General features: G+C 36.5%; 1 non-coding gene and 1 pseudogene across 1 annotated transcript; one reads left to right on the forward strand and one right to left on the reverse strand.

The window, feature by feature from the left end:
- Positions 1–29,456: 29,456 nt before the first annotated feature.
- On the forward strand, positions 29,457–107,223 carry LOC136171079 (ataxin-3-like; annotated as a pseudogene).
- TRNAC-ACA (transfer RNA cysteine (anticodon ACA)) lies at positions 89,456–89,527 on the reverse strand. Its single transcript has one exon. It is a non-coding gene; the product is annotated as a tRNA-Cys (tRNA).
- Positions 107,224–144,179: the final 36,956 nt, after the last annotated feature.

The following is a 144,179-nucleotide window of genomic DNA, read 5'->3' on the forward strand; positions in this document are numbered from 1 at the left end:
TAGTTCAGTGGTAAAGAACCTGCCTGATAGTGCACAGGACATAAGAGATGAGAGGTCACTTACTGAGCTGGTAAAATCACCTGGAGAAGGAAATGGCAACCCGCTCCAGTATTCTTGCCTGCAGAATCCCATGAACAGAGGAGCCTGGGGGGCTACCATCCATGGGGTCACAAAAGAGTCAGACATGAGTTAGTGACTAAAAACACTAGGAACATTGCTGGCTTCATGAAAGGTATCTATTGATCAACAGTATGTTTTATAGAAAAAGCAAGGGAATTCCAAAAAATAATTACTTTTGTTTCAATGACTATGCTAAAGCCTTTGACTGTGTGGATCACAACAAACTGTGAAATATTTTTAATGAGATGGGAATACCAGACCACATCACCTGCCTCTTGAAAAACCTGTATGCAGGACAAGAAGCAACAATTAGAAACGGACATGAAACGACGGACTGGTTCCAAATTAGGAAAGGGGTATGTCAAGGCTGTGTATTGTCACCCTGTTTATTTTAATTTATATGCAAAGTATATCATGAAAAATGCTGGGCTGGATGAATCACAAACTGGAATCAAGATTGCTGGGTGAAATAACAACCACCTCAGACCTGCAGAAGATATTACTTTAATGGCAGAAAGTGAAGAGGAACTAAAGAGTCTGTCGATGAAGTGGAAGAGGAGAGTGAAAAAAGCTGGCTTAAAACTCAACATTTTAAAAACTAAGATCACAGCATCTGGTCCTATCCCTCCATGACAAATAGATGGAGACAACGTGGAAAGAATCAGATTTCATTTTCTTGGCTCCAAAATCAAGGCAGACAGTGATTGCAGTCATGAAATTAAAAGATGCTTATTCCTTGGAAGAATAGACAACAAACCTAGACAGCATATTAAAAAGCAGAGACATCACTTTGCCAACAAAGGTCCATATAGTCAAAGCTATGGTTTTTCCAGTAGACACATATGAATGTGAGAGTTGGATCATAAAGAAGGCTGAGTGCTAAAGAATTGTCGCTTTCCAACTGTGGTACTGGAGAATATTCTTTACAGTCCCTTGGACAACAAGGAGATCCAACTAGTCAATCCTAAAGGCAGTTAACCCTGAATATTCATTAGAAGGACTGATGCTAAAGCTGAACCTCCAATACTTTGGCCACCTGATGTGAAGGGACGGATCACTGGAAGAGAACCTGATGCTTGGAAAGATTGAGGGCAAGAGGAGAAGGGGGCAACAGAGGATAAGATGGTTTGATGGCATCACTGACTCAATGGACATGAGTTTGCGCAAACACAGGGAAATAGTGAAGGACAGAGAAGCCTGGTGTGCTGCAAAGAGTAGCATGGGATAGCAAAGAGTCAGACACGACTTAGAGACTGAACAACATGCTTTATTTTGCTGAAGTTTATTATGCCAACTTTTATAAGACAAATTTTATATTTATTATATATTCTTAGATAATTATATTATATAGCTATTATACATTTAATTATTTTATAAAATGAATTAAACATGAATTTTTATATGCTTGTTTTTGGTTGAAAAGCAAATAATCCTCAGCTTTCCAGAAAGACGTTTTTAATTCTCCACCTAAGTGCAGCTGTTCAAAGTTATCTTTTGATGTCAAGGAGAGAGAAAGAAACAGAAAGAGAGACAAAGACACAGAGAGAGACAGAGAGACAAACAGAATGAATGTCCTACTCTAAATGTATACCCCATCTAGGGCTTAACACAGGGAGGCCTTGAAGGGCTGTTTGGTTATGTGAATACAAATGTCTCATTCATTTGTGTTGATTGAATGTCCTACTTAGGATCTCTGGGGCAAAGTTGGATAAACATGATGACATCTCTAACTGTAGTTTCATCACCTATCCCAGCGAGAAAACTTCTAATATGTTATTTTTTGGAAGATGCCTCATAGAGTATTAAGAAAATTATAGCTCGTTTATGTTTTATTTTAATTATAAATGAGTTTCAAATTTTATCAAACTTTTTTGTATGTCTATTAAGATTATCATACATATTTCTTCTTTTTATTTGGTTAATGTTGAAATTAATGTTCTCTATATTGTTATATTAAATATGTCCATATTTTCTTCAGGAACATGCCTTGCTGTTTAAGAGAAAAACTGATCACATTTCACTGTGATGTACTTTTCCAGAATTGGAATCAACATTGTGCTGACCTCAAAAAATCAGTCAGGAATAGTCTCGAGTTTAAATCTGGACGAGGCTATCTTTATGGTTTTATTCTTTAAATGTTCTACTCCTTATGTGCTGTTCCTTAAATAAATGGAATTTACTAGAGAAGTCATCTGAGTCTATAGATGTTTCATGCAAAGTTTTAAGAATAGGATGTGATGTAATACTATCAAGATATTTTCATTTGTTTTTTCATCAGTTATTATAAACTTTTAGCCAATGAATTTAGGCATTTCTCTTAAATAAGTAAATTTGAAATTTATTGACAAAAAATGTTCATATTATCCTTCTAGTTTCTATTTTTTTATTATCAGAAACAGAAATGATTCTTGAAGTATTACTAACTAGGGGATGCTCTTTTTTCTTAATCTTTGTAAAGACTTACCAAATTTTATACAAAATGTTGAGAAAAGTTTTTATTGAATTCCTTGTTTCTATTTTATTAATTGCTTTTATCATTTTTGCATCATTTTTTTTCATTATTCTGATTAAAACTGTTTATATGGATGTTTAATTCATTGATTTCTAGCTTTTCTGGATGACAAGCTCAAATTTGTGGATAATATTGGTCAAAAATTCTATTTGCTTTATAAATTATTGAGATGTTTGAAATATTTTCTACTACGAATTTGAATTCCATTATTCATCTTTGAAATTCATGGACTTGATAGTACATGTAAGTTGAAACTAATTTATTAGGCATACTCAAACTAAAAATTGCTAGATTTTGCATTTAAATAGAAGTTCCTATCAAGTATCTCAATTAATTCCCAGAAATGCTTATTTCTTCTTCTCTTAACTATGTTTTTTTTTTAACTTTGTTACTAGTATGATTATTTCAATGTATATTTCTGTTTGCTTGATGTAACTTTTTCCTTTCTTTCATTTTCAGCCTTTCCATGTCTTTCTTTTAAACTGAGTTTCTTGAAACTAGCACAATTTTTTTCAGAATGATGCATGTTGCTTTTTATGTGATATTTTTAATACACTTAAATTTAATGTAACCAGTAACATCAGTCAGTTAATTCACTCAGTCATGTTCAAGTCTTTGCAACCCCATGGACTGCAGCACACCAGCCTTCCATGTCCATGACCAACATCCGGAGATGGCTCAAACTCATGTTCATCAAGTCGGTGATGCCATCCAACCATCTCATCCTCTGTTGTCCCCTTCGCTTCCTGCCTTCAACCTTTCCCAGCACCAGGGTCTTATCCAATGAGTCAGTTCTTCACATCAGGTGGCCAAAGTGTTGGAGTTTCAGCTTCAGCATCAGTCCTTCTGATTATTCAGGACTGATCTCCTTTAGGATGGACTGGTTGGATCTCCCTGCAGTCTAAGAGAGTTTCAAGAGTCTTCTCCAACCACAGTTCAAAAGCATCAATTCTTCGGCACTCAGCTTTCTTTTTAGCCCAACTCTCACATCCATCCATGACTACTGTAAAAGCCATAGCTTTGATTAGATGGACCTTTGTTGGTAAAATAATGTCTCTGCTTTTTAATATGCTGTCTAGGTTGGTCATAGCTTTTCTTCCAAGGAGCAAGTGTCTTTTAATTTCAATTCTAGTCTCTACTCTCTAAATATTAATATTTCAATAGTTATACTAAATATCACATTATTTCTAGTCTTCCATTTTTTAAGCTTTTTATATTATATTTCAATAGAGTTGATTAGCAATGTCGTGATAGTTTCAGGAGGATAACAAAGGACCTCAGCAATATATATACAAGTATCCAATTCTCCCTAAACACCACTCCCATCCATGCTGCCACATGTCATGGATCAAGTTCCCTGTTCTATAAAGTAGATCCTTGTTTGTTATCCATTTTAAATACAGAATTATTTACATGTCCATCCCAAACTCCCTAACTATCCCTTATCCTTATCCTTCCACCCTGGTAACCACACACTCATTCTCAATGCCTGTGAGTCTGTTTCTGTTTTGTAAATAAGGCCATTTTTATATTTCTTTTTGGATTCCGCATATAAGGTATGCTTTAAAATATTTCTCCTTCTCTGTCTGAAGTATACTTTTAACACATCTTTAAAGGCTGAATGTAGCCTGGCATCAGAATTCAGCATCCCTATATCTCTATGTCTCAAATTGCTATTTGATCCTTTTTTATAATCTTCATTTTTCTGCTGAAATATCTTATTTGATCTCACATGTTGTGGACTTTTTCCATAAGAGCCTTTAACATGTTGATCATAGTCATCTAAATTCTAATAGTTTCAATAATCCCCATCGCAGTCTGATCCTGATGATTACTGTGTATCTTCAGATGGTGCTATTTCTTCGCTGTTTGTACGCTTTGTAATGTTCCATTGAAAGCCAGAAGCACTGTATAGCACTCAGATAAATAATTATGCTTCAGGATAAGCACACACTTCCTTCTGCTGGGACTCTGCTGTGTGGGTTTGTGTTTACCTGCTTAGGAGTTGTGGGGTTTAAGTGTGCTATTGCTGTGGTTACCCTCAGTGCGACGGAGGCTTCCAGTCCCTCTAGCAGTGAATCCCCATGGACAGGACCACAGGGGTTCCCACACTGTCTAGTCTGGGTTTGGCCTTAGGTCCTCCCCAGAGAAAATCCATCTCTTGCAGCTCCCCCGATGTTTTCTACTTAAAGCTTCTCAGTGTGGTTGCAGGGCAGGGGAGGGTGCATTATGTGATGTTCTGAGGAAGCCTCAGAACTAGGAAGGGGCGCTGTCAACCAGAATTTCTTCTGCTTTTTTCTGGATTTAATATTGAACCTATACCTACTGCTGCCCCTAAACTGGGGTAGAGAATTTTTCTTTTCTCTCTTTCCCTCTCTTAATTACAGTGATTTTTCACTATGTGCTCAGCAGTGTTCTCAATAGTTTTTATTGCCTTTCCTCCTTCAGATTAAGGCTTTGGCTCCATATAAAGAAATATGGAGGGATGTTTCTGGGCAGAATTGTCCAAGAGACTGCTGTTACACTCTCCTAGTTCTGCATGGGAAACTTTCCAAGGACTCTCCACAGTATTCCTTGTGAGCACCAGGTGTGTGCAAACCCACAATGAGGAAAAGCTTGCAAGAGAGTCCAAATCCCTCCACATCTGTAGCCAACAGGGGCTGCACCCCCAGGCTGGCCCATAGCAATCCATAAGCAGTTGGTTAGAAATGTCTGGCTGAACCTTCCCCAGGCTGATATGGCCTTGATGATGTCTTCCCAGTAAGAAAATCCCTAGGTCCTGCTTCTCTCTCCAGCCCTCTATCTTTCTAGATTTCAGGTTAGCTGTTTGCTCTGTAACATCAGTTTTCAGATAATTCCAAGAAACCTTTATAATTTGCTGTTTGTCCAGCTTTTCACTTGCTCGGATGGAAGTAGCAAAGACTCTCTCCTTGACCAGACTCCAGGCAGGGCTTTCTGAGTCCTCGTCTCAACTAGCCCTCCCCGCTCAGCCCCTGAAGACTTGGACAAACACTGACATAGCTTCTAAGAGCTCAAGGCTGCCCTCCTTGATATGCCTGCTTGGAAAAACTCACGACTGACAGAGAATTTGCTGTTTGTCCCAGCCAGCACCTGAGATGGGACTGCTGTCACCTCCCCGCGCCTCCAGAAGGGCCAGGTGGAAACGCTTGTGGTCACAGGTCAGCCACCCCTTCCCGCTTTCTGCAACTTTCCACTTCCCTGATTCTTTGGAGCCCCCGGTCACCCCATTCCCGCTTCCTTTCCTTGCCTTAAAACGCCTGTCACCTGTCCACAGATCACAGTGGAGTTCAGTTCACTGAACCTTTCCTACCGCAGGAGTTACTGCCCATTAAGATCTGCCATGATTACTCTCCCTTGCCGCAGGCTTTGTTGATGTTTACAGAGCACCACTCTTTCCAGCCCTCTGTATTTCCGAGCTGAACCTGAAAGTGTGAATTATAACATGGGTTTATGTGCACTTAAATACAATGCCTTTCTTATTTATAAGTACCTCCTGTATTCCATACAAACATCCTTGACTATCCACTCAACAGCCTGAACAGAGAACCTTCAATGTCTTGAATGTGTCCAACTGCAGCCCTGAGACATAAGTGTCTTATTTCTGAGAGTATCTAACTGACCTGCCAAATAATGTATGAATATAAATGAGACAGAAGTTGTGAATTCCTTAATCTCAGTCTAAAGAATCAGTCTTTCTGGTAATTCCTTGTTGCAGAAGCTGAAAGTCGTCCCTAGACTTACCTAATAACTTTTCATTTTCTAACATACAGAAAAGTGAAGCTTTATACCTCTTGAACATAAAAGAAATGACTTTTATTTTATTCCCAAGATCTGTCAAATTTAGCTTTCCAATTCAATGCAGAAGAGTTATATCTCTGCATATTTACTGAGAGCCAAAACCTTAGACTTGTGTTTCTCACATTTGAGTGGCTCTCAGAAGTACAGTGGTTGATGAAGTAAAATGCCACTTTCAGTGACTTGTGCATCTAAAGCAAAATGCTTTCTGGGAAGTCAACTGAAATGCTTTCGTTACTGATGTGATCACTTTTATGTTGGAACTATAAAGTTAATAAAAGCACAGTGGAGGGTAGTCTACCATGCCCTTTGTTTTATTTTATCCAAGGGGAGCCTAACTTTTGCAGTTACAGTAAAGTATGGTGCTGTTTCCATTATAAATTCCAATTTACATGACTTTATAGCATAGTTCTGAGAGTTCAAGACGGACTCCAATTTCCAAAGCAGCATCAGCCCAGGAGCAAGATTGGAAATGGCTTGTCCCTGTTATAAAATTCAAAGGACGGGAAATATGAAATAGGAGTTTTCTTGACTGCATGCCTTTTTCCTCTGATAAAATACATCCCAATAACTGAAAATATATGCTAGCATATTGAATGCAGTATTGCAAGTCATTTCTGTTTATTGTGTGCTGCTGGGTCCTTGAATATGATGTCAAAATAATAGCTTGCATAATAATAAAACTTTGAATAGCCTCAAAAACAGTCAGTACCAAAAATCTTATTTTCTCCTAAATTCAATAACATGGTAGCTGAAGAAAAATTAGAATAGGTGGCATAATTATAAATAGTGCATTTTAATTTATTAAAATCTATGACTATGAACAAAAATAATACATTATTGGAGTAAAATACTAAGCTTGAAAACAGAATATTCAATTCCAGATACTAAATCATACATATCTAAATGTGTGCTGCTCTACTTAACCTTGAAATTGAACTGGATTGGAGAGGTTAAGAAAATAAGACTCTGATAATTTTGATAGTCAACATAACGGTCAAATATGCAAAAATAAAAAGTCTACCAAATCTATTCCTTATGCAAAATCCAAATTATTTTAAAATTAATGATAAACATACTTACAGATGAAAGTGAAACTAAAATTATGAGTGCAGGCTAATAATTGCTCTTTTAGGAATGGATTTGGTATATGAAATCACTTGAAATACTGTGCACTTCTCTACTGCTTATTAATTTCATTTGTGAGAAAGCAAAACTTACAGATTAGTTTGTCAATCTTGTGTCTTCCTTTCAAAAATATACACTAGGGACATCCCTGGTGGTTCAGTCCAGTCATTAAGGGTTCACCTTCCTGGAAATAGAACTGCCATATGACCCAGCAATCCCACTTCTGGGCATACACACCAAGGAAACCAGATCTGAAAGAGACACATGCACCCCAATGTTCTTTGCAGCACTGTTTATAATAGCCAGGACATGGAAGCAACCTAGATGCCCATCAGCAGATGAATGGATAAGGAAGTTGTGGTACATATACACCATGGAATATTACTCAGCCATTAAAAAGAATTCATTTGAATCAGTTCTAATGAGATGGATGAAACTGGAGCCCATTATACAGAGTGAAGTAAGTCAGAAGATAAACACCAATACAGTATACTAATGCATATATATGAAATTTAGAAAGATGGTAACGATCACCCTATATGCAAAACAGAAAAAGAGACACAGATGTACAGAACAGAATTTTGGACTCTGTGGGAGAAAGCAAGGGTGGGATGTTTTGAGAGAACAGCATCGAAACATGTATATTATCAAGGGTGAAACAGATCACCAGCCCAGGTTGGATGCATGAGACAAGTGCTCGGGGCTGGTGCACTGGGAAGACCCAGAGGGATTGGGTGGAGAGGGAGGTGGGAGGGGGGATCTGGCTGGGGAATACATGTAAATCCATGGCTGATTCATGTCAATGAGAACACCCTTAGTAGCTATTATTTACTAATTTATATAGAGACATAACCTTTCTTTTTCATCCTCTTTTTGTTATTTTCTCAGATACTCAGAGTAAGTTTTGAAAGAATCATGCTGATATTTTAGCCTTAATTGAAAATTTTAATTTTTAATCCCAGCTAAAATCAGTTGCTTCATTTGGAATTCAGAAGCATTTACTGTACATAGTTTAATTGTGTTTAACATTTGCAGAAAAAAAATGTAGAATTCAGAAACATAGAATTCTGAGTCCAGGTGGAGTTTTCCAAGAAAACAAATATACATAATTGATTTATTAGAAAATAATGAAAAAGAAGTAAAAATGAGCATCTTTCTTTAAGGACTCAGAGAGCAAATTTAGCAGCAGTCCTATACATTTATACTTGGGTTAGTCATCACATATGCAAATAAGTATACAAATAATCTCTAATTCTACATATGTTGATAGCTGTATCATCATTGCTAACGTGGCCAAGTAAAATTTAATTTTAAATCATATATGTTAATGTAATAGCTAACTAGGACTCTTTCAAATTAGGAAAAGACAATTTTACCAATTGTCTTGGTATTTACTTTGTATTTACTTGCCACTATTTCCTATTTCTAATATGCATTTAGTTTTTAAAGCATAAAGTCATGATATCACTGCCAGGAGAATAGTCTTCTGCAACATTTTTAAATGTTTTGTAAAACAAGAGCAAGAACATTGCTTTTCCTACAGCAAGACATTGAAAAGAACAAAATCCTAAAGGGTGTTTGTAAAGCACTGTAGCTGCTGTAATGAGTGTGACAAATTGTTCTCAGCACCACAGTGGATGAGAAAGCAGGCTCCCTGAGCTGCAGCAGGGCAGTCAGGAACCTCAGGCTTCTATTTCATGCTCTGAAAAGCACCATCTCTGCTTATTTCTAGAAAAGTGTTAGGGGCTTCTGCTCCTTGAGAGTGCTCATCCACCATCCTCCATGATGGCCTAGGGGATGAGACCACTTTCAGGTGAGAAGGGTTCATTTGTTTGATAGAAGATACTCTCAGTTCTCCTTCTATGAGCTGAGAAGACAAATTTGTATTGTCTTGGAGGCTCCCCCTTTCTCAGATTATGGTAACTTAGTGAGAGCTGGTCCAGCAAATCTGAGGTCAGATCAAAATTGCAGGCACAAGTCACTAGGCTTAGAGCCTCCTTTCCTGGCTCTGGACACTTTCCTGATTACACAGTCACTTAACTCCCCTGCCCTTCACCCTATAATTATGGACTGCATGAATGGGGTGGGTCTTTTTTGAGGGAATTCTGGCCAGAGGGCCTGCTGACCACCTATATCTGACCTGAAATGCCAGCTGTAAAGATGTCAATAGAAGGTGGACCCTGTATCACTTCTTTACCTGTTGATGCCTCTTTTTTTTAGATACTACATTTTTAAAATTTCTTTATTGAGAATTATATGAAAATATAAATTTCTCAGGCAGTATAGTTTTAGTTAAAGAACATTTTCTACAATAGCACAATCACATCCATTTGCCTCTGCTCTATTTGGAAAAAAAAAAAAAAAACAATTGTCTTAGTGATACTCTTATTAGAAATTATCCCAGTTACAACATATTAGCATTTTGTTTCCAAGATTAAATTATAGTATTTTAGGCAGCCATACATAATGACATATCCCTACACCAGAGTCACAAAGTTGAGTGGATGAAAATGTATTAATATTCAGATGAAGTGAATTGCCTATGTCACTGCTACATGAAAAGAGTCAGGAACAAAGCCATAACAAAGACCACAGCATCTGATATCACTGAGGAAAGCAGATTCAAAAATCCATAACAAAATTCTGGCAAGCAACATATTAAAAGGATCATACACTGTAATCATGTTGACTTTATCCCAGGGATCTAAGGATCCTTTAATATACTCAAATAAATCAATGTGAGAAGCCATACTAACAAATTCAGAGATAAAAATCATATGATCATCTCAATAGATGCAGAAACAGCTTTGAACAAAATTCAATACCCATTTATGACAAAAACTGTCCAGAAAGTAAGCACAGAAGAAACCTAACTCAACATAGTAAAGGTCTTACATGACAAACCCACAACAAACATTATTCTCAATGGTGAAAAATTGAGAGTATTTCTCTAAATTAAAAATAAGACAAAGGTACCCACTCTTGCCACTATTATTCAACATAATCTTGGAAGTCCTAGCCATGGCAACTAGAGAAGAAAAAGAAATTAAAGGAGTCCAGATTGGAAAAGAAGTAAAACTCTCACTGCTTATAGATGGCATGATACTATACAGATAACACCCTAAAGATACCACCAGAAAATTACTAGAACTAATCAACGAATATTAAAAAGTTGCAGGATATAAAATAAATGCACAGAAATCACTTGCATTCCTACACTCTATCAATGAAAAATCAAAAAGAGAAATTAAAGGAGCAGTCACATTCATCATTGCAACAAAATGATAAAATACCTAGGAGTAAACCTTTCTAAACAGACAAAAATCCTGTATGCAGAAAACTGTAAGAAGCTGATGAAAGAAATTAAAGGTGATACAAATAGATGGAGAAATATACCATGCTTTTGGATTGGAAGAATTGATATAGTGAAAATGAGTATTCTACCCAAAACAACCTACAGATTCAATGCAATGCCTATCAAACTACCAATAATATTTATCAAATAACTATAACAAAAATTTCACAGTGTGTATGGAAACACACACACACACACACAAAACCCTAAATAGCCAAAGCATCTTGAGAAAAAAAAACAACAACAACAACAGCTGGAGGAGTCTGTCTTCCTGACTTCAGACTATAGTCATCAAGACAGTATGATACTAGCACCAAAAAAAAAAAAAAAAAAATAGCCCAATGGGATAAGATAGAAAGCCCAGAGATAAACTCATGCACCTATTGGCACCTTATATTTCACAAAGGAAGCAGTCACAAAGGGGGCAAGAATATACCATGGAGGAAAGACAGCTTCTTCATTAAGTGGTACTGGGAAAACTGAACAGCTATGTGTAAAAGAATGAAGTTAGATGGCTGATATCCAAAAGCCTACAAGCAATAAAAGCTGGAGAGGGTGTGGAGAAAAGGGAACCCTCTTACACTGTTGGTGGGAATGCAAACGAGTACAGCTGCTATGGAGAACAGTGTGGAAATTTCTTTAAAAACTGGAATTGGAACTGCCATATGACCCAGCAATCCCACTTCTGGGCATACACACCAAGGAAACCAGATCTGAAAGAGACACGTGCACCCCAGTGTTCATCGCAGCACTGTTTATAATAGCCAGGACATGGAAGCAACCTAGATGCCCATCAGCAGATGAATGGATAAGGAAGCTATGGCATATATACACAATGGAATATTACTCAGCCATTAAAAAGAATTCATTTGAATCAGTTCTAATGAGATGGATGAAACTGGAACCCATTATACAAAGTGAAGTAAGCCAGAAAGATAAAGACCAATACAGTATACTAACACATATATATGGAATTTAGAAAGATGGTAATGATAACCCTATATGCAAAACAGAAAAAGAGACACAGATGTACAGAACAGAATTTTGGACTCTGTGGGAGAAGGCGAGGGTGGGATGTTTTGAGAGAACAGCATCAAAACATGTATATTATCAAGCGTGAAACAGATCACCAGCCCAGGCTGGATGCATGAGACAAGTGCTCCGGCCTGGTGCACTGGGAAGACCCAGAGGAATCGGGTGGAGAGGGAGGTGGGAGGGGGGATTGGGATGGGGAATACATGTAAACCCATGACTGATTAGTGTCAATGTATGATAAAAACCACTACAATATTGTAAAGTAATTAACCTCCAACTAATAAAAATAAATGGGAAAAAAAAAAAAAGTTAAAACATGTCCTAACACCATACCAAAAAATAAACTCAAAATGGATTAAAAACTTAAATGTAAGGCCAGAAAATATAAAGCTCTTAGAGGGAAACACGGGCAGTTCCCTCTTGGACATGGATCACAGCAAGATCCTCTTTGACCTCCTAATATAACAGAAATAAAAGCAAAAATAGACAAATGGAACCTAATTAAACTTAAAAACTTTTGCACAGCAAAGGAAATAATAAACAAGACTTAAATATAACCCTCAGAATGGCAGAAAATAATGGCAAATGAAACAACTGCTAAAGGATTAAGCTTCAAAATATATAAGCAGCTCATGTAGATCAATAGCAGGGGAATAAAATTAAAAAATAGCCCAATCAAAAAATAGGTAGAAGATCTAAACAGACATTTCTGCAAAGTAGACATGCAGAAGATATAAATAAACACATGAAAAGAAGTGCAACATCACTCATTATTAAAGAAATGCTAATCAAAACTACAATGAGTATCAACTCATAAAAACTCTATAAACAATAAATGCTGGAGAGGATTTGGAAAAAAGGGAACCCTTCTACATTATTGGTGGGAATGTAAACTGATACAGCCATTATGGAGAAGAGTACGGAATTTTCTTAAAAATCTAGAGTAAATCCCCCAAATGACCCAATAATCTCCGTAATGGGCATATGCGCTGAGAAAGCTACAATTCCTAAAGACACATGTACCCCAGTGCTCATTGCAGCACCGTTTACAATAGCCAGGACATAGAAGCAACCAATGTCCATGGTCAGACAAATGGATAAAGTGATGCGGCACATATACAAGATGGAATATTACTCAACCATAAAAAAGAATGAATTTGAGTCAGTTCTGATGAGGAGGATGAACCTAGAGCCTGTTATACAGATGAAGTAAGCCAGAAATAGATAAACAAATATTGTATTTTAACACATATATTTGGAATTTAGAAAAATGGTATTGATGAACCTATTTGCAGGGAACAAATGGAGACACAGATGTAGAGAAAGGACTTGTGGCACAGTGAGAGAAGATCATGGAATGAATGCAGAAAGTAGTATCAATGTGTATACACTATCATATGCAAAATAGATAGCTGGTGAAAAGTTGCTATACAACACAGGGAGCCCAGCCTGGTGCTTGTGATGACCTGGAGGGGTGGGTTGAGGGATGGGAAGGAGACTCAAGAAGGAGAGTGTGCATATAATTATGGCTGGTTTGCATTGTTTTATGGCAGAAACCAACACAACTTTGTAAAGCAATTTTCGTCTAATTAAAAAATAAATTAAAATTTTCAACCCTCCCCAAAAAGAATAGGCACATGTATAACTGAATCACTTTGCTGTACACCTCAAGCTAGCACAACATTGTTAATTAACTGTACTCCAACATAAATAAAAATTTTAACAATAAATCAGTTAATAAAAACCTGTCTTTTAAACCAGTTGCTATAGGGTCTGGCATAAAGTGAAGCCCTAATGAAGATTAGTTCCACTTGCCTCTTATCTTTGTTTTTCTCTATTGCTTAATATTTGTTAATAACTGTCAAGGGATTTCCAGAGTTAAATGTGTTTTAAATAATTTCTGTCCTTAATGCAATATTAGTTTTATTATTATTATTATTATTTGTTCTTATCTATTGACATGTATCTCTTAACTGGCATTAAAGGCACATAGTAAATCTGAGATCTGGGAAGATTTTTCACAATTTAAATCTTTTAATATATTGTTAAAGAAATGCTGGAGCCTCAGTTGGGACCTAGTGTCATTTTTCTCTCTGACCAAAGATATGCTATTGGAACACAATAGTAATTCACTTACATTAATCTTGGCAGATTTAGAAGCCAACCCTTGCCATGGCTTTTGGTTCCACTTTGCTGGGACTACATTATATCAGTGTTTAGGCTTCATTTTTAATCAACTTTACCAGATGATTCAAGAGCTCTTAAGACTTTATTTGCTAAATGTTAAAATGGACAGAGTCCTCAGCGAGTTTAATAATACATACCAGCTACAAAAGGAGCACTCTCCTGATTTGCACCCAACTTTCCAACTCACGTGGCCCAACAATCACGCTCAGAATTGTACCACGGATACTTTTGTGCATGGTGGTCCTTAAAAAGCATTGGTTTCAAAAGCTGAAGATGAATACAAAGGAAGTCGCTGTCATATCTGTGTAGTGGATTCCAGTGTCAGAAAATATTAGAGGTTGCCAGCTGTGCTGAAAACTGCTTGGAGAACTGAAAAACAGTAATTTATAAGCATGATGCCCCAATTTCCTAATTTATAGAAAGTGATCAACAACATATTCTGTGAAGGATAGATGCATGACTGACATGTGACTGAGGAGGTAGGGAACTTAGCACGTTTCACTGATGAGCATTCATTCCTGTTGGCTCTCCTCGAGTTGCTTTATGTACACTTCCTTTTTCAAAAGCTTAAAGCCTGGCAGTGAGGGAGCCATACTCACTTCCGAGAAGTGCTGAGTGTGATGCCTGTGATGATGCCATTAGAATGCCTGCACTGGGGACTATACTTCCTCCCCAGGATGCGATGGGCCTCTGCGTCCTGCAGGCTCTCACACTAGGTGTTTATGCTTTTGCCTTTTCTAGCTGATTCTGTGAAGGTGTGCATCTCTTTTATCAGACAGAATTACTATAAGCACATAAAAACAACTTTTTTTCTACTGGAGAAAGGAGGGTTTTTTTTTTTCCTTGTTTATTTCACATACCGATTATAGCATTCTGCATTTGCATAGTATTTGGGAAAGGTGTACTTAGGGTAAGGTTTCTGACAAAGGACAGCTTACTCTTCTGAAAAACTTTATACTGAATTTATCTATCTGTAAAATAGATATCATCTAACTATGTATTGTTGTTGTTGTTCAATCACCCTGTCATGTCTGACTCTTTGTGACCCCATGAACTGCAGCACGCCAGGCCTCGCTGTCCCTCATCATCTCTCAGAGTTTGCCCAAGTTCATGTCCATTGCATTGGTGATGCCGTCCAGCCATCTAATCCTCTGACACCCTCTTCTCCTTTTGCCCTCAATCATTTCCAGCATCAGGGACTTTTCAATGAGTCAGCTGTTCGCATCAGATGACCACAATACTGGAGCTTCAGCTTCAACATCATTCATTCCAATAATTATTCAGGGTTGGTTTCCCTTAAGATTGACTGGTTTGATCTCCCTGCTGTGCAATGGAGTTTCAGAAGTCTTCTCCAGCACCACAGTTCAAAGGCACCAATTCTTTGGCATTCTGCCTTCTTTATGGTCCAGCTCTCACACCCATATGTGACCCCTGGGAAGACCATAGCCTTGCTTATATAGACTTTGTCGGCAGAGTAACGTCTCTGCTTTCAACGCACTGCATAGTTGTCATAGCTTTCCCGCTAAGAAACAATCATCTTCCAGTTTCATGGCTGCAGTCACCATCCTCAGTGATTTTAGAGCCCAAAAAGAAGAAATCTGTCACTACTTACACCTTTCCCCTTTCTATTTGCCATGAAGTAGTGGGGTCGGATGCTATGATCTTAGGATTTTTTAATATTTACTTTTAAGCTGGATCTTTCAATCTCCTCCTTCATCTCATCAAGAGACTCTTTAGTTCCTTTTCACTTTCTGCCATTTGAGGGGCATCACCTGCATGTCTGAGGCTGATGATGTTTCTCCCACCTGTCTTGATTCCAGCTTGTACTCCATCCAGCCCTGCATTTCTCATGATGTGCTCAGGGTATAGATTAACCAAACAGGGTGATAGCAGACAGCCCAGTCTTACTCCTTCCTCATTCTTGAGCCAATCAGTTGTTGCATACAGGGTTCTAACTGTTGCTTCTTGACCTACATATGGGCTTCTCAGGGGACAGGTAAGATGGTCTGGTATTCCCATCTCTTTAAGAGCTTTTCACAGTTTGTTATGATCTGCATAGTGTGGATAGTGTGCTAGGTGAAACAGAGATAGATTGTTTTTTTTTCTAGAATTCCCTTGCTTTATCCATGATCCAGCAAATGTTGGCAATTTGACCTCTTGCTCCTCTTCCTTTTCTAAACCCAACTTGGACATCTGGGATTTCTTGGTTCACATAATGCTGAAACCTGACATGCGAGATTTTTAACTACCTTCAAGGGATTAGATCTAGTTAACAATGTGCCTAAAGAACTATGGACAGAGGTCCACAGTACTGTGCTGGAGGCAGTGAACAAAATCATCCCAAAGTAAAAGAAAAGCCAGAAGGCAAAATGGCTATTTGAGGAGCCTTTACAAATAACTAACAATTATCTATCCACATTAAGAGACAGTAAGGGTAAAAGAGAGGGCAAATGTTCAAAGCTAAGTAAAAGGTATTTATACTGTTAAAAGCTTAAACATTTCCAAAAATGCAATTTTATGTGCCTTTTAGTCATAAGTTTGATAATGAATTTCAGAATTTTCAGTACATTTTTAATGTTTTATCTTACATTTCATAATTTATTGAAAGTTAGAGTAATTCATTCTAAGTGTTTTCTGCATTTACCTTGTCTAGTGCCTTACATCTTTGAAAAGTACACTGTTTGTATTAAAGCTACACTTACCACAAAATCAGGGCTTTAACTTTTCTATTTCAACATATGTGAAATAATTAAGGAATATATGATTAAATATTTAAATAATTTCTGAAGATATAATTATTCCTGAAATGAACATGTTCTGTTTACATCAGCATGTCTAAGCAGTATTTTCCCCCTGTTTGTCTATCTTATGATACTTCAAAATTCTGGGTGGGTTTGCAAAAGCAGTTTATGAAGTGAGTGAGAGGCTGTCCCACTGTGCCCAGAATAGCCCTCCTCTGTGCAAGTTGTTCCAACATAACCAAGAACCATCTCCTTTCCTTCTTCAAAGTCTGGACAAATAATTATGTCCTTATGCATTTTATTGGTGTTTGTGTACGATGTGAATTATTGTGTATTACTAAAATGCTATACACAAACTTGAGGAAATCTGTCCAGAAAGTGACAAAATTTAGTGTGAGATACCTATTTTTGTGTATTTTATATAATTTAGGTGACTATTTTAAAAATGCATTTCAATATTTGGGTTGTCAATTTCAACTGTTCTCACTTTGATCCTGCCAACAAGAGATTCCTTCCAAACACATAAAGGAGTGACATATGTGTGAATGTACGTGTTTCCTACAAATGGGATTATTCAAAAGTTTAGATTAATCAAGCATGCCTGTTTTAAACCAAACAAGGCCCCATGTTCAGTATTATAAGTTTACCAAAATTAAATTAGATACAATTGTATAAGGAGTTATCATTTATTTGGGTGAGTAGAATAGAATAGATATTCATTCTTACTGATTTCTATGCGTTCCTATGTTTTTCTACTCATGGAAAAACATTTCTGCTATGGGTCAAATGTGTACCCAGGAAAATGTGATTAGAAGATGGCAAATTTGATGGTGAGCAAAGAGATAAATTGTGGTTTTACTTTTGCTCTCCGTTATTGTACTTTTCAACCACTTCTCATCTCTCATACTATTACATACAGCAGTAAAAGAATGTATCAATTCCCTTCAGCCAGCACCGTTAACAAAAGCAGTGAAGATGTAGCGTTTGGCCACCAAAGCCTATGCTCGCTGTTAAGCATCCCTTTATAGAAATCGTCTGTGTTACATGTAATGATACCCTGCATCACTTAGGTGAACTGAAATTATTCCTCCAGCCACAGCAGGAGGACTGGGCCATGAAAGTCTAGGATTTAGTGACTTAGGATTCAGTTTTGTTTTTTTTTTTTTTTTCCCCTTACAAGGTGGCAATTCCATAGGAAAATAGAATTTGCAGAAGTGTGAAGTTCAAAAAATTCTGTGTACATTTGGGCGAACTCTAAGAAATATCACCTGACAGAGGTGTAGAGAGCCTATTGGAAGGAGCAGAATCTGAACATGGAAAGGTAATTTGAAGATATATTTGTAAATCTTAAATTCCAGGTTACGGTGACTATAACATATTTTTGAGCATTAAAAATATTACTATATAATAATAGCTAAATGTAATAAGAAAGACTGAAGAGGTAAATGTTTCACTTTTTAAAAAAATTTCATTGGCAAATTAAAATTAAAACTATGTTTTCACATGTTATAAAGGTAGTGAAGAATAAGATACTAATAAATAATTATATAAATTATGCATTTGAAAAGGAATACTTTAGTGTAAATCTACCATATTGCAAAACTCAAAAGGATAACAATTCATGTTGCAATCTGTATAGGGAAATAATATTTTTATTGGAAGAAAAAAAGATGTATCTTGGGCTCTGAGGTCGATCTAAAGCAGGGATTCATTTGTGTCTCGGAAAGAAGTAAAATCCTGACCTCTCATTCTCATTTCTGCTTTTGTTCAATATGCTGCCTTTATTCTGGTTTCTCAAGAAAGAAGATTGCTTTACCCACATGGTGCAGAACATGGCAACCAACTTTCCCTTCATTTTATTTTTATGACTTCAATCATTGAATTTAGAACAAATTCACTCTCTTAGTTCATGTCCAAATCTCCCAAAGAAAAAGACGGGTATACAGAGTCATATGTTACTAGCCTGACATGAGTGTTCTGATAACAGTATGTGCATACAAAAGAACTGAGAGAGAGGAATAGCAATTTATTTTAAGAGAAGAATGCATACTGATAAATAATAGATATCCACTACAATCATGGGCATATAATGATTTGCAGGTGCTACTTGATTAATTTAACAAATTTGTATTGAGGGCCTATTATAAGTCATACACAATGACAGACAATAGAATACTATATGAGAGAAGCTTGAGTTCTTTCCCTCATAGAGGGCATAGTATACATTGTATTTTTAAAATAAATTCTTAGATCTAGATTTAACTTCAAGGGTGTGAGAAATTAAATGAGTTTACCTAGGTAAAGAATTTAAAGTCCCTGGTATATAGTATCAATAGCATGAAGTGAAATGAAGTGAAGTCACTAAGTCATGTCTGACTCTTTGCGACCCCATGGACTGTAGCCTACCAGGATACTCAGTCCATGGGATTTTCCAGGCAAGAATACTGGAGTGGGTTGCCATTTCCTTCTCCCATCAATAGCATATGTATGTATTAATAAAAAATGTTCAAACTTTTAATACCTTGAACCTAGAGAGGTACTTACAGATCTTATACAGATTTGGATGCTGCTACCAATGTCATCATGTCTAGTCAAGATCATTTTGCTTGCCAAGGAAGGAAATCTGAATCAAACTGTTTTTGTCAAAAAGGTAAAATTATAAACTCATTCAATCAGCTGACAGGATGTCAACTGTATTGAGAGGAGTCTTTGTTAACAATGAACATAAATGAACTTTAGAAAATTTAAGCAATTTGGTTGCTTACTAAGAAGATAAGAGTTTATTCATAATTGAGTGTAATCTGAAGAATGATGCCTCAAAAAGACAAAACTCGGAGGAGAGTGAGGAATCTGGAAAGTCACATCTAAAAGCCAGAGATTAGAGAAATGGGATGCGGTCATCTGTGACTCTCTTGGTCTAGGGTCACTCAGCCCTAGCTGCAAACTTGTGAAAGACGGTTCTTGACTCACCAATAATGGGTAGGTCTTCCCTCTTGGCCAGAAACCCTAGATGGAAAATCTTACCAAGAATATGTTGAGTCATAGAGGCAAAAGTAGGAAACTTTGTACTTTCTAGAACAAGGGGAAATGATTTTGGAGAGAAAAGCAAGAGGTATGTAGCACACTATGTCAGAATTCAGTGATGTTGGGGAATTCTGCAGGTTCTTTAGTTTGAACAAGAAATGCATGCTATAACATGTCCGTCAGTTTAAAGCAAATTCTGAGCAATGCATTTTCTTTAAAATTCCTAAAGCATAATTATTGGTGGTTAAATTTTCACTTTTCATTTCTAATGGATTTCTTTTGAGGAAAACAGCAATAACAAAACACTAAATTATAACCCAAATGCCGTCTCTCTGCCATCCCACCCTCTAAGCACACTGCACTATGGCTCTCTGACAATATAAGAGCTGAATTAATAATTTATATGGGGAATTAAAAGGAAAAATATTTTTAGCTCTGCAGTTTGTCCTAAATTTGTATCATTATTGATAAGACACAGCAATTATCACAACTCTGTATGTAAACAGGATTTGGATTCCTTTTTATCAGTTTTCTTATCACCAGGATACCATTTTCCAAACTAAAGTGATACAGTGAAAACAGTTTTTAAAAATGTGTATGCTTACTTGAAATTTTCAAATGTAATCCAAGTCTAAAGGTTGGTTAAGTATGCTTTCCCTTTCTTTCACCTGAAATACAATTCCCCTTCATAACTATCAGCAGACGTTACTTAGTATCCACAGTTATCAATTTTGGGGGGAGTAAAAAGATATTTGCAGTGTTTTGGGTTTCACTAGAATTCCCATTTTATATTTGCAATAAAATCTGCCAGGATAGATGAACCAACCAAGAATCATTAAGTATCTATGCGTTCAGGTAAAAAGCCAAGTTTGCACTTGGGTAAAGACCTGGCAGACTCCCCAGCCTAGTGAGTGATGAATGAGTCTTTATAATCTCTCTCACACCAGGAATTTGGAAAGGAGAGATTGACCCATAGCTATTCCTGCTCAAGTCACATGCACGGGTGGCCCTGGGATGTAATCTATGTATCTAAATTCTGATTTTCTTTTTTGTATGTTCAGTTAAATAATTCACACTCTGTGTTTCTTGTCATAACAGTAGAACAATATATTAATGCAAAACAGTACAGATTTCTCAGGCATGAGTTTAACTATTTTTTAAGATGCCATAAAATACATATTTATCCAGGCATTTAAAGCATCCTTGGGGCAAGAAGACCCAGAGCAAGATTAAATGCAGTGACCTGAATCCTGACTACTTCTCATCTGTCTGCCCACCTTTGCTCCATCAGAGTTTCATGCTCCATTTTCTCCCCCAGTTTTTGGATCCATAGGTCAGGTAAAAGAGGCCAAAACCACAAATGGTATTTCAAATGATGTAGAATAAACACAAGTGGAGTAGGAAATGACAACCCACTCCAGTATTCTTGCCTGGAAAATTCCATGGACAGAGGAACTTGCAGACTATAGTCCATGGGGGTTGTAAAGTTGGATATGACTGAGAACACATGCACGCTCATGCAGAAAAAACACAATAATTAACCTGTAAAATTTACTAAAAGTCTACTCTGTTAGTCTGTGACAAAAGGAGCCTTGACCTTCCTAGAGTTAATGGATTGACCAACCAGAAAGGCAAGCTAAAAACTGTGTAATGGTAAGATGTACTGCAACAATAAACCCTTTAGCCTGATGTTTGCACCACTCACCTGTAGGGTACACACAGGACTAATCTGGGGCAACATAGGCAGCTCTTAGCTCAGTTGGAGGTGATGAAGGATTAAGTCACAGAGGAGCCAAGTCTTAAAGATAGTCAGGAATTGAGTAGAAGAAATGGTTAATGATAAAGGTTCTAGACAGTGGGAAAGGCATATATGAATTTGTGAATGCAAAAAATAAAAATGAACAATCAGAAGAAAAAAAAGTTGGCCTAAACTGAATCTGTGTCAGAAGTCAAAGAAGCACATGAACAAAGAACATGGATGAATCAGTATGACCAGAAGCTTGGAAAGATAGAAAAAGAGGCCAGACTCAGTGCAAGCAAAGATGGAGGTAAGACTTGGGTACTGTAAGAATTGATTCAGGAAGTCGGTGTGGGGTCCTGAATTTTAGCAACAGCATCCTTTTCCCATGGGATAGTCCCGTCAGGCAGAGGCATGGCTAAAAAGACATACCCTGAGCATTATGTCTTTCAATAAGTGACTTATTTTTCCACCCCTCTGTATCCTAGCTCCTTGGAAAGAAACTCTTCAGTAATTGCATCAATGATATCAACTACACATATTCTTTATTTTATTTTGATAGGATAAAATATGCAAAGTGCAAAGGTATTGAAAAGAAGATGGCAAATGGTAACTTGCCTACTATTTACCAGGATCCTCCCTGGTTTCTCTTTCTGATCCACTCTCCTTTAACCACTCAGCTCTGTACCCCAAGTTGGACCCATCTTAGTGTCAACATAACCCCTTCCCCCTGACTTCTGGTTTAGTTCAGCCAAAGGGGACCACAAGTTTAAGGAAGAAAGAAGAGTGAGATATAGGTTTCTACTTTTATCTCTATCCATGATGCGCAACTTGGGCAGGGTTCTTTGACCAGAAGTCCCAGTTCCTATCAGAAGTTTCTTTAACACCTTCCTCTCCCTTCCTCCTCTACCCTTCCTCCTTTCTCTCATTTCTGTCCCATAATAACCACTCCCTCCCTTATCCTTCCAGGCTTGCAGTGGTGAGGATGCCTCCACTCTAATTAGTCCTGGATACTGGAATCTTTCTGGTTTCTCTACACATTGATTACCACATTATAAATAGCTTCTATATCATCCAAATCATCCAAATTGAGTGTGCCATCTGTTACACTGTCTGGACTCTGGCTGATCTGGTAATCAGCACCAGGAGTCTGAGGACATAGACCCTTAGAACACTCTGCAGTCGCATTGCTCCCATTTGGAGAAGTGCAGAGTGACTGCCCAGTTGGGTGGGAACAAAACTCAGATGATCATGGCTGCAGTAGAATCGTATCTGCAGGTGCATCTCATGGCCTTGGACACTCATGTACCTGAGGCAATGGGCCACTCTGGGATTCCAAGTGGTTTTAAAGATGAAGCCTCAGCTGAATTTTTGATGGTCCAAGTACTGAAGGAACAGAAAAAATTAATTGTTGGATATTCAGTTGATAATAATTCAACAGGAAACATAAGAAACCTTCCATGACAGGTCTGAGGAGGGCTCTGTCCCTTGCAATCCAAGGACAAGTACGACAGAACTCAAAACCTGGTGGGAAGAATCTTTTACACTAGAATAGGACTTCACTGATAGCTCAGTTGGTAACGAATCTGCCTGCAATACAGGAGACCCCGATTCAATTCCTCAGTCTGGAAGATCCACTGGAGAAGGGATAGGCTACCACTCCAGTATTCTTGAGCTTCCCTTGTGGCTCAGCTGGTAAAGAATCCGCCTGCAATGAGGGAGACCTGGGTTCGATCCCCCTGGGTTGGAAAGATCCCCTGGAGAAGAGAAAGGCTGCTCACTCCAGTATTCCGGCCTGGAGAATTTCATGGACCATATAGTCCATGGGTTCACAAAGAGTTAGACACGACTGAGTGACTTTCACACTAGAATAATGGGCACTTAATAAACCATGAGATCAGGAATGGGAACATTTAAATAGACACAGAAAAGTCAGAGTCCTAAGCCCCAGACTCTTAAGGGAGACAACATTCTTCTCAAATGATTTCCAATTATACCTCCTGAAGTGCTTGCTTATAGAAATCTCCTAAAGACAGACCTGCCATCTTCCATCACTGTGAGGCCACTGTGAGATTTAAGTTCCAGGATGAAGGAGAGAGATACAAGAGCCAATTGTGAGGAAGAACTCACCCTCACACTGAAAAATGTGCGTGCGTAGGCAGCACTCTGTAGAGTATGTACAACAGGTGAAGGTCACTGTAAGTCCAGATGGACTGGGTTAATTAAAATGAGCTTTCTCACCTAGGATTTAATGGGTTGACTCATGAACCTGATACTGGCACTGACTTTCTGCTATTAGTTTAATTGGAGCCTGATGCAATGCTTTCATAAGTTAAGTAAGGTTCAGAATTTGAGACATCTTTGTTACACTATCAGAGGGAGACAAAGTTTCAAGGGGGTGGTGTGGTTTGAAGGGACTGTGTGTAAACAAGTCACTCAGCCTCCAATCACACTCCCCAGGAGAGCTCAGGAGATGCTTTCTTCACTGAGCCAAAATAATTTGATGATGGGTGTGCAGTGTTCTTGACATTTTCCTGTCCTTTGAAGTTCTGAGAGGGAAAAGACTGGTGAAAATTTTGCAGCAGAACTAGGTCCTCAGTCTCTGTGGAAGTAACATGATCTGGCAGTGAGGGTGGTGTGACCTGAACAGATGTATGGGAATCCCAGTTCTCCCAAAAGAAATGAACTGCATGCTAATGGGCTGTTACAATATTTCTAGAAATGATAGGCATAAACAAGTCACTCAGTGTTGTCTGACTCCTTGCTACCCCATGGACTGTAGTCTGCCAAGCTCCTCTGTCCATGGAATTTCACAGGTAAGAATACTGGAGTGGATAGACATTCCCTTCTCCAGGGGCTCTGCCTGATCCAGGGAATGAACCCAGGTCTCCTAAGTGGCAGGCAGATTCTTTACCTATTGAGCCAAGATAATTGAAGATAAACTGTCCTTTTTATTAAAGGGGTCTGGAATGCAAAAGTAGGAAGTCAAGAGATACCTGGGAAAACAGGAAAATTTGGTCTTGGAGTACAAAACAAAGCAAGTCAAGGCTAACAGAGTATGTCAAGAGGACACACTAGTCATAGCAAACACCCTCTTCCAACAACACAAGAGCAGACTCTACACATGGTTAGCACCAAATTGCCAATACTGAAATTGGGTTGATTATATTCTTTGCAGCCAAAGATGGAGAAGCTCATTACAGTCTGCAAAAAGAAGGCCGGGAGCTGACTATGACTCAGATCATGACCTCCTTATTGCCAAATTCAGACTTATATTGAAGAAAGTAGGGAAAACCACTAGACTATTCAGTTATGACCTAACCAAATCTCTTATGATATTGCAGTGGAAGTAACTAATAGATTCAAGGAATTAGATCTGATAGACAGAGTGCCTTAAGAACTATGGATGGAGATTCATGACATTGTACAAGAGGCAGTGATCAAGAACTTCCCCAAGAAAAAGAAATATAAAAAGGAAAAATGGTTGTCTGAGGAGGCCTTACAAATAGCTGAGAAAAGAAGAGAAGCTAAAGGCAAAGGAGAAAAGGAAAGATATAACCATTTGAATGCAGAGTTCCAAAGAATAGAGAGAGATATAAGAAAGTCTTCCTCAGTGGTCAATGCAAAGAAATAGAGGAAAATAATAGAATGGGAAAGATGAGAGATTGCTTCAAGAAAATGAGAGATAACCAAGGAACATTTCATGCAATGATGAGCACAATAAAGGACAGAAATGGTATGGGCCTAACAGAAACAGAAGATATTAAGAAGAGGTAGCAAGAATTCACAGAAGAACTATACAAAGAAGATCTTCATGACTTAGATAACCACGATGGTGTGATCACTGACCTAGAGCCAGACATCCTGGAATGTGAAGTCAAGTGGGCCTTAGGAAGCATCACTACAAACTAAGCTACTGGAGGTGATGGGATTCCAGTTGAGCTATTTCCAATCCTGAAAGATGATGCTGTGAAAGTGCTGCACTCAACATGCCAGCAAATTTGGAAAACTCAGCAGTGGCCACAGGACTGGAAAGGTGTTTTCTTTCCAATCCCAAAGAAAGGCAATGCCAAAGAATGCTCAAACAACTGCAAAATTGCACACATCTCACACGCTAGCAAAGAAATGCTCAAAATTGTCCAAGTCAGACTTCAACAGTACATGAACTATGAACTTCCAGATGTTCAAGCTGGATTTAAGAAAGGTAGAAGAACCAGAGATCAAATTGCCAGCATCTGTTATATCACTGAAAAAGCAAGAGAGTTCCAGAAAAACATCAACTTTTTCTTTATTTACTATGGCAAAGCCTTTGACTGCATGGATCACAACAAACTGTGGAAAATTCTTCAAGAGATGGGAATACCAGACCACATGACCTGTCTCTTAAGAAATCTGTATGCAGGTGAAGAAGCAACAGTTAGAATTGGACATGGAACAATAAACTGGTTCCAAATAGGGAAAGGAGTACTTCAAGGCTGTATATTGTCACCCTGCTTATTTAAGTTATATGCAGAGTACGTCATGCAAAATGCCAGGCTTCATGAAGTACAAGATGAAATCAAGATTCCTGGGAGAAATATCAATAACCTCAGACATTCTGATGTCACTAACCTTATGACAGAAAGTGAAGAAGAACTAAAGAGCCTCATGATGAAAATGAAAGAGAAGAGTGAAAAAGTTGATCCATCACCAACACCTGGAGCTTACTCAAACTCATGTCCATCAAGTTGGTGATGCCATCCAACCATCTCATCCTCTGTTGTCAAAATCTCCTCCTGTCTTCAAACATTTCCAGCATTGGGATCTTTTCCAATGAATCAATTATTCACAGCAGGTTGCCAAAGTATTAGACTTTCAGCTTCAGCATCAGTCCTTCCAATGAATATTCAGGAATGATTTCCTTTAGGATGAACTGGTTGGGTCTCCTTGCAGTCCCAGGGACTCTCAAGAGTCTTCTCTAACACCACAGTTCAAAAGCATCCATTCTTTAGTGCTCAGTTTTCTTTGAAATCCAACTCTCACATCCATACATGACTACTGGAAAAACCATACTTTTGACTACATGGACATTTGTTGGTAAAGTAATATCTCTACTTTTTAATATGTTGTCTAAGTTGGTCATAGCTTTTCTTGCAAGGAGCATGTGTCTTTTAATTTCTTAGCTACAGTCACCATCTGCAGTTATTTTGAAACCCAGAAAGATAAAGTCTCTCACTGTTTCTATTGTTTCACCATCTATTTGCCATGAAGTGATGGGACCAGATGCCACGATCTTAGTTTTCTGAATGCTGAATTTTAGGCCAATTTTTTCATTCTTTTTCATTTTCATCAAGAGGCTCTTTAGTTCTTCATTTTCTGCCATGAGGGTGGTGTCATCTGCATATCTGAGGTTATTGTAATTTCTCCCAGGAATCTTGATCCAGCTTGTGCTTCATCCTGCCCAGCATTTCTCATGATATACTCTGCATATAAATTAAATAAGCACGGCAACAATATGCAGCCTTGAGGTTCTCCTTTCCCTATTTTGAACAAGTTTGTTGTTTCATGCTCAGTTCTAACTGTTGCTTCTTGACCTGCTTGTAAATTTCTCAGGAGGCAGGTCAGGTGGTCTGGTATTCCCATATCAAATAATTTTCCACAGTTTGTTGTGATCCACACAGTCAAATAATTAGGCATAATCAATAAAGCAGAAAGAGATGTTTTTCTGGAACTCTTTTGCTTTTTTGATGATCCAGTGGATGTTGGCAATTTGATCTCTGGTTCCTCTGCCTTTTCTACATCCAGCTTGAACATCTGGAAGTTCATGGTTCACATACAGTTGAAGTCTGACTTGGAGAATGTTGAGCATTTCTTTGCTAATGTGTGAGATGAGTGCAATTGTGTGGTACTTTGAACATTTTTTGCATTGCCTTTCTTTGGAATTGGAATGAATACTGACATTTTCCAGTCCTGTGGCCACTGCTGAGTTTTCCAGATTTGCTGACATTTTGAGTGCAGCACTTTCAGAGCATCATCTTTTAGAATTTGAAATAGTTCACTGGAACTCCATCACCTCCACTAGCTTTATTCATAGTGACACTTCCTAAGGCACACTTGACTTCACATTTCAGGATGTCTGACTCTAGGTCAGTGATCACACCATCGTGGTTATCTGGGTCATGAAGATTTTTTTGTATAGTTCTTTTGTGTATTCTTGCCACCTCTTCTTAATATCTTCTACTTCTGTTAGGTCCATACCATCTCTCCTTTTTGTGCTCATCTTTGCATGAAAGGTTCCCTTGGTATAACTGATTTTCTTAAAGAGATCTCTAGTCTTTCCCATTTTATTGTTTTCCTCTATTTCTTTGCGTTGATTACTAAGGAAGGTTTTCTCACCTTTCTTTGCTATTCTTTGGAACTCTGCATTCAAATGGTTATATCCTTCCTTTTCTCCTTTGCCTTTCACTTCTCTTCTTTTCTTGGCTATTTGTAAGGCTTTATCAACCATTTTGCCTTTTTGCATTTCTTTTTTTGGTGATAGGCTGGATCCCTGTCTCCTCTACAATGTCATGAACCTCCACCCATTGTTCTTCAGGCACTCTATCAGATCTAATCCCTTGAATCTATTTGTCACCTCCACTATATAATTATAAGGGATTTGATTTAGGTCATACCTGAATGGTCTAGTGGTTTTCCCTACTTTCTTCAATTTAAGTCTGAATTTGGCAATAAGGAGTTTATTATCTGAGCCACAGTCAGCTCCCAGCCTTCTTTTTGCTGACTGCATAGAACTTCTCCATCTTTGGCTCCAAAGAATATAATCATCTAATTTCAGTATTGACCATCTGGTTATGTCCATGCATAGAGTCTTCTCTTGTGTGTTGGAAGAGGGTATTTGCTATGACCAGGGCATTCTTTGGGCAAAAATCTATTAGCCTTTGACCTGCTTCAATTTGTACTCCAAGGCCAAATTTTCCTGTTTTTCCAGGTATCTCTTGACTTCCTACTTTTACATTCCAATCTCCTTTAATGAAGAGGACATCTTTTCGGGATGTTAGTTCTAGCAGATCTTGTAAGTCTTCATAGAACCTTTCAATTTCAGCTTCTTCAGCATTACTGGTTGGGCTACAGACTTGGATTATTGTGATATTGACTGGTTTGCCTTGGAAACGAACACAGATCATTCTGTTGCTTTTGAGATTGCATTCAATTACTGAATTTCACACTCTTTCATTAACTATGAGGGTTATTCCATTTCTTCTAAAGGATTCTTGCCCACAGTAGTAAATATAATGGTCATCTGAGTTAAATTCACCCATTCCAGGCCATCTTAGTTTGCTGATTCCTAGAATGTTGACATTCACTCTTGCCATCTCCTGTTTGACCACTTCCAATTGGCCTTGATTCATGGACCTAACATTCCAGATTCCTATGCGATATTGCTCTTTACCGCATCAGACCTTGCTTCTATCACCAGTCCCATCCCCATCTGGGTATGTTTTTGCTTTGGCTCCATCCCTTCATTCTTTCTGGAGTTATTTCTCCACTGATCTCCAGCAGCATATTGGGCACCTACCAACCTGGCGATTTCATCTTTCAGTATCCTATCTTTTTGCCTTTTAATGCTGTTTATGGGGTTCTCAAGGCATGAATACTGAACTGGTTTGACATTCCCTTCTGCAGTGGACCATATTTTGTCAGACTTCTCTGCCATGACCCATCTGTCTTGGGTGGAGACTGCGTTCCCTCCGTGTTGCTTGACCTGAGGCCAAACTATGGTGGAGGTAATGAAGATAATGGTGACCTTCTTCAAAAGGCGCCATGCATCCACTGCTGCACTCAGCGCCTCTGAGTCTGAAGCAAGCTACCGCCGACCCACGCCTCTGCCCGAGACTCCGGGACACTCATGGGCATGTCTGGCTCAGTTTCTTGTGGGGTCACTGCTCCTTTCTCCTGGGTCCTGTCTCACAAGGTTTCGTTTGTGCCCTTCCAGAGTCTGTTTCCCCAGTCCTGTGTAAGTGCTGGTGGTTCTATGGTGAGGTTAACGGCGACCTCCTCCGAGAGGTTTTAAGCCATACCCAGGTCTGCTACACCCAGAGCCCATGCAGCAGGTCACTGCTGACCCATACCTTCACAGGAGACACTCAGAAACAGTTCTGGCTCAGTTTCTGTGGGTTGGGTGCGCATTCTGTGCCCTTCCCAGGTCTGAGCAGCTCAAGGGACCAGGTGCTTGGTACTTAGTGTTGTAAATACCTCTGGTGAGTATTTAGACTGTTTCTTGTTTTGCATTATTACAGGTAAAGCTGTTATGAAATATTTTGCACATATCTTGGTGGAGATATATATATATATATATAAATATATATATATATATATGGATTTATTTGGATTTAAAAGTTACAGGGTATATATATGTTTAACTTTACTTGGATATTTTATAATAAAATTTTAATATATAAAATTTTAATAAATATATTTTATATATTTAAATATATAATTATTAATTATATATAATTATATTAAATTATATATAACTTTATATAATTGATTATATTAAATATAATTACATATAATTATATTAAATATAATATATATTAAATATATAATTTTTAATAAATATATAAAATTTTAATATATAATATATATTATTTTATAATAAAATTTTATTTTATTTGGATATACATATATATATGGATTTATTTGGATATAAAAGTTACAGGGTATATATATGTTTAATTTTCATAGGTAAAAAGTAATGATAGACTATATTTCAAAATGACTATATCAAATATTTCATCCCACTAAGTGCATAGGAATTATAATGGTTACATATCTTCACTAACATGAGTATCTGTAGCCATTTAATTTCAGTTATTCTGAGGAGTTTGTATCATTATCTCATTATAGTTTCACTCACCTATAAAGTGATGCAACCAGTAGTCAAAGTCAAGTCTGTTGGATTTCCCTTTATTCTCTACTCTAAAGCTTAATGGCCTAACTTCACTAATGCAGTAAAATTGGCTAGTTGAAGTTTCTAAATTTTAAAATATTATATTTCCTTTGAAACAGCCATGAGCAAATAGCAAATGTGCCATTAAGTAATTTTTTTTCCTCTAAATTTCTAATATATAGGCATAGTTTATGGAAACACTCAGTGAGTTATGTGTAAAAAAAAACATTGTGTTTTCAGGGCACAGATAATTAAATGAACAAAGAAAGGAAGGAGGGATGGGAGAAAAGACGAGGGGGAGGGGGGTTCTTCTTCTTACTGATGACACCACCTTTCAGCCTTTTATTTGTAACAATATTTTTTTTCTGAGAGAAATAACAACTCCATGCAAGAAAGTTATTTAAATTGTATTTGCCAATGCAATTAAGCTTTAAATAGATGAGGCTTAGAGGCAATGAAGTATACCTGTGTGTATCATTTCTGAAGATAATGTGCATCAGAATGTGAATATGATTCCACGTGTCTTTTGCATAGGCATCTTCCTGCTATTATCAAGTTGCAATCCCACAGTTTTCCAGTGGTTGTCACGTCATGGATCTGCCCCTGTGGGATGTACAGAGGTCTGAATGTGTGTGTGTGTGTGTGTGTGTGTGTGTGTGTGTGTGTATGTGTGTGTGTGTTCGTGTTTCCAGTATAGTGAAATTGCCCCAAAAATTGTGACAAATAATGTTTAAATATAGTTTCAAGATATCTTGTTTTCGTATCAAGACAAATAAAACTACAGAAGTCAAAACAAAATATGAACTAAATATCAAATAATCTCAATATCTTAGAAAATGTTCATTTAAGCATTTAACTAGCACACAGTATATCAATATAAAAATGAGAGTTTATATACTCATAATCCCTCTAGAAAAAATATACTTTATAAATTTGATATAAAGGACACTGTGTAATGCCAGCCAGAAAAGACTGAGAACAGGAGGAGAAGTGGACAACAGAATATGAGGTAACCACTGATGATAGCATCACTGACTCAATGGACTTGAGTTTGAGCAAACTCTGGGAGATAGTGAAGGACAGGGGGCCTGGTGTGCATCGTTCATGAGGTTGCAAAGAATCAGTCTTGACCTAGAGATTGAACAACAACAAAAGACTTTAATTACTTATGAAATAAATTACTGATAAAGTGTGGATAAATATACTCGGTAATAACATGCACTTTTTGTAATTAAAATTATATTAATATTTCATGTAAATTTGAGATATTTAGAAGCATTTAATCACTATCGGACACTATGTTGCTCTAAGTGTGGGCAGTCAAATGCGGTCATAATCTTATTTAACACTGCACTAACAAAGAGACTGCTGGTCATGCTCTCTTCCTTAATTGCCCTCGAGTCAGCCTGAAATCTATGCTCCAGTAAAAATGCATCAGAGTTAATTGCACATTTTATTATTTATTCACACAACCATCACTTTGGTTCATGAGGAGAGAAAGAAGGAAAAGAGCAAAAGACTAAATTGTTCTTAAGTTCCTAAAATCTCTACACTACAAATTGTTTAGTTGTGTGTCCATGAGATATAATATCTTTCAAAAAACACTAAAATAAATTTAGTAAATAAATAAAACACACAAATGACTATGTTGGAACAAAGCCATTCTCAAAGTGAAATAAAAATTAACATAATTTTCTCAAATTATCAAATCCATCAATGACCAAAGCATAGAGTTGTTACAAAACTTGAAGTAAATAAATTATTCTTTATATTAATCCTTAGCTAAATTGAAGATATATTTCTTTAGAATTTGAAACCGATGTGCCAATATTATTAGCTATGCATCTTTGAATCCTTCAGCAATGTATGCGCTGGTTCATGTGCACACACGCATGCACACACACACACATACATACATACTTGCTTCTATGACTGAGCCGAGAGGACCTTGGCATGTAGTTCATTTGTGGAGAACAGTGAATGCACTGAAGCTTTCAACTGTCTGGTTCAACAGAGCAGCATATTTACTTATAATGTGTCTCATTCACTGGGCTTCTGTGTAACATACAATTGCGGAAAAACAAAATTGGCAATCTTATCCTCCTCTTCACAGGCAGATAAGAAATAATAGGCTCATCATGAAGGATTTCGTTTGGATAGGTCAAGAAGTAAGTCATGAGATTTCAATAAATGCCAGATCTCATCATCATTATCATTATATTGTTGGGTGGTTATTATCATCATTATAATTAATAAGGAAATATACTTTCATACAAGACAGTCTGAAAAACACTTTCTGCCACATGTATCACCCAAGGAATGGCCCCCGGAGGACAGAGATGCACAGTTTTCTCTTCTCTCCCCTGCCATTTCCACAATCATAGTAGGAAACATATTTATGGTCTTTAGATTGAAGTGGAAAGAACATAGTTTAAGAATTGCAAACCCTGTGAAAAGTTTATTTTTGTAATATTTCTTCAGTTAAAATCATATGGTATTTTTTGGCTTAATTTGATTTATATGCCCTGAAGGACTCCTGTGCATGTGAGGGAGAATGGTCTGGTTTAGTGCTGAAGTATTGATAACCAGGCTTTTCTGGGTCCATGCCCAGAGCTGGAGTTGAGCTATGTCATGATGACAGGGAGGTGACGTTCCAGTGCAGAGTGGAAGGCAGGTGATAGCTATTGGAAAATCAGGTAGCTGGTTGTCATTATCATGCTGTCTGATATGCTCTAAGGTAACACACGATGCATTGACAGAAAAATGAGTAAAATACTGTTACACTGATTTAGGAATAAATGAGTGCCTGTCACATCATCCCAACACCTTAGAAACTCACACTATTGTCACTTCCCAATCACAGGTTACTGCTTATAGAAAACCACTGTCCTCAATTTTCTGATACTCCTAAACTTGCTTTTCTTTACAAACTATATGTGCATTTTTTTTCTTGCCTTCTATAGTAAATTGAGTTTCATTCCTTTCCTTTTTTCACACAAAATTATGACTGCAAGGATCAGTCCATATTTGATAACTGTAGTTTGTTCATTGTCATTTCTGCATAGTATTCTATTATATGAATTAGCAGTGTATTCATCAATTCTACTTTTTATGGATGCTTGTTCTTATTTGTTTTCTTTTCTTTAGCTATCGTGGCATTCCATATACAAATCTGAAGTACACAGAAATGGATGCTCTTAAGACATCTATTCAAGAGTGAAATTTCTGGGTCACAAAGTCTTTTATTCAACTTTCATAGGTATTGCCCAACTATATACCAAATGAGAGATGCCAATTAATATTCTTTTTTAGCGTATGGAAGTTTCTGTTGTTCCAATCTGATTAATTGCTATATCCTGACACTTAAAGTTTGGGCTACCAAATCATTTCTAATTATACCTCATTGTGGATTTAAATGGCAATTTTCTTGATTTGAAATTATTTCTAATAAAGGAAACTTTACATATTCTGAGATCTTAATGATTCTGGAATATATTATCTTCTAAAATAATTATAATATTGGTCTAAATAGTTAAGTTTGCAATCTACCTGAAGCTGAAGCTGAAATAGTAACATTCCTTTATCTCTTTCCTTCTTTCTCTTTCTTTTTGCACTGATAAGCCTCCCGCCTAACCAACACTTACTGAACTGACTCTTCTTCATCTACTGCTCTGTTGGGGCACATCTGTTATACACCAGGTCGGGGGGGTGGGTGCATATTATAGACTTTGTGTTGTCTCATTAGTCTTGCTGTCTCTCTGCATTTAAATAATGCTGTGTTATTTATATTATCTCTATGTTTAGTTGTAATAGCTGATTGAGCAAGGCTTTAGCTTTATTCTTTTCCATCAAGTGTGTCTAAGTTCCTCTTGATTTCCTTACCATATAATTTTTGGAAGACGCTTGTCAATTTTCATGAAATTCTCTTTTGAGGAATTTGATTGTAATTTAGGTAAATCTAGAATTCAATTTCTCAAATAATTTATGTCTGATACATTTAAGTTTACAATCTGTGAAACCAATCATATTTCTCATTATATAAAGGTCTTTAATTTTTTTCCAATGTAATTCTACAAAGTCTTACACAATTTTATAACATACAGTCCTAGGCAATTACAAATTTCATTTAATTTATCTCTGGCCTTTAAACTACAACCCTATATATTACTTTGTAATGGTCATTTCAGATATTAGAATATACATTTCTTTAAATTTACTTAGAGTTAATATTGTACTATTTCCCATTAAATGTAAAAATGTTGTAGTTGTATAGGTCCATTTGTTATGACCTTCATTTTTTATTCATTGGTAACCATATATACTAGTTGTATATATTCTGAAGAATTTAAGACGGAAAGTCTTTTACACTTCCCCACTGAAAAGGAAAAAGATATGGCACTGAAAGATGAACTCCCCAGGTCAATAGGTCCCCAATAAGCAAATGGAAAAGAGTGGAGAAATAGCTCCAGAAGGAATGAAAAGGCTCAATCAAAGCAGAAACAACACAAAGTTATGGATGTTTCTGGTAGTGAAAGTAAAGTCTGATGCTAAAAGGAACAATATTGCGTAGGAACCTGGAATGTTAGGTTCATGAATCAAAGTAAATAGGAACTGGTCAAATATGAGATGGCAAGAGTGAACATTGACAATTTACTAATTCATGAACCAAAATGGACCAAAATGGGCAAATTTAATTCAGATGACCATTATATCTACTACTGTGGGCAATAATCCCTTAGAAGAAATGGAGTAAAACCAAAAGTCAACAAGGGAGTATGAAACACAGGACTTGGGTGCAATCTCAAAAATGACACAATGATCTCAATTCATTTCCAAGGCAAAGCATTCAATATCAGAGTAATCTAAGTTTATGTCCCAACCACTAATGCCAAAGAAGCTAAAGTTGAATATTGCTATGAAGGTATACAAGACCTTCTAGAACTAACACCCAAAAAAGTTGTGCTTTTCATCATAGGGGCCTGGGATGCAAAAGTAGGAAGTCAAGTGATACCTGGAGTAACAAGCAAGTTTGGCCTTGGAGTACAATATTAAGCTGGGCAAATGCTAACAGAGTGTTGCCAAGAGAACGCACTCTTCCAACAACACAAGAAACAACTCTATGCATGGACATCACCAGATGGCCAATACCAAAATCAGTTTGATTATATTCTTTGCAGCAGAAGATGGAGAAGCTCCACACACTTGGCACCACAAGACCAGGAGCTGACTATGGCTCAGATCATGACCTACTCATTAAAAAATTCAGGCTTAAATTGAAGAAAGCAGGGGAAACCACTAGACCATTCAGGTATGACTTAAATCTAATCCTTTATAATTATACAGTGGAAGTGACAAATAGATTTAAGGGATTAGGTCTGATAGACAGAGTGCCTGAAGAACTGTGGATAGAGGTTCATAATATTGTACAGAACACAGTGATCAAAACCATAACAAGAAAAAGAAATGCAAAAAGGCAAATGGTTATCTGAGGGGCCTTACAAACAGCTGAGAAAAGAGAAGTGAAAAGCAAATGAAAAAACAAAAGCTATACCCATCTGAATGCAGAGTTCCAAAGAATAGCAAGGAGAGACAAGAAGGCCTTCCTAAGTGATCAGTGAAAATAAATAGAAGAAAACAGTAAAACAGGAAAGACTAGAGATCTGTTAAAAAAATTAGAGATACCAAGTGAACATTTCATGCAAAGATGGGCATGATAGAGGGCATAAATGGTGTGAACCTAACAAAAGCAGAAGATATTAAGAAGAGGTGGTAAGAATACACAGAAGAAGTATACAAAAAAGACCAAAATGACCTGGATAACTATGATGATATAATCCTATTGTAGATGATGTAATCCTATTATGATGATGATCACTCACCTAGAGCCACACATCCTGGAGTGTGAAGCTAAGTGGACCTTAGGAAGCATTGCTATGAACAAAGTTAGTGGAGGTGATGAAATTCCAGCTGAGCTCCTTGAAATCCTAAAATATTATGCTGTTAATGTGCTGCACTCAATATATCAGCAAATTTGCACAACTCAGCAGTGGCCACATGACTGGAAAAGTTAGCTTTCATTCCAATCCCAAAGAAGGAAAATGCCAAAGAATGTTCAAAATACTGCAAAATTGCACTCATTTCACATGCCATCAAGGTAATGCTCAAAATCCTCCAAGCTAGGCTTCAACATGAGTCAAGAACTTCCAATGTAAAAGCGGGATTTAGAAAAGGTAGAGGAACCAGATATCAAATTGCCAACATCCGTTGGATCATAGAAAAAGTAAGAGAATTCCAGAAAACATCTACTTCTGTTTCATTGACTACGCTAAAGCCTTTGACTGTGTGGACCACAGTGAACTGTGAAAAATTCTGCAAGAGATAGGAATAACAGACCACCTTAGCTGCCTCCTGAGAAACCTGTATGCAGGTCAAGAAGCAACATTTAGAACTGGGCATGGAACAAGGGACTGGTTCAAAATCAGGAAAGGAGTTCATCATGGCTGTATATTGTCAGCCTGCTTATTTAACTTATATGGAGAGTACATCATGAAAATGCCAGACTGGATGAAGCACAAGCTGGAATCAAGATTGTTGGGAGAAATATCAATAATCTAAAATATGCAGATGACACCACCCTTATGGCAGAAAGTGAAGGGGAACTAAAAAGCCTCTTGAAGAAAGTAAAACAAGAGAGTGAAAAGGCTGGCTTAAAACTCAACAGTCAAAAAATGAAGTTCATGGCATCCAGTTCCGTCGCTTCATGGCAAATGGATGGGGAAACAGTGTAAACAGTGACAGACTATTTTCTTGGGCTCCAAAATCACTGTGAATGGTGACTGCAGCCACAGTATTAAAAGATGTTTGCTTCTTGGAAGAAAAGCTATGAGAAACCTACACAGCATATTAAAAAGCAGAAACAAAGGTCCGTTTGGTCAAAGGTATAGTTTTTCCAGTAGTCTTGTATGGGTGTGAGAGTTGGACCATAAAGAAAGCTGAGCACCAAAGAATTGATACTTTTGAACTGTGCTTTGGAGAAGACTTGAGAGTCCTTTGGACTGCAAAGAGATCAAGCCAGTCAATCCTAAAGGAAATCAACCCTAAATATTCATTGGAAGGACTGATGCTGAAGCTCCAATACTTTGGCCACCTGATGCAAAGAGCTGACTCAGTGGAAAAGACCCTGAAGCTGGAAAAGGTTGAAGGCAGGAGGAGAAAGGGACAGCAGAGGATGAGATGGTTGGATGGCATCACCAATTCAATGGACATAAGTTTGAGCAAGATCCAGCAAATGGTGAAGGACAGGGAGGCTCTGAATGCTGTAGTGCATGGGGTCACAGAGAGTCAGACTATACTGAGCAACTGAAATGAATTGAACTGAACAAAACATATTTACCATTTATGATAGTCTCCCTTTCTTTCTGATGATATGAGTGATTATTGTTATCATTTCATTTCAACCTCAATCACCTTCAAAATCTCTTGTGGCTCAGGTCAATTGATAACTATGCAGTTGTCGGAAAATGTTTCCATTTAACTTTCATTGTTAAAGGATATTTTCACTGGCTACAGAATTCCAGATTGGCAATTCTGTTTGTCATCATTTTAAGATGGATTCACGTCTTCTGGTCTTCATTATTTAGGAGGGGAATTCATTGCTAATTTGTATTGTTGCTGTTGTTCAGTCACTCTGTCGTGTCTGACTCTTTTTGATCCTATGGACTGTAGCACACTAGGTTTCCCTATCCTTCACCATTTCCCAGAGTTTGCTCAAACTCATGTCCATTAAGTCTGTTGTCCCCTTCTCCTGCTGTCTTCTATCTTCTGAGCATCAGGGTCAAAATCCTTCAAGCTAGGCTTCTGCAGTATGTGAATTGAGAAATGCCAGATATTCAATCTGGAATTAGAAAAGGCAGCAGAACCAGAGATCAAATTGCCAACATCTGTTGGATCATAGATAAAGGTAGAGAATTTCAGAAAGGCATCTACTTCTTCCCCCATATATGTTTGTGCTGTTGTTTATCCACTGAATGATTTAAAGATTTTCTATTCGTGTTCAATTTTCAGTAGTTTTATTATGAAATACCTAGACATGTCTTACTTTGATTTAGCCCAGTTGGTATTCTCGAAATTCTGATAAAGATGGTACTTACAAGGCAGTGGTGAAAAATGGTCTCTTTAATAAATGGTGGCTCCATTGGAGATATATGCAGGTCAAAAAGGAATCTGTACTATCTCATCACACACAAAACAAATCCCCAGTATATTCTGGACTGAGAATGGTAAAACTTTGAGACTCTTAGAAGAAACATAAGGATAGCTTCATGACCTTGTGTTGAGCAAAAATTTTCTTAAATAAAACTTAGCTAGCACTAGTCAATATAAAGTTAGGCTAAATTTTAACAATGTTTGGAACCTCTATCAACTGACACTATTTAGACAGTAAAAAGGTAAGCCACAAAATAGGAAAAGTTGGCTACAACATATGTATCTGAAAAAGGATTCATACGTTATATACCTCAAGGATTAACAAAACTCAATAACAGAAAGATAGGCAAACAAACAACAACAACAAAAAAATGGACAAAACTCTTGAATAAACTCTTCAAAATGAGGTTGTTTAAACGACCAATAATTGTATTAAAACTTTATGACCAGGGATTCAACATCGTTAGTTGCCATGGAAATGCAAATAAAAACTATAATTAACCACCATAATAGGATTACAAGATGGCTAAAGTCAAAAAGGCTGACAATAGCAAGGACATGTAGTAACCAGAGCTCAACTTCTCTACTATGGGACAGAAAACTATTCAACCACATACAAAAACTACTTGGCAGAATCTTGTAAATTTAAAAAATACACTGTCTCGGCCTAGGTCTTATAGTTGCAGAATCATAACTAAGGATTAAGAGGCCACCCTTTTACAAGAAAGATGAAAGTTCATGGCACAGAGGAAGCAAGGAAACAACAGACACAAAGCAATGGTATGTCATATGTTATTTCACTGGCCATTGCTTCACAATTAGTGCAAGTTGCAGTGAAATGTTTGCATGGAGGAATAAGCTCCAAAATATACTAGGACATATAAAAATTTAAAAGAAAATTATCTGCCCTGTATTCTGCTGGTCTAGGTTGACCTAAAGGGGGGATAATTATTCTATTTCCTATTCAACTTTTTAAAATTTTAGCTCAGAAATGATTTCTGCATTTGAATATCAGTGGAACTTTGGACTATTTCAAGTTTGGAGCTAGTATATATAATGCTGCTTCAGTTGTTTCTGAACAATTTTGTGTATGTGAAAAAAAGTGAAAATGTTAGTCATTCAGTCATGTCCAACTCTTTGTGACCCCTTGGTCTTTGGCCTGCCTAGCTAGTCTGTCCATGGAATTCTCTAAGCAAGAATATTGGAATGGGACTTCCTGGTGGTCCAGTGGCTAGGACTCCAATCTCCCAATGCATGGGACCTGGGTTCGATCCCTGGTCAGGGAACTAGATCCCACAGGTTGCAACTAAGATCTGGTACAGTCAAATAAATAAATAAAAACAAATACTGGTATTGATAGTCATTCCCTTCTTTAGGGGCTGTTCCTGACCCAGGCATCGAACCTGGGTCTTCTGTATTTCAGGCCAATCTTCACCACCTGAGCCACCCACGTCCATGCATTTCTATTAGTTTCATAACTAGGGGTAAATTCTGGGTCATACAGTGTGAATGATTAGATGCATCTTTTAAGGGTCCCAGAAATGTTTCCATGTTTCTATATCTTGTAAAGCATTTCACTAGCACAATGTTGGACTTTTGGTCTGAAGGTAAAATTAATTTGTCATTTCCATAGCCATTGAAATATCTTTAACATTATCTTCTTATTTTAATGTCTTGAATTATATCAATAAAAGTAAAATACAAAAAAAAAAAAAAAAAAGTATCCCTTTACTAAAATGACATTGCTAAGTCACGTCTGATTTTTGTGACCCTATGGATGGTAGCCTGTCAGGCTCCTCTGGCCATGGAATTTTCCAGGCAAAAATACTGAAGTGGGTTGCTATTTGCTCTTCCAAGGGATCTTCTCAACCCAGGGATCAAAACTGCAACTCCTCTGCCTCCTGCTCCAGGCAGGCAGATTCTTTACCCCTGAGCCACCAGGGCATCCCTTACTAAAATGAATTTGTTTCTAATATGGTATTCTTTTCATATGTTACTGGACTTGTTTTGCTAACTTTAAAAGATTTTTGCATCTATGTTTATAAATGAGATCAACCTCTAATTTGTGTTTCTTATAATGTCTTTGTCTGGCTTGTGTTTCACCAGGAGTCCTGCTGGACTATATAAACTCCTTTCTTTTATTATAAATGTTTCTGTTTTTCTATTCTCTGGAAGAATTGGTAAAATGCTACTGTTTTTCTTTAAATACTTAGTAGACTTGATTATCATTGGAGAAATATAGGATGGAATTTAATTGGAAAAGATTTCTTATCAAGATTCGATATATTTAACATATATAAGCTATTTAGGTTTTCTCTTTCTTTTGTTTCAGTTTTGCTAAGTTGTTTTTTACAAAATTACATATTTTTTCTAAATTTTATTTGCATGAATATAGTAAGGACTGAGGATCCATTGCTTAAAGAAATCAGTAGGAGATTAAAAGGAAAAAATTGCAAAAGAAACTATAACTACAATAAATAGATAAGAGGTAAGGATAAAAGTGCAAAATATGATATCAAAAACACAAAATTGGAGATTAGCAGTAATAAAATGTAGACTTTAGAATTTAACTGAACCTAAATGATTCTACTTTAAAATAAGTAGAAATAGTTAGACATCAGCATATACAAACCCATGGTAACCAAGAATCCAAAATCTACAATAGACACAGTAAAATTAAAAAGAAATGAGCACATGCATAGTACTAAAGAAATTCATCAAACCACAAGGGAAGAAACAAAAAACAAGAATAAATAAACAAGGAAGAGGTTAAAAAAAGAAAAATTGAAAACAGGTAAGAAAATGGTAATAAGTACAAGCATATCAATAATAACTTTATATGTGAACAGACTAAATACTCTAATCAAAAGATGTTGGATGGCTGTTTGGATATTTAAAAAAGAAATAGAGACTTCAATATGCTGCCTACCAGAGATTCACTTCAGGGCTGAATATACACACAGAGTGAAAGTGAGGGGACAGGAAAAGAAATTTTATGAAAATGGAAATGATGAGAAAGTGGGAGCAGTGATACTCATATCAAACAAAACAGATTTTAAAACAAAACTAATAACAAAAGACAAATAAACGCACAATACAATGATAAAGATATAAATAAAAGAACAGGATATTATATTCATTAACATAAATGTACCCTCTACAGAATCATGTAAACACATGAAGCAAACAGTAACAATCATAAAGTGAGACACTGAAGGCAGCACAGTAATAGTAGGGGACTTTAACACCCCACTTAAGTTGGTACACAGAACATATAGACAGAAAATTAATAAGGCAACAGAGATATCAAGTGACAAAATAGACTTGTTGGGGTTAATAGATATCTACAGAACACTGCATCCAAAACTAGCAGAATGCACACTTTTTTCAAGTGTACATAGGATGTTTTCCAGTATAGATTACACACTAGGCCACACAAGTCTCAATAAATTTAAGAGGATAAAAATTACATTAAGTATTTTTTTCTGACCACAACCAGTATGAAACTAGAAATCAGCTACAAGACGTAAAATAGGAAAAGAATAAACCCGTGGAGACTAAATAAGTTGCTACTAAATAATGAATGGGTCAATGAAGAAATCAGAGAGGAACTCAGAAAACACCTCAACACAAATGAAAATGGAAATACAGCACTCTAAAATATATGAAACGTGGCAAAAGCAGTTCTAAGAGGGAAGCTTAGAGGGATATTGTCCCTCAATGTACCCCCCCAAAAAAACTCAAATAAACAATATAACCTACCACCTAAAAAAATTAGGTAAAGAAGAACAAATAAAGCCTAAGGCCACAAGAAGGAAGAAAATAATAAAATCAGAGTAAAAAAAATAAAAATAAAAATACAGAAAAGATCAATGTAATCAAGAGATGGTGTTTTTAAAAAGCTAAAATAAATAAATAAATAGGTAAAATTTTAGCCAGTCTCACCAAATAGAAAAAAGAGAGGACACAAATGAAAAGAATAACAAATGAAAGAGAAATAACAACCAATACCACAGAGATGCACAAAGTTATTAGAGAATACTATCAACAGCTACATGCTAGTAAATTGATCATCCTAGAAGAAATGAAAAAAAAATACAGAAATGAAACAAGAAAACTGACAAGACTGAATCAACAAGAAACAGACAATTTGAACAGAAAAATCATTAGTATGGCAGGAGGGTTCTTTACCACTAGTACCACCTGGGAAGCCTTCACTAGTAAAAAAAAAATTCACAAGATCATCTCAATAGCTGCAGAAATGCATTTGACAAAATTCAGCATTTGTTCATGTTAAAAGTTCTTATCAAAGTGGCTGTAGAGGAAATAGGTCTCAATATTATGAAGACAGTTATGAAAAGCCCAGAATAAATATCATATTTAATGGTGAAAACCTGAAAACCCTTCCTCTGGAATCAGGAACAAGACAAGAATGCCCACTTTCACCACTTCTTTCCAGCAAAGTATTGGAAATCCTAGCCACAGAAATTGGACAACAAAAATAAATAAAAAGCATCCAAATTGGAAAGGTAAAGGTGAGACTGTCAATATTTGCAGATTACATAATACTTTATAAATAGAAAACACTTAAGTCTCCACTCAAAACCAATTAGAACTAATCAATAAATTCAGCAAAGTTGCTGTATGCAAGATTAATGTACATAAATCTGTTGCCTCACTATATCCTAAAAATAAACTATCAGAAACAGACAGTAAAAATAATCCCATTCAAGTTCTCATCAAAATGAAAGAAGAAAAAAAAAAATAGCTAGGAATATATTTAACCAAAGTGTTGAAAGACCTGTATTTTGAATACTATAAAAAATTATGAAGGAAGTTGAAGATGATACTAATAAATAAAATGATATCCCATGCTTTTGGATTGGAAGAATTAATATTGTTATAACACCCATACACATACACAAAACAAGGTTTAGATTTAATGTATTCCCTATGAAAATATCCATGACATTTTTCACAGAACTAGAACAAATAATTATAAAGCCATATGGAACCACAGAAGATACCAAATTGCCAAAGTAATTTTTAGTAAAAAGAACAAAGCTACAACTTTTACTCTCTCAGACACAAAACCATAATACGAAGCTTTGATAATCAAGACAACATGGTACTGGGACTAAAACAGACACATAGATCAAAGTAACAGAATAGAGAGCCCAGAAATAAAACCACACATCCATGGTCAATTAATCTATGACAAAGGAAGCAAGAATACATAATGGAGAAAACACATTCTCTTCAATGAGTACTGCTGGAAAAACTGGACCACTACATGTAAGAATAAGATTAGAACATTTCCTCACATCATGCAAAAAAAGAGAAAAAACTCAGAATGGATTAAAGGCCTAAATGTAAGGTACCAAAATATAAAATTCCTAGAAAATAACACAGGCAGAATACTCTTCAACATAAACCAGAGCAATTTTATTTTTTGTATCTGTCACCTAAGTCAAAATAAATAAAAGCAAAAATAAAGAATAGAACCTAAATAAACTTAACAGCTTTTCACAGCAATGGAAATCATCTGCAAAACAAAAAGAAAGCCTACTGAATGGGAGAAAATATTTTCATATAATATAATTGACAAAGCATTAATATATAAAGCATTAATATGAATATTAATTAGAGAGCTTATACCACTCAATATAAAAAAAAGCCAATCAAAAAATGGACAGATTATCTAAATAGACATTTTGCTAAAGAAGATAGATAGCTGACACATAGAAAGATGCTCAACGTTACTAATTATTAAAGAAATGCAAATCAAAACAATAATGAGATATCACCTCATACCTAACAGAGTGGCAATTATCAAAGAATCAAATTCCAAATGTTGGTGAGAGTGTGGATAAAAGGGAATCCTTTGTATATTGTTGGTAAGAATGTAAATTGATGCAACCACTATAGAAAATATTATGGAGGTTCCTCAAAAAAACAAAACATAGAACAACCATATTATTCAGCAATTTCATTCATGGGTATATACTTGGAAAAAATTAAAACTACAATTTGAAAAAGTAAATACATAGGAACTCTATGTTACAATAGCAAAGCTGTGGAAAAAACCTGAGGGTTCATCAACAGATGAATGGATAAAGATGTGGTAGATATCTCATGAAATATTATGCAGCCATGAAAACAATAAAATGCTAGCCATTTGCATCAAGTCAAGGTGGATGGAGTAGAAAATACTAAACTCAGTAAAATAAGTCAGAGAGTATAAGACAAATACTGTATGATGTAACTGACATGTGGAATCCAAAAGTCATACAAACGGATATAGAAAAATAGAAACAAACACAATTAAGGAAACAAACTAGTTGTTGCCATAGGTGAGAGGAAAGGGAGGTGGGCCAAGTTAGGGTACGGGATTAACAGACACAAGCCACTATCAACAAAACAGGTAAGCAGCAGAGTGTACTGTTTAGCCCTTCCCTGGAGGCTCAGATGGTAAAGAATCTGCCTGCAATGCGGGAGACCCAGTTCCGATTTCCGGGTCAGGAAGATCCTCCGGACAAGGATATGGCAACCCACTCCATTATTCCTGCCTGGAGAATTCTATGGACAGAGGAGCCTGGAGGGCTATAGTCCATGGGATTGCAAAGAGTCAGACGTGACTAAGCAACTAACACACACATCTTAGAGTAACTTTGAATGGAGTATAAACTGTGAAAATACTGAAAAGCTATCTTGAACAGCTGAAATTAATACATACCTATTATAAATAAAAACTACACTTCAAAATAAAATTTAAAATATGAATTTTATTTGCATAGATTTGCTGATATTATTTGATTCCCTTTTAAATATCTGCAGTATATTTTGATATTCCTTTTTTTATTACCGGTATTGGTCATATCTGTCTTCATAAACACTCTTATTCATTCCTCCCAGAGATTTCTTAATTAATCACAATTTCCTGAATCAATTATTAAACAGGATGGGCAAAAATCATGCTTTTCCTGATTCATTCAGTTATTCCCTATTTATTGGTTGGCATTATTCTTTGGGGTTAAAAAAAACCACTATGGTTTCTGAAACAATAAAATGTTCTATACTCACACTGATGATATTATTTTTTTTTTCTGCCTGGAACAAATAGTTAAGCCTTGTGTCCAAGGAATATCAATTCCTTATAAATGGAAAGAGATTTACAATATAAACTCTAGGTGATCTCATCACTAATTGGCTATCAATGCTTCTGAGCAGTGAATTCATCCCAAAACTTCAAATTCAAATCTAATTTATTTTGATTTGAGAAATCCACTATTGAATTTCTTCTCAGATTTCCCCACCTATATGGATTTTTCCCTTTTCCTTTAGTTGGTTATAAAAACTAGCAATAATTTTACTCATTTAATGTATGTACAATACATATAAAAATAGTTTCAGGATGGTGATATTTATAAAATTTGAGACGAGTTTACTATGTAAATTTCAAATTTTTTTGCATATTTGTTTTGTTTTCCTTGTTTGAATTGCCCTGCATATTTTGTGGGTGTTGTTTAGCCATGCTGCTGCTGCTAAGGCACTTCAGTTGGGTCCAAGTTTTTGCGACCCCACAGATGGCAGCCCACCAGGCTCCCCCGAATTCTCCAGGTAAGAACACTGGAGTGGGTTGCCATTAGCCGTATCATCTCTAAAATAAATTTATCTAGTTCTAAAGACAGGGGTTTACAGTTGTTTTAAGTATAATTGCATAAAACATATAGTTTTACTAAAGGAGATTAGATATATTCATTAAGTTGAATCATCCAATCCAAGAACAAGACTTTTTAATTTGGCTCATACCTACTTTTGTGCTTCTGAGGGATATTTAATAATGTTTCTCATAGATATTTTGCATATTTCTCATTATGCTGCTTTCCTAGGTATTTTTAATTTTTGTTATCAAAATGAAAAGGTATTTTCTTTTCCTTATATCACCAAACAATGCATTGTTTGCATATATAAATGCTACTGAATTACATATACAAACTTACTGAGATATTGCAAAAGTTTGACTATACTATCTACTTTAATCTGCTTTGACAAATATAATCACCTGGTAATGATCTTCAAAACCAGATTTAGACTATTTCCTTCATGTTAGAAAATTGCCTCACATTATTATGCAGTCAATCTCCCTACTCCCAGCAGCAAACCTAGGCTGTCACTGCATATTAAGCTTTGTTTGTATATATAATATATGTAATATAATATATATAATTATTTGCTTATTCATTTATGTATTTATTTGACCGTGTTGGGTCTTAGTTGCAGCACATGGGATCTTTCGATTAAGTGCATGGATTCTCTAGGGTTTCCCTCATAGTTCAGTGGGTAAAGAATCTACCTGCAATGTAGGAGACAGGGGTTCGATCCCTACATCAGGAAGATCCCCTGGAGAAGAGCATGGCAACCCACTCCAGTATTCTTGCCTGGAGAATTCCGTGGACAGAGGAGCCTGGCAGGCTAGAGTCCATGGGGTTGCAAGATTCGCACGTGACTTAGCTCCTAAACCGCCACCACCATTTATTCCCTAGTTATGGTGTGAGGGCTCAGTAGTGTGGTGCACAAGCTTAGTGGTTGCAGCACATGTAGCCTTACTTGTTCCAGTGTGTGTGGAATCTTAGATCCCCAACCAGGGATCACAGCTGCAATCCCTGCATCACAAGCTGGACTCTTTACCAGTGCATCACAAGGGAAGTCCCAGGCTTGCTTTGTTCTTGAATTTCACAAAAATATATTCAAACAAACGGTGTCAGAGTGATATATACATATTAACCCCTCATATCTGTGAATGCTGCCTTACACTGCAAAAAGAAATTTGTCAATGACAAGAAACAGTCTGCAGAGGCATTATACACATTGTGACAAGCTACAATGTGGGGTGGAGTAGGGAGGAGAAAAAGCCATACACAAGATGATTTTGAATGAGCTCCCACTCTACATCCTGTCTGAACAAGGAGAATCAGTCATCATTTTGTGTGTTTCCTTTTTCTCACTGTAATGTCATTGAAATTCATTCATGCTGTCATCTGTTTTAATGTTGAGAAATATTCCACCATATGTCCATAACACAACATATTTATCCAATTTTCTTGATGTTGTTCTAAGCAAATGACTATTATCAATAAAGCTGCATTTTAGAATCATAAACTTTCATTTACAAAAAGTGACAAGCAGAATAGCTGAGTCATTAAGTAATTTTATGTTTAGCTATATAAACCATGGCCAACTTGTTGTTGTTTAACAGCAGTTATAAAATTTTATACTACACCAACAGTGTAAGGGAATTCCAGTTGCTTCATCCATTCTGGCCATGGGTCCCAGTCTTCTTTATTTTACTCAATCTGTGATGGTGTCTCATTCTTATCTTAATTTGCAAATCCCATTTTTGTATTCTATTAACATTTTAATTTATATCTCATTTTAGACAGTATTTGTTCATTAAAAATGCAATTCCCAAATATAACAATTAAATAAATAATTAAAATTCATATTAGGGATGTTTTTTTTATTATTAAATTGTAACAGTTCTTTATATCTTCTGAGTAGAAGACCTTTAACATAAATATATATCACAAATATGAGCTAGTAGCTTGCCCTGTCATTTCTACATGATATATTTTTAATTTTTATTTTGTATGGGTGCTTAGTCAATTAACAATGTTGTGATAGTCTCAGGTGAACAGCGATGGAACTTGGACATACATATATATATATATATATGCATATATACATGTGTGTATATATATATGTATATATATGCATATACATGTATTAATTCTGCCCCAAACTCCCCTCCCATTCAGCCTGCCACATAATATTGAACAGAGTTCCACGTATTACAGAGAAGGTCCTTGTTGGTTATCCATTTTAAATATAGTAGTGTGTGTACATTCTTATCCCAAACTCCCCAAAAATCCTATCCCCCATGCTTCCTTCTGGCAACCGTAAGCTGTTTCTTGAAGTTTGTGACTGGTCCTGTTTTTTAAGTTCTTTTGTATCATTTCAGTTCAGTTCAGTCACTTAGCCATGTCCGACTCTTTGTGACCCCATGAACCACAGCACACCAGGCCTTCCTGTCCACCACCAACTCCCGGAGTCCACCCAAATCCATGTCCATTGTGTCAGTGATGCCATCCAACCATCTCATCCTCCATCGTCCACTTCTCCTCCTGCCCCCAATCTTTCCCAGCATCAAGGTCTTTTCAAATGAATCAACTCTCCGCATCAGGTGGCCAAAGTACTGGAGTTTCAGCTTCAAAATCAGTCCTTCCAATGAACACCCAGGACTGATTTCCATTAGGATGGACTGGTTGGATCTCCTTGCAGTTCAAGGAACTCTCAAGAGTCTTCTCCAACATCACAGTTCAAAAGCATCAGTTCTTCGGCACTCAGCTTTCTTTATAGTCCAAATCTCATATCCATACATGAACAATGGAAAAACCATAGCCTTGACTAGATGGACATTTGTTGGCAAATTAATGTCTCTGCTTTTTAATATGCTGTCAGGGTTGGTCATTACTTTCCTTTCAAGGAGTGGGCGTCTTTTAATTTCATGGCTGCAAACACCATCTGCAGTGATTTTGGAGCCCAGAAAAATAAAGTCAGCCACTCTTTCCACTGCTTCCCCATCTATTTGCCGTGAAGTGATGGGACCAGATGCCATGATGTTAGTTTTCTGAATGTTGAGCTTTAAGCCAACTTTTTCACTCTCCTCTTTTCACTTTCATCAAGAGGCTCTTTAGTTCTTCCCTTTCTACCAGGAGGTTGGTGTCATCTGCATATCTGAGGTTATTGATATATTTCCCGGCAATCTTGATTCCAGCTTATGCTTCCTCCAGCCCAACATTTCTCATGACATACTCTGCATATAAGTTAAATAAGTAGAGTGACAATATACAGCCTTGAAGTACTCCCTTTTCCTATTTGGAACCAGTCTGTTGTTCCATGTCCAGTTCTAACTGTTGCTTCCTTACCTGCATACAGATTTCTCAAAAGGCAGGTCAGGTGGTCTGGTATTCCCATTTCTTGAAGAATTTTCCACAGTTTATTGTGATCCACACAGTCAAAGGCTTTGGCATAGTCAATAAAGCAGAAATAGATGTTTCTCTGGAACTCTCTTGCTTTTTTGATGATCCAGCCGATGTTGGCAATTTGATCTTTGTGTCATTTAGATTCTATATATAAGGGCTGTAACATGATATTTCTTCTTCTCTCACTGCTTCACTCCGTATAACATTCTCTAGGTCAACCCATGTTGCTGCAGATGGCACTACTTCATTCTTTTTGATGGCTCAGTAATATTCCATTGTATATATGTACCACATATTCCTTATCAATTCCTCTGTTGTTGAGTATTTAGGTTGTTGGATGTTTTGGCTATTATATATAGTGCTTCAATAAGCATTAGGGTGTATATATCTTTTTGGATCATGTTTTTTTCTGGATATATGCCCATGATTGGGATTTCAGGGTCATGTGATAACTCTCAGCATGCATGCTCAATTGCTTCAGTAGTGTCTGACACTGTGTGACCTTATGAACTATAGCACGCAAGGCTTCTCTGTCCATGGCATTCTCCAGGCAAGGACACTGGAGTGGGTTTCCATGCCCTCCTCCAGAGGATCTTCCCAACCCAGGGACTGAAGCAGCATTTTATGTGTCTCCTGCATTACAAACAGATTCTTTACCACTGAACTGCCAAGGAAGCCTACACATGGTAACTCTATTTGTAGTTTTTCAGGAAACTTCATACTGTTATCCAAACTAGCTGTACCAACTTACATTCCCACCAACTGTGGAGGAAGGTTTTCTCTATTCCACACCTTCTCTAGCATTTACTGTTTATGGACTTTTTCATGGTAGCCATTCTAGCTGGTGTGAGGTGATACCACATTTTAGATTTGATTTGCATTTCTCTAATAATTAGTGGTGTTGAACATCTTTTCATGTGCCTATTGGCCATCTGTATGCCTTCTTTAGAGAAATACTATTTAGATGTTCTGCCCATTTTTTTTTTTTTTTTTGAGTGGGTCGTTTGTTTTGATGGCATTAAGTATCTTGAGCTGTTTGTAAATTTTATAGGTCAATCCTTTACTGGTTACATCATTCACATTCTCTTCCAGTCTGTGGGTTTTCTTTTCATTTTGTTTATTGTTTCTTTTACTGTGCAAAGCTTTAGAGTTTAAGTAGATCTTTTGTTTAATTTTGTTTTAATTTTCATTATTCTGTGAGACAGATTAAAAAAGATACTGCTGCAATTTACATCAGAGAATATTCTGCCTATGTTTTCCTCTAGGAGTTTTACAGTGAACATGCCTCAACATAATGAAGCCCATGTATGACAAACCTCCAACTAGCATCATACTCAGTGGTGAAAAGCTAAAAGCATTCCCTCTATGATCAGGAATAAGACAAGGATATCCACTATCACTGCTTTTATTCAACATAGTTTTGGAAGTCCCAACTACAGCAATTAGAGAAGAAAAAGAAATAAAAGGAATCAAATTGGAAAAGAAGAGCTGTCATGTTTGCAGATGACATGATACTACACATAGAGGTTCCTAAAAATGGTACCAGAAAACTGCTAGAACTCATCAATAAATTTGGTAACACTGCAGGTTACAAGAAGAAGGCAATGGCAACCCACTCCAATCCTCTTGCCTGGAAAATCCCATGGACAGAGGAGCCTGGTAGGCTGCAGTCCATGAGGTCGCAAAGAGTCAGACATGACTAAAGCAAATTAGCAGCAGCAGCAGCAGGTTACAAAATTAATACACAGAAATCTGTTGCATTTCTATGTACTAAACAATGAAGATCACAAAGAGAAGTTCAAGAAACAATTCCATTTACCATCCCATCAAAAATAATAAAATATCTAGGAATAAACCTACCTAAAGGATGCAAAAGACCTGTATTCCAATAAAGGTAAGACTCTGATGAAAGAAATCAAAGAAAACAAACAAATGGAAAGATACATGTTCATGGATTTGAAGAATCAATATTGTCAAAATGACCAAGAAAATCTACAGATTGAGTGAAATCCCTATGAAATTACTAATGACATTTTTCACAGAACTAGAATAAAAATAAAAATTAAAAAAAACACACTCAAAATTTGCATAAAGAAACAAAAGACCCCAAATAACCAAAGCAAACTTGAGAAGGAAAATTGGAGCTGGAGGAATCAGATTCCCTGACTTCAGACTATACTGCAAAGCTATAGTCACCAAAACGTTATGACACTGGTACAGACATAGAAATATAGATTAATAGAACAGAATAAAAAATCCAAAAATAAGCCCATGCACCTATAGTAAATTAGTCTTTGGGAAAGGAGGCAAGACCACACAATTTTGGAAAACCAGTCTGTCCTACAAATAGTGCTTGGGAAACTGGACAACTACAGGTACAAAAAAAAAAAAAAAAAAATGAGATTATCCTTTAAGTCCATGTTGGAGAAGGAAGTGGCAACCCACTCCAGTATTCTTGCCTAGATAATCCTGTGGACAGAGGAGCCTTGTAGGCTGCTGTCCATAGGGTCACATACAGTCAGACACAACTGAAGCGACTTAGCATGCATAGCGTGCATTAACTCCATATGCCAAAGGTCGGGGGGTGAGGGGGTGAAGCTCAAAATGGATTAAAGTCTTAAATATGAAACTGGACATGATATTCCTTTTAAATTTATTTTTCCAATAATCAGAAGCTAGTGTTAGTAATACAGTTGGTGTTTCCTCTCTTTTTTTCTCTCTGAATGAATTCAGTGTTTGTTTTTTGTTGTTGTGGTTCTTTTCAATGTAGATAGTTTAATTTATTTTTCATTTCTAATTGCATTTTTGAAGCTATTTCATAAAATATTTAATAAGTGATGAGTAGATATCCTTACATTTTCCCTGATCTTATTGAGATGTGTTCAATGTGTAACATTCAAGTATGTTAATAGCCAGAGTTTTCTTCATAGATATTTGCATTATTTCTCAATTAGTAAATAACAAATAGCCATAAGTTTATCAACTTTGAAACTTGTCTTAAAATGACATAGGTCAGAAATTCAGAACAGGTCTCACTGATTAAAATCAAGGCATGGGCAAAGCTATGTTCCTTTCTAAAATTTCTAGGACAGGATCTTTTATTTTAAATTCACTTTCTTATCCTAGCTTCTTAAGGTCGAAATTTAGATCATTGAAATCGACATTTTTTTTTCTTTGAAAATATCACATCATTATGAGACTAAGTCATCTAATCTATGATTTATCTGTTGCTATTCATTTGTCTCTTTCTTTTCTTTTGGAAATGTTTTGATGTTTAAATGTGTAGGTGTTGTACATATCTTGTCATGTTTCCTGTTATTTTACTCTTTTTGCACAATAAAAGGTATTGCCTTTTGCTTTATTTCAGCAGATTAGGCTTTAATTTTGAACATACGAAGCCTTTTTTTATTGTTTTTTTTTAATTTGTGAGTGATGCTTAATACTGGTTTTCTAGTTTTTTCATTAGTCAAATATAAAATTTTAAACATTTGGTTCTAATTTCTATAGCACCCAGTTCAGTATTCTTACCTGGAGAATTGCATGGATAGAGGTACAGTCCATGGGATCACAAGGAATTGGACACTACTGAGTGACTAATATTTTATAGTACTGTTTGCTTATATTTAAATATAATAGTTACATTCTGTGAAATGTTAATTTATATTTGACATAGTTGCTTTTCTTTTATAAATATCTAAGTGGAAGAGTCTCTAGCATTTACACATTAAGTAGATTGCTAGCTAATGAGCTGGGTGTGTGTATATATATATATATATATATATATATATATATATATATATATATATGTATTTTGTCATGTTAAGGATTTACCAATAAATTTTCATTGTTTGCTGATTTGAATATGAATGAGTGTTTAAAGTTTTAACAGCATTTTTCACATCTGTGGTGATAACCCTGCCATTTTTTTCCTTAGATGAATTAATATGATGAATATAACAATGCTTTCCTAATAGCAGGATAATTTTACATTTCTGAAATAAATCCTTCATTTTGGTTTGTTAGCTGTTAACCATGCTGTTGAATTTTGTTTGCAAATATTTTACCTAGATATTTTATATTATCATATTGATATGAAAGCTTTATTTTTGCTATTGTTATCAGGTTGGAGTGTTAAAGGTATCCTCTCTACACAGCAAGAAATTGAATTTTTCTGTATTTCTTTTTCTCATGATTTGTGAATTATTAGAACCTATACCTTAGAAGGATTTACAGAATACTTACATAAAAACCCTGGGCATACTGATTATTTATGGAGGCTCTTGGATACATTTGGATAAATTCCTTCATTTTCAATTGTAACATACTATAATTTCCCCAGAAATTATAAATATTACCTGGGTTTCCAAATTGATTTGTAAAGAGTTATTCAAACTTAATCTCATAATTAATTTTTTTCTATTTAAATCATTATTTCCACTTAAGCCAACATTTGCATGTTTACGTTTTCTTGGTTTTCTTTATTGTATATGTAATAGTTTATTCATGTTGTTTAAATTAAAGACTCAACATAATGATTTATTTTGCAGTTCTCTGATTTTTCTGTTTTCTTTATTAGTTTTAGATGTTGCCTTATCTTTCCTTCTTTATTTTCTCTTTGGATTCCTATGCTTTTTAGATTGGGCATTTACTTATTTTTATTATTTTACCTGTATTCTTATAAATATGCAAGCCTATGATTTTTTGGAGGGAGCTGCTTTACTTTAGTACATAGATTCTGATTTGTAGTGCATTATAATTGCTGTTATAACAAAATGTGAAGATTTGAACTTTCATATATCTAGAATCAAATGTTGATTGTTAGAACTATAAAATTTTCAAATATATGTGACATTTTTTCTTGACTGTTGTTACGAATCTATGGTTGTATTGCATATGATTTCCCATACTATTTAGTGAGGTTTTTGCATGAAAATTAACTACCAAGACTCTTGTGTTCTGTTAAAATGTCAATAACTCTTCTTTAAAAAAAAAAAAAGCTGCATTTACTATTATTGTTAATTGAAAATTATGTATACATACATATGTGTAAGCTTTAAACAAATTTTATTATTTATGACTTTTATATTTTAATTGGGCTCCTCTGGTGGTACAAACAGTAAACAATCTGCCTGCAATGTGGTAGACCCAGGTTCAATCTCTGGGTCTGGGCTGGGAAGGTCCCCTGGAGAAGTAAACAACTACCCACTCCAGTATTCTTGCCTGAAGAATTCCGTAGACAGAGGAGCCTGGCAGGCTACTGTCCATGGGCTTGTTTCTTCTTTAGAAAATTGGTGCTGTTTTATCCAATGTATTCTGTGTATTTTATGATATTTATTGTGTTTTATTTCTCAATGTGATTTGTCTTTTAAAATTTTATTATTGATTCCTTTTTGTGCATATAAAACTGTACATTTTTGTGCAAATAGAAGATTTTCATATTCTTATAATGTACTGAACTCTATTTTTGCTCATTTTAGTTTCTATTGTTTGTTTATTTTTAATAGTAGTATCTGAAGTGCACCTATTCTTTATCATAAATTAATACTACCTTGATCTTTTTATCACTCTTTTCCTCCAATTTTAACTTGTTTTTATTTAATTAAATCATATAGAGTTGTATTTAAAAAGTCTTCTTCCATTCCAAATTTACTTATTTTTAAATGAGATTTGTAATTAAATTCAGTTGATGGTTACTGCCAGGCATATTCCCTCAGTAATTTCTTAGTGCATTAACCAAGTTTCTCTCAGATTCTTTACAAGATGCTTTTGCAAATACTTTCCTGATATTAGGAAAATGCATACTAAAACTACAATGGGACACCACTACTCATATATTGAATGAATTTTTTAATATTGAGCTTTGGCATAGACATGGAGCAATCTGTAGACATTGCAATGGAATTGCAAAATGGTGCAGCTGCTTTGAAAGAAACTTAGGTCATTTCTTAGAAAATGAAACACATTTATATAACCTAGCAATCCACTTTTAGCTATTTACACAAGAGAAATGAAAACCAATATTCAAAGGAAATAGCATGTCTTGAATACTCTTTGGCATTTTATATCCCAATAAAGTAAGAAATTCTTTCTCAATTTTAATCAATTTAAATCAGGCAGGGGAGAATTGACTTCTTTATATTTTTGAGTCTTCATTAAGAAAAGAGGTATTTTTAATATATTATATTGCTTTTTGCTGCAATAAAACACAGAGTTAACTTACACATTTTGACCTTTTATCCAATAAGCTTGACAGCTAGTGATATCTTCTAATGATTTATATAGAAGTGTTTTTAAGATAATTTTACATCTATGAACAAGTCTTCTGTAAAACATGGTTAATTAAACCAGGAATTTATTTGCCTAGAAGCTGGCTTGTTGATGCAACTTAGTGTTGAATGAAGATACCGGGTCGCTTCTCCTTCATTGTTAAAGATCACTTTTTTGTCTCATTAGCCATAAAAGTGTGTTCACATTTTTGCTCAGTTGTTAGTTTCTTAGCCCGTCTACTGGAAGCAGAAACCAATAAACATTACTGTTTTCATGAATTGTCAGAAGCTTCCAGAGGAAATACGGTCCCAAATACTGGATCCACTGTTGTCTCAATTTCTTTAGTATTTCAAGCATCATAGTCAGCCTTCAGTTAACTTAACATTACAAATTATGAGATAAAACAAATTATGAGACAAATATGAGACATTATGAAGATCATAATGTCTTTTATGTGATATTCCTGTCAAAATGCAATGGTAAGTCAAATTATGAGAAAACATGTGAAATGAAAAACACGAGTGCTTTTGCACAATGATTAGTTTGTAATTTTCAATACTGTCATGATGAGATAATCATTTCTATACATTCTAGGTGATCAATGGTAAACTTTTTCTAGAATGGCTGGGTGTAAAAGGTGAGGTCAAGTTTATAGCTTCCAAAATCACAGTCCTTCACACCATTAAGAATCATTTTAAATTCATAGGCAATGAGCTCTCTGTAAATATCTGGATCACAAAGAAAAATTCCTTCATTAAAAATAATTTGCTGAATGAATTTTCATATAAATATATTCACAAGCAGAAAAGGGAAAAGAAAATAGGCAATATTTTTGTTGTTGTTTACTTGTGTTCCAAGACATTTAGTCAGTGATCTGTTAAGAATAGGTGTCCATGAGAACTATCAGCTTTTCCACAAGTTCCTTAGCTCAGGATGAATTAGTCAGAGACCGAGATCCTAATACTTTTCAACAATAGTGATCCCCACACTTTTGTAAACGTCTGGAAATTAGCTAGGATTAACTATGTCAATGCAAAGAACAGGGAAGCCTGGCATGCTACAGTCCATGGGGTAGCAGAGTCGGACATGACCTAGCAACTGAACAACAACCAACAGTATGTCAATACAGAAACTCTTACTGTAGATGATATTCATTTTCCAGAAGCATAAGAATCAATCCAGAATGATTTTATACAAAATCAGCAGAAAAGAAAGTCGTTTGTCTACTAAGAAAATTAGGGAGATTTTCTTCTCCAGAACATTTAAATAAACTCAAATTTCCCAAAAGCACATTAAAATATGATCAAATTCAATCTTCTGGTAACAAAGATAATAAACGCATTGCAAGGCAGCTGACAATGATGGTGCTGAAGTATATAACAAAACTTATTAAATCGTAAGACAAATCTTGATCCCTAAGACTGTGAAAACATTTAATCTCATCAATTGTTTCTTGACAGAGTTCCTTAAAGGCTAATGGCTAGTTAGGTCAATAATGAGTTAATCATGACAGGTGATAAATCAATCAATAGCAATAGAGGATGTATCTTCTAAATACTATGCCACAAATAGTGCAAAGCTTTAGATCTTTAAAGTGAAGGACTACCAAGCCAAATATTTAAAAAATATGTGTTTAATAGCACAGTGTTAGAAATAACTTCTAACCACAGGAATAGTTAATTTGAAAGTGCTTCCTGAAAAACCTTATCATAAATGAAAAAAAAAAAAAACTACACACACACACACACACGCACAAATATATATGGGCTTCCCAGGTGTCACTAGTGGTAAAGGACCCACCTGCCAATGCAGGAAACATAAGAAACATGAGTTCAATCTCTCAGAAATTCCCCTGGAGGAGGAAATGGCAACCTACTCTACTATTCTTGCCTGGAGAATCCCATGGACAGAGGAGCCTGGTGGGCTACAGTCCATAGGGTCTCAAGAGTTGGACACAACGGAAGTGACTTAGCAGTCATGCATGCATATGTATATATACATATATACATATGTAAATATGCATGAGTATATATACATATGTGCCTGTGCTCTTTAAAAAAGATTTCTTTATAAGCAGAACAGTCTTAAAGTACATATGAAAGAAAAATATATTTGCCTTTTCTGACAAGCAATATTTTTTTAAAAGATAATTTATAAGAAATTAATTTTATTATAAAATAAAATTAGTATTTGTAGAAAATTCAGAGAGAAAGAAGCTATATTATAATAATTCAGCCATCTAGAGATAATTAATGAAAACATTGCATCTTATTAGAGAAAAAAATAAGCCTACCTTGCAGTATAAACTTGTGAGAGAGACTCTTTAGATGTGTTGCCTTTTCAAATTCCTGGCTTCTTTCTCTTATGACCCATTATTATCTGTTTCTTTGAAATGTTGAGTGAAGCTGCGTAGTTGTGTCTGACTCTTTGCAACACTATGGACTGTAGCCTACCAGGCTCCTCTGTACATGGGATTTTCCAGGCAAGAATACTGGGGTGGGTTGCCATTTCCTTCTCCAGGGGATCTTCCTGACCCAGGGATCGAACTCAGGTCTCCCATCTGAGCCAAAAGGGAAGTTAGTCTTTGTGAAATAAACTACTCTCTGAGATATTAGATGTCCACCAATCCACCCCCTGCCCATGTCCCAGAAAAGAAAAATATTTTAGAGGAGAACAGTGATCAAAGCTGAGACTCAGAAAAGGTTGAAATTAATAGTCTGTGTTTCTTTGGGAATCTCATATTTGCCTATATAATCTAAACTAATCTAGACTAAAAAAAAAAAAAAAAAGCATGATTTCCATAACAAACAAATATATCATCTTTTTGCTTTTATCATTACAGATGAGTGGCATATTCAAACTTATAAGTGTAGTTAGGAGCACAATATTTGCCTTGCTGGTAATAGTATATGAGATAAACCAAAGTAACTCTTCTACTGAGGAAACTGGAAAAATCTGATGAAAATATTGTAAAAGCCTCCTGAAAAGAAAAAAAAAAGTTTAAAAAGCAACTATGCAAGGATAAATAATTAATGATTGTAGAGATCATTATTTGGATGGGGAAGCATTATTAAGTGAGGAGAATCAATGACTCAAGAAGGTTGATTTCCTATTGAGAGCATCTTTACACTTGACTTGATATTTGGGAATATAGTGAAGAGCTGGAAAGCTCTGGGTAATTTTGATAGCCTCAAGGGGCTCAAAGAATGGGAATTGAAGTCCAGGACTATGTAAAGGGAATTATGTGAATGCTCTTCACTTTGAGTTGTGATCCTAAAGAATTATGCCATAGGATAAATGTAACCAGAAATAAATATATAGTCAATAAATATATTGTCTAAATATATTGATTAAATAAATATATAGTCAATTAAATTATAATTTAATTTAATTCTGAATTATTTTGATCCCCAAAATGTTTCATACAGTTTCTATAAACAATTTTGAAAAAACAAAGCCTGTACAGTCTACAAACACTATAACAAGAGACAAAGAAAGACATTGTATAATAATAAAAGTATAAATTCAAAAAGATATATCAATTGAAAATATGAATGCACTCAAAATAAGAGCACCTAAATACATAAAGCAAATATTAACAGAGATAAAAAGAGATATTGACAGTAACACAGTAATGTGGGATTTTAACATTCTATATTCTTCTAGGTTTTCCAATAAATTGGTTAATTTTCTGGAAACATACCATCTGCCAAAATTAAATCAAGAAAGAAACAGATCATTTTCTGTGGGCAAATCATTAGAAGTGGATTAAAATATAATGATAATAAGATCCTGCAAATCAAAGTCCAGGACTGGCTGGTTTTACTAGGGCAACATATTAAACATTTAGAGAGGAGGTAACACCTGTTTTTCTGATACTATTCCAAATATTTAGAGAAAAGTATTCTAAACTTGTTTTTTAAGATCAACATCACTCTGATACCAAAACCAGACAGAGATATTACACACAAAAAGTAAAGAAAATTAAAGGCAAATAGCACTGATGAACATAGATGTAAAAATCTTCTGCAAAATGTTAGTAACCCAAAGTCAACAATACAGTAAAAAAGATCATACACCATGATCAAATGGAATTTATCCCAGTAATACAAGAATGGTTCAATATCTGCAAATCAATCAGTGTTATCACATATATAAATTGAAAAATAAAAATCATGTAATTATTTTATTAGATGCAAAAGAGTTTTTGACAAAATTCAGTATTAGTTTATGATTAAAACTCTCAACAAAATGGATATAGAGGGAACACTCCTCAGCAAACTAAAGGCTATATATGATAAGCCCACAGATAACTTTATACAAACAATGAAAAGCTGAAAATATTTCCTGTAAGGTCAGGAGCAAGATAAGGATCCTGACTCTTGATATTTGTATTCAACTTAATATTGAAAGTAAGAGCCAGAATAATAAAATAAGAAAAGTAAGCAAAAATAGTTCAGATTGGAAAGGAAGAAGTAAAACTGGCACTGTTAACAGATGACATGACATATACATAGAAAAATCTCAAAGATACTAAAAAAAAAAAAAAAACTGTTATAGCTCATCAATGGATTTGGTAAAGGTGCAGAATACCAAATTAATATAAAAATTAAAACAGTCCCATTTTCAAGAATAGACTGCCTAGGAATAAATCTAAGGATATAAAAAAACCTTTACTCAGAAAACTATAAGATATTGCTGAAAAAATTGAAGAAGAAATAAGTAAATGGAAAGATACCTGTGTTCATGGGTTAAAAGAATTAATATTGTTAAAATAACCATACTACAAAAGGCAGTCTACAAATTCAAAGCAATTCCTTTTGATTTCCAATGGCATTTTTCACACAGCTAAAATATAAAGTTCTGAAATTGGTATGGAAACACAAAAGTCCCCAGATATTTGAAATAAGTATAAGAAAGAAAAACAAAGCTGGAAGTGCCATAACCCTAATTTCAATTATACTGCAAAGTTGCAGCAATCAAAAGAGCATGGAACTGCCACAAAAACAGACACACAGATCAATGGAACAGAATAAAGACCTCAAAAATGAACCCCCATTTATATGGGCAATTTATTCAGGAAAAAGGAGACAAGAATATTCAATAGGGAAAAACAATCTCTCCAATAAGTGGTGTTGAGAAAATGGACATCTACATGCAAAAATATTAAACTGAACTACTCTCTCATGCCATGCACAAAATTAAATTTAAAATAGAAAATTCAAACACAAGACATGAAGGCATACATTTCCTGTAATAAAATACAGGCAGTACAGCCTCTGACATTGCTCTTAGTGAATATTTTATTGAGTATTCTCCTCAGGCCAGGAAAACAAAAGCCAAAATAAGCAAAAGGGATTAATTTTAAATAAATCATTTTGCAAAATGAAGGAAACTTATCCACAAAATAAAAAGGCCAGTTACTTTGGGGAAAAGATATTTGGAAACATTATATCTGATAATGGGTTAATATATAAAATTGAAGAAATAGCTCATACAACTAAACATGAAAAAAATAACTAATTAAAATTTGGCAGAATATCTGAATAGACATTTTTGTAATGAAGACATACAGATGATCAAAAGAAATCTAAAAAGTGCTAAAAATCACTAATCATCAGAGAAATGCAAATCAAAACTATAATCTGATATCACCTTATACATGGCACAGTAGCCATTATAAAAAGGATAATGAAATATAAGTGTCTGTCAGGATGTGGAGAAAAGGGAACACTTGTGAAATTTTGGTGGGAATGTGAATTGGTGTAACCACTATAGAAAACTTCAAAAAGCCACTGTGGTGAACTTCAAAAAATTAAAAATAAAACTAGCCAGCAATTCCACTCCTTGGGATTTTCCCAAAGACAATTAAAGCACAAATTGGAAATGATATTGTTGTTCTTCAGTCACTTGGTCGTGTCTGACTCTTTTTGACCCTGTGGACTGTAAGCCCAGGCTCCTCTGTCTTCCACTATCTCCCAGAGATTGTTCAAATTCATGCCCATTGAGTTGGTGATGCTATATAACCATCTCATCTTCTGTGGCTCCCTTCTCCTTTTGTCTTCTATCTTTCCCAGCACCAGGTTCTTTTCCAATGAGTCAGCTCTTTGCATCAGATGACCAAAGTATTGGAACTTCAGCATCAGTCCTTCCAATGAATATTCAAGACTAACTTCCTTTAGGATTGACTGGTTTGATCTCCTTGCAGCCCAAGGGACACTCAAGAGTCTTCTAAAGCATCAGTTCTTTGGTACTCAGACTTCTTTATGGCCCAACTCTCACATCTGTAGAAGACTACTAGAAAAACCATAGCTTTGACTATACAGATATTTGCATCAAAGTATTGTCTTTGCTTTGTAATACATTGTCTAGTTTGGTCATAGCTTTTCTTCCAAGCAGCAAACATCTTTTAGTTTCATGGTTGCAGTCACCATTGCAGTGATTTTGGAACCCAGGAAAATGAAATCTGTCACTGCTTCCACTTTTTCCCCTTCTATTTGCCATAAAGCAATGGGACTGGATGCCATCCAAGATTTTTTTTTTTTTTTTCTTTTTTTTTTTTTTTTTTTAATATTATTTTATTAGTTGGAGGCCAATCACTTTACAACATTTCAGTGGGTTTTGTCATACATTGACATGAATCAGCCATATAGTTACATGTATTCCCCATCCCGATCCCCCCTCCCACCTCCCTCCCCACCCGACTCCTCAGGGTCCTCCCAGTGCACCAGGCCCGAGCACCTGACTCATGTATCCCACCTGGGCTGGTGGTCCGTTTCACCATAGATAATATACATGCTGTTCTTTCAAAACATCCCACCCTCACGTTCTCCCCCAGAGTTCAAAAGTCTGTTCTGTATTTCTGTGTCTCTTTTTCTGTTTTGCATATAGGGTTATCGCCACCATCTATCTAAATTCCGTATATATGTGTTAGTATACTGTAATGTTCTTTATCTTTCTGACTTACTTCACTCTGTATAATGGGCTCCAGTTTCATCCATCTCATTAGAACTGATTCAAATGAATTCTTTTTAACGGCTGAGTAATATTCCATGGTGTATATGTACCACAGCTTCCTTATCCATTCATCTGCTGATGGGCATCTAGGTTGCTTCCATGTCCTGGCTATTATAAACAGTGCTGCGATGAACATTGGGGTGCACGTGTCTCTTTCAGATCTGGATTCCTCAGTGTGTATGCCCAGAAGTGGTATTGCTGGGTCATATGGCAGTTCTATTTCCAGTTTTTTAAGAAATCTCCACACTGTTTTCCATAGTGGCTGTACTAGTTTGCATTCCCACCAACAGCTTATCTTTGACAAAGGAGGCAAGGATATACAATGGAAAAAAGACAATCTCTTTAACAAGTGGTGCTGGGAAAACTGGTTAACCACTTGTAAAAGAATGAAACTAGAACACTTCCTAACACCATACACAAAAATAAACTCAAAATGGATTAAAGATCTAAATGTAAGACCAGAAACTATAAAACTCCTAGAGGAGAACATAGGCAAAACACTCTCCGACATAAATCACAGCAAGATCTTCTATGACCCACCTCCCAGAATATTGGAAATAAAAGCAAAAATAAACAAATGGGACCTAATGAAAATTAAAAGCTTTTGCACAACAAAGGAAACTATAAGTAAGGTGAAAAGACAGCCCTCAGATTGGGAGAAAATAATAACAAATGAGGAAACAGACAAAGGATTAATCTCAAAAATATACAAGCAACTCCTGAAGCTCAATTCCAGAAAAATAAACGACCCAATCAAAAAATGGGCCAAAGAACTAAACAGACATTTCTCCAAAGAAGACATACAGATGGCTAACAAACACATGAAAAGATGCTCAACATCACTCATCATCAGAGAAATGCAAATCAAAACCACAATGAGGTACCATTACACGCCAGTCAGGATGGCTGCTATCCAAAAGTCTACAAGCAATAAATGCTGGAGAGGGTGTGGAGAAAAGGGAACCCTCTTACAAGATTTTTTTTTTTAATGTTGAGTTTTAAGCCAGCTTTTTCACTCTTCTCTTTCACCTTCAAAAAGAGGCTCTTTAGTTTCCTCTTCACTTTCTGCCACTAGAGTAGTATCATATGCATATCTGAGGTTGTTGATATTTCACCCTGCAATCTTGTGATTCCAGCTTGTGATTCATCCAGCCTGGCATTTCACATGTTGCACTCTGCATAATTGCTAAATAAACAGGGTGACAATATACAGCCTTGTCATACTCCTTCCCCAATTTTTGAACTAGTCCTTCGTTCAATGTTTGGATCTAACTGTTGCTTCTTGATCTGCATACAGGTTTCTCAGGAAACAGGTAAGATGGTCTTGTATTTCCATTTTTTTAAAAAATTTGCCAAAGTTTTTGGTGATCCACACAGTCAAAGGTTTTAGCACTGTCAGTGAAGCAGAAGTAGATACTTTTCTGTAACTCCCTTGCTTTATTCATGATCTAATAATTGTTGGCAATTTGATCTTTGGTGCCTCTGCCTCTGCTAAACCCATATTATACATCTGAAAGTTCTCAATTCATAGGTTGCTGAGACCTAGCTTGAAGGACTTTGATTATCACCCTTACATTTATTACAACATGATTTACAGTAGCCAAAATATGGACACAATCACTGATAGATGAATAGATAAAGACTATATATATATGGAATATATATATAATGGAATATTATTCACCTACAAGAAGAATGAAACCTTGCCATTTGTGACAACATGGATAGATCTAGAAGATATCATGTTAAGTCAAACAAGACATACGAAGAAAGACAAATGATGTATAATTTCACTTATATATGGAAATTAAAAAACATGAACAAACACAATGAAACAAAAACAGTTTTATAGATATAGAGAAGAAACAGGTGGTTACTAAAGAGGTGGAATGTGAGGGGAGTAAAGAAATGGATAAGGGAGATAAAGAGTTACAAAATTGCAATTATAAAATAAACAAATCATAGGAATGAAATGTGTGAGAAATACATGGTAACCTATCATGACTGATTTATCTTGGTGATCAGTTTGAAATTTATGGAAATATAGAATAACTGTGTTGTGTAACAGAAAATGAAAAGATATCCTAGATCTCACATTATTTCTATAAACAATTTTGTAAAGCAATACCTAGTACACAATAAACAATAACCAGACATATCTGGAGAAAATATACTACTAGAAAAACAAATATAAGCAATAGAACATTAAAAACAGACCAATAGAAATACTCAATACTCACATTATCGTGCACAGATACTAACATTGTGCTCAGTCTTAGAGATAAGATGATGACATAGAAATAAGACTTAATCTATTCAATTCTTCCTCTCTAAACTGATAAATGAAGTAGGATAACAGAAAATAAAATGTCCAGATAATATCCTCAAAAAAACCAAGTGATAATATTTTTCTAAAGATATCAGATGCTATGTTAAGAAAAATATTAATAGAGAAGAGGCCAGACCATCAAGAGTAATTATAAAATATTAGTGCTATTTTCCCCAAAAGGAAATCTCACACTTTAATTGAATACTCAATAGATAGATCTGTGACAGCCATTGAAACTGTGTTAAGCCTTGAAGTTTTCATTATGAATATACCCAGCAGGGAATGGAAGCAAACAGTGAGTATGATAGGCAAACTAGGCCTTCTAAATCTTGGAAATATTCTGAGAAATGTAAAGGTTTACATTGAGTAAAAGTTGATCACAACAGAATAGAAATTCTTCATACAGATAACTCTGATAGTGAAGCAGAGAGATTCCTTGTTGGCATGAAATAAGAAAGGACATATGTCTGAAAGTATTGAAGAAATTACCTTAATAAGAGATCATCTTCTTGAAGACTCTAAAGTCAGAAATTCCACTTGGGTATATAGCCAAAGAAAATGATATTGAAGTGATATCTGTACTCCATGCTCATTACAGCCAAGAAATGGGAACAATCTAAATGTCTTTAATTGGATGAACAGATAGAGAAAATATGTTATACATATACACAATGGAATATTATTCAGCTATTCAAAATAAGGAAATGCTGATATTTGCAACCACATGGATAGAATTTGAGGGCATTATGCTAAATTATATGTCAGCAAGAGAAATACAAACATTATATATCACATATAAGCAAAATGTTAAAAAAAAAAAAAAAAAAAAAAAGCTTATTTCATGGACAGAGGCTAGAATGTGATTGTCAGGGACCCGGGGAAAGTTTATGTAGTATTTGAAAACTAATGGCTGAGAAACTTCTGGTTCTAACAGAAAGCACTAGGTTATAGTTTACAGAGGCCAGCCCATCAGCAAGGGGCAGGACTGGTGGAAAGTACAGGAGAGAGAAACACAGACCAGACCAACACCCCCAAAGGAATAGAAAGAAAACTGCCATCCCACATAAATAAAACAAAGAAATAAGAAAAAGGTAGCAGAAAAAATTACTGCCAACTAGAGTTAAAATCTATCATTAACATATTTCAAGAATTGAGGATGGAAGAAGATATTTTTAGATGACAAAATGAGAAAAAATTTGTGATCCTGACCCACAGACCTCTCATAAAAGCAAGAGAAAGGGGTGTTTTTATCACAGAAGAAAGGGAATCTTAGAGGGAACGTTCAAGAGGTGAAAAAGAACAGAAAGCAACTGTTGTTCAGTCAGTCATGTCTGACTCTTTGCAACCCCATGGACTTCAGCACACCAGGCTTCCCTGTCCATCACCAACTCCTGGAGCTTGCTCAAACTCATCTGTTGAGTCGGTGATGCCATCCAACCATCTAGTCCCCTGTCGTCCCCTTCTCCTCCTGCCTTCAATCTTTCTCAGCATCAGGGTCTTTTCTAATGAGTCATCTCCTCATATCAGGTGGCCAAAGTACTGTAGCTTCAGTATCAGACCTTCCAATGAATATTCAGAATTGGTTTCCTTTAGGAATGACTGGTTCACTCTCCTTGCAGTCCAAGGGATTTTCAAGAGTCTTCTCCAACACCATAGTTCAAAAGCATCAACTCTTCAGAGCTCAGCCTTCTTTATGGTCCAATTCTCATATCCAAACATGATTACTGGAAAAACCATAGCTTTGACTTTACAGACTTTTTTCTTGGGAAAGTAATGTCTCTGGTTTTTAATATACTGTCTATGTTTGTCATTGCTTTCCTTCCAAGCAGCAATCGACTTAATTTCATGGCTGCAGTCACTGTCCACAGTGATTTTGGAGCCCAAGAAAATAAAGTCGGTCACTGTTTCCATTGTTTCCCTATTTGCCATAAAGTGATGGAACCAGATGCCTTACTTTTTTAAATCTTTTAAACAACTTTATTGAGACAAAATTCCCATACTATATAATTCACCCATTTAAAGAAAACAGGTCAGTGGCTTTTAGTATATTCACAGAATTGTGTGTCTATCACCGGTATAAATTTTAGAACATTATTGGTGGTGGTGGTCGTGGTCTAGTTACTAAGTCATGTCTGACTCTTGTGACCCCATAGACAGTAGCCCGCCAGGTTCCTCCATCCATGGGATTTCTCAGGCAAGAATACTGGAGTGGGTTGCCATTTTCTTCTTCAGGGGATCTTCCTGACTCAGGGATTGAACCAGTGTCTCCTAGATTACAGGCAGATTCTTTACCGATCCCAGAAAACTTTGAACTTTAAGTCTCCACTTCTTAATACTCTTAAATCCTCCAGGTCTGCTGCTGCTTCTGCTGCTAAGTCACTTTAGTCGTGTCTGACTCTGTGCAACCCCATAGACGGCAGCCCACCAGGCTTCCCCATCGCTGGGATTCTCCAGGCAAGAACACTACCTCCAGGTCTAGGCAACTACTAATTTTCTGCTTTATGTCTCTACAAAGTTGCCTATTATGTACACTTTATAAAAATTGAATTATAAAACACGTGGTCCTTTATACAATGGAATATTATTCAGCCATAAAAAAAGATTTTTGATTTTTCAATGATGAGTTTTAAGCCAGTTTTTTCACTCTCCTCTTTCACCATCATTAAGAGCCTCTTTAGTTCCTCTTTGCTTTCTGCCATATGGGGGGTGGCACTGCATATCTGAGGTTATTGATACTTCTCCTGGCAATCTTGATTCCACCTTACTTTATCCAGCCCAGCATTTCACATGATATACTCTGCATCTAAGTTAAATAAGAGGGTGACCATATACAGTCTTGATGTTCTCCTTTCCCAAATTGGAACTAAACAGTTGTTCCATGTCTGGTTCTAACTGTTGCTTCTTAATCTGCATAGACGTTTTTCCGAAGATAGGTATGGTGGCTGGCATTCCCATCACTTTAAGAATTTCCAAAATTTTCTATGATTTACACAGTCAAAGTCTTTAGTGCTGTCAATGAAGCAGTACTAGATATTTTTTCTAGAATTATCTTGTTTTTTCTATGAGCCTACAGATGTAGACAATTTGGTCTCTGGTTCATCTGCCTTTTCCAAATCCATCTTGAACAGCTAGAAGAACTTGGTTCATGTACTGTTTAAGCCTAGCTTTTTGAGCATTGCTGGTCATAGCAAACACCTGCTTTCAACAACACAAGAGACAGCTCTACACATGGAAATCAACAGTAGTCAATAATGAAATCAAATTGACTACATGCTTAGCAGTGGAAGATGGAGAAGCTCTATACAGTCAGTAAAAACAAGACCAGGAGTTGACTGTGGCTTAGATTATGAACTCCTTATTGCAAAATTCAGACTTTAAGAAAGAGGGAAAACCTCTACACCATTCAGGTATGATCTAAATTGAATCCCTTATAATTATACAGTGGAAGTGGCAAATAGATTCAAGGGATTAGATTTGATAGAGTGCCTGAAGAACTATGGTAGGAGGTTTGTAACATACAGGAGGTGGTGATCAAAACCATCTTCGAGAAAAAGAAATACAAAATGGTAAAATGGTTGTCTGAGGAGACCTTGCAAATAGTTGAGAAAAGAAGAGAGGTAAAAGGCAAAGGAGGAAAGGAAAGACATACCCATCTGAATACAGAGTTACAAAGAATAGCAAAGAGAGATCTAAAAAAAAAAAAAAAAAAAGCCATCCTAATTGAGAACCGAAGAATTGATGCTTTTGAACTGTGGTGCTGGAGAAGACTTTTGAGAGTCCCTTGGACTGCAAGGAGATCCAACCAGTCCATCCTAAAGGAAATCAGTCCTGAATATTCATTGAAAGGACTGATGTTGAAGCTGAAACTCCAATATTTTGGTCACCTGATGTGAAGAGTTGACTCATTTAAAAAGACCCTGATGCTGGGAAAGATTGAGGGCAGGAGGAGAAGGGGATAACAGAGGATGAGATGGTTGGATGGCATCACCGACTCAATGGGCATGAGTTTGGGTAAACCACAGGAGTTGGTGATGGACAAGGAGGCCTGGCATGCTGCAGTTCATGGAGTCACAAAGAATCAGACACAACTGAGCGACTGAACTGAATGGATCAATGCAAAGAAATAGAGGAAAACAATAGAATGGGAAAGATTAAAGATCTCTTCAAAAAATTAGAGATACCAAGGGAACACTGCATGCAGAGATGAGCTCAATAAAGGACAGAAATGGTATGGACCTAACAGCATCAGAAGATTTTAAGAAGAGGTGGCAAGAATACACAGAAGAACTATACAAAAGAGATCTTAATGTCCCAGATAACCACAATGGTGTGATCACTCACCTAGAGCCAGATTTTTGGAGTGCAAGGTCAAGTGGGCCTTAGGAAACATCACTACAAACAAAGTTAGTGGAGATGATGGAATTCCAGTTGAGCTATTTCAAATCCTAAAAGATGATGCTGTGAAAGTGTTGCACTCAATATGCCAGCACATTTGGAAATCTCAGCAAAGGCCACAGGACTGGAAAAGTTTGGTTTTCACTCCAGTTCCAAAGAAAGGCAATGCCAAAAAATATTCAAACTACCACACAGAAATCAATGGAAACATAATTATATGTGGCCACGTTGTCTTTAAATATGGGTCCCTAACCTCACATCCCAGTGTTAATACCAGACTTCTAGACAGACTGTTCCCAAACCCTCAAAATCACCACCACATACCTTCCTATTTTCTCTTTGTGGACAGTTTTTTTTTTTTTTTTTTTTTTTGTGGAAAGTTTTTTTTTTTTTTTGCTTTAATTCATGAGAATTGTTACAAACTGTGGTATATACTATTAATATTATCAACAGAGTCAATAACCGTGATTTCTTCTGCACTTCCTTATTCCTCTCCACAGCTGTTACTGTGAGGTCAGCTTGATTCACTTTCCTTTACAGGGAATTGCAATAATGTACCAAATGATGAGAGAATTTTCCAAGTCTAACTGTAGTCTTTGATGCACAGTTAATATTGGAAAATACAGGAACTGGGTGTCTTAACTGCTGTCAGCTAGATGAAGCCTTTTGTCACAGCACAACCTGATAGAAATGTGTATCCCGAATACTTATATACCAACACTATTTCATGTCAGATACTGATTTGATGCCACTGGACACTCACCTTTTTCTGAAATTACAGAGAGTTTCTATTTTGAATGTTTGGGAGATATTAGAAATAAAATAATTTCTACTTCTTTCTTCCAGATGGATTTTCCTTTATCAAATACATGACTGAATGGTATTGAAAACCAGTTTCCCCCTAAGGAAAAGTAGAATAGACTGGAGTATGTGAAGTGAGATTTGCTGCCTTAGAGAATGATGCCTTTGTTATTAGGTTCATGCTAGGAGCTTAATTACCTAACAATTCACTCAGGGGAAGAAGAGGAATAATAAGAAAAAGGAAATTTTCCTTATTGAACATGATTTTAATTTCATTCCTTTTGGTGCTTTTCTCACTTTCAACAGAGAAACGTTAAATCAGTCACTGAGGTGATTACCTCCTATGCCTTAAGCACAAAGACATCAATTTGCCAAACATCACCCAAGATGACATATGTGGTTGCAGTTTTTCACTGATAATAAAGACTCCTCAAAACAAAGATTATCAACTAGTATGAGTTGATACTTTAATCTTTTTAGCTTTGCTAATCATAATCATTTTCACTTAGCATCCAAAAAATACAACTCAAATGTGCTAGATGTCCCAGCCATTTTATTTCCACTGTAGTGTTCATTCCGTCTTTGTACAGCAGGTAAAGCTGTGTCTTCCTCCCTCATATAGGGAAGTAGGTTCCATCAGGTGTGTATTTGGTTGGTCTGTCCTATCATGGAAGCTTTCAGTTACATTAGAGTGACAGAGGAAGGAAATATACAGTTAGATTACTGAATTTACAAAGAAGGATCTAATACATAGTGACTGCCATATTGGAAGATCATTTAAAACATGCAAATTTGAAGAATTGATAAGAATCTTCAAATACACTATGGCCTATGGTTTTCACAACATCCTTATGCAGTTTATACTTATGCAGTTTATATTCTTTAGTGCCTTCAATGCTCATTTTCAGTTGTAGGAGAGAACATGATTGTTCATATATGTTTCTTAAGCCTTCTCTAATAATGAAAAATAATCAGTCAGTTCAGTCCTCAGTCGTGTCCGACTCTTTGTGACCCCATAGGATTGGAATGAAAACTGACTTTTCCAAACCTAAGGCCACTGGTAAGTTTTGTAAATGTGATGGCATACTGGGTGCAGCACTTTCAGAGCATCATTTAGGATTTGACATAGCTCAGCTGGAATTCCATCACTTCCACTAGCTTTGTTCGTGTGATGCTTCCTAAAGACTACTCGACTTTGCATTTCAGAATGTTCGGCTCTAGGTGAGAGATCACACCGTCATGGTTATCTGGGTCATTAAGATATCTTTTGTATAGTTTTTCTGTGTATTCTTACCACCTCTTCTTAATATCTTCTGCTTCTGTTATGTTCATACTGTCTCTTTCCTTTATTGTGCCCGTCTTTGCATGAAATGTTCCCTTGGTATCTCTGATTTTCTTGAATGGATGTCTAGTTTTTCCCATTATATTGTTTTCTTATATTTCTTTGCATTGACCACTTAAGAAGGCTTTCTTAGCTCTCCTTGCTATTCTTTGGAACTCTGCATTCATGTGGGTATGTCTTTCCTTTTCTCCTTTGCCTTTCATTTCTCTTCTTTTCTTAGTTGTTTGTAAGGTCTCTTCAGACAATCATTTTGCCTTTTTGTATTTCTTTTTCTTGGGGATGATTTTGATCACTGCCTCCTGTAAAATGTCATGAACCCTGTCCATAGTTCTCCAGGCACTTTTGGCTATCAGATCTAATCTCTTGAATCTTCCACTGTAACTTCCACTGTATAATCATAACTTCCACTAAATAATCACTTAAGGGATTCAATTTAGGTCAAACCTGCATAGTCTAGTGGTTTTTCCCTACTTTCTTCATCTTATTAAGTCTGAATTTTGCTATAAGGAATTCATGATTTGAGCCACAGTCAGCTCCCGGTCTTGTTTTTGCCGACTGTATATAGAGCTTCTCCATCTTTGGCTGCAGACTATAATCAATCTGATTTCAGTATTGACCATCTGGTGATGCCATGGGTAGAGTCCTCTTTTGTGTTGTTGGAAGAGGGTGTTTGCTATGACCAGTGTCTTTTCTTGCTAAAACTCTGTTAGCCTTTGCCCTGCTTCATTTTGTAAACCAAGGCCAAACTTGCCTGTTCCTCCAGATATTTCTAAATTTCTACTTTTGCATTCCAGTCCCTTATGATGAAAAAGACATCTTTTTTTGGTGTTTGTTCTAGAAGGACTTATACGTCTTCACAGAACTGTTCAACTTCAGCTTCTTCAGTAGTAGTGGTTAGGCCATAGACTTGAATTATTGTGATATTGAAAAACTCATATGATCACATATTCAGTCTTCAGAAGTTGCTCAGTTGCTCAGTCTGACTCCTTGCGATCCCATGGTAGCCCACCAGGATACTCTGTCCATGGGATTCACGAGACAAGAATACTGGAGTGTGTTGCTATTTCCTAAACCAGGGGATCTTCCCAACTCAGGGAATGAAGCTGGGACTCTTGTGTCTCCTACATTGTCAGGCAAATTCTTTACCACTGAGCAACTCTTTAGAATGCTTTATTTCACAAAGCCTATGAAATTGTATATTGTTTTCAGTTTCCATGACAGAATACTCTGCATTATGGTTTTGCTTATATCAATATATGTGTGTATGCAATATATACTCCTTGATATTAACCAACAGTTAAGTATTAAACTCTAAGCCTCAGAGAATTGCTTGAACAACATAGAGTCATTTCCACTTTCATTCTTGTCTGTATTTTATCTTATTCAAACATCAAGACACAGAAATATCTAAAAATGATACTCTTTGGAGGGGTTGTTTGTTTTGGTGAGTTTGGAGTGAGTATTTTTACTGAATATGGGCTTAGCACAGAGAAATACATAAGAATCATACATCCATATAAAATGTGTGTTTGTGTTGGGAATGCTATTTGGGATGTTGTCTACAACATCACAATTTGCCTTTTGTAGGAGGACTCAAGAGAGTAACTTCCCTTCAAATTTCTGTGCTCCTTTCCTGAGAAAATGGTTTGTTCTTCTCTTGAGGATATATTTTATTTGCTTCTCTGAGCAGTTATTTTAGACCTTATGATATTCCCCATCTTATTATCCTTTACCATGGACTTCTCTCAATATTTAGACCTCAATATACTTGAGATATTTCTATAACTTTTCCAAAAAATGACATGCAGATGAAAGAATATAATGCAGTACCACCTTCAATACACTGTTGGAATAAGTAGGTCTCAGAGAGATTAATGAACACATTTTTAAAATCAGTATTGAGCTTCCATGATTAACTCAACCTAGATTCTGAAATTTAGCATCTGATTCTTCTGCTTAGAAAACTGGAAATGAGTCACTACAATGCTAACAAAAAAAGAAATCTGGATAAGCTACAAAATTGTAACATATTCTGAAGCTACCTGACAGATGAGGTTATAGGGAAACTAAGGAGTCCAAGGCCGGAAAGGTAGGCCCTAATATGGAGAGATAGGATGTGCAGACTGGAAAACCTGGCCAAAGCACAGAAGTAAGGAGTGGCTACCATATGTGTGGGTGAAAATAAATCAGCTAAAATTCTAATGACTGTTTGCTAGCAGGGAAGGAAAGGGATGTTGGGAAGCTGAGACACAGGGAAATTAATACTTGAGGTCTCTTTCCCATGGACCTCCACATAATGTACAGAGAGTTAAGGGAAAGAGCTGGGTCCAGACAGTATCTCCCTATGTGGGACAGATGTGCAAGAAGCAGCCAGGTTAGCAGGAAAGCATGAAGCCCACACCCTCTCTCCAACTGTCTTCTATCACATAAATCAATCAAATTCAGAATTAGCAATCAAACTGGAGGTCATTATTCCTCACAGTAAGGAAAAAAAAATTTTGAACAAGTTGAAAAATATCAACTCTCTTAGAATTATCAGAGAATTGAAGTTATAGGTCAAATAGCTGCCCTAAATGTTGGAAACATAGATGGATAGAAAACCAAGGATTATCATGATCAGACATTGACTGTGTGTAACTATAGGAACACCAAAAGTGTGATCCATGAATTGCTAGAGATTCTATGTGGAAGAGATTGAGATAAAAACAACAAACAATCAAAGTTTATGTGAGCTATCTAGATGTCCCTCAGCAGGCAAATGAATGAAAAATGGTGGTATATCCATATAAAAGAATATTGTCAGTAATGAAAAGAAATGAGCTATCAATCCATGAAAACATAGATGGAACTTAAAAAAGCATATTGCTAAGAAAAAGAAGTTAATATGAAAAACTACTGTATGATTCCAACTATATGATATGCTAGAAAAATAAAAAACTAAAGAGCAATAAAATATCAATGGTTTCCCAGGATATGGGGAAAAGGAGAAAAGGCTGAAATCAAAGGGTATTGAAGGCAGGTGGTATAGAGTAAGACAACCATTCTGATACTGTGATGATAGATACAGATCATTATGCATTTATCAAAGCTCACAGAGAATGGTCACCAACCTTGGTTCAGATGGTAAAGAATCTGCCTGCAATGCAGGAGACCCAGGTTCGATTCTTGGGCTGGGAAGATCCCCTGGAGAAGGGAATAGCAACCCATTCCAGTATTCCTGCCTGAATCCCATGAATAGAGTAGCCTGGCAGGATACAGTCAATGGGGTTGCAAAGAGTCGGACATGACTGAGTGACTAAACACACTTCAACAGAGAATGGAACTTGAAGAGTGAAGTCTGATGGACTTTAGCTAATAATATGTATCAACAGTCATCTGTCTTTTTCCAATAGTCATGTATGGATGTGAGAGTTGGACTATAAAGAAAGCTGAGCACTGAAGAATTGATGCTTTTGAACTGTGGTATTGGAGAAGACTCTTGAGAGCCCCTTGGACTGCAAGGAGATCCAACCAGTCCACCCTAAAGGAGATCAGTCCTGGGTGTTCACTGGAAGGACTGATGCTGAAGCTGAAAATCCAATACTTTGGCCACCTGATGTGAAGAGCTGACTCATTGGAAAAGACCCTGATGCTGGGAAAGATTGAGGGCAGGAGGATAAAGGGACGACAGAGGATGAGATGGCTGGATGGCATCACCGACTCAATGGACATGAGTTTGGGTAAACTCCGGGAGTTGGCGATGGACAGGGAGGCCTGGTGTGCTGCGGTTCATGGGGTCGCAACGAGTCGGACATGACTGAGTGACTGAAATCAGCTGAACTGAGTCATCTGTCTATTGTAATAAATGTAACAGAAACTGCAAGATGTAAAAAAATGAGAAAACTATGGAGATGGGTGAGGTTGAGGGTATATGGAAACTCTGCTTTCTGCTCAATTTTTCTGTAAATTTAAAGTCACTCTAAAAAGCAAAGGCTATTAATTAAAATTTTAAAAAGAACCTCAAACTACTGCTGGGAGCAACACAGTAGAGATAACCTCATTCTTGAGTATAGACACACATACTGAAGGGAAATATAAAAGGTGAGGCTAGAAAACAAACAGAAAATTTCTCTGGACGCTCATCTCACTCTCATCACAAAATGCTGCTAAAAAGATATGGCACCTACAGTGCTTACATTGTCAGTTAATCTGTGACAAAGCAGCCAAGAATATAGAACGGGGGAAGCACAGTGTGGGGAAGGTTGAACATTTACATGCTAAAGAATCAAACTGGACTATTTTCACACTCCACATAAAAATAAACTCAAAATGGAGCAAAGATTTAAATGCAAAACTAAAAGCATAAAACTTCTGGAAGACACTGGAGGCAATATTCTCAGCAGTATTCCCTTAAACATCAGTCTTTGCAGGATTTGTTTTGGAATTTACCATATAAACATAAGCTTATTTCTAGGCTCTCTGTCCTATTCCACTAAGGTATGTGTCTGATTTGTATCACTACCATATTGTTTTGATTACCATAGGTTTGTAGTGCAGTTTAAAGTCAAGGAGTGTGATACCACCAAGTTTCTTCTTCCTTGAGATTGCTTTGGCAACTTAGGGTCTTTTTGTTTCCACACAATTTGGAGAAATGTATCTGACTCCTCAGGCAAGGGAAGCAAAAGAAAAGTAAACAAAATGGACAAACTAAAAGGATTTTGCACAGTGAAGTAAGCTATCAACAAAATGAAAATGCTGCTTACAGAATGGGAGAAGTTATTTGCAAATGGTATATTAAACAAGGGGTTGATATTCAAAACAAACAAAGAGCTCATACAACTCAGCATCAAAAAGCAAATAACCTGATTAAAACACAAATGAAGGATGTTGCTTTAAAGAAGGACTACAGTCTGTATGCCCAGAAGTGGTTTTGTTGGGTCATATGGCAGTTCTATTTCCAGTTTTTTAAGAAATCTCCACACTGTTTTCCATAGTGGCTGTACTAGTTTGCATTCTCACCAACAGTGTAAGAGGGTTCCCTTTTCTCCACACCCTCTCCAGCATTTATTGCTTGTAGACTTTTGGACAGCAGCCATCCTGACTGGCGTGTAATGGTATCTCATTGTGGTTTGATTTGCATTTCTCTGATAATGAGTGATGTTGAACATCTTTTCATGTGTTTGTTAGCCATCTGTATGTCTTCTTTGGAGAAATGTCTGTTTAGTTCTTTGGCCTTTTTTTTGATTGGGTCATTTATTTTTCTGGAATTGAGCTTCAGGAGTTGCTTGTATATTTTTTAGATTAATCCTTTGTCTGTTTCCTCATTTGCTATTATTTTCTCCCAATCTGAGGGCTGTCTTTTCACCTTACTTATAGTTTCTTTTGCTGTGCAAAAGCTTTTAAGTTTCATTAGGTTCCATTTATTTATTTTTGCTTTTATTTCCAATATTCTGGGAGGTGGGTCATAGAAGATCTTGCTGTGATTTATGTCGGAGAGTGTTTTGCCTATGTTCTCCTCTAGGAGTTTTATAGTTTCTGGTCTTACATTTAGATCTTTAATCCATTTTGAGTTTATTTTTGTGTATGGTGTTAGAAAGTGTTCTAGTTTCATTCTTTTACAAGTGGTTGACCAGTTTTCCCAGCACCACTTGTTAAAGAGGTTGTCTTTTTTCCATTGTATATCCTTGCCTCCTTTGTCAAAGATAAGGTGTCCATAAGTTTGTGGATTTATCTCTGGGCTTTCTATTCAGATCTGAAAGAGACACATGCACCCCAATGTTCATCGCAGCACTGTTTATAATAGCCAGGACATGGAAGCAACCTAGATGCCCATCAGCAGACGAATGGATAAGGAAGCTGTGGTACATATACACCATGGAATATTACTCAGCCGTTAAAAAGAATTCATTTGAATCAGTTCTAATGAGATGGATGAAACTGGAGCCCATTATACAGAGTGAAGTAAGCCAGAAAGATAAAGATCATTACAGTATACTAACACATATATATGGAATTTAGAAAGATGGTAATGATAACCCTATATGCAAAACAGAAAAAGAGACACAGAAGTACAGAACAGACTTTTGAACTCTGTGGGAGAAGGTGAGGGTGGGATGTTTCGAAAGAACAGCATGTATATTATCTATGGTGAAACAGATCACTAGCCCAGGTGGGATGCATGAGTCAAGTGCTCGGGCCTGGTGCACTGGGAAGACCCAGAGGAGTCGGGTGGAGAGGGAGGTGGGAGGAGGGATCGGGATGGGAAATACATGTAACTCTATGGCTGATTCATATCAATGTATGACAAAACCCACTGGAAAAAAAAATTTTTTTTAATTTAAAAAATAAAAAAAAATAAGGACTACAGATGGTCAACAGGCACATGAAAAGATCTTTGACATCACTAATCGCCATGAAAATACAAATCAAAACCACAAAAGATACTACCTCACACCTGTTTGAATGGCCATCATCAAAAAGACAGCAAATAATAAGCATTGGTGAGGATGTCATGCACTGTTAGTCAGAATGCATATTGTGCAACGACTTGGAAAATAGTATGGAGGCCTCTCAAAACACTAAAAGTGGAACGGCCGTGTGCTCTAGCAACTTCACCTTCCTCCTCAGTATACACACACACAAACTGGAATATAATCTAGCCATAAAAAATTAAATCTTGAAATTAGTGACAGCATGGATAGATATAAAGTGTATTATACCAAATGAAATGTCAGACAGAGAAAGAAAAATGCTGTATAATTTTACTCAGTTGCAAAATCCAAGAAAATAAAAGAAAGAAAGAAATAAAAGAGAGAGAAAAGGAAATGGAAACAGTTTCATAGATAACATAGAAAAAACATACGTATTTGTCAGAGGACAGTGGGTGGGGACTTGGGTGAAGGGGTAAAAGTATAAATACAAACTGCCAGAGAGAAAATAAATAATCCATGGGGTTGTAATATACAGCATAAGGTCTATGGTCTATAATATTGTAATAACTGTGTGGTGACAGATGTTTACTACACTTATCATGCAAATATCACCTCACTATTTTCTAAATACTAATGTATTTAGCTATATTTCAATAACTTTTAAAAATTTAAAAAGTAAATTGATAAAATCTCATAAAAACTAAAGAAAAGAAAATAAGAAAATTAATTGTATGATAACACTAGGACAATTTGAGAGGAAGCAATTGGAAGTAACATTATAAATTTCTTATACTAGAGATGAAGCAATATAATAATTTGAATGTGAATAATAATATATCAAAATTTTATATTGTAAACTCTATGGCAATACTGAAGATGTTAGAAAAATGGTGTAGCTAATTAGCCATAGTGGAGGAAAAATGGATCACAAAATCAAATATTCAATAATCTAAAAGCAAAAAGAAAAAGAAAAGAACAGAACATAAACAAAACAAAATATAAAAAATACTAGCAAAATGGTAGACTTGAATTTAACCATACCTATAAATACTTTAAATGTAAATAGTATAAACACATTGATTAAATGATAGAATTTTAATACAGAGTTAAAAAGCAAGACCAAATTATATATAATAACAATACATTTTCTTTAAATTTGTAGATATAATGTTACAAATTTTAAAAGATAAACCAAAAAAAAAAAAAAAAAAAAAGACACCTTATTTTAACACTAAGCAAAAAATGCTGAAGTGCCTGGACATCAAAGCAAGGAATGTACCAGGGATAAAAATGAGAAATAAAACCTGAGAAAGGGACACATTTCTCAAGAAAATAATCCTGTGTACCACGTAATAGCAGAATTTCAAACACAAGAAGCAAAAACTGTAGAACCGAAAAGATCACAGGTGCATCCATTATGAAAACCAGTGATCTCAACACTCTCCTTAGTCATCAGCAGAGCAGGCAGCTAGAGTTACTATGAACAGAGGAAACCTAACACCATACTTCAACGCTCCACTCAACAACAGCAGACTAATATTTTTTTTAGGGAATGTTCACCAATACAGACCACAGCTAAACCTTTAAACATTGTAAAGCTCTGTCTCCACACATAGTGTATTTTTCAACCACAATAAAATAAAACTTGAAATCAGTAACAGAAAAGGCATCTGAAAAACAGGCAAATATTTGTTAAACAACATACCTCTAAGTAGCCCTTATATTTACAAAAAAAGCCAGTACACAGACATGTATAATACATTTACTCCTAATACTCAAACACTGAGAGAAATGCCCAATGAACCATTAGACCATCAAGCTTGTAGATCAGCACAAATACTATTTAGCAATAAATAACCAGTTACTGAGCAACACAGTAAGAAGAATGCAATAACAAGAATGGGTCTTAACATATTGTAATAAAGGAAAAGAATGCAGAGCCAAAAAGGTGCACAGTTCATAGATCCATTCACATTCTGTTTTGGAAAAGGCAATCAGTTCAGTTCAGTTCTGTCGTTCAGTTGACTCTTTGCAACCCCAAGGACTGCAACACACCAGGCTTCCCTGTCCATCACCAACTCCCAGAGCTTGCTCAAACCCATGTCCTTCGAGTCGGTGATGCCATCCAACCATCTCATCCTCTGTCATCCCCTTCTCCTCCTGCCTTCAATCTTTCCCAGCATCTGGGTATTTTCCAAAGAGTCAGTTCTTCAACTCAGGTGGCCAAAGTATTGGAGCTTCAGCTTCAGCATCAGTCCTTCCAATGAACATTCAGGACTGAGTTCCTTTAGGATTGACTGGTTTGATATCCCTGCAGTCCAAGGGACTCTCAAGAGTCTCTCCTTTGCCCTTGGACATGGGGTACCTTTTTTTGGTGGGATCCAATATTATCCTGTCAATGGTTGTTCAGTAGTGAGTTGCAATTTTGGAGTTCTTGCCGAAGAAGATGGAAAAGACAATAAAAGGGGATCAGAAAACAGGTAAATAGCCACCAGTGACAGGGGTTGGGAAGAGTAGCTGTTTGTAATGGAAGAAAGGGAACATTTTAAGGTAAAGGTTTGAAATGTGTACCTTGATTACTCTAGTACTTACTATGAATCTGCCTGCAATGCTAGAAACCAGGGGTCAGTCCCTAGGTTGGGAAGATTCCCTGGAGAAAGGAATGACTACTTTCTCCAGTTTTCTTGCCTGGAGAATTCCATGGACTGAGGAGCCTAGCAGGCTATATACCCATTAATTAAAGGATTATGAACACGACAAATGAGTGTCGTATATAGAGCATTTTGTATTCAAAGAGAATAATCTTAGAATCTAGCCTATTTACGTTGCAGTTTTAGCATATAAAAAGGAATTTAACTGGAGCCCGAATTCTTTTAAAAATAGAAATTTATATAAGATCTTTATCCCATCTGTTTTGTTTCTTTGTTCCTTGGAGGTCTTTGGGATGTAAATGTACTCTTAACTCTTTCTCTTTTAACTTCCTAATGTAATAACCAGCTGCTAGAGACTTCAGGATCAGTTTCTGAGCCTGTGATCTCAGCCTGCATCTCAGCTTCCCTGGTGGCTCAGATGGTAAAGAGTCTGCCTGCATTGCGGGAGATCTGGGTTCAATCCCTGGGTCAGGAAGATCCCCTAGAGAGGGAAATGGCAACCCAATCCAATATTCTTGCCTGGAAAATCCCATGGAAAGAGGAGCCTGGCAGGCTGCAGTCTATGGGGTTGCGAAGAGTTGGACGTGACAGAACGACTTTAGTCACTACAACACTATTTGCCAACATTCATAGCACAGGGCATTTAGAATGTGAATTCATGTGAAGCAGGAAACTATGCATGGGTTAATGTATGCAAAGTATATCGCAAGACACCTAACATTTAAAAAAATGGAATCTCTTTCAGTCTGCCTTACCACGGAATAAGCTAAGCCTTTGTACCTGGGAAACAAAATATAACTTCTGTGGGTGATGGCGTGGGAGAAGTCTAGTTCTGCCCACCTTTGAAAGCAGGACTAGTTAGACAGGAAAGATTAGAAGCATTATCAGCTATTATACCATAGGTCTAATGGCAAAACTAAACTGATAGATAAAACCAATTTATTCTAAGGAAACACTGTTTCTTTGCAATGAAAAGAGTTAGCTGGAAAAGATAGCTTTGAATTTTTCATTGTTCTTGTAGCAAGAGTTAAATATTTACTTAGAAAAAAAAAATCCAAACTGTGAGAAGTATGTTATTTTCCAAAGATACTTAAGATTTTCAGTCTTAAGAGTGTATCAGCAATGCATTTCAGTTGCTTTCACGGAAGCCGCAGTCTATTTTTGATGACTCTGGAACTTCATATGGCTAAATATTTTAAATTATATTATTGCAATGTGTATTTTGTAAGGACATGCATTGAAATCTGTTAAAAATTAAAAGAATCTTCTAAGGTGTATTTGGTTTTATTTGGCATCTTGTGTCTAAGCCTAATGAGGGCAAATTTATATAAAGTTCATGAGTCAGTGACCAAAGCATCAACATGAAGTACTTTATTTTCTGATATAAATTATTTGAAGATGCCAATAGTCTAAATTTAATGTAATTTTAAGTTCATTGATGGGTCATTTTGTCAGTTAACTGTTTTATGAAAAATATTAGAGCAATAAATTTCACTTCTCTTCTAGTAAATGCATCCAGATTCAAGCAAAATAAGGTCCTCACACTACAAACAAGTGTGCACTTAAAGTTCATTATGTAGGCTCAGCAGTAGAAATGTCAGGGATCCTAGAAAAGAGTATATAGTACCAAAGGAACATTGTTTAGTCAAGTTATTACTTGTCTTATAAACCTCAGAACATAAATGTGTAGCTCCTCCATATAGCTTTATTTAAACTATTTTTTTAATTTGAAGTTTAGTTAATTTACAATGTATTGTTAATTTCAAACGTACAGCAGCAAAGTAATTCAGTTATAGTTACATACATATATTGTTTTTTCTGATTCTTTCCCTTTATTTATTATTACAAAATGTTGAATATATTTCCCTGTGCTATACAGTAGGTCCTTGATTATTTTATATATAGTAGCACATGTGTGTTAAGTCACTTCAATCATGTTCAACTCTTGTGACCCTATGAACCATAGCCCACCAGGCTCCTCTGTCCATGAGATTCTCTAGGCAAATATAGCAGAGTGGATTGCCACACCCTCATCCAGGGGATCTTCCTAACCCAGGGATTAAGCCCCTGTCTCTCGCATCTTCTGCTTTGGCAAGCGGTTTCTTTATCACTAGTAACACCTGGGAAGCCCATATGCAGTAGTATGCATCTGTTAATCCCAGACTCCTAAGTTAGCCCTTAACCCTTTTGGTAACCATGTTCATTTTTCTATGTCTGTAATATATTTCTATTTTGCTTATAAATTTGTTTATATGACTTTTTTTAGATTCCATGTATAAGTGGTATCATGTGATATTTGTCTGACTTACTTCACTTAGTATGATGATCTCTAGGTCCATGCTGCTTCAAATTGCATTATTTCATTCTTTTTATGACTGAGTAATATTCTGCTTTATATATGTACTACATCTTCTCTATCCATTCCTCTGTTGATGGATATTTAGGTTCCTTCCAAATCTTGACTATTGTAAATAGTACTGTTATGAACAGTGAGCTGCAAATATGCTTTTGAATTAGAGTTTTCTCCAGATATATGTCCAGAAGTGGAATTCCTGGGACATTAGGTAGCTCTATTTTTAGTTTTTTAAGAAACCTCCATACCGTTCTCCATAGTGGCTGCAACAACTCACATTCCCACCAACAGTGTAAGAGGGCTCCCTTTTATACACATCTTTTCCAGGCTTTATTATGTATAGGCTTTTTTAAACAGTGCCATTCTGACTCTTGTGAGGTAATACCTCATTGTGGCTTTGTTTTGCTTTTATCTAGTAAATAGAAATATTGACCATCTTTTCATTTTTTTTAAGATTATTTTTTTTTCATTTATTTTTATTAGTTGGAGGCTAATTACTTTACAATATTGTAGTGGTTTTTGGATAAGAAAGCTATGGTACATATACACAATGGAATATTACTAAGCCATTAAGAAGAATACTTTTGAATCAGTTCTAATGAGATGGATAAAACTGGAGCCCATTATACAGAGTGAAGTAAGCCAAAAAGATAAACACCAATACAATATACTAACGAATATATATGGAATTTAGAAAGATGGTAATGATAACCCGATATGCAAGATTGACCATCTTTTCAATGCCTGTCAGCCATTCTGCATGTCTTCTCTGAGAAATGTTTGATTAGCTCTTCTGCCTATTTTTTAATAAAGGACTTGTCTACTAAGGCAAGGCTATGCCAAATAAAGATAGTGTCTACTTTCAATTATTCCATTTATGTAAGCTATCCCTTAGTACTCATCCAAAATGAATAAATAGTATGCATATTAAAGATAAATCTTTACAAGTCATCTGTTATATCAAAATATTAAAGTGTATCTGTATAAGGTTATGCTCAAAATCCTTCAAGCTAGGCTTCAGCAATGTGTGAACTGAGAAATTCCGGATGTACAAGCTAGGTTTAGAAAAAGCAGAGGAGGCAGAGATCAAATTGCCAAATTTTTTGGAACATAGAGAGTAAGGTGATTTCAGGAAAAAACATTTACTTCTGCTTCACTGACTACACTAAAGCCTTTGACTGTGTGAATCACAGCAAACTGGAAAATTTAAAAGATGTGGGAATACCTGACCACCTTATCTGTCTCCTGAGAAACCTGTTTGCAGATAGAAAAGCAACAATTAGAACCTTACATGGAAGAAATCACTGGTTCAAAATTGGGAAAGAAGTACATCAAGGCAAAATATTGTTACCCTGCATATTTAGCATCCATGCAGTGTACATCATGCAAAATGTCAGGCTGGATGAATCAAAAGCTGGAATCAAGATTGCCAGAGGAAATAACAACAACCTCAGACATGCCGATCATACCAGTCTAATAGAAAGTATAAAAAGGAATTAAAAGTGAAGTTGAAAAGTAAGTAAAGAGTTTCTTGATGAGGTTGAAAGAATAAAGTGAAAAACACTGATTTAAAACTCAACATTCAAAAATCTAAGATCATGGGATCCAATCCCATCACATCAAGGCATATAGATGGAGAAAAAGTGGCAACAGTGACAGATTTTATTTTCTTGAGCTCCAGAATCACTGTGGATGGTGACTACAGCCATGAAATTTTTTTTTAAAAAGTGTTTGCTCCTTGGAAGAAAAGCTGTGACGAACCTAGACAGCATAGTAAAAAGCAAAGGCATCACTTTGCCAACAAAGGTCTGTCTAGTCAAAGGTATGACTAGTCATGTATGGATGTGAGAGTTGAGTGCCAAAGAATTGATGCATTCAAATTGTGGTGTTGGAAAAGACTCTTGAGAGTCCCTTGGGCTCCAAGGAGAAGAAACGAGTCAATTCTAAAAGAAATTAGTCCTGAATATTCACTGGAACAACTAATGCTAAATCTGAAACTCCAATACTTTGGCTACCTGATGCAAAGTGCAGGCTCATTATAAAAGCCCCTGATGCTGGGAAAGATTGAAGGCAAAAGGAGAATGGAGCGGCAGAGAATGAATGGGTTAGACAGCATGACCGACTCAGTGAACATGAATCTGAGCAAACTCTGGGAGATATGAAGGACAGGGAAGCCTAAAGTGCTGCAGTCCACGCAACTGAATAACAACTATCTTATCCAGTTTATATTCTATTTCATATAATTTATTTTCCATCACTAGAAATATTTTGAAGTTATTGCAAATTCTGGACTCCAGAAAAAAATTATCAGGCCTGCAAACAATGTGGATCAGTCAAAAGACTGGGAAACAACAGATGTAATGACACTAGCAAACTAGGATGCAAATCATGTTATAAATATCTTCTATGTGTTAAGGTAAAAGAAACCATAACCATGGTAAGATTCTGTTTCAAAATGTATTTATAGCAATATAGTCACTGCAGCTTTCTTATGATTAGTGTGGCTTATATTTTTTCCATTTTAAAATATTAAACCATCTTTGTCTTTATAATAAAAATATGTTTTTGTAGTTTTCATCCAGTCTGACATTATCTCCAATGTATTTTGAGTGGTTAGTTTTTATACATATAATGTAGTCATATGTGTTTATTTGGATTTAAATGTATCATTTTCCTGGTTTTCAATTTGAGATATGTATATATATTATATACATACATAATATATATATACAATTTTCTTGGTTTCTTTGGATGGGTTGACATTTATGTTACTCTATTTTAAAAGCACTTTAGCCACCTTCTCCTTCTCAATGTATTATTGTATACATATTATTTGTTCTTAACTTTTGATACCTTTTCATGAATTAGTGTTATAACATTTCATATATAATGTAAAAACCAAAAACAAGTGACTATTTAACCCTCACTAAGTTTTTGCACAGTTGTTGTTACACATATTATATCTAGATATATTAAAACTTCATAATGCATGTGTGCTAAGTCAATTTAGTCATGTCCAACTCTTTGTGACCCTAAGGACTTTAGCCCACCAAGCTCCTCTGTCCAAGGGATTCTCCAGGCAAGAATACTGGAGTGGGTAGCCATGCCCTCTTCCAGGGCAAACTTCATAATATACAGCTATTAATTTTGTCTATATATAGAAAAATATTTTGACTATACATAGAAAAATCCTAGTTGAATAGTCCTTTTCCTTACTTCACTCAGTTTTTTGACCTGCATTGTTTTCAGCAAGAATTAATGAATTTTAAATTACTATTCCCTTGTGTTATTGTCTTGTTTTATTGTAGTGATCCATGGTGTGGTTTTGGAGGCCTTCTCTAGATTGGAATTTATTAAGGATCTTGGATCTGTGTGTGTGCTTCCCTAATTTAGAAGAAATATCACCTAATACATATTCAATTTTTTTCCTAGCTTATCATTTATAAACCCTAGTTTATCATTTACCTCTTCTTCTGGGTCTCAAGTTGTCCATATGATATTGTTCTCAGGTTGTCAAGATTTTATCCATTTTTTCACTAGTTTTTTCTCATCTTCACACCCTCAAATGTTTTTATCTGCAGTTACTAATATACTTTTAGGCCCACTAAGTGATTTTTTCCCACATATTCTAATTTCTAGTTAGAGAATTTCAATTTTGTTACAAGATTTTCTAACTTCCTTCTGATATCATACTCCTCACTTATTTTATTTGCCTTTTACTTTACTTCCATAAGTAGGAATATAGTATATACTTTAAAATAATTGTCAATTTCAATATCGCTATCATTTCTCAGTGGTAAAGAATTCTCCTGCCAATGTGGGAGATGTGGGTTTAGTCCCTGTTTCAGGAAGATCCCCTGGCAGAGGAAATGGCAACCCACTCCAGTGTTCTTGTCTGGAGAATTCTATGGACAGAGGAGCCTGGTGGGCTACAGTCCCATGGAGTTGCAGAAGGGTCTTAGCAACTGAACAACATCATTGCTGGGTCTGCTTATATGCTATTTCCCTGCTATATAAAGTATTAGACCCAGTCTTGCGTATAGTGTTTTAAAGAAAAGAGATTTGTGTTTTATGCCCTTAAAAGATGTTGTTATTCTTTTCCTAGAAGTCAGTTAATTTCCATTGACCATTTTGATACTTGTTTTTAAGCCTCGACAGATAAAGTCTACAAGAGTTTGACTTGGAACTCCTCTGATACCCAGGTGTTATGAGAATCCAATCCCCACACCTCTGTTCTCTGCAGTTTTCCATCTTTGGTATTTCTGTTCCTCTTACAGTTACCAGAGGCTGTTCTCTTCCAGGTCATGGGACATCCCTTCTCATGGGCTGCTAAGTGTGCAGCCAGGGACTTTGCGGTAAGTCTATGTAATTCTGAGCCACCCGCCTCCAAGTGTTAGTCACTCAGTCATGTCCAACTGTTTGTGACCCCATGGATTATAGCCTGTCATGGGATTTTCCAGGCAAGAATACTGGAGTAGTGGGTGGCCATTTCCTTCTCCAGGGAATCTTCTCAACCTAGGCACTGAACACAGATCTCCCACATTATAGATATATTCTTTACTGTCTGACCCCCAGGGAAGACTCAGTTCAGTTCAGTTCAATTCAGTCTCTCAGTTGTGTCCGACTTTTTGCAACCCCATGAATCGCAGCACGCCAGGCCTCCCTGTCCATCACCAACTCCAGGAGTTTATTCAAACTCATGTCCATCAAGTCGGGAAGACTCAGAGGCCTGCACAAAAGCCAGCAACTCAATGTCCCAGAGCTCACTTCTCCACCCCCTCACTTCTACAAGACTGTTTATTCTGTTAAGCATATCCTTCCTGCCCTTCATTCTGAAATGTACTTCTAGCCAAAAAGCCACTTTGATATGTTGCCTGTTTCCTATTCTCAGAGATCACATTCTCATCTAACCTCTGAAAAGACTTGCTTCATATCCTCCCCAGGTGCATGTTTTCTGAAGGCAGAATGGCTAGTCTCATGGTAGATACTTCATTATGACTAGAATCAGGTACAGAATTTATCAGTTTTTTTAATCAGTATTAATTATGACAGATTGTAAAAGAAAAGTGTAAAGGTATGATTCCTTATTAGTCTCTGGAGAAACTAATGCTCTATTACTATTATTTCTATCTAAAACAATGGAATTCACTATTGATGTCAAAGTTTCAGAATTTCTTTTAAGGTATGTCTTATTATAAAGCCAATTCCATTAATAGATGTAGGACTATTAAGTAATTAAGAAATAATTACAAGAGCCCTGAAAATAAAGTTTCTGTAAAAGAAAAGTGTTTGATTTAGACTTCCACAAATCCTAATATCCACAGCTTCAAAGGACTTTATATTGTGAAGCAAATGCTCTATTCTCAGAGAGGCTATCATTTATGTGTGGGAACAAAGGAATTTAGACAAGCAAGGACTATAAAAGTATAACACCCACATATCCTTTCTAAAAAAAGTTACTTGAAATATTTCAGCAGCTTGAGAGATGAATGAACCTTTCAAATCAGTGTTTTTATAAAAAGAAGATAAAAAATGAACACTGGAGAAAATTTAACAAAATTGGGCAAGAGGGGAAAACTATATATAAGCTAGTTTTAAGGGCAAAATATAAAGTAACATGATAGAATTAAAAGCATACATATCTTCATTTATTATTTACACAATGATGGCACATGGATCAAAGGTTTATTCTCCTATGGGACCAAAAACAATGTGATACTGAAAGAGTTGAATGTAAGAGATGGGCAATGACTTCCAGTTACAAATGATACAAATTCAACTCCTATCAACTTGAAAGACCCCATGTTAACTTACTTCACTGGGATGTGGACTGGTTTTAGGCATGGCTAATGCAATAGTTCAAAATGATGCTTGAGACAGCATGTCCTCACCTTTCTCCATTCTGGGGCTCTGTGCATCTCTGTGTGTGTGTGAAGTCACTCAGTCGTGTCCGACTCTGCGACCCCATGGACTGTAGCCTACCAAGCTCCTCCTTCCATGGGATTTTCCAGGCAAGAGTACTGGAGTGGGCTGCCATTTTCATCTCCAGAGGATCATCCCCACCCAGGGATCGAACCTGGGTCTCCTGCATTGTAGGCAGATGCTTTACCATCTGAGCCACCAGGGAAGTCTGTGTATCTCTAACCAATCATCTCCAGGATTCCCGGTGGCTCCATGGAGCCAGAGTTGTTTAGGCTTGATTCATGATCCCACCTGGAATCCTGGAGATGGTGCAGAAAGCTTAAATCACATTGTGTGTCTTCCTTCTAAGAAAGAACTATATCCATAAGATTGAGGGAAAGAGCTCTAAATCAATAAAATAACAAAACCAGAACAGAAGACAAGATAAATTAACAAAACTTTGACAATAGTTGTTTATATTTAACTCATTTCTGTGTGTGTATAATCTATATTGTGAATGATAATCACATACTTTTAATATTAATTATGAATTGTAGTTTTTTATTACAATGAGGAGAAGAGAGGACTCCTCTAAAATAAAGTGCCTTGAAAACTATAACCAGAGATGAACACTTTTATAATTTAAGTGAATTTATCCCAGAAAAAACATATTTCAAAATATTGTTGCACTGTTATCTTTAATGACTTCCTAGCATTTCATTTTGCACATGGAATTCAAAGTTCTGTCTAATAAAGAACATTGAGATATTTCAATTTAAATATGCAGGTGTGTATGTTTGTGCATGTATGTAGGGAGAGAGAAAGTTCTTTACACGCTTAAATTTAGGTGTAAAACCATATCGAACACAGAGCATGTCAAAGATTATCCTAAAGCTTCTGATATGTTTAGCATATTTGAATTTTCATTCAATCCAAATAAATTTAGTACTAATAACAAAAATATTGTGAAATATGGAGATTTTCTTTCTCATATTGAGTGTCATTTTTTTATGGACAATTACGATTAGTCCGGGAGGAAGGATGAGCTGGGTGCTGAGTGGTTAAGTTGGGCTGTGGTGTCGACTTAGAGCAGGCAAATAGCAGGGAAAAAGGCTGGAATGATGGCTTTAAGTTTAAGGCAGCATCCATTCATGGTGGATCAGGAAAGCTGGGTTGAAGGCACTGAGTTTCTATTTTACTCAGTGAAGACAAAAAGAGATGAATAATATTCCCAAGTCTCTTCTCTAGGCAGTGAATTGATTGGAAAAGGTAAAATACTGTATGGAGACAAAGAGTAGAATCTTTTGTTATTTAAGTTCAGTGCCACTGCTTTCCAGATTTTCTTTGCAGGGAATACTTCAATGCCCTGTTTCTTTCAGGTCTGTACAATTAATTCTGGTATGTTCAGCCCAATACGAAAGGTAAAAATGTCTGTAAATGCAGCTTATGTTCTAAATCTCTCAACTTCAGGTACAAATAGCTTTCTTTTACGGCTCTCTGGATGTGTATCTCTTAGTGCCATATATCCTCTTGATCTTGCAAATACACTGGAGGCTTTATATTACTTCCAAGTAAATTATAACTAAATAGTATAGACTAGCGCTATACCTTGAAGCTATAATTCTTTATTAAATGACTCTGTATAACGACATTAACTTAAATGTACTATAAATTTAAGCTGTTTCTTTTCTGTTGGGCTTGTAGCAGGATTACTGTAAACAATTTCTACATAGGCCTTGAGCTGATTTATACTGTGTGTTGTTTATGCATTGTGCTCCCTCTGTATGTTACGTTCTCTTTCCAAGCCTGGGTTCACTATGGGAAGCAAATAAAACATAAGAAAGTTCTTTCAGATGTTAACCAATAACAACTATTTTTTTCCTTTGCCTCTCAAGACATCAGTTCACTTTATGATTCAGTTAATTTAAAAATATATGTCTGAGAATTGAAGAAATAGCTACAGCCACTAAGAATGCTTAGAACCATCATTCCTATTCCTTTTTGTTTGCTACTAAGATTTATTAGAAAAATCATTTTTCCTCTATTTTAAAATTATCTTTAAACTTAGTTTGAGCATTTTGTATCAAGAAACAATGTAATAAATATTAAAGAAACTGAATGGGAAAGATGAGAAACAATGATAAATATGCTTAAATACTTATCACAATAAACCCTATACTTGAATAATTTTTGAAGGAGTAAGAGCCACAAACAGAGCCTACCGTCCCTTCAAGGACAAAGCATGTATCCTAAACGAGAGCTGATTCTGCCCATCCCACAGAAGTGATGAGGTGGGGTCACAAGTAAACAACATCTGCTTATTGAAAGAGGCCAAAATAAAGCTATCAATAAATAATGAAAAGGTCCAAGGGAGTAGATCCAGAAGCAATAGATAAAAGTTTCTAAATGAATAGTTTTGTAGTTTAGATTCCACACATAAGTGATATATGATATCTATGAAATAGAAACAAACTCACAAAGAACAGACTTGTGGCTGCCAACAAAAGTGCTAAGGATGGGTTGGAGTAGGAGTTTGAAGTTAGCATATAGAAACTATTATATTTAGGATGGATAAACAACAAGGTCCTACTGTATAGCATAGAGAATTATATTCAATACCCTGTGATAAATCATAATGGAAAAGAATATATATGTATATATTCTTATATAAAAAAGTGAAGTGTTAGTCACTCAGTCATTTCTGTCTCTTTGCTACCTCACAGATTTTAACCTGCCAAGCTACACTGTCCATGGGATTCTCTAGGCCAGAATACTGGAATGGGTTGCCAATTTTCTTTTCCTGGGGATCTTCCTGACCCAGGGATTGGGTCTGGGTTTCCAACATTGCAGGCAGATTCTTTACCATCTTAGCCACCAGGGAAGCCCTATATTCTTTTACATGTGAACAACTTTGCTCTACACCAGAAACTAGCATAGCATGGTAAACCAACTATATTTCAAACATTCATTTAAAAATTATTTAATTGAAATAATTTTAAATGAGTAATTTCCCTCAAAATATGAAGTTTGAAAATAAGAACTATTTAATCCTGAAATGGTTTTGTAGGAACCAAGTTAATTTCCTTCCACTTTGAAGTGTTCAAGGATGTAGTCACACATTGTAGAAAGGATTTCTGATATGTAAGGAAACAAAAGGCTGCCTTTTATGCAACCGAACCTGTACTGAAGGGTAGTGAAACAACTTTACCTTAAAGATGTGGTTTGATTCACTATATGTCTTTTTTTTGTTTTCAGAATTCAATTTTTATTTTTTTATATATTTTTTAAATTTTTTTATTAGTTGGAGGCTAATTACTTCTATGATGAAACAGATCACCAGCCCAGGTGAGATGCATGATTCACTATATGTCTTTAACTGAATGTTAGTTAAATGCCTACTGTGTTCTTAATTGAAGGCTGCAAACTCCATATAATTCTGTAGTTCACTCACCCACTGCTGGTCAAATTCATTTTGTCTTTCTACAGCCTTTACAAGACTCCATGAAGCTCCCCATACCCAACACTTGCCTTTGCTTCATCAGTAGAAGACCTTGTCAACTAACTCATTAGGAACATTGAAACACGTGTGTGACCCACATGAATCTGTTTCATATGAGAGGTGGTGATGATGACTCAGTCTTTATTATTGGCATTATTTAATGTTGGTGTCATTTTGTTTGCTGTTATTAATGATAGTTTATTTCTTAATATTTTACATATGTGTAGAAATGCATGCATAAGGAATCTTGCTTCAAAAACAAGGACCTCCTTTGGAGACTAAGTTGTATCCCCAGAACTTACTGGTTCCCTTCCTTCTTTGGCTTACTATGATGAGGAGGTAAATTTGCAATACTGGTAAAGTAGATTTCTCTTCTTGGATCAATAGTTTAGAAGAACTGGCCATCTTTTTCAGGAAATTGCTTGGAAGCATGGATAAAGGAAGTAATAAAGCAAGACTTTGCCAGAGGGGCTCAATATTCCATCCAACGACACTAAATTAGTAGATGGATGGAAAGATGATCAGAGGTCCAAGTGTGCCTCTGATCACTCTAACAAATACAAGGAAAAATGTGGTACCTATTAGTACTATAACAGCAAGGTGGACTTGTCCTGGTAATCAAATGTCCACATCAAGCATGCATTATGTTAGGTTTATTTTTTTAAAAAGAGAGAGAGAACAATTACAATTATATACAGTAATAAACTGTATTTATATTTTTATATATAAATAGAAATAAAGACAATAAAAAACTCAATGAAAAATAGATATTTCCCAAAGAAAGGCAATGCCAAAGAATACCAAAACTACTGCACAAATGCACTCATTTCACATGCTAACAAGTAATGCTCAAAATTATCTAAGCCAGGCTTCAACAATATGTGAAACGTGAACTTCCAGATGTTCAAGCTGGTTTTAGAAAACGCAGAATAACCAGAGATCAAATTGTCAACATCCGTTGGATCATTGAAAAAGCAAGAGTTCCAGAAAAACATCTATTTCTGCTTTATTAACTATGCCAAAGCCTTTGACTGTGTGGATCACCACAAACTTTGGAAAATTCTGAAAGAGATGGAAATAACAGACCACCTGGCCTGCCTCTTGAGAAACCTATAAACAGGTCAGGAAGCAGCAGTTAGAACTAGACATGGAACAACAGACTGGTTCCAAATTGGGAAAGGAGTATGTCAAGGCTACATATTGTCACCCTGCTTATTTAATTTATATGCAGAGTTCATCATGAGAAACGCTGGGCTGGAAGAAGCATAAGCTGGGATCAAGATTGCTGGGAGAAATATCAGTAACCTCAGATATGCAAATGGCACCACCCTTATAGCAGAAAGTGAAGAAGAACTAAAGAGCCTCTTGATCAAAGTGAAAGAGGAGAATGAAAAACTTGGTTTAAAGCTCAACATTCAGAAAACTAAGATCATGGCATCCAGTCCCATCACTTCATGGCAAATAGATGGGGAAACAGTGGCAGGCTTTATTTTGGGGGGCTCCGAAATCACTGCAGATGGTGACTGTAGCCATGAAATTAAAAGACTCTTGCTCCTCAGAAGAAAAGTTATTACCAAACAAGACAGCATATTAAAAAGCAGAGACATTACTTTGCCAACAGAGGTCCATCTAGTCAAGGCAATGGTTTTTCCAGTGGTCATGTACGGATGTGAGAGTTGGACTATAAAGAAAGCTGAGTGTGGAAGAATTGATGTTTTGGAACTGTGGTGTTGGAGAAGATGCTTGAGAGTCCCTTGGACTGCATGGAGATCCAACCAGTCCATCCTAAAGGAGATCAGTCCTGGGTGTTCATTGGAAGGATTGATGTTGAAGCTGAAGCTCTAATACTATAACCACCTGATGCAAAGAACTGACTCATTTGAAGAGACCCTGATGCTGGGAAAGATTGAAGGTGGGAGGAGAAGGGGACCACAGAGGATGAGATTGTTGGATGGCATCACCGACTCAATGGACCTGAGTTTGACTAACCTCTAGGAGTTGGTGTTGGACAGATAGGCCTGGTGTACTGCAGTCCGTGGGGTCACAAAGAGTCGGACACAACTGAGTGACTGAACTGAGCTGAACTGAAAAATAGATGTTAAAACATAAATCATGATACAAATTGGCAAAGGTAAGATTAATATTTGAGTCAATTAAAATTAATAGTTTACATTTCTCAAAAATATACAAGCAACTCCTGAAGCTCAATTCCAGAAAAATAAACGACCCAATCAAAAAATGGGCCAAAGAACTAAACAGACATTTCTCCAAAGAAGACATACAGATGGCTAACAAACACATGAAAAGATTGTCAACATCACTCATCATCAGAGAAATGCAAATCAAAACCACAATGAGGTACCATTACACGCCAGTCAGGATGGCTGCTATCCAAAAGTCTACAAGCAATAAATGCTGGAGAGGGTGTGGAGAAAAGGGAACCCTCTTACACTGTTGGTGGGAATGCAAACTAGTACAGCCACTATGGAAAACAGTGTGGAGATTTCTTAAAAAACTGGAAATAGAACTGCCATATGACCCAGCAATAGCACTTCTGGGCATACACACTGAGGAATCCAGATCTGAAAGAGACATGTGCACCCCAATGTTCATCGCAGCACTGTTTATAATAGCCAGGACATGGAAGCAACCCAGATGCCCATCAGCAGATGAATGGATAAGGAAGCTGTGGTACATATACACCATGGAATATTACTCAGCCATTAAAAAGAATTCATTTGAATCAGTTCTAATGAGATGGACGAAACTGGAGCCCATTATACAGAGTGAAGTAAGCCAGAAAGATAAAGAACATTACAGTATACTAACACATATATACGGAATTTAGATAGATGGTGGCGATAACCCTATATGCAAAACAGAAAAAGAGACACAGAAGTACAGAACAGACTTTTGAACTCTGGGGGAGAACGTGAGGGTGGGATGTTTTGAAAGAACAGCATGTATATTATCTATGGTGAAACAGATCACCAGCCCAGGTGGGATGCATGAGTCAAGTGCTCGGGCCTGGTGCACTGGGAGGACCCTGAGGAGTCGGGTGGAGAGGGAGGTGGGAGGGGGGATTGGGATGGGGAATACGTGTAACTATATGGCTGATTCATGTCAATGTATGACAAAACCCACTGAAATGTTGTGAAGTGATTGGCCTCCAACTAATAAAATAATATTTAAAAAAAAATAAATAAAATAAAATTAATAGTTTACATTTCTCTATGAAAAGGCAAAGGAAGATTCAGTAAATGAAAAAGCAGTAGAAGATATTAGAAAATATATATAATTGGATAACAAAGTAGACAGATTAATCTGTAATAACTTATGCTGAAATAAATTTTAGATTAATTGCAAAGTTGAATGTTCTTAAATAACTAAGGAAATAATGTACTTTGTCAATTCTATCATATATATATATATATATGTCAACATTTTAGTTTCATTAAAAGAGTGATGCACATTACAATAATAGCATGTCATAGTTTTATTTCATAAGAGTGCACAACATAATTGTGTATCTTACAGCCAAGATGTCTTGATTTTGATGGAGAGTGATAAATATGTGCTATGTATGCTCAGTCGTGTCCAACTCCTTGCAACACCATGGACTGTAACTCACTAGGCTCCTCTGTATAAAATTCAGTAATTACTTATCTGATCATGAGTTGGAGAAGAAGTTCTAAGCAATCTGGAAATTATTCAAAAATCATAGAGAAAACTTCTGTTGATAAACAACACTAATAAATGATGGTGTTAAAGTACAATAAACTGGAAATTTTTGGAAAATCAATGATGTATAATAATAGGTTATACAATTTTTTTCATTGTACATAATTTCATACATAGAAATTAGAAAGCTAGAATAAATAATTCCAGTATACTCTTCACAAATATTCTTCAAATGCTAACATTTTCCTATATTTTCTTTAGCTTTGTGTCCTTCCATGGCAAGGTAAATATAAACATTATGCATCTGCATATACTTTGAAAATAAATGACAGAGATCCTGTTCTTCAATCAACAGGATATTCTCACATAATCACAGCACAATTTAAAAAAGAAAATTAACATTGATACAACACTATTGCTAATGGATAACCACTATCAAAATTTTAATAAGTACTTCAAAAATTTTCTTTATAAAAATAAACTTTCAGATTTTGAGTTACATTGAGTTATTGTGGTCTTCTTGTTTTCTTTAATCTGGAATTGTGTTTAATTTTGCTTTCTTTAGTGACTTTGAGTTTTTGATAAGTATAGGAAAACTCATTTCTAAAATGCCCATCAATTTTAATTTGTCTTCTTTATCCTCACAGTTGAATAGATTTTATTCATATTTGTCAGAAATACCGTAGAAATTGTATAATGATCTTCTCATTGCCTCATACCAGAAGTCACAGAATATCAATTTGTTTCAATACAGATTTTATAAACCACTTGATTAGATCCATGTCTGCCATATTTCTCCACAATAAGACTCTATTTTCCTTTTATAATAAATAAGTACGTATGTGTAGATACTCTGGGAGAAGGAAGGCAATCCACTCCAGTATTCTTGCCTGGATAATCCCATGGACAAGAGCCTGTCAGGCTACAGTCCATGGGGTCACAAACGTGTTGAACATGATTTGATGACTAAATAACATAGATACTCTGATAACATGTAAAAGCCCTATTATTCATCACACACTCTCTCTCTAGTTTTAGCGTCTACTCATGTGCCTTGCATAAAACAATTATTACTGCAATGGTTACCATGTTATCGTTCCCTAATTCTATCCTTCTTTCTATAAGTATTAGTTGGCATTTTACTGTAAGAAAAAGCTCCCTATCATTTACTTATGTAAATATAAATTTGTGGATTCTTATTTTATTTCACAGGTAATAATCAATTAGTATAATTTATTTTGTCATGCAGATTGTCTCAGGATAATCTGATGGGAGTCTCTTAAATCCAGCTCTGGGGTGTGTGTGTGAGTGTGTGTGTGTGTGTGTGTCTTGTCCTTAAGCATCTCCTTACGTTGTGGCACAGAGATGTTGCAGGTTCATTTGTCATTTCTCTGGCTCAGCTATGGCCCCAGCCTTTTTCTCCAACGAACCCTGGTTCTTTTTAGTGAATATGTGCAATGTATTTCCTTATTATTACTATGGCATCATTCCCCTAGCCTTTCTCAAAGAACAGAGCTGATAGATAGATGGATAGATAGATAGATAGACAGATACATAGATCACATATCTTGATAGAGAGGTAATTGAATCAGATACATAACATGTAGATATAGGTAATAACACTCAATATGTATTTATCTCTTTACCTATATATCTACAGTGAGACTGAGTGGTTATACACATACAACTATTGATCTATGTAATTATATCTATATGTAATTATATCTATATGTAATTATATCTGTATATATATATAAACATGTAAATATATATTATCCAGTATTCCATCTAAATAAAGCTATAATTTCACATCTGTGCCTTTGATTTCAACTTAATGCTGCAGAATTCATTTCATATTTATAATTTTCCTATCTGACAGTGAGAAATCTAGTTCCCATTAGCCACAATATGTTTATTTATATGTTCAGTCCTAGAGTGTACAAAAAGGCACTTCAGAATGGCTAACCTATATATCTGCAAGAAAAAAATAGCCAGCAGTCATTACCATTTTTCTGCTTGTTTGTTTTAGCTTGAGGGTATAGAGTCAAAGTACTCTGCAAATATTACTTGAGTTTGTACTTGCTTCTCCACCCAGTGTTGCATTGTTATTAATTTTTAAAAGCATTAAGTATGTTTGTTTCTATTTCAGATTGGACCTTTTTCCCCATCTTTGTTGAGAGTGTGAAACACACAGCTGTGGGGGGGGGGTATGTGTACAAAATATGAAACATTAATAGAGCTCCAAATGCCAACAAGCTAAGAAGTTATAGTCAGAGAAGTGACCCTCTCGATTCTTTTTATGTCCTTCCCAGGGCATCACTTTCCTTCCCATTCTTACCAATGAATGTAAGTACTACCAATTATTAAAAATAAAGTAATCACCTGTTGAGGGACATTAGGTTGTCTCCATGGCTTGGCTATTGTAGCCAGTGCTGTAATGAGCACTGGGGTACATGCTTCTTTTTCAGTTGTGATTTCCTTGGGGTATATTCCCAGTACTGGGATTGCTGGGTCATATGGTAGCTTTGTTATTAGTTTTTGAAGGAATTTCCATACTGCTCTCCATAGTGACTGTATTAATTTGCATTCCCACCAATAGTGCAAGAGGGTTCCCTTTTCTCCACACTCTTTCCAGCATTTATTGTTTGTAGACATTTTAATGATTGCCATTCTGACTGGTGTAAGATGATACCTCATAGTTTTGGTTTGCATTTCTCTAATAATGAGCAATGTTGAGAATTTTTTCATGTGTTTATTAGCCATCTGTATGTCTTCTTTGGAGAAATGTCTGTTTAGGTCTTTTGCCCAACTTTTGATTGGGTTGTTTGTTTTTCTGGTACTGAGTTGCATGAACTGCTTGTATGTTTTGGAGATAAAGAAGTTGAAGTACATACACTCAATGGAATATTATTCAGCTATTAAAAGGAATGCACTTGTGTCAGTTCTAATGAGGTGGATGAACCTGGAGCCTAGTATACAAAATGAAATCGGTCAGAATAAGAAAAACTAACATTGTATATTAATGCATAAACATGGAATCTAGAATGATGATACTGACGAACCTATTTGCAGGGTAGCAATGGAGATGGAGACATAGAGACAGACTTGTGAGCACAGTGGGGAAGGAGAGGGTGGGACGAATGAAGAGAGCAGCATGGATACACATACATTATCATCTGTAAGATAGATGGCCACAGCAATTTGCTCAAACCAGTGCCCTGTCACAATTTAGAGAGGTGGGATAGGGTCAGAGGTGGGCGGGAGGGGATATATGTATACCTATGCTGATTCACGTTGCAGTATGGCAGAAACCAATGGATTTTGTAAAGCAATTATCCTTCAGTTGAAATAAATAACTTTAAAAAATAAACTAAAACAGCTATAGTTGACATAGAGACTATATATCATAAAATTCATATGTAACATTGGAAATAATACCTTTGTTTTATGTCTCCAGAAGCACAGTTCGAGTTAAGGACACATGGGCAAGCTAGTTATTGAGGATGTATCCCCAGAAGGCATTGCAGAAACAAGGGGAGAAGAGAAAGAAGCCCAGCAGGTGTGGGATTTCAGGTAGACTGACATTCTGTGTATTTGGGAATCAACAGAGCCAGTTGACAAGGGGTGGCTCTCTGATGGTGGTGGACTCTATCAATTAGAAGTTAAAAATGCAGAAAATGGAGGAGCACAGCTCCCAGAACAGAGAGAAGGGCAGGATGGAGGATCGAAATCCTCTGTTCCGACATGGATAAAACCATGAATAAAACTGAACATGTCTATCATCTTCACTAAAACATTTGACGATTCTGAATATCAGGTTTGCTTCTAGTCTTTCCAACAATAAAAATGGAAAAAATAATTCACAATGACCATCAGTTAAAAGATAGGCAAATACATAAATAGATAAGTAGATAGACATAATTATGTATAATTAATTATGTAGAGATATAAATGTAGTGAGCTACAATTTTTCTTAGTACAATGACTGAAACAAAATTTTCATCTCCTTGAGTACATAAAGATATTTGTGAAATACTATGAACAGTTTATTCACAATATTTGTACTATAAATCCAGCTGGTTTTTACTGTGACCTTTAATTTCGGTTGTGCTTTTATGCTAAAGCAGAATTCAGTGCTAAAGCTTGTATAACACATACATTTCATGAAGGCATTTTGCTTTTATAATTCTGATTGATTTTATAATTCTTAAATTATTTTCTTAACTTGTCAGTAAAAGGTCTAGTGAACTACCACTATTCCACATTTTATAACAGAATATAAAACTTAGCATCATTTTCTCCTGGAAGTTTTGTCTTTCATGGAGAGAGGACTAAAGGAAAAGTCAAGATGGAAAATGGATGTGAAATAATGTCCCAGATTGGTTCAACAGTATCTAGCCATCTAGCTATCATCTCTGTATCTATATCCATACATCACTACATCTATATCAGTTTATACATGTGGCTTAGTAGTAAAGAATCTGCCTGCCAATGAAGGAGCCCCGAGGTCTATCTCTGGGTTGGGAAGATCCCCTGGAGAAGGAAATGACAATCCACTCCAGCATTCTTGCCAGGAGAATTCCATGGACAGAGGAGACTGGTGGTTGCAAAGTCCATGGAGTTGCAAAGAATTGGACACGACTGAACAACAAACACATAAGGAAAGTGAAAAGAAAGTGAACATTGCTCAGTCCTGTCTGACTCTTTGCAACCCCATGAACTATACAGTCCATGGAATTCTCCAGGCCAGAATACTGGAGTGGGTTGTCCTGTCCTCCCCAGGGGATCTTCCCAGCCCAGGGATCTAACCCAGGTCTCCCACATTGCAGGCAGATTCTTTACTAGCTTAGCCACAAGGGAAGCACACATAAAGAAACATACATAAATACACACACACACACACACACACACACACACACACACACACATCCCTCTATATAAAACTTTGAATTGACATTGGTGTCCCTGACTTCACTCAGCATCACAAGATTGTGAACACTGACTTATCATGTATTTGAGAGTCCAGTTTAGACAATTTCCCAAACTGCAGACAAAGAAGGTTCAGATAGCAGACTGTCTCATTATATCCCAGACCATGTCAAGAAGACTGCACACAGGATTGTGTGACTTATAGCAGGAGGGACATTGACTCACTGAATTGGATCCAGAGGAGAGCTTTTGGCAATGGGAAATAGCCTTGTAACTGAGTCCTATGTGGCACAGTCAAAGGAACTTGAATATAAAGCTTTCAGAAGAGAAGAGTTAAAGGACAGAAGATAGTGTTTTCAAGTTTTGAAAATTATTTTATGTACTGGTATTTAGAATTTATACATAGTGAATTTGCTGAGTTGAAGTTAATTTAAGGATTAGAGGGAAACAATTGAAGAAGGTGAATTTTAAACAAATAAAACCCCATTGTTCCAAAAATAGAAACGTCATGAGGGAAAACTACTTCCCCAAAAGCTTGCAATTAAATGCATAGAATTTGGGTAATCTTTCCATTTTCACATCAAATTTCTGATATTAAAGTAAGATAGTCACTCAGTCATGTCTGACTCTTTGCAATCCCATGGACAGTAACCTACCAGGCTCCTCCATCCGTGAGATTTCCCAGGCAAGATTACTGAAGTGGATTGCTATTTCCTTCTCCAGGAGATCTTCCTGACCCAGAGATCAAGCCCATGTCTCCTGCATTGGCAGGTGAATTCTTTACCAGAGTCACCAGGGAAGCCCATTAATTATTTTCAGAAAAGAAAATACAAGAAAAATTAAAAAATAAACCTGACACATAGCAAAGGAGCTGAAAATATCAATTTACAAAAAAGAAAAAAAAATTGACCTGACACATAGTGGAGGAGCTAAGAATATTAACTTACTTCCTTCCCTTTCATTCCAAGTTACAGAATTTGTATCAAGATCCATTGAGACAAAGACTTGAAAGCACATAGTAAGATATACAACAGTAACATGGAACCATGCTCTTACACATAAGACTCAGTGGATTTATGAGAAGACCAGTAAGCAAACTCTGAATCTTGAAATATATTCCCATCTCTGTTCCTGTAAGTCTATTTCCTCATTGCAAAATAGAGGAAACATCTTCATTTATCTCATAGGGCTGTTATAAATAAAAAGATTAAAATGGAAATGGAAAACTTTGATAAAGTAATATTAAAATCCTATGTGATGATAAAACCAGTATCCTATTATTATAGCCATAACACTATAAGTAAAGTGTGCAGCTGAAATGTTAGGCCTAGGGTAAAAATATTATTCTTCTCTTGAATAGTTTTCCTATTTTAACTCATGGAAAATTTTCTTTGGATAAATGTATGTCCTGTGATCAACTTTCAGATCTTAATATTTGGGGAAGCTGTCACATCAAGTCATGTTCATGCCCCTCACATTTAATTCTTAGGTCACAGACCTACAATGTTGTCCCAAATTTTATCATTAACAGTGTTCTTGGAAACTGGTAAATAATCTTTCTTCATAGTCTAGTTAGCCTTCACAGTCTAAAAACCAAAATTCTTACTTATCACTGTCTACCAATCAGAGCACTGCTTTTAAAAACTTATAATGTTTCATCTATTTCATAGAGTAGGATCATTACAAGGATTCACAAGGCTTCATAGGGTGAACTCATGTAAAGTTTAAATAAAGATAAAGAATACAAAGAAAAATTACCCAGGCAGGCTTTGGGTGCCTAAGAGAATTATAAACATCCTCCTCACTCCTGGGTCCTTTCTCAGATGCACAGAATTTACCTTGCATTAATCAACCTACTATTCCTGGCACTTTCCTAGTATTAGCACTTAAAATTCACATTCTAGGAAATTCTTGAGTACAGATACCTGGAGTGGTTAGTCACCAAAATCAAGCTTCAACTTCAGAATAGAAATAAAAATGTGCATGAAGAAACTTGCCTTCAGGAAACCCCAGGCAAAAGTTTCCAGCAAGATCTATATATCCCACTGGTCTTGCAGCAAATTCAGGCTGAATAACGTGGTGTACACAGGTGTAAACCCCCAATCAATACATTTCTGAAAAATGTAGAGACACTAACCTTGAGTGCCTCCAGGGAAATTTCAAACTCTAAGCAGCACATTATAATTCACCAGCTAGCACATCTCATTCTTATCCTGGACAAGTGTCAGTACCAGACTTTCAGGCCTACCAGGAAAAAGCAGAGAGTTGCCCCAGTTAAGCTATAAGATTATCCAATATTTTGCATTATTAAAATTAAAGTTCTCAGAATTTAAGAACTTTAGACTTGTAGAGCAATCTTTAATCAGCCCATGCAAAGCGGGAAGACTCTGACCTCACCCCCTCCCAGTGAACACCAAAACTAGAACATATAGAACAGCTACCTCTGAGAAAAAGCTGAAGCCCAGCAGAACAGGTTTTCTACAACTAAGGATACAAATAAAAGCCACATGGGGATGGGGAGGAGGGGCAGAGATGTGGTACAGTCAGAACCAATACCTCCAGAGCAGTGACTCACACTTGGGGGAATATTCTAATGTGGAGGACCCTTGAGGAAGAAGGGATCCGAGTCCAAATCAGGCTCCCCAGAGGAGGAGACAAGCCTCGGTAATATTTGACTAGAATTTACATCTGGAAGACCTGCCGTGGGAAACCAAGACTCCTCTCTTAAAGGGCTCACACAAAAACTTGCTTCAAATCCCAGCACAAAGGCAACAGCTTGAAAAGCACCTGGATCATAGGAGAAGTAGACTCGCTGATTAGTTTTAGGGTAGGTGCCATAGGGGCAGACTCTGATAGAAATTCCTCCAGGTATAGAAGTGCTCACAGGTGCATTTTTTGAAATTCTCCTTCTACCTAGTCAGCCCAGTCTGATGGGAAACTTTTATGTCACTTCCATCAACTTCACTAACACTGTGCACACCACACTGGCATTGCCTTGAGGACTAGCCCCGCTCAATTCACCCACCCGATGGCTGGCATCTCCAAAGCACCTCTGATCCTTCACCAGCTCGGAGGAGGGTATTGCTTGCTCGTGCCACCAGCCCTCCTAAGCAGCTCACCTTCTGGGAGGCTAGATCCACACAGCAGCAAGCCCACAAAAGTTATGGTTGAGCTTCATGGCCAATTGTAAAGGAGCCAGCTTTGCTCTCAGTGCACCCACAACAGCCATGACATGAACAAGCCTCATGACTATCTAATAGGTATACCTAATACACAGAAACAAATACAGAGAGACAAAATAAAGAGGCAAACATCTTCCAAACAAAGAAGACAGAACAAGACAAAAACTCAGACAAAGAACTAAATGAAAAGGAGATATGCAATTTAATATATTAAAGAGTTCAAAGTCATGGTCACAAAAATCTCACTGAACTTAATTAAGGAAAAAAACATGAGGTTGGCATAAAAATGTAGTGATTTTGGAATCCACTCCAACTTCAACAGTCACCAAGTTAAAATAGACTATACATAGGTTGTTAGACAAAAACCTCATGGGAGCTACAAAATGAAAACCCACAACAAATATAACAAATAAATAAAAGGGAATATAAAATACAATGCTAAGAAAGTCATCATATCACCAAGGAAGAGAATAAGAGAAGAAAATAACACAGAAGAATTACAAAACACTCAGAAAACAATTAAAGTGGAAATAAGTCCATAACCACCAATAATAACTTTAAAGGTGTGTGTGTGTTGTCACTCAGTCATGTTCAACTCTTTGGGCTACAGAAGTATTCTTGCAAAAGGTTATTCAAGCAAAGTTGAATAGCCCACCAGATTCCTCTGTCCATGGGGATTCTCTAGGCAAGAATACTGGAGTGGGTGCTTTGTCCTCCTCCAGGATATCTTCCCAACCCAGATCCCCCACATTGCAAGCAGATTCTTTACCAGCTGAATCACCAGGGAAGCCCAAGAATGCTGGAGTGGGGAGCCTATTCCTTCTCCAGGGGAACTTCCCAACCCAGGAATTGAACCAGATCTCCTGCATCGCTGGCAGATTTCTTTATCAGTTGAACTACCTGGGAAGCCCATAATTAAATGCTTTGAGCAAAAGACATAGCAAGAATAAATGGATAAAAAATAAAAAATAAAAACTATATGCATTCTACAAATGACTCTGTTCTGAACTAAATACACATGTAGATTGAAAGGGAAGAGATGGAAACAAAAAGAAATTTTAGGTAGGGATACTCAGTTCCACAAAATAGACTTTACAACAAAGGCTGTAACAAGATACAAAAAAAGGATATTACATAGTGATAAAAGTAACAACCAAACAAGATGTTATAACATTGTAAATAATTATGCACCAAACATAGAAGCTCCTAATACATAGAGCAAGTATAAACAAACATAAAGGAAGTAATAGAGAGTAATACAATAATAGCAGGGGAATTTAACATCCTACTTACATCAATGGGTAGACCATGGAAACAAAATCAGCAAAGAACACTGGCCTTAAATGATGCATAAAAGCAGATTGATTTAATCCACATATATAGGGCGTTTCATCTAAGAGCAGCAGAATACACATGAAGCACACATGAAGCATTCTGCACGATGGATCGAATGCTAGGCCAAAAAACGTGTCTCACAAATTTAACACTAATGGCATAGCAAACATCTTTTCTGACCACAATCACATGAAACTAGACATCAATTACAAGAGGAAAACAGGAGACAAGTAAAGGTGGAGTCCATCTTTTACAAAATAAGAAGGCTCACTTTGTGCTCAACTTTGCTTGAATAACCTGTTGCAAGAAGAATACTTCAGGCCTGGGGAATTATCTTCAGTTGCACACCAGCTAGATGAGTAAGAGACAATGAGAAATGGCAGAAGGAGAAGTACTGGTGAAGATTATCACACAGTTGTGCAGCAGCCTTCTGGAAATATGGACCACAGAGTTTTTTTCTCTATTCAAGTTATAAGCAATGCCTTGAAAGTTTGGGGCTTAGAACTAATCCTGTTTAGCAGTCCAGAGTGCCAGAAGCTCTGGATCAATCCCCAAAATGAAAGATAATTTATATGAGGTTATAAAAAATACTGGTTTATAGTTAGAAAATTAGGAAAACAGTGGTTCAACTTGAAGTCTCTCTTGACGGGTCCAGAATTAACATCACTTTTCTTGCATTTCTCTTGGCTCAGTTATAACAGGAAGGTTATTCTATATTTGTTGTTAAGGATGATCTGCCAGATTGTGACCAACTACTGCAGAAGTCCAACAAATGCATCAACCAAAACTTATTGGAGAAGAATTAGCACAACTCAAAGAACAGAGAGTACAGAAAACAGGTCTAGAGCATGTCTTAGAATAAATTATGGATCAGTAATGTTAGACAAAGATGAGCGGGTTTGCAAAAGGCTCTGGCACCAAGTCGCCAAGAATTGATATGGAAGGTGAAAAAGCAGATCTCTGCAGGGCTATTAAGCACAGTATGCAAGACATTTTCAGTAATACATGTCAAGATATTCCACGGACATCAGTTTCACATTTTACTTTAGAAGAGCTATGGAAGAGATGAGAAGCCTACTTTGAAATCAGCAACAGGAGCAGCAGCAACTAGATCCACCAGAACAGCTTACACATTCGTGTGAAAAGCTGAGCACAAGTTCAGGAGCACTTATCAGTGATCTAGGTGATTCTATGAATGAAGAAGACATGCTTCAGGCAGCTGTGACAATGTCTTTAGAAACTGTTAGAAGTAATCTAAAAACGGAAGGGGAAAACTATCTTTCACAAATCATTTAGATATTCAGTCTTTCCAATATTGTCCTGTGTGATTACAGCATAGGGTGCATTTTGATCATATGTCAAAGAGAAAAATTTTCAACAGAGGAAATAAGACTTAAATGGTTTGCAAACACAAAGATGAGCGGGTGAAAAATACATCAGTTATAGATAATGATCATCCAAACAGTAGTCAAAGAGACATTAAACAATTAAATTTAAAATAATTTTCTAAGTGTTCTTTTTTTTGTTTGTTTTTTGAATGTGCAATATCTAACTCAACAAAAATTAGGGCATTTTTCTTGGATCTTTTTGCAGACCAGCTAATTATAGCTAGCTCTGACCACAGAATTTCCCCACATTTTGCCATGTTTTCCTCCTTTCTGCATAGGGAATTTGGCTTACATTTATCCTCTAATACTTGCTCTTATTTCTCTTTAACCAAATTAACCTTGTGGGACAGTGCCTCGTCTCTGTGTCAATAATAGTCATGGTTCCAGAAGGATACGTTTTTTCCCTCTGACTATGTACATGAGCTCGGGTGTTTTCTCATGCTATTTTCTCTGCTGGCAGTTTTCTGCTACTTGGTTGTCATCATTTTCTACAGCTCTTTTGAAAGATGGTAATGTTTCTTGAGTTTTTAAGCCCTCTAAGAAGGGATCATTATTTCATGATTCTGGTGCATTTCTAAACTCTGAAATCAGCTCTGTCCAAGTACTTGAGAATAAATGAGAATTCTGTTCATGTGTGAAAAAAAAAGAAAACTAGGGGAGGGGGTTTACAAATATGGGGGGGATAAACAACATGATACTAAACAACCAGTGATTCACTGAAGAAATAAAAAATGATAACAAATTATTGAAGGCAGATAAAAATAGAAACACAACATTCCAGAATTTGTGTGAGGCAGCAAAACCAGTTTTAGGAGGGAAGAGTACAGGAATACAAGCCTACTTCAGAAAACAAATAAACAAAATTTTTCAAATAAATAGTCTAACCTTATACCTAAAGGAATTAGAAATATAAGAACAAATAAAGCTCAAAATTAGTAGAAGGAAATAAATAACAAAGATAAGAGTGGAAATAAATGAAATAGAGACTAAAATAACAGTGGAAAAAATCAATGAAATGAAGAGCTGGTTGTTTGAAAAGATATACATAACTGGTAAAACTTTAGCCACACTCTTCAAAAAAAGAAAAACAGAGAAAAGGCCTCGAGTAAGTGAAATCAGAAATGAAAGAAGAGCAATTGTAATTGAGAATACAGAAATACAAAGGATAATAAAAGGATACTATGAATAATTACATACCAACAAATTAAACAATCTAGAAGAAATGTATATATTCCTAGAAATGTACAATATTTCAAGATTGAATCAGGAAGAAATAGATAACATGAACAGGATAAAATACACTAATAGTGAAATTGAATCAATAATCAAAATACTCCCAACAAACATAAGTACAGAACCAAATAGCTTCATAGATGAATTCTACAAAATGTTTACCAAAAAAAGTTATGAAAATGTCTATTCTTCTCAAGCTATTTCAAAAAATCAAGAGGAAGCAAGGCCTCAAAATTCATATTCAAGCCAATATTATCCTGATTATAAAATTATAGAAAGATACTTAAAAGAAAAAAAAGGAAATTGCAGTCCAATATTCCTGATGAATATAGATGCAAAAAATTCTCAACAAAAGATTAGGAAACTAAATTTAACAATACATTAAAAAGATCCATAATCAAATGGGATTTATTCCAGGAATGAAAGGATTGTTCAATATTTGCAAATCAATCCCCATAATATATCATATGAACAAAATGAAGGATAAAATAATATGATCATCTTAACAGATTCAGAAAAAATATCTAATGAAATTCAACCTCCATTTACAATAAAAACCCTCAATGAGGTGGATACAGAAGAAGCAAAATGAATATAATAAAAACCTCAATATAACAAAAACCAAATATGCCAAATTCCCAACTAACATCATACTAAATGGTATAAAGTTGAAAACTTTTTCTCTAAGATCAAGGACAAGACAAGGATGCCTACTTTTGCCACTTCTATTCAACATTGTATTGAAATTCTCTCCATGGCAATTACAGAAGAAATAAAAAAAAAAGACGAAGACACTCAAATTAGTAATTAATAAGTAAAACTGGCACAGTGCAGAGATGACACAAAACTATACATAGAAAACACTAGAAGCTTCACCAAAAATTAATATAGCTAATAAATCAATTCAGTAACATTGCAGAATATACATTTAGTGTACAAAAATCTGTTTCATATCTATACACTAACAATAAACTACCAGAAAGAGAATTTAAGAAACACAATTCAATTATTCAACAAGGCAAAAAAAAAGTAGTACTCTGAAAACTAAGAAACTCATGAAAGAAATTTAAGATGACACAAACAGAAAGATATATCATGCTCATGGATTAGAAGAGTAAATATTGTTAAAGTATTCACACCACTCAAAGCAATATATGGACTAGTGTAATTTTGTTCAAAAAACTAATAGCATTTTTCACAAAACTGGAGCAAACAATTGTAACATTTGTATAGACATTTGTATAGTCTTAAGATTGCCAAAGCAATCTTAAGTATTTGGAAGAAAACTGATGGTATCATACTCCCTGATTTCAAACTAAACTATGAAACTAAAGTAATCAAAACAGTATGATACTTACTAGCTCAAAATCCTCCAAGTTAGGCTTCAACAGTGCAATAACCAAGAACTTCTAAATGTACAAGCTGGATTTAGAAAAGACAGAGGAACCAGAGATAAATTGCCAACATCTACTAGATCATGGAAAAGCAAGGGAAGTCCAGTAAAACATCTACTTAGGCTTCATTATGCTAAAACCTTTGAATTTGTGCATCACAACAAATTGTGAAAAATTCTTCTTCAAGAGATGGGAATATCAGACCACCTTACCTGCCTCCTGAGAAACCTGTATGCAGCTCAAGAAGCTACAGTTAGAACTGAGCATGGCAAAGACCACTACAATACTGTAAAGTAATTAGCCTCCAACCAGCATAAATAAATGAAAAAAATTTAATTAAATTAAATTAAAAAAAGAAAAGAACTGGACGTTAAAAAAAGAAAAGAACTGGACATGAAAAAAATGGACTGGTTCCAAATTGGGAAAGGAGGACATCAAGACTGTATATTGTCACCTGATTATTTAACTTATATGCAGAATATATTATACAAAATAATGGGCCGGATGACATACAGGCTGGAAGCAAGACTAACAGGAGAAATATCAATGCCTCAGATATGCAGATGAAACCACCCTCATGGTAGAAAGTGAAGAGGAGCTGAGGAACCTCTTGATGAAGGTGAAAGAAGAGAGTAAAAAAGCTGGTTATAACATTCAAAAAGCTAAAATCATGGCACCTGGGCCCATCACTTCATGGCAAATAGATGGGGAAGCAATGGAAATAGTGATAGACTTTATTTTCTTGGGCTCCAAAATCACTGTGCATGGTGACTGCAGCCATGAAATTAAAAGACATTTGCTCCTTGGAATAAAAACAATGACAAACCTAGACAGTGTATTAAAAAACAGAGAGAATACTTTGCCAACAAAGGTCTGTATAGTCAAAGCTATTTTGCCAGCAATCATGTATAGATGTGAGAGTTAGACCATAAAGAAGGCTGATTGCTGAAGAATTAATGCTTTTGAACTGTGGTGTTGGAGAAGACTCTTGAGAGTCCCTTGGACAGAAAGGAGATCAAATGAGTAAATCTTAAAGGAAATAAACCCAAATATTCATTGGAAGAAATGATGCTGAAGCTCCAATATTTGACCTCCTGATACAAAGAACTGACTCGTTAGAACAGACCCTGATGCTGGGAAAGAATGAAGACAGGAGGAGAAGGGGACGACAAAGGATGAGATGGCTGGATGACATCATAGACTCAGTTTGAGCAAGCTCTGGGAGGTGGTGAAGGACTGGGAAGCTCGGTGTGCTGTAGTCTGTGGGATCTCAAAGAGTTGACATGACTGAGTGAATAAGCACAATGATTCTCACAGAAACATACAAATAGATCAATAGAACATAATAGAGAATCTCAGAATAAACTCATGCTTAAAGCAAGATGGTGGCAGAATAGGACTGGAGACCACTTTCTCCCCCACAAATTCATCAAAATATCATTTGAATGCTGAGCAACTTCCACAAAACAACTTCTGAATGCTGGCAGAGGATATCAGGCACCCAGAAAGAGAGCCCATTCTCTCTTTCTGGAGGTAGGACAGAAATAAAAGGAGGTAGGACAAAATATAAAAGACAGAGAGACAAAAGAGTTAGGGACTGACATCTGTCCTGGGGAAGAAGCGGTGAAAGAAGAGAAGCTTCCAAAGAGCAGGAAACCCTCTCACTGGTGGGTCTGTGGGGAGTTTTGGAATCTCAGAAGGCAACATAAGTGGGAGAAAAAACAAAACACAGAATGCATGCCTAACTGCAACTGCCAATGGAGAAGTAGCCCAGACGCTTGAATATGCCACCAGCAGTCGGAGTCTGGACAGGGAGGTGTGGGATGCATGCTTAGGGTAAAGACCGGACCTGAATGCCCTGAGCACAATCTGAGGGAGCTAACGAGAGATAGCAACCCAAACTGTGGGATAGCCAGAGATTAAAAGGAGAGAGAGAGAGAGAGAGAGAGAGAGAGAGAGAGAGAGAACTTTTCTGTGAAAGACTTTAAGCTAACATGCAGTCTGGTCAGCTCACAGAGCAAGGGCTTGAGCCAATACCACAGGAGAGCTAGCCAGCTGCCTATAGGCTCCTCCCCACCACAGGAGGCAGAGGCAGGTGTGGGATAGCCAGAGCTGGAAAGCAAGGGCCACTCTTGGCCCCAGAGACTGGCATCCTCCACCAAACTGTGAGCAGGCTCCTGGTTGCTAACCACATCTTCCTGGGATCCTGGATGGTTGACATCTGTCAGGAGGGTCGTAGCCAGCTATCTGCTCTCCAGAGAATGCACACGGCACACTTGAAACACTGCTCTTGCACCACACCCAGGAAACCGAGTGGCTGGACCCGAGCAGCCAGGACAGGGGAGGTGATTAAGATACACGGCCCACCAGGGCCAGTGCTCTCACCAAGCACCTGGTCACCTGAGCTGCTTGGACCTGGGAAGGCACAAAATGCACGCCTAACTGAGAATGTGCCCCCGTGGAGAACCGAGAATCTGAACCTGAGCAGCTTAGACCTGGGAAGAGCATGAAATGCAGGGCCTGCTTTGGATAGTGCCCCTGCAGAGAAACCTGGAGCCTGAGCAGTGTAGACCCAGCAAGCACACACCACGGTGAGTTGGGGCAAACCCAGTGTGGTCCAGACACTGTGAGCACTCCCCACACACGCCAGCAATATTTGTCTGCAGTGTTCCTCCCTTCACACAATGCAACCGAATAAATGAACCTAACTAAGTGACCACCTTCGCCCCCTGTGTCAGAGCGAAAATTAGACACTGAAGAGACTTGGAAACAGAGGAAGCCAAAATAAACAAAGAAGAGGGAACCGCTCTGCAAGTGACAAGTGCAACAGATTAAAACCCTGTAGTTAACACTGACTGATCATGGGAGGGGGCCTATAGACCTTGAGAAAAGTACAAGCTGGAACAAGGAATTATCTGAAATTTAACTGACCCCACACTGCCCACAACAGCTCCAGACAAATTCCTGGATATGTTTTTACTGTTATCACTTTTTATTTTCTTTTTATTTTTACATTCTTTATTATTCCTTTAATTTTCGTTTTTATAACCTACTATTACCTTGCAAAAAGAAACTCTAATTTAAAGCAAATTTCATATATATATTTTATATAGTTTTTGTGATTGATTTTGTTTTGCATTTTTAATATTGTGTTTTTGAGAGTCTAACTTCTACTCTAGACTTTTAATCTTTGCTTTTTCATATTTGTTATCAGTTTTGTACCTTTAAGAATCTATTCTTCATTATCCATTTTCACCTAGGGGTGTGATTACTGGCTTGATTGCTCTCTCCACTTTTGATTCTCCCTTTTCCCCCCCAGGTCACTTCATCTCCTCCCTCCCCCTTCTCTTCTCTACTTAGCTCTGTGAATCTCTCTGGGTGTTCTGGGATGTGAAGAACACAGGAAACTGATTAGTGGCTAGATTGCTTTCTCCCCTTTTGATTCCCCCTCTTCTCCTCCTGGTCACCTCTACCTCCCTCCTCCCTCTCCTCTTCTCCATGTAACTGTGAACCTCTCTGGGTGTCCCTCACTGTGGAGAATCTTTTCAAAATTAACCTAAATGTTCTATCATCTGTGATGTATGGATAGAGAAGTCTTGAGGATACTGTAAGAATAAGACTGAACGCCAAAGGCAGGAGGTTTAACTCCAAAACCTTAGAACACCAGAGAACTCCTGATCCCAGGGAACATTAATCGACAAGATCTCATCCAAAAGCCTCCACACCTACACTGAAACCAAGCTCCACCTAAGAACCAACAAGTTCCAGAGCAAGGCACACCACACTGATTCTCCAGCAAAGCAAGAACACAGCCCTGAGCATTAAAATACAGGCTGCCCAAAGCCACGCCAAACCCACAGACACCTCAAAACTCACTATTGGACACTTCATTGCACTCCAGAGAGAAGAGATACAGCTCCACCCACCAGAACACAGACACAAGCTCCAATAACCAGGAAACCTTGACAAGCCACTCGTCCACCCCACCCACAGGGAGCAAGCTCCACAATAAGGAGGAACCACAAACTTCCAGCATACAGAAAGGCCACCCCAAACACAGCAATCTAAACAAAATGAAAAGGCAGAGAAATATTCAGCAGGTAAAGGAACATGATAAATGCCCACCAAACCAAACAAAAAAGGAGGAGATAGGGAGTCTACCTGAAAAAGAATTCAGAATAATCATAGTAAAGATGATCCAAAATCTTGAAAACAAAATGGAGTTACAGATAAATAGACTAGAGACAAGGATTGAGAAGATGCAAGAAATGTTTAGCCTAGAAGAAATAAAAATGAGTCAGTCAATAATGAATAGTGGGCTAACTGAGATCAAAATCACTCTGGAGGGAACCAACAGTAGAATAACTGAGGCAGAAGATAGAATAAGTGAGTGAGGTGGAAGATAGTGTGATGGAAATAAATGAAGTAAAGAGGAAAAAAGAATTAAAAGAAGTGAGGACAACCTCAGAGACCTCTGGGACTATGTCAAATGCCCCAACATTCAAATCATAGGAGTTCCAGAAGAAGACAAAAAGAAAGGGCATGAGAAAATACTTGAGATAATAGTTGAAAACTTCCCTAAAATGGGAAAGGAAATAGCCACCCAAGTCCAATAAACCCAGAGAGTCCCAAACAGAATAAACCCAAGGTGAAACACCCCAAGACACATATTAATAAAATTAATGAAGATCAAACACAAAGAGCAAATATTAAAAGCAGCAAGGGAAAAGCACAAATAACACACAAGGGGATACCCATAAGGATAGCAGTTGATCTTTCAACAGACACTCTTCAGGCCAGAAGGAAATGGTAGTACATACTTAAGTGATGAAAGAGAAAAACCTACAATCCAGATTATTATACCCAGCAAGGATCTCATTCATATATGAAGGAGAAATCAAAAGCTTTACAGACAAGCAAAAGCTGAGAGAATTCAGCACCACTAAGCCAGCTCTTCAACAAATGCTAAATAATCTTCTCTAGATAGGAGACACAGAAAAGATTTATAAACTCGAACCCAAAACAAGAAAGTAAATAGCAACAGGATCATACTTATCAATAATTACCTTAAATGTAAATGGCTTGAGTGCCCCAACCAAAAGACAAAGACTAGCTGAATGGATACAAAAACAAGACCCCTATATCTACTGTCTACAAGAGATCCACCTCAAACCAAGAGATACAAGCAGACTGAAAGTAAATGGCTAGAAAAAGATATTTCATGCAAAGGGAGACAAAAAAAAAGAAAAAACAGAAGTAGCAATACTCATATCAGATAAAATAGATTTTGAAATAAAGGCTGTGAAAAGAGACAAGAAGGACACTATATAATGGTCAAAGGACCAATCCCAGAAGAAGATATAACAATTATAGATATATATGCACCCAACATAGGAGCACTGCAATATGTAAGGCAAATGCTAACAATTATGAAAGGGAAAACTGGCAGTAACACAATAATAGTGTGAGATTGTAATACCTCACTCACACCTATGAATAGATCAACAAACAGAAAATTAGCAAAGAAACACAAACTTTAAATGATACAATGGGCCAGTTAGAGCTAATTGATATCTGTAAGGCTTTTCAATCTCAAACAATGAATTTCACCTTTTTCTCAAGTGCACACAGAACCTTCTCCAGGATAGATCACATCCTGGACCATAAATCAAGCCTTGGTAAATTAAAAAAAAAATTGAAATCATTTCAAGCATCTTTTTTTATCACAATGCGGTAAGATTAGATGTCAACTACAGGATAGAAACTATTAAAAATACAAACACATGGAGGTTAAGCAACAGATTTCTGAACAACTAATAAATGGCAGAAGAAATAAAAATAATGAATCAAAATATGCATAGAAACAAATGAAAATGAAAGCATGACAACCCCAAACCTATGGGATTCAGGAAAGCCAGTGCTAAGGGGAAGACACATAGCAGCAGGGAGAAGGAAACAGCAACCCACTCCAGTGTTCTTGCCTGGAGGATACTTGCCAGTGTTCTCTCCTGGACACAGGAGAGTGATGGGCTGCTGTCCATAGCATTGCAGAGTCGGACAGGACTGAAGCGACTTAGCATACATGCATGCATTGGAGAAGCAAACAGCAGCCCACACCAGTGTTCTTGCCTGGAGAATCCCGTGGACACAGGAGAGTGATGGGCTGCTGTCCATAGCGTTGCAGAGTCGGACAGGACTGAAGCAACTTAGGATACATGTATGCATTGGAGAAGGGAATAACAACCCACTCCAGTGTTCTTGCCAGGAGAATCCTGTGGACACAGGAGAGTGATGGGCTGCTGTGCATAGCGTTGCAGAGTCGGACATGACTGAAGCGACTTAGCATACATGCAAGCATTGGAGAAGGAAACAGCAATCCACTCCAGTATTCTTGCCTGGAGTGTCCTGGGGACAGAGGAGCATGGTGGGCTGCCGTCTAAGGGGTCTCACAGAGTCGGACATGACTGAAGCGACGAAGCAGCAGCAACAGGATTACAATACATGCTTACCTCAAGAGACAGAGACAAATCAAATAAATAACCTAACTTTACACCTAAAGCAACTAGAAAAAGAAGAAATGAAGAACATCAGGATTAGCAGAAGGAAAAAAAATCATAAAAATTAGGGCAGAAATAAATGAAATGAAACAAAGGATACTATAGCAAAAGTCATCAAAATTAAAAGCTGCTTCTTTGAGTAGATAAATAAAATAGACAAACCACTAGCCAGACTCATCAAGAAAAAAAGGGAGAAGAATCAAACTAACAAATTTCAAAATGAAATTGCAGAAATCACAACAGACAACACAGAAATACAAAGGATCATAAGAGACTATTATAAGCAACTATATGACAATAAAATGGACAACTTGAAAGAAATGGATGAATTCTTAGAAAAGTATAACCCTCCAAAACTGAACCAGGAAGAAAGAGAAAATCATAACACACCCATCACAAACACAGAAATTGAAACTGTAATCAAAAACCTTCTAACAAACAAAAGCCCAGGACCAGATGGCTTCAGAACTGAATTCTACAAAATATTTAGAGAGGAGCTAACACCTATCATACTCAAACTCTTCCAGAAAATTGTAGAGGAAGGTAAACTCCCAAACTCATTCTATGAGGCCACCATCAGCCTAATACAAAAACCAGACAAAGAGGCCACAGAAGAAGAAAACTACAGGCCAATATCACTGAAGAACATGGAGGCAAAAATCCTTAACAAAATCCTAGCAAACAGAATCCAACAACATATTTAAAAGGTCATACATCATATGACCAAGTGGGCTTTATCCCAGGGATGCAAGAATTCTTCAGTACTCATAAAACAATCAATGTGCTACACCACATTAACAAATTGAAAGATAAAAACCATATGATTATTTCAATAGATGCAAAGAAAGCCTATGACAAAATCCTACATCCATTTATGGTTAAAAAAAAAAAAACCCTCCAGAAAGCAGGCATAGAAGGAATATACCTCAGCAAAATAAAAGCCATATATGACATACCCACAGCAAACATTACCCTCAATGGTGAAAAACTGAAAGCATTTCCCCTAAAGTCAGAAACAAGACTAGGGTGTCCACTCTCCCCACTACTATTAAATATAGTTTTGGAAGTTTTAGCCACAGCAATCAGAGAAAAAAAAATAATAAAAGAAATTCAGATTGAAAAAGAAGAAGTAAAACTCTCTCTGTTTGCAGATGACATGATCCTCTACATAGAAAACCCTAAAGTTACCACTAAAAAATTACTAGAGCTAATCAATGAATACAGCAAAATTGCAGGATATAAATTAATATACAGAAATCCCTTGCATTCCTGTACACTAACAATGAGAAAACAGAAAGAGAAATCAAGGTAACAATTCCATTCACCACTGCAATGAAAAGAATAAAATACTTAGAGATAAGTCTACCTAAAAAAAAAAAAAGACCTATATATAGAAAACTATAAAACACTGATGAAAGAAATCAAAGAGGACACAAATAAATGGACAAATATACCATGTTCATGGATCAGAAGAATCAATATAGTGAAAATGAGTATACTACCCAAAGTAATCAATAGATTCAATACAATCCCTATCAAGTTACCAATGGTAATTTTTTTTTTTACAGAACTAGAACAAATAATTTCACAATTTGCATTGAAATACAAAAAAAAAAAAAAAAACTCGAATAGCCAAAGCAGTCTTGAGAAAGAAAATGGATCTGGAGGAATCAACCTGCTTCGGGCTCTACTACACAGCTACAGTCATCAAGACAGTATGGTACTGGCACAAAGACAGCAATATAGATCAATGGAAGAAAAAAGAAAGCCCAGCGTTAAATCTACACACTTATGGACACCTTATCTTTGACAAAGGAGACATGGATATACAATGGAGAAAAGAAAATCTCTTTGACAAGTGGTGCTGGGAAAACTGGTCAATCACTTGTAAAAGAATGAAACTAGAACACTTTCTAACACCATACACAAAAATAAACTCAAAGTGGATTAAAGATCTAAATGTAAGACCAGAAACTATAAAAACCCTAGAGGAAAACATAGGCAAAACACTCTCTGACATAAATCACAGCAGGATCCTCTATAAACCACCTCCCACAATAGTAGAAATATAAGCAAAAATAAACAAATGGGGCCTAATTAAACTTAAAAACTTTTTCACAATGAAGGAAACTATAAGCAAGGTGAAAAGACAGCCTTCAGAATGGGAGAAAATAGCAAATGAAGCAACGGACAAAGAATTAATCTCAAAAATATACAAGCAGCTTATGCAGCTCAGTACTGGAAAAATAAATGACCCAATCAAAAACTGAGTCAAAGAATTAAACAGACATTTCTCAAAAGAAAACATGCAGTGTAACTCTATGGCTGATTCATATCAATGTATGACAAAACCCACTGGAAAAAAATAACTAAATAAAATTAAATAAATAAATAAATAAAAATTAAAAAATAAAAAAAGAAAACATACAGATGGCTAACAAACATGAAAAGATGATCAACATCACTCATTATCAGATAAATGCAAAACAAAACCACAATGAGGTACCATCTCATGCTGGTCAGAATGACTTCTATCAAAAAGTCAACAAACAATAAATGCTCGAGAGGGTGCAGAGAAAAGGGAACCCTCTTACACTGTTGGTAGGAATGAAAACTGCTACAGCCACTATGGAGAACAGTGTGGAGATTCCTTAGAAAACTGTAAATAGAACTGCCATATGACCCAGCAATCCCACACATACACACTGAGGAAACCAGAATTGAGAGACACGTGTACCCTAATGTTCACCACAGCACTGTTCACAATAGCCAGGACATGGAAGCAATCCAGATGCCCATCAGCAGATGAATGGATAAGAAAGCTGTGGTACATATACACAATGGAATATTACTCAACTATTAAAAAGAATGTATTTGAATCAGTTCTAATGAGGTAGATGAAACTGGAGCCTATTATACAGAGTAAAGTAAGTCAGAAAGAGAAACACCAATACACTATATTAAAGCATATATGTGGAATTTAGAAAGATGGTAACCAGGACTGTATATGCAAGACAGCAAAATGGACACAGATATAAAAAAACAGACCTTTGGATTCTGTGGGAGAAGGTGAGGTTGGGATGATTTAGAAAATAGCATTGAACCATGTATATTACCATATGTGAAATAGATCACCAGTCCAAGTTCTATGCATGAAACAGGGCACTCAAAGCCAGTGCACTGGGACAACCCTGAAGGATGGGATGGGGAGGGAGGTGGGAGGGGGTTCAACATGGGGGACACATGTAACCCCATGACTGATACATGTCAATGTATAGCAAAAACCACCACAATATTGTAAGTAATTAGCTTCCAATTAAAATAAATTAATTAATTTTTTTAAAGTTCATACTTAGTGGTCAGCTAACCTATGACAAAGAAGCCAAGATTATATAGTAATGAAAGGCAGTTTCTTTAATACTGTTGAGGAAACTGGATAGCTATTTGAAAAAGAACAAAAGTGTCCAATACACAAAAATAAACTAAAAATGAACTTAAATGTGAAACCTGAAATCATTAAACTTCCAGGGGAAAATGTAGGATGTATACCCTTTGATACTAGTCTTAAGAATACATTTTTGGATCATTTTCCTCAGGCAAGGGAAACAAAAGTAAAAATGAAATGGGGGTACACCAAACTAAACAGCTTTTGTAGAACAAAGGAAATCAGTTCCAAAACAAAAAGGCAACGGAATGAATGCAAATGATATATTTGATAAGAGGTTGATTTCAAAATATATAAAGAACTCATGCAATTCAACAAGAAAAACATAATCTGAGTTTAAAAAATAGGCACAGGACTTTAATAAATGTTTTCCAAAGAAGATACACAGATGGCCAACAGAAACATAGAAAAATGCTCAACATCACTAACCATCAGGGAAATGCAAATCAAAACTACTCCACAACTGTCAGAATGGTTATTTGTGAAGTAAGTTAGACACAGAAGCAGAAATAGTGCATGACGCCCCCTCTATGGAAAATATAAAAAGACATGATACAAACAAACTTATTCCCAAAACAAAAGCAGACTCACAGACCAACAATGAGTTGATAGTTGCCAGGGAAGGATGAGGGGAAGGAATATTTAGGGATTTGGGGATGGACAGGTTCACATTGCTATATTTATTAATAAAATGGATAACCATCAGGACCTATTGTATTGCACAGGAAACTTTACTCAATGTTATGTGGCAGCTTGGATGGGAGGAGAGTTTGAGCAAGAGTGGATACATGAAGATGTATGGCTGAGTCTCTTTGCTTTCTACTGGAAACTATTACAATATTGTTAATCAGCTATACTCCAATTAAAAAATTTAAAAGTTTAATTTTAAAAAGGAAAGATTATTATCTTAAACAAGAAATAACATGTGATATTGAGGATATGGATAAATGTGCAACCCTTATGTTCTGTTGGTGGAATTGTAAATTGGTGCAGCTACTTGGAAAACAGTATGAATTTTCCTCAAAAAAATTAAAACTAATTCTACAACAGGATCCAGCAATTCTACTTCTGAGTATTTATTAAAAGAAAACAAAACATTAATTTGAAAAAATATGTACACCCCTATGTGAGTTGTACCATTATTCATTATCAGCAAGATATAGAAACCACCTAAGTGATCATTGAGAGATAAATGGATAAAGATTTTACATACACACATACATATACACACACATAAAAATATTACTCAGACATAAAAAAGTTTAAATATTTTTCAATATTTGAAGAATAAGGAATGACCTAGAGAGTGTTATTCTAAGTGAAATGTTAGACAAGAAGAGACAAACGCCCCATGATTTCACTTATATGTTCAGTATGAAAGACAAGTCAAATGAACAAACAGAATCAAACAGAAGCCAACTCATAGATGCAGAGAACAAACGTGATTTCCAGAGGGGGTGGGAGTTGGGGTCAGGTGAATTAGGGGAAGAGATTATGAGGTACAAACTTCCAGTTATAAACTAGTCTAAAGGATGTAATATATTGCATAAAGAATATTGTCAGTAATATTGTAATAACTTTGTATACTGATAGATGGTTACTAGACTTACCTAGTTTCAATGCTTAGTGTCAAATCATGATGTAATACACCTAAAATAATATGAAATTGTATGTCAACTATACTTCAATTTTTAAAAAATTTTAAAAAGACAGAAAAGAAAAGGAATACTCAGCCTGTAGTGAGCAGTATTCTAAGCTGACCTCCATAATTCCTACTCCCTGGTGTACATACCATATATAATCCCCCTCCTCTTATGGGCCAGGCATGTGAGTATGATGGACCATCATTCTCATGGTCAGGATTCTGATAATCTCACTTTGAGTTCATCAACAGGGTGATTATTATGGTTGGGCTGCACTCAGTCAGATGAGCCCTCTAAAGGAACGTGAAATGTCAGAAAGACCCTCTCCTGTCCTGGAAGGACAGTAACAACAGGGCCCTGCCTGCAACCTCAGGAAGTGAAGAGTAGTCCCTGACTGACAACCATCAAGGAAACAAGACCTCAGCCATGTGCTACAAGGGACATGCCAAACACCAGTGATCCTGGAAGCTAAGAGCACAAGGCTTTTGGGGCTACCTTCTGGCATCTCAAAGATGGCGCCAACTAGCCAGGCTGAATCAACACCTTGTATGTCTTCTTCATTCTACTTATTTGTCAAGGTAACGCTGGTTTATAACATTATGTAAGTTTCATGTGTATGTAATATTTTGACTTTTGTGTATAGGACAGCATGTCCAGCCCTCAAATTTGATTTCTATCCATCACCAGACAAAAGACTCCATACTCATTTTACCTTCCCCTAAAGACACCCACATCCCCGCCTCTGGAAATCTCTATTCTGTTCTCTATATCTATATATTTGTTTTTTGTTTGTTTTATTTATTCATTTAATTTGTTATATTCTGCATATGAATGGAATCATATTTTTCACCCTTTAAAATTCATAGCAAGCACTATCAAAAATCACTTTATTCATGAATACCATGACTGGTCAAAGGGCTGAAAATTAATTTCAATAGATCACTCTCAGTGGACTATTGAATATACTAAAAGCTTAGCAACAGCCTGAAAATGTCGTGATCTTTAAGCCTCATCTGAAGTCATCACTAGCACACGAAGAGGATTAAAATCATATTGAAAACATTGGTTACCAATCACTAAAGACAGAGTGGAAAATCACTTCTTTTGTTCTTATTGCTATCTTCTAACTGGAAGGATGTGAATTTTGGTAAATAGATTTAACCTTTTATAGATAGAGAAATAAGAATATTTCCATTTTATTTCTCTTCTAAAAGGCTAATATTAAAATAAAACCTCTTGAGCTACTGGAATTTTATGTACAATGCATTTTATAACTTTGTAACACTTACACATTTAATCATATATTTACAAAAGAGATTGTTACCTTACCGAAAGTTTCTAAACTGGTAGGAAAATGGTGTTAGTCACTCAGTCATATCTGACTTTTTGTGACTCCATGGACTGTAGCCCTCCAGGTGTCTCTGTCCATGTAATTCTCCATGCAAGAATACTGATGTGGGAAGCTATTCCCTTCTCCAGGAGATCTTCCTGACCCAGGGATTAAACCTTGTCATCAGAATCATGTAGGTGTCTCTAAGTGGTTCTTGGCTGTGTGGGTAACTTCATATCTTAGCCTCACGGAAGTTTTCTATGCAGAGTCCAAGGCTCATGCATCAGTCTAGCATTCTGATTTTCAAACAAGGCACAGATATTAAGATACAGAATTTGATCCTTTCTTAAGATGAGTCAGCTGTGGAAAAGAGAGGGTGTGACTGGCTGTCACTTTCATATTACCATAGAGGTGAATGTCCTCACTGAGGTTCATTATGTGCTTATTCTTAAATTTAACAATAATGGCTACTGACTCAGTACTTACATCCTCTACTTATCTAAGTGTCCAACACTGTAAATATTGCATTGCAAATAGTTTTAATTACTGAGGGCAGTCTCATTAAAGTGTGACTCTCAGGTCAAATAGCAGCACATTTTGGGAGGCATATTCTTTAACAAGTCATGAGCAGTCACAGTGGCAGCTGACACATTTAACAGTTCTGAGATATGACACCAGCAAAGGTTTCAGCATTTCAAAAGGTCCCATCACAGAGGTAATCAAGCTAGTGCCATTGTTGCCATTGGTAACAGTCATTTTTGTCAGAGCTATGGGAAAAGAATAAAAAAAGAAAAACTCTCCTACCAAAGCTATTCCATGAAGATCTCAGCCTTTCTGCATCTTTCACCACCAGGAAAAGCCAAAGTTTCATGTTCACTGGGAAACCAGCATCATTATATCTGAAAAAAAAATCAGATTTTCCACAATGACAATGAAAATTACTTGAGTCTATCATAACTTAATTCTTTGCATTCTTGCCAATCAATCTTTCAGTGCCAGTAGTTCTGCATCTATGATCTCAGCTTTCAGCTAAATGTACTCCCTCATGTAGAGGGATATTGACACAGGAGTAAAGAATGTCAAGGTCATTTGGACTTACCGCACACTTCAGCAGGTCTCCAGTACACTGGAGAAGGGTGTAGGTGTCAGAACTGAAGACATGGAACTGCATTCAATGAGATGAGGCTATTTTGAAAAATGTATCCACAAAATATATCTCTGTTATCATAAACTCAACTTCTGTCTTTCCATTTGAATCCTGTTTTATGCTTTTTTATTGAATTTTGTTTATTTTGCTTTCCTTGTAAGGCATTTAATCTGTATATTTGACTAAGTACACGGAACTGAAAAGTAAAGAAACATCTTAAAATTTATCCATTTACTTAATTTTTTATAAACATTCAAAATACTGTATAATAACTTTTTGTATAATTATTTGACAAAGCATACTTTTTACTTCTCCCCCTCATTTTTGTCTTCTGTCATTTTTGTCAGTTGTCAATAAAAATTGTTTTCTAAGAATTTTCATCTCATCTCCTTATCCATTTTAGTAGCTCTTCCAAGCCTCTCTATACTCTGGCACATCATATCTGTGGTATACACTTTCAGCCACACTCCTTTACCATGATTTGCTTTACTGAAATTCCTGCATTGCATTGCCTTCGATGCTGATTTTATTTTACCTGGTGCAGTTTTGCTTGAAGTGTAAAATCTGTCTTCTACAGTTTTTTTCTTTGGTTGAATATATGTAGTGTGTGCATGTGCTTAATCACTCAGTCATGTTTGACTCTTTATGACTCCATGTACTATACCTCACCAGGCCCCTCTGTTCATGGGATTCTCCAGGTAAGAGTACTGGAGTGGGCAGTCATTTTCTTCTCCAGAGGATCTTCTTGACCCAGGAATCAAACCTGGGTCTCCTGCATTGCAGGTGAATTCTTTACCAGTTACTGTTTTTAATCTCATTATCTCATTGATAAAAATTCTAATAAGAGTCCATCAACAGATGGATGGAAAAACAGGATAAATGCTCAATGGAATATTACTCAACCACTAAAAAGTTTGAAATTTTGTCATTTTCAGTAACATGGGTGAACCTGGAGGGTATTATGTTTAGTGAAAATAAATCATACAAGTAGATATGATATCAGTTATACTGTAATCAAAACAAAACAAATGAATACAATAAAATAGAAACAGACTCACAGATACAGAGAACAAATTAGTGGTTACCATTGGGGAGAAGGCTTAGCAGAGGAGAAAATAAGTGAAGAGGATTAAGAGATACAAACTACTATGTGCAGAATAGACAAGTGACAAGGGTGTGATGTAGAGCACACGGCATACACCCAATATTTTATAATAAATATATATGGAGGTATATTTTATAAAAATATTGAATCACTATGCTGTACACCTTAAATTAACATAACATGGTAAGTTAATTATGCTTCAATAATAATATAAAAGAATAACTTTAAAGTATCATTTCAATTTTATGTTAAGTAAAGGGAAAAATGTACTTAACCTTCTTAAAGTTGAAAATTACTTTCAGCAATTATTATGTAAATATCATTGTAAATTAATCTTCACATCTTAAGTAAGAATGAATATAGTTGGATAACATTATACTGACATGTGCTAAGGATGGAAATTTTGGTCATGGGTGTTGAAGCACAGAGTTCAAAAGACTGGAGGGTTGTGAGATAGCAGAGTGATAGCATGAGGGACTCTTTATGAGTGTAGAGATTTTAATAATAAGGAAGACAGTGAAATCTAGTTTTTTAAACCAAAATATCTACCACTGGTGACATCTACCAATGTTTGTCCAGATGTCACCAAAAGTTATCAGACCCAATCTGGCATGTCCCTTGAGCCACAGTGCCAGCAACATAGTAGGTGCTCTTATAGCCTGTTGCCAGAAAAATAAGTGCACAGATTAATATATTAAAAGGAAAGCTAAAAGAAAAAGGGAAAACAGTGAGCAGGAGATAATAAAAGAGAAGAGAACAATCACTTGGGCTCATCAACTTCTCTCTCTGTTCATGTCTAAACCCCAAAGACTTTCCCAACTCATAAACAGAACCAATTCCCTTCACAAGATCTAGGTTTACTAGAGATGTGGATAAAATTAGGAGCTTAGAGGCTCACTTTTTAACCATAACACTTTATTGAGCATTTTAAAGTTTACATAGAGCTTTTAAAAATGCATTATCTAATTTAAACTCATTTTTGGCCGGTGGTTTCCTTATTGCCCAAATGAGTATCAATATATCTTCACAAAATTTTAAAATGAAAGTGTTCAAATCATGTGAATAATACCACCCTACTCATAGCCACTCTTTTTTTAATGTTCAGACACAGTGTTTTTGTGTTTAAACTCATAAGCAAGGAGACAGAAAATTCGTTTAACAGATACATGAGATATTCTTCTGCTAAATCTATCATAAATTGCCTCAAATTTAGGACAGATTTCTTCCCCATCCAGTAATCAGAATAGCTGATCGAGGCTGGAAAATCAGAATATGTTTTTTTGTTTGTTTGTTTTGGGGATTTTCCTTTTTTTTTTTTTTTTCTTTTTTTTTTTTGGTCTTGCTGCATAGCTTTTGGGATCTCCGATCCCTGATCAGGAATTGAACCTGGGCCATAGCAGTGAGAGCCTGGGATCCTCAACACCAAGCCACCAGGGAATGCCTAGATTATTGTTTTAAGTAAAAGAGAAAGTGTTTTGACCACTGCCATTTCCCCAAACCCTGGAGTCACTTTAGAGGTAGGAATTTGAGCACAGTGGTGGTATCTTCACTGGGGCCAGAGTAATGTTCCAGGAACAGCCTATCCTGACTCAGCCAAGAAGCAGTTCCTCGATTATGAAGAATCCAACAACAGTAATATAATCAAGCACAAGTCAATCATGTTTTGATGGTTACCATGCACCTGTCATTATATGTAACACCAGTAGTAAAACGCTCCTCCACACTAGTGGGCAGCCAACAGCCCCCATCCCCTCCCCTATCCCACAGCAGACCTGGAGCTAAAACATGGAGGGTTCAAATCAAAAACTCTAAAATGGGAAATAGCTACCCTAGAAAGCCTTTACACAGTTCAGTTCACTGTCAGGCCCCTGACTCCTTAAGCTTTCTAGATGTATCTATGCTAATTTCTAACACATATCACAGTATATAGCATGTATCAGGAAATTAATGAGATCTAAGTTCACCTAGGGAGAAGGTAATGGCAAACCACTCCAGTACTCTTGCCTGGAAAATCCCATGGACGGAGGAGCCTGGTAGGCTGTAGTCCATGGAGTCACTAAGAATCGGACACGACTGAGTGACTTCACTTTCACTTCCATACATTGGAGAAGGAAATGGCAACCCACTCCAGTGTTCTTGCCTGAAGAATCCCAGGGACAGGGAAGCCTGATGGGCTGCCGTCTATGGGGACGCACAGAGTCAGACACGACTGAAGCAACTTAGCAGTAGCAGCAGCAAGCTCACCTAGATAATTCACTTATTATTCTAGTAATAAGCATATTACATTATGGCAGCTAATTTTTCCTGAAGAATTAAATGATGCTATTTCAAATGCCATATTTTGGATGTTTGAGTTTAAATCCTCTTATTAATCACCTACAATAAACTGATACCCGTAATAATACAGGTATTAATTTGATCCCATCTTTTGCTGTTAGATTATTAATGGCACAAGTAAAAATGTGTCATTACAGAATTTACTGTCAGTATAAAGTTTATGCAGAGATTTTGGAGATGTGGTTTGATAAGAAAATAAGTGAAGAGTGATGTGGAACGATTATCTAAAGTGATTTAAATAGACAAACAATCTATTTAGCTGAAAAGAAGCCTCATTATCTGTCCTAGACTAACTTTTGGAGAAGATGGATTCACTTGGGAACGCTTCGTTAGCCAGGAGGCAGGATTTGTTCTGGAAAAGGAGTATGGGAAGCTTCAGGTTTGCAGAATCTGAGTCTGGGGCTTGCCTTTTCACCAACTTCACACCTGCAGCAGCTTCTGTCATTTGCTGTCTTTAAGGAAGCAGCATATTCAGAGCCTTCCAGATGTCTTTGAAATCAAGGGTAATGCTCTCTGATTTATTTTCCTCTTTTCCTCTTAAATAGCATTCAAGTGCTGCAAGACTTAAGTAGTGCATGATTTCGCCTGGTGAATTTAAGAATATGTAAAATCAATCTTCTTATAAAGCATGGTTTCAATGTGTGTAACGGTTCTACTTTAGCTCAAACTTTAAGTACCCAGGAATAAGAATGAATTACTGATGACAAAGCAATTATTTCAACTCTTGTAGTTCACATTTAAGCTAGAATAAAAGTAATTCTATTGTAAGGAAATAAATAAATCAGCCCATAATATGCATAGAAAAGATCTGGGAAGAAATTTCTCTTGCATTTGTATTTTTGCATGCATGAACTGACCTTCCTTTTTGTCATTCAAAAAAGATAAAATGATGGAGAAAGGAAATGAGCATTTACTGAATTTCCCTATGTCCCAGGCTCCTTTTTCACACAGAGCATTCTTTGACATTGCTTTTCTTTGAAATTGAAAGGAAATTTTCTTTTTCCAGTCCTGTGGCCACTGCTGAAGTTTTCCAAATTTGCTGGCATATTGAATGCAGCACTTTCACAGCATCAACTTTTAGGATTTGAAACAGCCCAACTGGAATTCATCATATCCATTGGCTTTGTTTGTAGTGATGCTTCCTAAGGTCCACTTGACTTCGCATTCCAGGATGTCTGATTTTAGGTGAGTGATCACACCATGGTGGTTATGTGGGTCATGAAGATTTTTTTTTTTGTATAGTTCTTCTGTGGATTCTTGCCCCCTCTTCTTAATATCTTCTGCTTCTATTAGGTCCATACCATTTCTGTCCCTTATTGTGCCCATCTTTATATGAAATGTTCCTTGGTATCTCTAATTTTCTTGAAGAGATCTCTAGTCTTTCCCATTCTATTGTTTTCCTCTATTTCTTTGCAGTCAAGTTTGGAGGAATCTGGCCACCCTATGTCCCCCGAAAAAGAATTTATATCAGATCTTCCCTCCATATCAGACAGAGCGATACAGCAAATGCCAGCAAAGCCTGCACTAAAGGAAAGTATACCCACTTTTCACACCGGGGAGTCATTTTGATCCTCAATTATATTCTTCCATCTAATCCTCTGGAGGGGAGGTTAGGGTTGCAGAGTTCATGTCATGAATTTTTTGGATGAAAAGATTGTTGTGTAGAGTTTGGAAGGAAGGGAAAAAGTCTCAGACAAGAGAGCTAGAGTGAGCATGCTCAAACAGCCGTTGGTATGAGATAGCAATAAATTTGAGTTCTGAGTGCATGAGACATACATATATATAGTTTCCTCTGTCAGCAGCCCTAGTGACCACAAATATGGATGGCTCACTAGTCTCGAGAACTTTTTGTCTATTACTGGCCATACTCATTCTGGGATTTGTCCAAGCGTCTCCTTTTGACCCCTGAAGAGCCCAGAATTATGTTCACCCTTTAGGGAATACCTCAGTGTCTGAAAAGACTTTGAAGTATATGTAATATAGCGGAGAAATGAAAGAAGACTTCACTATTTATTAAGGACGCTGGGTCTTCCCTCCATGCAGTAAGAATAAGCTCAGAGTCAGATTAGAGTCTTAGTCTCATCCAAAGCAGATCATGTTTAAACCAAACACAAATATTTACAGAGGTGATCAGTATAACCCAGGATTCATTTGCATAGGTCTGTAAATTAGAACATTTATACTGAATTCCAAATATCATCCTTTACCTTTGACTACCATTACATGCAAATTTCCCCTCAGTTCCAGATATTGCTAAAAAATTCTCAGGACTATTTAAATGGGCTATGGGAATACCATTCATGTGTTTAGGCACACTAGCCCTTGGAGCCAAGCTCCCAACAAACCCAGACCTCCTGGGATAAATCATGGTTCAAAAAGATAAAATCATGGTTCCAAAAGATATGCACTAGAATGTTTATTGCAGCAGTATTTTCAATTAACCAAGACTCAGAAACAACCTAAATGTCTTTTGACAGGTGAATGGATAAAGAAGACGTGGTGCATAAACCCAGTGCAATATTACACGGTCATTAGAAAGAACGAAAGAATGCCATTTGCAGCAACATGAATAGACCTGGAGATTATCATTCTAAGTGAAGTAAGTCAGACAAATGTCATATGATATTTGTCATATCATATTGCTTACAAGAGGAATTTTTAAAAATTGATACAAATGGGCATATTTACTAAACAGAAATAGACTCACATATATCAGAAACAAACTTATGGTTACCAAAGATTCCAAAATTGAAACACAACATTGTTAATCAACTGTATGCCAATAAAAATTAGAGGGAAAAAAAAAAAACACTGCATCCATCACATCTGCCCACTGCAGGAACCCTGGGAGAGAGGAGGGACCTATTATTCAGGAAAAGCCAGAGTCTCAGTTTCCCAGAGTGGAATCTGGAAGGGGCAGCAGAGCTGGCCCTCCCACAGCCCAGGACCCACAGTGAAACTGCCAGCAGCCCTAAGGCCAAACCAGAAGAGAAGCAGTGAAGGAGGTGGTTTGCTGTCATCTCCAGGACGCATTTTGCAGTAGAATCACTCATCTGAGCTGAAGTCCTGCAGGTTCAGCCCATTAGTCAGGTACATCTCTGAGTGTCAGTGATTCCCAAAGAGACCTTGCATTCCAGGGAAACTGAAGTAGGCCCTGAATATCTGTGTTAAATACTCTTGAATACTTTATAACCTTAAAAAATCTTCTCTGAACCTACTTTCTGTGTTGAGAAATTAGACTTTCTGGAGTCCACAGGCTTAACAGACTCTCATATCAACCTAGCATTATGTAAGGATTTTCTCCCTGAATTCCCATATTGACTTTGACAAAAAAGTTGCTGTCTCTCTTTTGCAGATGAAAAAATGCTATGAAAGGTTAAGTTGGGGAACTTTATTTAATAACTTATAACAAACTATAATGGGAAAGAATTAGAAAAAATAAATGAATGCAATTATATACATGCATGTCTATAACTAAGTCGCATTGTTTTACACCTAACACTAGCACAATATTGTAAATCAACTATATTTCAATTTAGAAAATAGTCAGTCAAACCAAAGTTGATATATTTTTTTTAAAAAGGAGAGAAAGATTAAGTCACAGAAAAATTTAAGTCTAGGCTTTCAAGATGTATGGACTTTCCTTTATAGCTATCTGTGTCCTAAAAGGAATTTAGAAATCTTCCTCTCTGATCTTTCCCCACACGCAAAATCAGAACCCCAAAGACAGGGAATTAATACCAGTCTGGGGAATTGAGAGGCAAGCTTCTTAATCCCAGTACTTTCCATGTACCTAATAATTGTTCAGTTCTTTCCTACTTCCCCATCATTGCTATACAGAGCGATTTCTTTGCATTTTTTTGTTTTTCACATGGGAAACAACTGCTATTATGTTTTGCCATTTTGCAGAGGCTACATAAAGACACACTGTGCATCCCATAGTGACCAGATTTGAGGGCAAGTTTCAGAAACAGAGGTCAGAGCATGTGCGTTGCTTGAGGAAAAGCATATTTTTATGTTCCCTTTTTCAACTTGGCAAGCAGATGGCTGGAGCCTTAGATGAGTGCCAGGAAGAAACAGCTGGCAAATCAAAACATACTGAAAGTGGTTAGAAGTGCTTATGAGCATTTGGAAGAAACAACATTTTTGAAAAAAAGGGGAAAAGTTCAAGCCATACTTAACATGCAGAGCTGAGCTTGAAGCAGGAAACTGGATGCTGAATACGGCTTGCAGGGAGGCAGGATCTGGCTCTGATTCCAGCCCTCCTGAAGGCATCTGCTAGGCTGGGAGATGGTGGCTACAGAAACATAGCAGAAAGGTAATTCAGAAACAGTGAGAAGGAGAATGGGACAGAGAGCGAGATGAAAAGAAGAGGCAGAGATGTTGTTTTGGCACCTCCTTGAGGGCTTCCCAGGTGAGATCTGAAACTGGTCCCCACACATGCAGAGCAGGAAAAGAACAAAGAAGAAGATGGATTCTCCAGATGGGAATGTGGCAGGTTTAAAAAGCAGGGAACTTACTTTATGATTCTTGTCTTGGGCACCACAAGAAAGGTAGATCTCCATACCTGCCAGCCAGAATCTTGAAAGTGTATATGGATGCCTTCACTGGGTCCAGTCATGAGTACTATCTGAGTGGTGTTAACAAGGCTGTGTCCATAGGCAGCTTCTATCCTGGGAAAGGTAAACAGGTCACATCTTCCAAGAACAGGTCTTTTTTGGTCTCAGACAGGAGCAAACATGTGGAAAACTTCCCAGGCTGTACCACTCAGACCCAGGGTAGCCAGGGGACAGGCACCTGAAGATAGGGGATCATCTCAAGTGAGGAACCTCCAGTCACCCTGGTCCTGCTGGAGAGTCAGCTGACATTTGTAGAAGATCAGTGAGAAAGTGGAAGTGCCAGAGGAAGGAGAGTGATGGGGAGAGCAGGGAGCATGAGAAAGAACAGAGGAGAGGGGATTTAGAGGAGTGTCCTGGCTGCTAACCCAAGAGACTCCAAGTCCTTGGCATCTCCTGAGTGATTCTCATTTATAGTGGTAGGAGGGGGGTTTCCAGAAAGACCAACATGTGGCTAAAAGTTGGAACTTTCAGCCCATCTCTCAGACTCTGGGGTAGGGAGAGGATCTAGAGTTTGAGTCCAGATCCTCATCATTGGTTCAGATCATTGGCCATTGAATCACCAATGGCCATGATTTAATGAATCATGTCTACACAATGGAGCTTCTATATAAACCCTGGAGGATGAGATTCAGAGAGGTTTTGGGTTGGTAACCACATGTAGGAGCTGGGAGGATGGTGAACCTGGGAGGGCATGCAAGCTCTGTGAAGCTCTGTATCCTTTATAATAAGCCAAAAATAATTAGTTTAAAAAAGAAAGAAGGAGAGGGAAAAAAGAAGCAGGAAGAGGAGGAGGAGCATAAGTGGAAAAAGAAAGAAAGATGATAAATTATCATCAACCACTGCAGTCAGCTCTTCTCAGGATGCCAAGGTTCTCACTCCTTTTCAATTTCTGTTTCACCACTCTATTTGAGCATTTAAAGTAAAACCACTTGGTCCACAGCACCTCTCTTCTTTCTGCACAGGAAAAGAACTGAATGATTGCCAGCGAGGCAGAATGTAAAGATCCTCAAAGACTTTTCCAAATAGAGCTGGTCTTTTTTGGTCTCAGACAGGAGCAAACATGTGGAAAACTTCCCAGGCTGTACCACTCAGACCCAGGGTAGCCAGGGGACAGGCACCTGAAGATAGGGGATCATCTCAAGACTTACAGGTAAAGAGAACAGTGAAAAGAAAGTGAAAATCACTCAGCTGTGTCTGACTCTTTGTGACCCCTGGACTATACAGTCCATGGAATTCTCCAGGCCAGAATGTTGGAGTGGGTAGCCATTTCCTTCTCTAGAGGATCTTCCCAACCCAGGGATTGAACCCAGGTCTCCTGCTTTGCAAGCACATTCTTTATCAGCTGAGCCACCAGGGAAGCCCTGAAGAGAACAATAAATAACATCAGATACATCAGTCTCCGAGTGGTGCTGTTCTCTCTGAGCCTTGGGCATATCATTCAGAATATAAGAATAACACCTACTTTATAGGATTGACATGGGAATCAAGTAATACAAAATCCAAATCATCAAGCAAAATGTTCTGCATACTTGGAGAAGTTAAATCAATGCAAAGGAAAAGGCCCTCAGAAAATAATTATGAACCATGACAATTATAAAATTATGATAGATATCATTTGCTCCACATTACTCCAGGGGTAGGAGTATCCATATATGGTCATTGTGGTGGTCTAGTTGCTAAGTCGTGGTCAACTCTTACTACCCCATGGACTGTATGCAGCCTGCCAGGTTCCTCTGTCCATGGGTTTCTCTAGGCAAGGATACTGGAGTGGATTGCCCTTTCCTTCTCCAGGGGATCCTCCTGATTCAGGAATTGAACCCAGGTCTTCTGCATCAAAGGCATATTCTCTGCTGACTGAACTAGGAGGGAAACCATATGGTCATTAGTATTTGAATTTTCCTACTTTTATATGAAGTGTTTAATTTTCTTCAATATATTCAATATTTGAGAATTATAGGAATAATTGATTTTAAGAAGGAGAGATTGAACATGAAATATTTATGTGTGAAACTCTGATAACTTTACTACTTTACCTATTGGAAGGGCTAACATGAAAACAACAAGAGTTAATAAATGTTGATGAGGATGTGGACAAAAGGGAATTCCCATGAACTGCTGATGAGAATGTAAACTGATGCAGCCACTATGGAAAACAGTATGGCGGTTTCAAAAAATTAAAAATAGAACTATCATGTGATCCAGTAATCCTACTTCTGAGCTTATATACAAAGGAGAAAAAGTACTGTTTTAAAAGATATTTTCACCCTCATGTTCATTGTAGCATCATATACAATAGCCAAGAAATGGAAACAACCTAAGTGGCCACTGATGAACAAATATAGATAAATACAAACCTACAATTTGTATTTGCGATGTAATAATTTCTGGAGATATAGTGTACAGCAAGGTGACTATAATGAATAACACTGTACCATACATTTGAAACTTGCTAAGAGGGTAATATTAAAAGTTCTCATCGAAAAGGAAAAAAAAAAAAAAAACATATGGGTGACAGATGTTAGCTAAACTTGTGGTAATCATTTCTCAATATGTACTTATATCAAACCATCATGAGGTTACATGTCAATCATACTCAAATAAGACTGGGAAAATTAATTTTGCTACTTTGAATATTTTGATGAAATTTATCCAAGGCAGACTAATTAACTCAAATATCTAGTACATAACTGGAAACTGATTCAATGACTTTATAGACAATAGCAGTGTACAATAATTGAGGCAACATGTTAGGTGATTTGGGATTCACATGAATGTCAGGTAAACTTAAGATATATATTAATTAAAATATAACATTTGATGACTGAGAATGCTCATTTATGAAATATATTTATAAATACAAAGTATGTATCATCAATAAATACAAATGAATGCAGAGTATTTATTATAAACTACAAAGTATAGATTATATGAACTGAAGATTTCTAACTTATGACATGTCTTACTGTGGGTGGACCTAATGCTCTTTTGTTGAATAGGACCCAGGTGAACTCATAAAGGAGAAATTGCTCTCTTTCCATCTTTAATAGAGTTTTCCCTTGACCACTCTCAGCTTCCAAATTCTTTCAAAGTTGCCTTCTAAAAGGCTAAGCTTCTCCACCATGGCTCCACCAAAAATTCATTCTGGTCAAGTTAAGAACTGATCCTGTTAGGAACTGGCCCTGCTCAAAACCTTCCTGGAACCTCATAAGTCATTTGGATTCAACCTCATTTTTTTCTAAGTTTTAACCAAACAAGTCCTATTAAGACTAGAAATAGGCCCAAGATGTGATTAAAAGTGGACATGTTGGAGGAAGGAATAATTTTAAGGCAGATCTGAAATTGCCTGACATCTACGTACAGATTGTAGACCCGGCCCAGTGTATTTGCAAATCATTGGCCAGCTCCACTCTTCACAGCATTTTAGGGCCTCCTCAACTGAAGGCACAACTTACCAGAAGCAAAAATGGTTGTGGGAAAAGCCTCTGCATCATGAAGACCTGGTATCAAATTATTATAAAATTTATATATTTGATTCTCAGTCATTTCTATGTCAAAAAAGACCATCTATGGTAAGAATGTTCTTCCTTATGTCAATTTGCAAATTGTCTCCCTACATTTTTCATCTCTTGGTCCTAGTTCTGTCCACTGGATCAGCTCTTATAATTTATTTTCTGTTTTAACATGTATCAGCACACTCCAGTGGAAGTATAATTGCCGTGATATTTGGTATATCAGAAATGGCTGTCCTTGTAAGCTATTTGATTAAAATGATCATCAGTGATGCATGCATACCTCCTGGCACATCTTGTTCCACCCTTTAAGAAACCATGCTCATTCATTTATTTGCCCATTCATTTGTTAACAAGTACTTATATGCAGCCTCCCATGGGCCAGGTACTGTTCTAGGTGATAAGGACGCATTGGTGATTAAAATAAATAATGTGAGTCTACACCTGAAGTTATTCCGTAGAAAGTTGGAAGATTTAGTGATGGGCCAATCATTTTGTCAACCCCAAGGACAATCACAGTATCAACAGAAAGGGCTGTGTCAAGGTTGGGTGTGCAGAAAGGGTGGGGGGATTGGTTCAGAGACTGTGTGACTCTAACATTAAATTCTTCTTCCTCACCAGGCTGAATGGAGGGTGACCCTGAAGAATCAGTGGTATAGAACAATGTGTCTACAGTGACATAGAGCTCCAGATAGCACAACCCAAAGGGATGGAAAGGAGATGGGCCATGGAAGATGGTGTGGGCAGAGAAGAAATGTGTGGAAACCAAAACCAACATAGTAGGTCCCAAATCAGCTTCTGCTGCAATTTCAAGCCAAATTCCAGTAGACTCAGAATCACAGGTTGGTCTCACTTTGATGCCTACAAAAATATGTAGCATGGAAAATTTTTCTCTAATGAGTCAGAAATTTATAAAACATAAGCAGCATTATTTTTATTTCAAATTTTAAAATCTCTTAAAATCAAATAAAATTTGTTTTGCCTCATTCAATTATTCTCCTACATTTACCCCAAGAACCATGAGCTTAATGTGGAGATCTTTTTGTTGTTTCCTTAAGGAAGAATGAAGGGATCAGAGTTCAATAGGTGGTTTACTCTTTCTATAGGAACCAGTAATCTGGGAACCGGAAGTGATTCTCTGAAATCATTAAAGATTTTGCTCTGAGTTGTTTATTTCCTGTTACCTGCTTGGACTGGATTCTAGTAGCTGTCCTGACTGGTAATAGACTAGGGATAATTTGCTAGTAATTCCATGTTACCAGTTGGTAATAGACTGTGGCTAGCTGCTGTGTGAAATATTTAACTAAAGGAACCATCAAGGATGCAATGGAAAGTATTCCACATTGAAATGCTCCTGTCCATAGCTGTAAAACCAGCAACTTCTCTGGTTCCAATGGTCACTCTTTTCACATTTTCATTTGTCTATAACAAGATAAGTTGCAAAGACAGAATAAACCTCAGCAGCTAGATAATCTGTGCTTAACCTTCCCATAAACGATTAGATTAAGACTATAACACTGCTCAACCCACATCTCACACATCAGGAAGGTGTAAACTACTGCCATAGCTCTAGCCCTCTCTTCTTTGCCCCAGTGGATTTCTCTGGTAGAAATAAAAGCACTAGATTCCTAAGGTTAATTTTTAAAGTTCTTCTTTTCATGTATGTCTCCCCACTGTATCTTATTTATGTCTTCCATAATTCCAGTTTCTAGATTCTTTTTTTACTGAAATATTCCAAATGCAACTGAAATTTACATAATTAACTAAGGATGTGAGAAATGCATGAAGATATAATTCTTGCAATCAAATGCTTATATTGAAATGTGATCATGTAGTCTGATGGCCTAACTTCTTCCAGGGTAGGTGTGTGAGATAATGCACTTAAATCATCCAGCATGATCCACATGTCTGCTCACTAGTGATTATGTCATCTTAATAATTCTTTCAATGAAGTGCACACCTTCCTTTGGTAATTTTCTTAACATTTTTCCTTTAGATTACACAGTATAAATCTAGTATACTTTATTTGCTGCTCATTCCAATGGGCCTTTCTTTGTACTTCACAGTGAAATGTGGTCTGCCTTTCCCTCACTACCTAAATCTAAATCAACTATCAAGATTACCTATAAACATTGCAAAATGAAGATATCTTAGTCTTCATTTCATTCAACAAAGCAGCAGCATTTGACTCATTTGGTGAATTTTTCCTACTGCAATATTTGTTTCACTTGACACCTGGGACACCAATTTTTTTTTTTTTAATTTCCCTCTTATCTCCTTGGCCATGTCTTCACCATTTCCTTGCTGACTACCTTCATCTATGGATGCCTGAGAAATCTGTGTATCCCAGGACTCATTTCTCCTCCATCTAGTCTTTTCAGTTGCATCCGGTCCCTTGTTACCTCTTCAGAATGCTCCGTGCTGTGCTTAGCCACTCAGTCATGTCTGACTCTGCGACCCCATGGACTGTAGCCTGACAGGCTCCTCTGTCCATGAGATTCTCCAGGCAAGAATACTGGAGTGGGTTGCTGTTTCTTCCTCTGTGCCTTCAATTCTCCACAGTTCTTCATCTGTCACAAAGACTTTCCCCAACATAAAATCCATATTTCTACATTTATCTGAACATTTCCCTTTGTAGATTTAAAAGGCATCTCAAAACCAACTTTTTGAAAAAAGAGCCGTGATTTTATTTTTCCTATCACCTATACTTTGGAAGACCATACAATCCATTTGTATAAAAGGCAACACCATCCAATCAATTTGAAATAACTCAGAATTCCTGACTTATTTTTAAATGTTACATCCAAACAATCTACAAATCCTGTTGAGTTTTATTGCAACTTTATTCAGGATAACCAAGATATAAAAAGGGCCTATGTGTCCCTTGACAGATGAATGGGAAAATGTTAATGAAATATAATCTGCAAAAATACTGAATCACTGTTGTACACCTGGAACTAACAGAATATTTTAAATCAACTATACTCCAGTAAAAAGAAATATATAAAAAGAAAGTTATTTTAAAAAGAAAACTATATATATATATATATATAAAATATTTTATCAGCCTTAGTAAAGAATGAGACCCTGATATTTGCCAGTTATGGATGAACCTGGAGGAAATTACGCTCAATGAAATAAACCAGATAGAAAGAAACACACTGCGTGATCTCACTTACATAAGAAAGCAAAAAGATTACATTCATAGCTAGAACATTTGAGATGTTTGGGTAGGGGGCAGAATGGGGAGATGTTGATCAACTGTACAAAGTTACAGTTATGTAGGGTGAATATGTTCTAGAGATTAAGATACTGCACCATGACCACGGAAAGTAATATTGTGCCTCATGCTAGAAACTGACTAAGAGTGTAGATCCCAGGTGCTCTCTCTATATGAAGAAAGGATAACTACTTGAGGATATTGATGCTAATTAGCTTGGTTGTAACAATCATTTCACTTTGAACATGATTATCATCATGATGTACAGCTCATATATATATATATATATATGTACATTTAAAAATTATATATAGGCAGTCCTTATATAAAAATAGATACAGTTTTTCTTTTAAAAAAAGAAAATTTAAAAGCATAAAATTCCAAAACCCCACATGGCCTTTAAATTGCACGACTCTGCTATTGCCACTTTGTACTCATGCCCTGCTCTGCTCCCGGGTGGTCACGTGACTCGTTACATTGCTGAAAGGGCCCAAAACAGCGCAACCCAGAAACACTGAACCTGCTTTTTCCTCTGCCTGGACTCTTCCTCCCACAGACAGTTATCTGTCTTCATTTATGTCTCTACCCAGATTTCACCTCCCGGAGAAAACTCTCTTGAACACAGGGTCCTGAATCAACCCTCATCATCCTCTTAACCTCACACTCCTCAATTGGCTTAAGGGCTCTTCTTATCACCTGACATAGGATGCACTTATTTCATCTTCTGATTTTACACACAACATAAGTTCCACAAAGGCAGAACCTTGACCATTTTCTTCATTCACATTCTAACTTTAGATGAATAAGAGAGCAGGTGACTCATCAAATAAATAGAAAGCTAGTTTAAAACATGACCATTCCCAGGAACATGGCCGGTACACAGGACTCTGCCATCATCCAGGACTCTGGCCTCAGGAGGGCTCGCCTTTGATCTAAGCCCTGGTGCTCAGATGGTAAGGAATCTGCCTGCAATATGGGAGACCCAGCTTTGATACTCGGGTTGGGAAGATCCCCTGGAAGAGGAAATGGCAACCCAGTATTCTTGCCTGGAGAGTACCATGGACAGAGGAGGCTGACGGGCTACAGTCCGCCAGGTCACACAGAGTCCAACATGACGGAGCAACTAACCCTTCCCTTTCCCTACCTTTGATTTAATATTGTTCTGTTACCATTTTAAAATTCATTAAACAACAAGATCTTGCTGTATAGAATAGGAAACTATATTCAATATCCTGTAATACACCATAATAGAGAAAATATCAAAATATATATTATATAACTGAGTCATTTTGTTGCACAGCACAAATTAAACACAACATTGTAAGTTAACTGCACTTCAATAAAATTAGCTTTAAAAGTCTTAGTTATTTTTGTGACAGGGATCCTGCAATTTTATTTTGCAAATTCTATAGCTGGTCTTGCCTTCTAGGCTGCCTTGACCACTATATTTGATCCTCTGTTGTTAAATTTTATGGAAAGATCTGACCAGCTATCCCCTTTGTATTCTTAGCCAGTTTGTTTTCAGTTGTTTTGGATTCACTGTCTTCACCTTCATAGAGATCTGTGTTGTAAGATTGGGCAGTGTCAGGGCTATCAGAGACTGAATTCCCAGTCGTGGGGAATATTAAATTCCAAGGTAGAATGAATAGAGTTGGTTTGTTTATAAAACTGTAGGGAAAAGTTCTGATATCATGATGACATTCCCTCCAAATTGTTCACTGCAAGCTTGAAATTTCCTTCATATTTCATCCTCTTCCCATCAACATAAAGTCAACTACTCAGAATTATTTTAATTGACTATCCCCATAAAAGGATATTTGCACTTAAATAAGTATGACAGCTGTGATCCCATGGACTCTGAATACATCAATGTGCATTTTTAGCAACTACATTGATTACATTGCTCTGCATTTTAGTTCTTTTTTTTTTTTAATTCTAGATCTGTTGCAACCATGGATAAACCCTAAAAACATAAATGCCAGGAAGTCTGCCTCTGTCAAACAAGCTTTACTACAAATACAATTGGTGCCTATTATAAGAATAAACTAAGATTTCAATGAAATAATTTAATATGAAAGTAAAGGGAAAGGAAATAGAGGCTGAGGAAGCAGAAAAACAATCTGGCTTTTGAGACTTTTTCTGGTGACTTGCATTTTTTTCAAAGCTAAATATTTTGGTTCATGTTTATCTCAACTTTTTGGTTTTCTTGTTCTTTGATATTTAAGTTTTCTTTCTCTACTGGGTTCAAATTAGATAAATCATATGTTCTTAGCTGTGATGACATCTATGTTTTCACATTTTCCTACATGCTCTTTAGGGAAATCTATTATGTCATCTATGTCTTCTAACTTCTTTGCATAAAATTTTTGAAAATGTCTTTATTTAGAAATGTATTTCTCACTTCTTATTTTTGCAATCTGTTAATAGCCACTTTCACTTATTAAAATTATTTTAACTAGTGTTTTGGTTATTTTATTTTCCCAAGAACTGGATATATTTTATACTTTAAAAATATACACATTAAGCTTGTACATATATGCATATAGAACTTAACTATTTTATTAAGGTGAATTCACATATTCATATTTTAGTGGCACTGAGTATATTCACAGTGTTGTGCAACCCCACCACCTGTATCTAAATCCAAACCATTTTCATTGCCTCAGAATAATATCCCATAAGAAGTTGCTCCTCATTCTTTCCTCTCTGCAAACCCTGGGAATCATCAGTCTACTCTATGTGTCAGTGGATTTATCTATTTTATACATTTCATATAAATGAAATTATATAGTATGTGACCTCTTCTATTAGGCACTTTTCATTTAGCACTGTTTCCAAGTTTCATTTATGCCGGAACAGCCGGGAGATTTCAGCGAGCAACACGACGCGTTCCTTTAGGCTAAGAAATAAAGACACAGGACAGATGGGGTCGAGAGGATCACTGCAGTCAACGATGCTCCTTTATTTCTCTAAGCTTCATTTATACTTAAACCAAGAAGGAGACACCACAAAGAAAATTCTTCCCCATGTACATCACCTTTAAGATAACAATAATTAGAACTCTCACTAGGCGCCAGAGCACAGGAATGGCATCCTGATTTATCTTAGGGGTAATCGTAAAAAGGCTATCTGTCTGCGTCTTGTGTACATTCAAGGCTTATTAGTGTTCTGTTTAACTTTGGATAGTAAATTCAGAGGGGTGGCGGGACAGAGAGCTATGTCCTTGAAGGAACCCTTGATAATCAAGGCAGCTCCCAGAGTCAGCTGTTTCAAGCCGCTCCCCGCACATTTATACTGTAGCATATATCAGTATCTTTTATGACTTAAAAATATTCCATGTAATGGACATAGCACAATTTGTATATCCATTAATCCTTTGATGGACATCTGAGTTGTTTCTACCTTTTGGCTCTTATAAATACTGCTGCCATAAATTTTATTGAGTAAGTATTTGCTTTAACACCACTTTTCAATTATTTTGGTTATATACCTAAATGAAGAATTCCTGGGTTAACTTTTGAGGGAGTGCTAAACTGTTTTCACATAGTAGTTAAACTATTTTACCTTCCCACTAACAATATACATGTGTTTCAATTTCTCCATATTCTTACCAACTCATGCTGTTTTCTGTTTTTTGTTTGTTTTTCTTTGGTATGGACAACTTAGTGGCTGTGACCCAGTATCTCACCATGGTTTGGCTTGCATTCTCCTGACACTAATGATGTTGAACATCTCTTCATGTGCTATTTGACTTTTATATATCTTCTTTGGAGCAAAGTCTATTCAAAGTGTTCTTGCTTTTAAATAGATGGGTTTTATCTCTCTGTTGTCAAATTGCAATTTGCATTTTGGCTGTGCTCATTGCTTTCTGTCTTCATGTCTTTTTTCACAAGGTAAGCATACACTCCTGAGGGCTCATCTGCTCATCTCAGTCTCTCTCTCTCTCTTTTTCTCTCTCTCCCGCCCTCTCTCAGCTCACTGACATCCCCCTCAAGGCCATGTAAAAATAGATCTGAAGAAATGGCACACCACTTCAGCACTGGAAATAAGTTTGAGTTCAGGTTTTCAACCAACATTTGCTGTCATCCACATACCTCTTGGATGGCATCTTACTAATAGGATTCTAGAAGCAGTCAGCATTCCCAGCCTATAGCTCCTTGATCTCTGAACTTTCTCTTTCCATTGATCTTGACTAGGCAAGCCACACATTTTAGTCTAAACATTTATTTATTTTATTCTTTGCTTTGGGAACCCAATAAAAGTCAAAACACACTAAAAATCTGGATCTTTCCAGCCAGCTTCACTGAAAGCTGTAAGTTGACCAAGTGTTATGTTTATCATGTCATTTCATATGATATCATAGTCTATCATGTCATTTTAAGAAACAGTGAACCAAATACATCTTTACTGCCCACCCTGAGTTTTGTGGTTTCAAACTACGATGACATTAGTCTTAATGTCCAGTGGCCATTTGCTAAGACAATGTTTCAAGCACACCACAAAGTATAATTTTCCAATTTAGTTATGGTATCACATGAACCTCCAGATTCAAAGGTATACATAGCAGTTGAGGGCAGATACGATTTGAGTGGTTATATTAGATTCCTTTTGCTGCCCTAATGAGTCACCACAGACTGGCTATTTAAAATAGCCTATTTAAAATAGTCTTTTAGATCTGGATTCCTCAGTGTGTATGCCTAGAAGTGGTATTGCTGGGTCATATGGCAGTTCTATTTCCAGTTTTTTAAGAAATCTCCACACTGTTTTCCATAGTGGCTGTACTAGTTTGCATTCCCGCCAACAGTGTAAGAGGGTTCCCTTTTCTCCACACCCTCTCCAGCATTTATTGCTTGTAGACTTTTGGATAGCAGCCATCCTGACTGGCGTGTAATGGTACCTCATTGTGGTTTTGATTTGCATTTCTCTGATGATGAGTGATGTTGAGCATCTTTTCATGTGTTTGTTAGCCATCTGTATGTCTTCTTTGGAGAAATGTCTGTTTAGTTCTTTGGCCCATTTTTTGATTGGGTCGTTTATTTTTCTGGAATTGAGCTTCAGGAGTTGCTTGTATATTTTTGAGATTAATCCTTTGTCTGTTTCCTCATTTGTTATTATTTTCTCCCAATCTGAGGGCTGTCTTTTCACCTTACTTATAGTTTCCTTTGTTGTGCAAAAGCTTTTAATTTTCATTAGGTCCCATTTGTTTATTTTTGCTTTTATTTCCAATGAGATGGATGAAACTGGAGCCCATTATACAGAGTGAAGTAAGCCAGAAAGATAAAGAACATTACAGTATACTAACACATATATATGGAATTTAGATAG

This window comes from Muntiacus reevesi, chromosome 6, assembly GCF_963930625.1.
Source record: "Muntiacus reevesi chromosome 6, mMunRee1.1, whole genome shotgun sequence".
Lineage (NCBI taxonomy): Eukaryota > Metazoa > Chordata > Mammalia > Artiodactyla > Cervidae > Muntiacus > Muntiacus reevesi.